The sequence below is a fragment of the Ostrea edulis genome, chromosome 5 (genome assembly GCF_947568905.1).
Source record: "Ostrea edulis chromosome 5, xbOstEdul1.1, whole genome shotgun sequence".
Lineage (NCBI taxonomy): Eukaryota > Metazoa > Mollusca > Bivalvia > Ostreida > Ostreidae > Ostrea > Ostrea edulis.
Window position 1 is genome coordinate 4,003,111 of NC_079168.1, and position 144,179 is coordinate 4,147,289.

General features: G+C 35.6%; 7 protein-coding genes and 1 pseudogene across 8 annotated transcripts; 1 reads left to right on the forward strand and 7 right to left on the reverse strand.

Annotated features, from left to right (window-relative positions):
* Window positions 1–12,230: 12,230 nt before the first annotated feature.
* On the reverse strand, window positions 12,231–23,152 carry LOC125650213 (spidroin-1-like). The gene is made up of 4 exons (XM_056164467.1): window positions 23,046–23,152; window positions 21,928–22,653; window positions 12,435–13,163; window positions 12,231–12,314 (listed from the first exon to the last, which is right to left on the reverse strand). Exons 2-4 carry the CDS (start codon window positions 22,648–22,650, stop codon window positions 12,306–12,308), a joined length of 1,461 nt encoding a protein of 486 aa, XP_056020442.1. The 5' UTR covers window positions 22,651–22,653; window positions 23,046–23,152; the 3' UTR covers window positions 12,231–12,305.
* Window positions 23,153–31,688: 8,536 nt separating this feature from the next.
* On the reverse strand, window positions 31,689–40,885 carry LOC125650214 (spidroin-1-like). The gene is made up of 4 exons (XM_048878291.2): window positions 40,838–40,885; window positions 39,906–40,613; window positions 31,892–32,638; window positions 31,689–31,772 (listed from the first exon to the last, which is right to left on the reverse strand). The coding sequence occupies exons 2-4, from the start codon at window positions 40,608–40,610 to the stop codon at window positions 31,764–31,766; spliced, it is 1,461 nt and encodes a 486-aa protein (XP_048734248.2). The 5' UTR covers window positions 40,611–40,613; window positions 40,838–40,885; the 3' UTR covers window positions 31,689–31,763.
* Window positions 40,886–48,871: 7,986 nt separating this feature from the next.
* LOC130046270 (spidroin-1-like) lies at window positions 48,872–50,070 on the reverse strand. Its single transcript, XM_048878289.2, has 3 exons — window positions 50,013–50,070; window positions 49,081–49,788; window positions 48,872–48,952 (listed from the first exon to the last, which is right to left on the reverse strand). The coding sequence occupies exons 2-3, from the start codon at window positions 49,783–49,785 to the stop codon at window positions 48,944–48,946; spliced, it is 714 nt and encodes a 237-aa protein (XP_048734246.2). The 5' UTR covers window positions 49,786–49,788; window positions 50,013–50,070; the 3' UTR covers window positions 48,872–48,943.
* An 8,777-nt stretch (window positions 50,071–58,847) lies between these two features.
* LOC130046269 (AT-rich interactive domain-containing protein 1B-like) lies at window positions 58,848–60,089 on the reverse strand. Its single transcript, XM_048878290.2, has 3 exons — window positions 60,025–60,089; window positions 59,045–59,749; window positions 58,848–58,929 (listed from the first exon to the last, which is right to left on the reverse strand). Exons 2-3 carry the CDS (start codon window positions 59,744–59,746, stop codon window positions 58,921–58,923), a joined length of 711 nt encoding a protein of 236 aa, XP_048734247.2. The 5' UTR covers window positions 59,747–59,749; window positions 60,025–60,089; the 3' UTR covers window positions 58,848–58,920.
* A 4,996-nt stretch (window positions 60,090–65,085) lies between these two features.
* LOC125650215 (alanine and glycine-rich protein-like) lies at window positions 65,086–66,807 on the reverse strand. Its single transcript, XM_048878292.2, has 3 exons — window positions 66,757–66,807; window positions 65,270–65,974; window positions 65,086–65,169 (listed from the first exon to the last, which is right to left on the reverse strand). Exons 2-3 carry the CDS (start codon window positions 65,969–65,971, stop codon window positions 65,161–65,163), a joined length of 711 nt encoding a protein of 236 aa, XP_048734249.2. The 5' UTR covers window positions 65,972–65,974; window positions 66,757–66,807; the 3' UTR covers window positions 65,086–65,160.
* A 14,025-nt stretch (window positions 66,808–80,832) lies between these two features.
* Window positions 80,833–82,936, forward strand: LOC125652175 (uncharacterized; annotated as a pseudogene).
* A 6,215-nt stretch (window positions 82,937–89,151) lies between these two features.
* LOC125652298 (uncharacterized) lies at window positions 89,152–91,256 on the reverse strand. Its single transcript, XM_048881371.2, has 3 exons — window positions 91,236–91,256; window positions 89,517–90,191; window positions 89,152–89,227 (listed from the first exon to the last, which is right to left on the reverse strand). Exons 2-3 carry the CDS (start codon window positions 90,186–90,188, stop codon window positions 89,219–89,221), a joined length of 681 nt encoding a protein of 226 aa, XP_048737328.2. The 5' UTR covers window positions 90,189–90,191; window positions 91,236–91,256; the 3' UTR covers window positions 89,152–89,218.
* A 16,852-nt stretch (window positions 91,257–108,108) lies between these two features.
* On the reverse strand, window positions 108,109–109,777 carry LOC125650514 (spidroin-1-like). Of its 2 annotated transcripts, XM_048878881.2 has the most exons (3): window positions 109,691–109,777; window positions 108,386–109,141; window positions 108,109–108,198 (listed from the first exon to the last, which is right to left on the reverse strand). In XM_048878881.2, the coding sequence occupies exons 2-3, from the start codon at window positions 109,136–109,138 to the stop codon at window positions 108,190–108,192; spliced, it is 762 nt and encodes a 253-aa protein (XP_048734838.2). In that variant the 5' UTR covers window positions 109,139–109,141; window positions 109,691–109,777; the 3' UTR covers window positions 108,109–108,189. The 2 variants fall into 2 exon arrangements, with proteins under 2 accessions (XP_048734838.2, XP_056023036.1); XM_056167061.1 differs by having other exon boundaries at window positions 108,109–109,141; window positions 109,691–109,725.
* Between the last annotated feature and the right edge of the window lie 34,402 nt (window positions 109,778–144,179).

Here is a 144,179-nt window from a genome sequence, read left to right on the forward strand (position 1 = left end):
AGAAAATCACGAGCGACCTTCACAATTTCAAAAACTTTCATGTTCTTTTTGGATATGACAAAAGTGGAAAAAATAGACACAGAGACTAAGAAATCCGTGTTCCGCAATGTGTTATTGAAGAAGTGAATTTTTGAAAATACACGAGGATATGAAATGTGACGCTTCCTGTCGACATACGTCATAAAGCGTTGCAGTTCATACCCTCATGTATTTTCAAAATTATGCTTACAGTCTACTTTCATTTCTTTCTGAATTCACAACCTATAAAATAAACGTACTATATTTCATCAAGATTCATACCCGCATTGTTCACAACTGTAAAGAGATCGAAAGCGAAAGTAAAAACATTGGAAATGTGAATATTGTAAATAGAAATACTTGTTATATTTTCAGATTTTTGTTGCTAAAACAATCTAAATGCTTGAACATCATTGATGATACTTTATACTAGGAAATAAGGTTGATTATATAAGCACATCTTGTAATACGTTGTATAATGATGGTTCTTGATGCATCATAATACAAACCCTGGACTTTGATACAGTACTAATTTTATCATTATTATCTTTATTAATATCACTGTTCGTTATCTTCACCTTTCATTAAGCTAACCTCGTATCGCTAATTCATTCACAACAAGTGGAAAAAGGTTATTCGTACAGAACGATCAGATGTTTATTTAATTTTGTAATGTTAATTAAGCTATCGATAAGAGCATTTAAAAAGACATCAAAAACAAGTCAAGCATTATCTATAAAGTGACAGCATTGCGTTAAAAAATACCTGTCGTTAAGTGAACTGCCGTACGTGTCAAGTCAAACGTAAATTTAAAGCAGGCATAATGAAATATGACTTACTAATGTTGTCTTGTTAATAGAGCTATTCATCTTGAAACATGTGATTTACGTTCTGCTGCTTTCCCAAGAACTGCATGGTACATGGTGATACTGATTAATTTCTTAATTTGTCAATTTTTTGGGGTATGGTTTCCAATTCTTTTACCAAAAGTCATTTAATTGATTAATTGATTAAATTTCTTACTTTGAACAGGTTCGAATCTGAGATCCTTAGTATTGTCAATTCTTTTGAAATGATATTTTTGATGTTTGCATTGAACGAAAATTATGAAGTAAAAAAAAAAAAAAAAATAGAAGGTCATAATGCTTGTTTTGGAGCTATGAACAGTGTGTTGAACGTGATTTTTTGCACTTAAAATCTACTTTTTGATTTATTCGCATAATCTCGTTTTGTGTGTTGTTGTCAACACGATATAAATAACACAAATTAATCATTTCTTTAAATTGACACACACTCATTAACTTTATAGGAATGACAAGTTTAATACTAGTAGATTGAAAATAATTACCTTTTTGCACTTAAGATAAGCAAACAAACAAAAATCATTATATAGATAGTAGAAAAAGGTAAGGATAACACCCTATACTCAGCTAAACATTCAAACACGACATCACCACCAACTTCCCATACTCAGCTAAATAATCAAACATGAAGCCCGCCACCAACCCCCATACTCAGCTAAATAATTAAACATGAAGCTCGCCACCAACCCCCATATTCAGCTAAATAATTAAACATGACACCCGCAACCAATCCCCATATTCAGCTAAATAATCAAACATGATGCCCGCGACCAACCCCCATACTCAGCTAAATAATCAAACATGACACCCGCAAACAACCCCCTACTCAGCTAAACATCCAAACATGACGCCCGCCACCAACCCCCATCAGGTGCCTAGGATGAGTAAACATCCCCCGTCGACTGGTCACACCCGCCATGAGCCCTATATCTTGACCACATAAATTCTGATTTTCAGCATTCTGTAGTCAGAATCAGTGGATCAAGAACGGTCTAACAATTGACAGATTTGTATTTAGGGGTGTTTGAATATGTCATTTTCATTGAATTAGAAGGAATGAAACTAATTTTACCCATGTCATACCATACAATGTAACTGTGGAAATTTCCGTATCTTTATAAACCGTTTTGTGGTTGATAGAGCGTTTTAAAGTATTTAAAGAGTTTTGTGGTTTACAATGCGTAAACTGTCCCCAGTTAACATAGGTAAAAACATAGGTAAAAACCTGCTACATCACTAAAATATAGAATTCACGATCTATTTCAAAATGTAATATGTATTTTCCCCTAGAGAAAAGTGTGGTTTGTTGTGTTCTTCTTTTTTGGTTTTATCATTTTTCGTAATTTGTTGTCATTATATTAAATGAAAATAAAATATAACAAGTAATATACACGCAACTTGGTGGTTACTCTGTATATCACAGTTATCATTGTGTGTATATCAGTTATTATTGTGTGTGTATATCACAGTTATCATTGTGTGTATATCACAGTTAACATTGTGTGTATATCACATTTATCATTGTGTGTGTATCACAGTTATCATTGTGTGTATATCACAGCTATCATTGTGTGTGTATATCACAGTTATCATTGTGTGTATATCACAATTATCATTGTGTGTGTATATCACAGTTATCATTGTGTGTGTACATCACAGTTATCATTGTGTATATCACAGTTATCATTGTGTGTGTATATCACAGTTATCATTGTGTGTGTATATCACAGCTATCATTGTGTGTATATCACAGCTATCATTGTGTGTATATCACAGTTATCATTGTGTGTATATATCACAGTTTTCATTGTGTGTGTATATAACAGTTATCATTGTGTGTATATCACAGTAATCATTGTGTGTGTATATCACAGCTATCATTGTGTGTATATCACAGCTATCATTGTGTGTGTATATCACAGTTATCATTGTGTGTGTATATCACAGCTATCATTGTGTGTGTATATCACAGTTATCATTGTGTGTGTATATCACAGCTATCATTGTGTGTATATCACAGCTATCATTGTGTGTATATCACAGTTATCATTGTGTATATCACAGTTATCATTGTGTGTATATCACAGTTATCATTGTGTGTATATCACAGTTATCATTGTGTGTATATCACAGCTATCATTGTGTGTGTATATCACAGTTATCATTGTGTGTATATCACAGTTATCATTGTGTGTGTATATCACAGCTATCATTGTGTGTATATCACAGCTATCATTGTGTGTGTATATCACAGTTATCATTGTGTGTGTATATCACAGTTATCATTGTGTGTGTATATCACAGTTATCATTGTGTGTGTATATCACAGTTATCATTGTGTGTGTATATCACAGTTATCATTGTGTATATCACAGTTATCATTGTGTGTATATCACAGTTATCATTGTGTGTGTATATCACAGTTATCATTGTGTGTATATCACAGCTATCATTGTGTGTGTATATCACAGTTATCATTGTGTGTGTATATCACAATTATCATTGTGTGTGTATATCACAGTTATCATTGTGTGTGTATATCACAGTTATCATTGTGTGTATATCACAGTTATCATTGTGTGTGTATATCACAGTTATCATTGTGTGTATATCACAGCTATCATTGTGTGTATATCACAGTTATCATTGTGTGTGTATATCACAGTTATCATTGTGTATATATCACAGTTATCATTGTGTGTGTATATCACAGTTATCATTGTGTGTGTATATCACAGTTATCATTGTGTGTGTATATCACAGTTATCATTGTGTATATCACAGTTATCATTGTGTGTGTATATCACAGTTATCATTGTGTGTGTATATCACAGCTATCATTGTGTGTATATCACAGTTATCATTGTGTGTATATCACAGCTATCATTGTGTGTATATCACAGCTATCATTGTGTGTATATCACAGTTATCATTGTGTGTGTATATCACAGCTATCATTGTGTGTATATCACAGCTATCATTGTGTGTATATCACAGTTATCATTGTGTGTATATCACAGTTATCATTGTGTGTATATCACAGTTATCATTGTGTGTGTATATCACAGTTATCATTGTGTGTGTATATCACAGTTATCATTGTGTATATATCACAGTTATCATTGTGTGTATATATCACAGTTATCATTGTGTGTGTATATCACAGCTATCATTGTGTGTGTATATCACAGTTATCATTGTGTGTGTATATCACAGTTATCATTGTGTGTATATCACAGTTATCATTGTGTGTATATCACAGCTATCATTGTGTGTATATCACAGCTATCATTGTGTGTGTATATCACAGTTATCATTGTGTGTGTATATCACAGCCATCATTGTGTGTGTATATCACAGTTATCATTGTGTGTGTATATCACAGCTATTATTGTGTGTATATATCACAGTTATCATTGTGTGTGTATATCACAGTCATCATTGTGTGTATATATCACAGTTATCATTGTGTGTATATCACAGCTATCATTGTGTGTGTATATCACAGTTATCATTGTGTGTATATCATAGTTATCATTGTGTGTGTATATCACAGTTATCATTGTGTGTATATCACAGTTATCATTGTGTGTGTATATCACAGCTATCATTGTGTGTATATCACAGCTATCATTGTGTGTGTATATCACAGTTATCATTGTGTGTGTATATCACAGCTATCATTGTGTGTGTATATCACAGTTATCATTGTGTGTATATCACAGCTATCATTGTGTGTATATCACAGTTATCATTGTGTATATCACAGTTATCATTGTGTGTATATCACAGTTATCATTGTGTGTATATCACAGTTATCATTGTGTGTGTATATCACAGTTATCATTGTGTGTATATCATAGTTATCATTGTGTGTGTATATCACAGCTATCATTGTGTGTGTATATCACAGTTATCATTGTGTGTATATCACAGTTATCATTGTGTGTGTATATCACAGCTATCATTGTGTGTGTATATCACAGTTATCATTGTGTGTGTATATCACAGCTATCATTGTGTGTGTATATCACAGCTATCATTGTGTGTGTACATCACAGCTATCATTGTGTGTATATCACAGCTATCATTGTGTGTGTATATCACAGCTATCATTGTGTGTGTATATCACAGTTATCATTGTATGTGTATATCACAGTTATCATTGTGTATATCACAGTTATCATTGTGTGTGTATATCACAGTTATCATTGTGTGTGTATATCACAGTTATCATTGTGTGTATATCACAGCTATCATTGTGTGTATATATCACAGTCATCATTGTGTGTGTATATAACAGTTATCATTGTGTGTGTATATCACAGTTATCATTGTGTGTGTATCACAGCTATCATTGTGTGTGTATATCACAGCTATCATTGTGTGTGTATATCACAGCTATTATTGTGTGTATATATCACAGTTATCATTGTGTGTGTATATCACAGCTATCATTGTGTATATATCACAGCTATCATTGTGTGTGTATATCACAGTTATCATTGTGTGTGTATATCACAGTTATCATTGTGTGTATATATCACAGTTATCATTGTGTGTATATATCACAGTTATCATTGTGTGTATATCACAGTTATCATTGTGTGTGTATATCACAGTTATCATTGTGTGTGTATATCACAGTTATCATTGTGTGTGTATATCACAGTTATCATTGTGTGTGTATATCACAGTTATCATTGTGTGTGTATATCACAGTTATCATTGTGTGTATATCACAGTTATCATTGTGTGTGTATATCACAGTTATCATTGTGTGTGTATATCACAGTTATCATTGTGTGTGTATATCACAGCTATCATTGTGTGTATATCACAGTTATCATTGTGTGTATATCACAGTTATCATTGTGTGTATATCACAGTTATCATTGTGTGTATATCACAGTTATCATTGTGTGTATATATCACAGTTATCATTGTGTGTATATCACAGTTATCATTGTGTGTGTATATCACAGCTATCATTGTGTATATATCACAGCTATCATTGTGTGTGTATATCACAGTTATCATTGTGTGTGTATATCACAGCTATTATTGTGTGTATATATCACAGTTATCATTGTGTGTGTATATCACAGCTATCATTGTGTGTATATCACAGCTATCATTGTGTGTATATCACAGATATCATTGTGTGTGTATATCACAGCTATCATTGTGTTTGTATATCACAGTTATCATTGTGTGTGTATATCACAGTTATCATTGTGTGTGTATATCAAAGCTATCATTGTGTTTGTATATCACAGTTATCATTGTGTGTGTATATCACAGCTATCATTGTGTGTATATCACAGTTATCATTGTGTGTGTATATCACAGCTATCATTGTGTGTGTATATCACAGTTATCATTGTGTGTGTATATCACAGCTATCATTGTGTGTGTATATCACAGTTATCATTGTGTGTGTATATCACAACTATCATTGTGTGTGTATATCACAGCTATCATTGTGTATATCACAGTTATCATTGTGTGTGTATATCACAGCTATCATTGTGTGTGTATATCACAGTTATCATTGTGTGTGTATATCACAGTTATCATTGTGTGTGTATATCACAGCTATCATTGTGTGTATATCACAGCTATCATTGTGTGTGTATATCACAGTTATCATTGTGTGTGTATATCACAGTTATCATTGTGTGTGTATATCACAGCTATCATTGTGTGTGTATATCACAGCTATCATTGTGTGTGTATATCACAGTTATCATTGTGTGTATATCACAGCTATCATTGTGTGTATATCACAGTTATCATTGTGTGTGTATATCACAGTTATCATTGTGTGTGTATATCACAGCTATCATTGTGTGTATATCACAGTTATCATTGTGTGTGTATATCACAGTTATCATTGTGTGTGTATATCACAGTTATCATTGTGTGTATATATCACAGTTATCATTGTGTGTGTATATCACAGTTATCATTGTGTGTGTATATCACAGCTATCATTGTGTGTATCACAGTTATCATTGTGTGTGTATATCACAGCTATCATTGTGTGTATATCACAGTTATCATTGTGTGTGTATATCACAGTTATCATTGTGTGTGTATATCACAGTTATCATTGTGTGTCTATCACAGCTATTATTGTGTGTATATATCACAGTTATCATTGTGTGTATATATCACAGTTATCATTGTGTGTGTATCACAGTTATCATTGTGTGTGTATATCACAGTTATCATTGTGTGTGTATCAGTTATTATTGTGTATATATCACAGTTATCATTGTGTGTGTATATCACAGTTATCATTGTGTGTATATATCACAGTTATCATTGTGTGTATATCACAGTTATCATTGTGTGTGTATATCACAGTTATCATTGTGTGTGTATATCACAGTTATCATTGTGTGTGTATATCACAGTTATCATTGTGTGTATATATCACAGTTATCATTGTGTGTCTATCACAGCTATTATTGTGTGTATATATCACAGTTATCATTGTGTGTGTATCACAGTTATCATTGTGTGTGTATATCACAGTTATCATTGTGTGTGTATCACAGCTATCATTGTGTGTATATATCACAGCTATCATTGTGTGTGTATATCACAGTTATCATTGTGTGTGTATATCATAGTTATCATTGTGTGTATATCATAGTTATCATTGTGTGTGTATATCACAGTTATCATTGTGTGTGTATATCACAGTTATCATTGTGTGTATATCACAGTTATCATTGTGTGTGTATATCACAGTTATCATTGTGTGTGTATATCACAGTTATCATTGTGTGTGTATATCACAGCTATCATTGTGTGTATATCACAGTTATCATTGTGTGTATATCACAGTTATCATTGTGTGTATATCACAGTTATCATTGTGTGTATATCACAGTTATCATTGTGTGTATATATCACAGTTATCATTGTGTGTATATCACAGTTATCATTGTGTGTGTATATCACAGCTATCATTGTGTATATATCACAGCTATCATTGTGTGTGTATATCACAGTTATCATTGTGTGTGTATATCACAGCTATTATTGTGTGTATATATCACAGTTATCATTGTGTGTGTATATCACAGCTATCATTGTGTGTATATCACAGCTATCATTGTGTGTATATCACAGATATCATTGTGTGTGTATATCACAGCTATCATTGTGTTTGTATATCACAGTTATCATTGTGTGTGTATATCACAGTTATCATTGTGTGTGTATATCAAAGCTATCATTGTGTTTGTATATCACAGTTATCATTGTGTGTGTATATCACAGCTATCATTGTGTGTATATCACAGTTATCATTGTGTGTGTATATCACAGCTATCATTGTGTGTGTATATCACAGTTATCATTGTGTGTGTATATCACAGCTATCATTGTGTGTGTATATCACAGTTATCATTGTGTGTGTATATCACAACTATCATTGTGTGTGTATATCACAGCTATCATTGTGTATATCACAGTTATCATTGTGTGTGTATATCACAGCTATCATTGTGTGTGTATATCACAGTTATCATTGTGTGTGTATATCACAGTTATCATTGTGTGTGTATATCACAGCTATCATTGTGTGTATATCACAGCTATCATTGTGTGTGTATATCACAGTTATCATTGTGTGTGTATATCACAGTTATCATTGTGTGTGTATATCACAGCTATCATTGTGTGTGTATATCACAGCTATCATTGTGTGTGTATATCACAGTTATCATTGTGTGTATATCACAGCTATCATTGTGTGTATATCACAGTTATCATTGTGTGTGTATATCACAGTTATCATTGTGTGTGTATATCACAGCTATCATTGTGTGTATATCACAGTTATCATTGTGTGTGTATATCACAGTTATCATTGTGTGTGTATATCACAGTTATCATTGTGTGTATATATCACAGTTATCATTGTGTGTGTATATCACAGTTATCATTGTGTGTGTATATCACAGCTATCATTGTGTGTATCACAGTTATCATTGTGTGTGTATATCACAGCTATCATTGTGTGTATATCACAGTTATCATTGTGTGTGTATATCACAGTTATCATTGTGTGTGTATATCACAGTTATCATTGTGTGTCTATCACAGCTATTATTGTGTGTATATATCACAGTTATCATTGTGTGTGTATCACAGTTATCATTGTGTGTGTATCACAGTTATTATTGTGTGTGTATATCACAGCTATCATTGTGTATATCACAGTTATCATTGTGTGTGTATATCACAGTTATCATTGTGTGTATATATCACAGCTATCATTGTGTGTGTATATCACAGTTATCATTGTGTGTGTATATCACAGCTATCATTGTGTGTATCACAGTTATCATTGTGTGTATATATCACAGTTATCATTGTGTGTGTATCACAGTTATCATTGTGTGTGTATATCACAGTTATCATTGTGTGTGTATCAGTTATTATTGTGTATATATCACAGTTATCATTGTGTGTGTATATCACAGTTATCATTGTGTGTATATATCACAGTTATCATTGTGTGTATATCACAGTTATCATTGTGTGTGTATATCACAGTTATCATTGTGTGTGTATATCACAGTTATCATTGTGTGTGTATATCACAGTTATCATTGTGTGTATATATCACAGTTATCATTGTGTGTCTATCACAGCTATTATTGTGTGTATATATCACAGTTATCATTGTGTGTGTATCACAGTTATCATTGTGTGTGTATATCACAGTTATCATTGTGTGTGTATCACAGCTATCATTGTGTGTATATATCACAGCTATCATTGTGTGTGTATATCACAGTTATCATTGTGTGTGTATATCATAGTTATCATTGTGTGTATATCATAGTTATCATTGTGTGTATATATCACAGTTATCATTGTGTGTGTATATCACAGTTATCATTGTGTGTGTATATCACAATTATCATTGTGTGTATATCACATTTATCATTGTGTGTATCACAGTTATCATTATCTGTTATGGAGTCATGAATTCATTTAAAACCTAATTTTTATTGACTTGCGTAACATGCTCGTAGGACTTGTACGAATTAGCCTCGTCTCGTTATTTTGTGTTTGCATTTGTATAACGTTAATTGCATAACATTGACAACAATAGAATATAGATTGATTACTTATTGTTTAACGTCTCTTTCGAGAATATTTCATTCACATGGATACCTTAAAGAAGTTGAATAAGGCAAACCTGAAGAACAATTCATAAATAACATGAGAATAATATAACAGCAAATGAATAAAACTTTATTTGTGTGTTGTTTTACGTCCCATTCAACAATTTTTCACTTATAGAGAGACGTCACCAGGTTTGGGTGAATTTACCGCAATTTTGACGCATTACGTTGTGCCCAAGACCGTAGCACTGGGGGTTCTTTTTCATACCATGGGACCTCTCTTTAACTTGTAATGGCGAATGCTTGGTGAAGGAACATTCGCTACCCATGTTAAACGTCCTAACGGTGCCGGGATCGGGAATCAAACCCGGGACCCCTCGATTACAGAGCGGACGCCCTAACCCGGGACCCCTCGGTTACAGAGCGGACAACCTAACCCGAGACCCCTCGATTACAGAGCGGACGCCCTAACCCGGGACCCCTCGATTACAGAGCGGACGCCCTAACCCGAGACCCCTCGAATACAGAGCGGACAACCTAACCCGGGACCCCTCGATTACAGAGCGGACGCCCTAACCCGAGACCCCTCGGTTACACAGCGGGTGTCCTATCCTGGAACCCTCAGTTACAGAGCGGACGCCCTAACCCGGGACCCCTAGACTACAGAGCGGACGCCCTAACCCGGGACCCCTCGGTTATAGAGCAGAACCCGTAAACCTGGATTCTTCGGTTACAGATGAATGTAAAAATAAAAGTAGGGCAAACACGGACCCTTGGACACACCAGAGGTGAGATCAGGTGCTTAGTAGGTGTAAGCATTTTTTGTTGACCGGTTACACCCACCGTGGGTGTGATATCTTGATCAGTTAAAGGCAGTGATCCATAGTCAGAATTAGTACGTAAAGAACGGCCTAACAATTGGTATGAGATACGTCAGACCGCGTTCGATTTAATGCAGGTTGTATTTGTAAATTAGATCGTTATAATGCTCATAGAATTTGTGAAATGTTGACTTTGAATGAGACTGTTGAAACGTTCTTTAACATCACCCTTTTTTGTCAGTAGTCTGCACCAATTAAACCTGACCATAAGCAGATCATGCTCTTGCGTATTGAATCATTTTGACACATAAACACCATGTGCGGATTATCCTCAAGGTAGTCAAGAGTTCGTTGACGAAAGCAGAAGAATGTATCGTGTGTGGAACATGGTTTATTTTAGGGATTTAGGGGATGCTTACTCCTCTTAGGCACCTGATCCCACCTCTGGTGTGTCCAGGGGTCCGTGTTTGCCCAACTATCTATTTTGTATTGTTCGTAGGAGTTATGAGATTGATCACTGTTCGTTATCTTCACCTTTCATATGCAGCATATCTATAACGTTCTTCAACGAGCTGTCTATTTTATGGTAATAACATTGGTGCACTGATGTCACCTTTTCATCCAAATGATTTAGTGAACACCTTGAAAACCAAACACTATCGTGAAGTTAAAATGCCAATCAAGCCCCATATCACAAACAGTTTTTTAACCAAATCTTTCAACTTTGGAATAGCTGTTTCGGAAGAGAATAGTTTTGAAATATCTTACTTTAAAATTACCAAGCTAAACCGTTGGGCGCAATGTTAATACAATTGTCGGTGTATCCGTGGCAAGAAAACAGAACTGGACAATCCATATTTATAAAAATACACAATTTATTAAAACATTCCTTTGACATTAAATAGGTAATTATGGCGTCTCTCAAACCGATTTAGTATACTTGCAATAAAAATATATATATAAAAAAAGCTTTTGCTTGGCAACGTTTTGGAGATTGAGCACGATAAATATCTTTACCTCTCCCTGATTATAATACCCCACATTTTAAAACCATGACTGTCCAAGGAATAGAAAATCGATTTATTTCGTTAAAGACGTCTATAAACGCAATATTTTTGAATAGAACTCAGGTATGGAAGTAATATTAGTTATATGATCCCAAATAGGAATTAACATCCGTATCAAAACACACTAGAAGCGTGTGCATGGTCATCAACTTTCAGACACTTGTTTTCTTTCCACTGTGACCTTGAAAGGGGTGTCAATATTTCAAGATCACTTCACACACGAAGAAATACAATATCAAGTATTTGATATAGCTCAAATGCTCTTAGTATTCTTGTTGATAAGAACAGAATTAAGATAAACCAATCTTAGAAATATATAAAATTTATTCATGTAAACGAATGACATTAGCAACAGACAATGAACAGAACCCTCCAACCTATCTAGTATACCTGTAATAAAAAAGAAAGAATTATTAATGGATATTTACTTGTCAACATTTAGCACATAATGAGTATTACAGACATCAGTAGATGAATATTGCACTTTTGAAATAGTACTAACGGACTTACTTTTCTAAGTCTCCTGCTTCCAAAACTGCGTCTAGATCCACCGAAGATGATTCCGCCATTGAAACCATTGAATCCACCAGCAGAGGCAGCTGAAGCAGCGGCGGCATTTCCAATTCCTGCAGCAGCGGCGCTAGCAGCAGCAGATCCACCTCCAAGGTTCAATCCAGAGTAGGGGAAAGAGAATCGGCTGTTATAGTTGAACCCTGGGAAAGGGTACTGCTGTCCGGGGTAAGTGTGGTACTGTCCGGGGTAAGTGTAGTATTGTCCTGGGAACGTGTGATATTGTGCGGGGAAATGATTGTAGTATTGTCCTGGGTACCAATAGTTGTTTGGGGCAACATTCCATCCTAATCCACCAGCAGCGGCAGCGGATGCAGCGGCGTTTCCACCAGCAGCAGCAGCGGAAGCAGCAGCAGCAGCATTCTGACCAGCAGCGGCAGCAGAAGCAGCGGCAGCGTTTCCTGCAGCAGCGGCGCTGGCGGCAGCTGATCCACCTCCAAGACCGAACAATCCTGTGTTAAGTCCTCCAGTGCTAACGACACCAGTGCTAACTCCGTTGCCACCAGTACTGACTAGTTGTTGATATCCCCCATATGGACCCTGTGATTGAACACCGTAAGAACATCCCCATGGTCCACATCCCCCGTAGTAGTCAGATTTGGGGTAGTCTATGGAGTCTGCAAATGCGCAGGCCACAATGCAGGCAATAGCAACAAATCGCATCATTTTCTAGAAAATAAAGTGGTCTTTTCATTGCTAAACGAACTTCAGATGAAACATAACAGATATGTAGGTACTTATATCAATTTGGATTACTAGTTTACTTGAAAGTTATATTTATGTAGCATGTAGATTTGAAATAAAAACCATATTCATAATATTAATTTCAAAGATGAAATGATAATTATTGATAGGGAGTAAAACTCAGTGTTAGTATTTCTTGAAATAATTCAGATGGATATAACATATACACAGAGAAATGACAAAATGCTTACCTGGATTTTTGTGTCGGTCTTGTGAGTTCAACAGTCCTTGTGTCGTACTGAACTGTTTAATTTGGTCTTTGTTTTTATAGTGTTAGAAACAAAGACGTCACACTAAATGGTGGTCTTTGCGGTTAATTTCCATTGTGGTTATAATTATACAGCTAATATAGAAGTGAAGGAAATAAAATAATGATTGACAGAAATGACTTTTTCTCCAAAGATTCCCGATTTACAATTTTCTGTGATGCATTTATTTAAAATAAAGTATAGTATATCATTTACAGGGTATCACAACTGATATTGTTTATTATTCATGTTTATGAATTTTATGTTTGTTTTATCAATAATTTTTACACATAAAAAGTATAAGAATAAACATTTAACCTCTTGTACATGTAAGTGCTATTTCCTATAGCTGTGTTTTGATAATTGTGGATGACACATTTTTGGGTATCAATCTATTTTGCAATGCTCAATTACTTTAATTATTAAATGTTTTGTTAAAAAGTTTTCTTTCCGTCGTTTCGAAATTGAAAGGCGTAAAATATCACTGATAAGGAAATGCAGAAAACAAGCCACATCGAATCATAGCTATAACTTTGGATGAGTGAACATTCTTCAGACATTACTGATAAAATGAGGAAGTTAGCATCTGAAAATGGTGACAGTTTACCCACTTTATCCTCTACAGAATCAAATATATATTTATATATTTCCGTGTTGTTTGTTTATGTAATAAATTTAACAAAAAACTGGTAAAAACTCAACATCGGATCTCCAATTGTTCCACTTATATAAAAAAAAATGACACTGTGCCCACAGGATTCAAAATCAAGCTCACTCCTAACATCGGTAACATTTCCAAACGATTTTTAAATCGTTGGAACAGCATTTTGCACCCATGTTCTAAACAACTGATGGACCTTTGTCTCTCTTGGGACTTACACCAGGTTGGACACATTACTAAGGCCATCACCGCCAATGATCTGAAGTTGCGGAATGCTGTGTTCCAAGGAGAATATGAAGAGCTGTGCCATATCCTAGACGGGTACAATTCAACTTTGTCGAAATCTCTGCTAGAGAAGCAAACCAAATTTTTTTCCAGAGATTCAATCCATCTACACTCCCGTTCAAACAATGGTAGACAGAGAGCTCCTACTGTAACACCACAACAACCAACGAATAAACCATCTACCAAAACCAAAAGAAACAGGAGATTTAAACGCATCACAACAGACGTGCCAAGTGAGCTTGAATCACATACAAATGCCGTTCTTAACCTCTCCAGTGTTGTACTATCAGATTCTGAAACCAGCTTACTGTCCAAAGGTCTAAATTTTTGTCCAGTACCCCGTGAAATCGATGAGAAACAACTTAGAGAGGACACCAGGGCATTCTTCAGACGTATGCATTTAAAAGAGCACTTTTCAAGTCGCCAAAAGTCAACTGATTTTGACAACGAATCCGATACGGAGAGTTGACGGAGATATTGTCATTAAGAAGGCAGATAAAGGGTCCACTGTAGTCGTTATGGACAAACAAGATTATATAGCAGAAGCAAACAGACAATTGTCAAATCAATGCTTCTATAGAAAAATTGATTTTGACCCCACAAAAAGCAATGCTGACGCTATCATCGACACTTTAGAAAAAATGAGATGCGATGAAGAAATAAGTCTTGAAACTTTCACTTGTCTCGTTCCCTCTAACGACAGCACACCTGGACAATTCTACCTTCTACCTAAAATACACAGAGAAGGAATCCCAGGCCGTCCAATTGTGAGCGCTATTGGTCATCCAACTGAGAAAATCTCACAGTTTTTGGACATGCACCTACGACATCATGTGGAAACCATACCGTCCTACCTCAAAGACACGACATACTACATGAACAAAACCCCAACTTCGAACTTGCCAGACAACACCCTTCTCGTGACTATGGACGTTGCATCATTATACACGAACATTCCTCACGATGAAGGCATTGAGGCATGCAAGGAAGTCTGGAAACGGTAGAAAACACCAAAAACCGTCCACGGACTCCTTGGTTGAACTTTTGGAGCATGTACTTAAACGCAATAACTTCATGTTCAATGGGGAACATTACCTCCAAGTAAGTGGCACGGCCATGGGAACTAAAATGGCACCCTCGTATGCTAACATATTTATGGGTAGACTAGAAAAATAACTTTTGCTACAAGTACCCATTAAACCCCTCAGCTGATGAGATAGAAATCAAATGGGTCGAAGGAAGGGAAAGTTTGGACAATTTTGTGTCCTTTGTCAATTCATTTCACCATAGTATTAAGTTCACAGTAGATATTTCAGATACCACCAATACATTTCTTGATACAAAATCCACTCTTAGAAATGGTGAAATTGAATTTGATCTCCATACCAAACCGACCGACGCCCATTTATATCTAATGCCATCCAGCTGTCACCCACATCACATTTTCAAGGGTTTACCGAAAGGCCTAGCAATTCGTACCAGACGAATCTGTTCCAGTGAGGAATCCTATGAACGACAGGGTCAACAATTGAAGTCTCATTTATGCAAATGAGGCTACAAGCCGCTATCTGTCACTAATGCCATTGATGAGGTTAAAATCGACAATCGACAGGTCTTCACTGTTGCAGTATAGGGAGAAAACGAAATGCTGCAGAGTACCTCTAGTCACCACTTACCACCCTACATTGAAGGACCTAAACAAAATCCTAAAGGATAACTTCCAGAAACTCTTGGATAATCCTAGATTGGCAAGAGAATTTGGTGAACCACCAATGGTGTCCTTCAGACGACCCAGGAATATCAAGGATTTGGTGGTAAGGGCCAGATTAGACAACCCCCTACCCAATGGAGGCGTTTCAACTTGCTCTGGCAAGCGCTGTTTGGTTTGCAAATTTAGCCATAACTCAGAAACGTTCCAAAGCTTCACTACAGGCAAAACGTATAAAATATTGGGTCAACTCTCCTGTAAAACCAACAACTGCATATACCTCATCAATTGTAAACAATGTGGACAACAATATGTTGGGGAAACTACAAACATCAAACTTAGGACCAACAACCACCGATCAACCATCAAAACCAAACGCGTGACCGAACCCGTAGGGGAACATTTCAACAAAGAAGGTCACATTTGGCAAGACATGCAAGTGGTTGTTATTGATCATAACCCAATATGGACCGATGCAGAGAGAAAGAGCACAGAAAAATCCTGGATGCACCGTTTGAAATCATTCCGTCCAGGTGGAATAAATAATTTGAATGATTCCACGCGCATGAATCCAGGATAAATCCTTAGTCAAAATCAGTTTCCATAGCCTAATCGCAAAAATTCACCCGATAAGATATCTTATTCTGTTTGATTAATATAAATACAATTCGTTTCCCCGGTTTCAAGGCTCTGACCTTGAGTTCCTTTATTTAACCTTGAGTTCCTTTATTTAGCCATAACGAGGATTCCCAAAATAGCGATTATTTTTTGACCTTCAATACTTCCCAAATATGTTAGAACATCATAAGAAATCATTACAATTATGAATTTATATAGCTCTTTCTCTCTCTTTCCCTTTCATATTCTAGTCTGGACATTACGGCTTTTTAAAATAAAAGAAAAAAATAAATTGACTTTGAAGACTAGTATTTTATTAATATATCATCTTAAGACCTCTAAACTATGGTAAAACATTATTCTAAATCCACATAAGTTCGGATTCGCATAGCTCTTTATGTTGCGATATCAGAATTTCTAGAATGCGGCTTTAATTTGTCTGACCTTGAAAAATATATTACCTTGAAAAATAATACTGTATCTTTTTCCTTAGACTTCTCTCCCATTCACCTATTCGATTGTTGTTTTTGATTTTAATGCTAGATCTGTGTCTTTTGATTGATCTTGTTTGTTGTTTGATCGTGTTCTTCTGGCAATCATTATTTTTCGCTGTTCACCATATCCGAATCATCAATGGTACGGCCTACCTAATATTGTTTTGAACTTAATCAGTCCATATCATTATCTTCCCACCATTTTATTCCATAATCACATTGTTTTGTAAGTTTTCCCTCTAAATTTATCTGATTTCTGTAATTTTCAAGAATAATTCTATTTTCATCCCGACCCGACCATGATACAAACTCTCTAAACCATAGTCAGTAAACACGCTTTACAACGAAACCACCACCATTTTTATCACTCAGTACAACAGTGTATCACTCTTGTCACCAATGTAGTTTTTGTGTGTTATTTGTTTATGTAATATATGACTCTTGATAAAGACGCGGGTTGCGTCGAAAATTCGAGTTTTAAATAACCAAAGTGTCGTGGCCTTTTTAGTGCTTTTATCTATCTATCTATCTATCTATCAAGAGTTGGGTAAACACGGACCCCTGAATACACCAGAGGTTGAATCAAGTATCTAAGAGGAATGTGCAACCCTTGTCGACCGATCACACCCATCGGGAGTCCTATATCTTGATCAGGTAAACGGAGTTATCCATGGGCAAAATCAGTGTGTCAAAAACGGCATAACAATCGGTATGAAACACGTCAGACAGCATTTCACCCAATAATAGGTTGTATTGGCAAACTAAATTGTTATAACGACCTTAGAATTTGCGAAATGCTGCCCTTAAACGAGAATGTTGAAACCCCTGCATCGTCAACTTGTTTGCCAGTAAACTGCTTCGAATTTGATTTAAAAACCGATGAAGTTATAGAATTCTAGACCTGTGTATCATACTAAAAAAGCATAAGAGTCGGACTAAAATCCTTCTATGCGGGGGAGCGACATTTGTCAAACTCATGTCTACTGTCAACGTAAACATGGCGTCGAAAATCACGCGATGACGTCGTGGCACTTGATATTTGCTATAAACACGTCATCACAGCATTCACAAAATTTATCTAATCTTTATAACGTTCCAACCGTTTTGATTTATGGTTCAGTATTTCGAAAATATGACTATAATTAAAATCGTAATCAATGTGTGTAACGCCAACCATGACATAAGAACGTAAGTTCGAGTTGCGCATAGAATCATGCAAGGTGAAGATAACGAACAGTGATCAATCTCATAACTCCTATAAAGGTGAAGATAACGAACAGTGATCAATCTCATAACTCCTATAAAGGTGAAGATAACGAACAGTGATCAATCTCATAACTCCTGTAAAGGTGAAGATAACGAACAGTGATCAATCTCATAACTCCTATAATGGTGAAGATAACGAACAGTGATCAATCTCATAACTCCTATAAGCAATACAAAATAGATAGTTCGGCAAACATGGACCCCTGGACACACCAGAGGTTGGATCAGGTGCCTAGGAGGAGTAAGCATCCTTAAATCAAATAAACTATATATGATTTGTCAATTACCTATGTAGATGTGATAATGATTTTTAGATTGTGTTACAGTTACCTTCTACCAATTATAGGTAGATATTCATCGTCTCTCTGAGTATAGACTGTTGGAAAAGAGCTGGAAAATGACATGGACGGAAACAGACGTTAGGTGCTGTTGGTATATTTCAATAATTAGAAGAAAAAATATAAAAAATAATGTTAACTTTAGTTCTCCATATTACGTGAAATGGTTTAAGTTATCACATCTTAATGCAAGGTCGGGATTTTTATTAGCTTTATGTTCATGTGAAAATGAAACATGTTTGAATTCAACTGTATCGAAGCATTAAGTTTTTCTGTTGAAGTTTGTATAGTATTTATTAAATGAAAAATGGAAATAATATACAGTGATCAATCTCATAAATCCTATATCTCATGAACCCTAGAAATAATAAGAATCAAGAGCAGGGCAAAGATGAACCTTCTGGATACAGCAGATGCGGAAGCAGGTGTTTAGGAGGAGTAAGCATTCCCTGTGAATCAGTACTCTTTTTAAGTACCACTAAGACCAATAACGTCAAGACTTCTATGGAAATGTAATAACAGTTTTGCAAAAGTCCGCTAAATTGAATGGTGCTTTGATTTTTTTTTTTCAGAGGGAGTTCTATGGAAAATTTTCAAAATACTCTGTTTTTCAAGAACGTCATGGGTATGTTTTCCAATGATTTTGGGATTGTTCTAATCATGACCCATGCAGCTAGATGATGATAAAGTGAAGATAACAAACAGAGACCAATCTCATTAATTGTATATTAAGATTATGGCAAACACGGATCCCTGGGTATACCAGAGAAGGGATAAGGTTCTTATGAGGAATAGACATCCCCATGTGCACTGAACACATCCGTTGCGAGCCGTAAACCGTAAAGGGACATGGACACGATTTGAGCTGTAAATTTTCAAATTTTATTGTTTAATTTTTGATGTTCAGAATGCTTAACTAAGATATTACTAATTATCAGGAAAACTGTGAATGTCAGTAGTCAAGGTACATGGGAGATCCAGAGGTCACAAGTCCTTGTTATGTAAACAAGGCTCGTGCCATACTTTTGTTTACATAGCTGAAATAAACTAGTAAAAGTTTTGTTTAAAGCAGATTTTTTTCAATTGATAAGTGAATTCTTAACACAATTCATATTTTCTAGTGTTTGGCACATCTCGTTTTGTTTTAAACACTCCATTTTCTATTAAACAGTCTAATGTGAACAAAATCATGGCACGAGCCTTCATTACATACCAAAGTATTGCGAGTGATGTAGGAAAGGTGAAGATAACGAACAGTGATCAATCTCATAACTCCTATCAGCAATGCAAAATAGATCATTGGTTAAACACGGACCCATGGATACACCAGAGGTGGGATCTAAGAGGAGCAAGCATCTCCTGCATCCCATGTCTCATTTATAACTCAACAACTGATATTCAAATTTTGGCTGACCATTAGAAATTTTTTAGGTAAGCATTGTAAACAATAAAAATGGAAAAGTAAAATTTGAAAATTTTCAGTTCAAATTGTGTCCATGCCCCTTCAATCAGGTACAGGGGGTAATCCGTAGTCAAACTCAATATGTGAAGAACAGACTAAGAATTTGTTTCAAAGACGTCATACAAATTTTACAAAACACATCCATAACACAATATAGTACTCAATGTGTTGTACGTGTATAGAAATGTTTATTTTCAAAACTTAATTTCTATAGAAAATAATGCATCTTAAATATTACACCAAAGCCAAATTGTAAGGCAATACATAGCAAGCAAGATTATCTTCTATTTAATATGTGCATTCACCATTTACTATTTATTGTGCATACAAAAGAAAAATCTTTTATATACAGTGGATTATGCATGAGTATCATTTATATCAGTATTTATTATATCAATACTGTTTATCGAATTGCCAGTTACAAAAAAGGGTTGATAAGAAAGAGATGAACTGAACATACGATATACACACAATTTGTTTGAAGTACAGTGTAGGAATCGTCCATTCAAATATGTTATACAACAACTGTCAGCGAGATGGAAAGTAATTTTGAATTAAGAAGTATGCTGTTTTAATGATTTTTTTTTTTTGATAATACACTTTGATAGCACACACACACACACACACACACACACACACACACACACACACACACACACACACACACACACACACACACACACAACCGTGACAGATTGCAATTGAACGTTATTTCCGTCAGTTATACGGCTTAGATTGGGAGGGGAGTTCCACGAAACATTGTGTTTCAAGAAGTTTTCACATAATAACGTTTGTGTGATACAAAATGACATAAAATAGTGTAGGGGTATCAAATTATAGGAGAAAAAGAAAGTGATTTTGCCATTTATTTCCTTAAGAAAAGATTGGGTTCAGGACATTTAAAATGATCTCAAGAGGGGTACCAAGTTTCAGATAACATGTACATTTTCTGTTCTCTGTTACGTTTGTCAGCTACAAATTTTATCGATAGTTTTGAAAATCCTTTCATCCTGTAGTTCAGGTTTTTTAGGCAAACAGACAATACATTTATTTTTTTTAAATGAGGGAGCGGAGATATTTTACGACGCTTTTGATTAGATCTGTTTATTTCGCCAAATGACGTCCGTTGACGCTAAATTTCGCGACTAGACCTCGGGTATGGGGGTACTAATAGCTATATGTACCCCGTGTCCATCATCAATAGAAATTAGCATCTTTATTAAAACACACTAGAAACGCGAGCATGGTCATCAACTTTCAGACACCTGTTTCCTTCCTATGGGATATTGAAAGAGGTTTCAATATTTCAAGATCACTTCACACATGAAGAGCTACGATATCGTGTATGTGAGTATACTTAAATAATAGTAGTATTCTAGATAACAAAACAGTATTAAGATAACGCAGTGTTATAAATATATAAAATTTATTCATGTAAACAAATGACATTAGTAACAGATAATCATGGAGTCCCTCCAACCAATTTAGTATACCTGCAATGAAAATAAAAATTTCAATAGACATTTACTTGTCACAATTCAGCACACAGTGGATATTACGCATATTAATAGAGAGATAAGCGCTTTTGAAATATTATTAGCGGACTTACTTTTCTAAGTCCCCTGCTTCCAAAACTGCGTCTAGATCCACCGAAGATGATTCCGTCATTAAAACCATTGAATCCACCAACAGACGCAGCTGAAGCAGCAGCGGCGTTTCCGATTCCTGCAGCAGCGGCGCTAGCAGCAGCAGATCCACCTCCAAGGTTCAATCCATAGTTAGGGAAAGCGAATCGGCTGTTATAGTTGAACCCTGGGAAAGGGTACTGCTGTCCGGGGTAAGTGTGGTATTGTCCGGGGTAAGTGTAGTATTGTCCTGGGAAAGTGTAATACTGTGAGGGGAAATGATTGTAGTATTGACCTGGGTACCAATAGTTGTTTGGGGCAACGTTCCATCCTAATCCACCAGCTGCGGCAGCGGATGCAGCGGCGTTTCCACCAGCAGCGGCAGCGGAAGCAGCAGCAGCATTCTGACCAGCAGCGGCAGCAGAAGCAGCGGCAGCGTTTCCTGCAGCAGCGGCGCTGGCGGCAGCTGATCCACCTCCAAGACCGAACAATCCTGTGTTAAGTCCTCCAGTTCTAACGACACCAGTGCTAACTCCATTGCCACCAGTACTGACTAGTCCTTGATATCCCCCATATGGACCCTGTGATTGAACACCGTAAGCACACCCCCATTGTCCACATCCCCCGTAGTAGTCAGATTTGGGGTAGTCTAAGGAGTCCGCAAATGCGCAGGCCACAATGCAGGCAACAGCAATGAATCGCAGCATTTTCTAAAAAGTAATTACTAGGCATAATGATAGGTAAAGATGACAAAGAGTGAGCAATGTCATATATCGTAAAATTCAACACGAAATAGAGGGTTGGGAAAATACAGACACCTGGATATACCAGAGGTGGAATCGGAAGCAATGCAGGCAATAGAAATAAATTGCAGAATTTCGTAAAAAGTAATGGAATGTTTTATTAGCCACATGAATTTCAGATAACTTATGGCATACATGTAGTTACTAGTTTTTTGCAAGTTTTATGTATCTAAGGTAGGCATTTAAGAAAGTCGTGCTGTTCATTTTAAAAGTAGAATAGCGAAAATCTCAGTTCTTGTATTTCATTAAATTATTCGGATGAAGTTTAGACATGCACGGAGAAGTGATGAAATGCTTACCTGGATTTTGTGTCAGTCTTGTGAGTTCAACAGCTCTGGTGTGGTACTGAATTGTTTAATTTGGTCTCTGTTTATATAGCGTTAGAAACAAAGACGTCACACTAAATGGTGGCTCTTGCGGTTTTATTCCTTTGTGTTTATAATTACACAACTAATAACGAAATCAAGGAAGTAAAATAATGATTGACAGAAATGACTCTATGAAACAAGATTATCGATTTACATTGTTCCGATATGCCTTTATCTAAAGTATAATATCATATCTTTCATATAAGCGAATTATGTTGCTAACATGATCTAGATCTTAATAAAAATACATTGCTTGAAACCAATTATTATGTACTGCTCTCTGTATTAAAACTGTATATAATGATTTATCAATGTGTGTAACGACAACCAAAAAAGATATATCAATATGTGTAACGACAACCAAAAATGATATATCATATTGAATATATTGGAGTAATCATGTCCAACAGCTATGTTTTTCTTTTCAACATTTTTTGACTTTTCATAATATATTGATCATTGTTCGTTATCTTCGCCTTTCATACACAAATACAGTGTGTCAGGTTCTTTTTATACCTGTAATCGATATTTAAATGTAATTGATATACTCCATTGCCGTTTTTCTGATGTAGTTACAAGTTTAGAGAGTTATTTCCTATTCCCTGCAGATGACAAATTTTAGAAATTTAATGATAGCACTTTATTATGTCCTTCAACATTTTCCTTTCTGTCGTTTGGAAATTAAAGGGTGTGAAGTATGTCTGACAAGGAAGTACATAAAACAAATCACATCGAATCATCGCTATAACGTCGGATGAGTTAACATTCGTAAGACATCACTGATTTATGAGGAAATATCCAGATGATGACAGTTAATCTTCTACTTAAATTAATTCATGGATTTAATTTAGTGATGTCCATCACTTCACAGAGTAACTAGACAGGCTATTTATATCTAAACCTTACCTGTGAGAATACGATATCATTCATTCATATAAAACAATCAATTATTTGTAAATAAGATATGATTATGATTGTCACAATTTGTTACAGCGATTTATTACTCAGAGGAATTACGTTAGTCTGATATGATACCGTAAAGTAATCTTATTCGTGGTTACTTCCTTTAGTGATTCACCTGTTTTAAACTGGTTCGCAGTGAGAAATGTTCGCGATCTAGCCTTTGTCGAGCCTATGAGAAACATTCAAGGACTGCTTCGGGACGAGAAATATTCGTGACCATGAGGTTCTCGAGAATTTCACGATATTTTCTCGCACGCAAATAAAAGCTGTTTACAGTATTTATTTTAGTCTTATATGCATTGTAACTCTTAAGTAACTTGTATGTGCAGTTTCGGAAGAGCAAAACAAGTGACAAAAAGAGTTACATTCAGTTTACCTGGCTATACACTGACAAAACTAATCAGTCCATTGATAATTTGTTACTATATTTCTTTATTTTGAAAATAGCATATCATAAATTCTGTTAATCATATATATCTATGTAAAACGATATAAATTATATTCAAATACAAGCACATAATTTTTATTAGTAATGTAGGTCAAATTTAAAAAAAAGATGGAACTCACCCGAATAGACATACTGAGATTTTCTGAAGAAGTTTGTATTGTATTTCCTATAAATATTATTCTACAAGGTCTTTAAACTCGATCAGTCAAAACTTTCCTGAAAACGTCTTAAAAGTTATGTTATTGTATGCGACATTGATACGATACTCTGGTTGGTTTAGTTTACATTTGAATTTGTAGAGGGAAATTTCCAAAATATTTTTTTCAAACATTTCTAAATTCATGTACATAAAAATTCTAAAGTTCTGAATTATATACTTAGGTACTAATTTCGTGTTTAGCAGAATGGATATTTTTGCAATAAAGCTAAACAAATTCCTTAACATGCTACGAGGCAGAAAATATTTATAAATCTCTACATGAGAAGAAATAAGGTCTTGTTGCGACCTTCAACTCAACATTCATATATATATATATATATAAAGCACTAAATAATCACAACTAGTTGTGATTATTTAGTGCTTTATATATTAATTAATTGATTTTCACATGTATCGTTTAGATCCTAGGGGTAAACGTAAGGTTGGGTGTTATAATTGTTTGTTTGTGCTTTATATATATATATATATATATATATATATATATATATATATACATGTATTCATATATATATATATATATATATATATAAATATATATATATATATGAAGAAAAATTTATTCAAATTTATTTTGATGAGAAGAAAAAATCTCTTGTTGTGGCCTTCAATTCGACATTTAGATATATCGACGACGTTTTTTCTATTAACAATAATAACTTTCATTCATATGTCGATTTGATATATCCCTGTGAGCTCGAAATAAAAGACACCACAGAGTTGTCCACTTCTGCTTCATACTCAGATATTTTATTGAAAGTAGACTTTAACGGCAAACTGACAACTCAACTGTATGACAAACGGGATGATTTCAGCTTGTTCATCGTCAACTTCCCATATTTATGTAGCAATATTCCATTATCACCTGCATATGGTGTTTATATCTCTCAACTGATTCGATATGCAAGAGCTTGTTCTGCGTATAGTCAGTTTTTAAATCGTGGCAAGCTACTGACAAATAAGTCGATGCAATCTAATTAAAATGAGACTTCTTAAATCCGCGCCGTATACTTTGCGTAAGAAGATCTGACATAACCCAATTAGGGGTCATGTTCATGTGAACTTTATGTTAGCCAATCAGAGCGTCGCCTATGAAGTCGTCGGTGTTCTCAATTCAAGGAAAAGGGCTGCGATTGTTTGGTTTGGAAAAAAACATCACAGCTAGAGGTGACGTCACAATGCACCGTTTACGTCGACTGGCGTTATATTCCTCGCGTTAATTAAGTAAACAATCTTGAAACCTATTCAAATCATACCCATCGTATTCATACCTAAATCGCAATTCACAATTAATTTAGTTTGGGTGTATTTTATATCGTGCGTTTTGTTGTTGGTATGAACGGAATAAATTCGGCATTATTGCAAAAGTTTAGAATTCCTTATGCGAGAACAACAATTCTATACTGTGCAATAAACTTCATGGGAAAGTGATTACTGCAACTTGTTTACGTATTGCCAGGAACCGCCTGAATAGCCTTCATTGTCTGTACGGCGCAATCTGACAGGTTGATAATTCTCATGAATATTCCAAGGAAATGTCTTGTGGACATGACCCCCAATGGGGTTATGTCAGATCCTATTATAGCTATTGTGAGCGTATCCTAGGATCTGATTTTAATTACATTGCAAGTTGATGGTACAGGGGTTTCAACAATCTCGATTGAAGTCAGCATTTCGCAAATTCTATGGTCGTTATAACGATCTAGTTCGTCAATACAACCTATCATTGGGTCATATGAACTCGAAATAAAAGACACCACAGAGTTATCCAAGTGTGTTTGTTACTTAGATATGTAATTGAAAATAGCTGATAACGGCAAACTAACAACTCAACTTTATGAAAAGCGGGATGACTTCAGCTTCTCCATCGTCAGCTTCCCATATTTATGTAGAGATATTCCATTATCACCTGCATATGGTGTCTATGTCTTTCAATTGATTCAATAAGCAATCGCCTATTCTGCGTATGATCAAATTTGAATAGAGGCAGGTTACTGAGAAATAAATTGATGTTAAAGGGGTTTCAAAAGTGTCGATTAAAGTAAGCAGTTCGGAAATTCTACGTTCGTTATAACGAATCTAATTTACCAGTACAACTTGTCATTAGGTCTGACGGATTTCATCCCTATTGTTTGAATAATGGCTGGCATGTTCAATACCAATTGTTAGGCCAATTCTTACACACTAATTTTGAAAATGGATATTGCTCCCTTTATCTGATGAAGATATAGGGTTCACGGTCGGCGTGATTGGTCAACAGGACAATGTTACTTCTCCTCGATATTTGACCCCATATCTGGTATTTCAAGGAACTCGTGTTTGCCCTACTTATGATTTTGTATTCTTTATAAGGGTTATGAGATTAATCACTATTCGTTATCATCACCTTTTGATAATGCATATAATATAATATAATATATATATATATGTAAAACTTATACGGTACCAATTTTGATGCACCAGATGCGCATTTCGACAAATAATGTCTCTTCATATATATATATATATATATATATATATATATATATACACACAGAAAACTGTAAGTTGCGGTTCTTGGTTTTATGTCACGGGTATATCCTGGTCACAATCTTTTCATACCAAAGGACCTTGAAATTCTACTGTAGCTCACATAAATTGTCTATATTTGTGATTGATGCAGTTGTAAAATTAAGTCACATAATGACATATGAGATATACTGCTAAACACCTGCAATTTCAATAAGATTTATGCTAACCTGAATTTAGTTTGGTATTTTTGAACAATTGAAGATAATTAACAGTTATAAATATCATAAATCTTATAAAGAATACAAAATTAAGAGAGGGGCAAACACGGACCCATTGATATACCAAATTGGCACCAGGTGCCCAAAAGGAGTAAGAACCCCTTCTAACCATTAACAACCAACATGAGCCCTATATTTTGATTAAGTGACAAGAGGTAATCGTTAGTACAAACAAGTATGTAACAAACAGCCTAAAAATTAATATGAAACACGCCAGACACATTTTACAAAACACATCCAAATATTAATCATAATACATCATGTGTTGTACATGTAGGTATATTTGACTTTTAAACCGCAATTTCTAATGAATAATGCAGATGAAATAAAAGCAAGATAGTAACGAAACATACAGTACCGCTTTACGTAACTAGGTTAGGGGCTTCCATAGTAAAATGCACAATAATCATGGGGTGAAAATGCACATCAAATTCACAGGTATCATTACACTTGTTACGGTTAAACACCGAAACGATACTACCCATAGATTGACTGTGACTGAGCTACCGTAAATTCCCCTCATGGTAATTTCCCGTGACGTCAGTAAAATATCACGTAACACTTTATTTTTGGTAAACAACAAGAGGCCGTACTTGTGAACAAAAGTTCAAGTTCATGCGTGTAACAAGCTGAATTTTTATTGACATACTCAGAAAAAAAAAAAATCCTTAATATGAAAAGTGTTGGGATCAAATGCATACTCAAACTAAATATGCTATGATTTTATCAACAGTCATCAGCGAATTATCGGGGTTGTCCACATTCTTATACATATCATACCGTTAATATAAAAGACAGAATTTGCTCCCCGCACTTTACAAATGCATACATCTAGATTATATATCAGAAAAATTCATATTGTTTTTTTTATAGCAGATGAACCTGAACTTTGCTACTGTTTCTGTATTATGAGATTATTTCTGTGTATGAGGCAATTTTTAAACGCATCAGTCATTCAGATTAGGGTCGATTTCAAGGTCACGATATACATGTAATATGAATATCACCTTCGTGCATACTATATATTAAAAATGGAGAATGATTTGATATAAATGAATAATATATATTATCATTTGACAAGATATGTTTTCACGTATACAGCTTATCACTTGATAACAGTAGTAAATAACGACAAAATATTATGACACTTTCCCCGCGATGCAACTATCAGAACATGTACGCTGTGACGTACTTTTTCATTGTGACGTCATATGGTGCGAAGTGCACAGAGGTACATTTATAACAGCACTGTGATTTTTCTCGGATAACTTTAATTGAGCTGCGTAAGAAAAGTACAATTGTTGTGCATGTGAGTATTGTTTATATCAATATTGATGATATCTATAATGTGTTACAAAAATTAAAATAGCAAAGAAATGAAACGTATTTGTATTTGTTTTTCAAGTAGATTAATCGTAACTGTACAATGAAATCAAAGACAACAAACAGTGATCAACCTCAGAACTCCTGTAAGCAATACAAAATATAGAGTTGGGCAATATCAGAGGTGGGATCAGGTGCCTAGAAGGATCATACCCGCTGTGAGTCCTATATCTCGCTTTCTTGTATCTATAACAGAGTGGTATGTATTTCACTTTATTTTTTGTATTGAAACTATTGTGATGTTGACATAAAATATGTCGTCATACAAAGACTTCATAATTTTGTTGTGCTCTAAATAAAGAAATATTTACATGTTACATCTTGAAGTGCGCCCCTGTGTGATAAGATACAGTGTAACTTCTCTCGGACCAAAACAAAACCCCGGCTGGTTTAGAAGGATGGCCGGTTTGCCGAGAACTTGAATTTAGAGACATTTTATCTTAATTTTCATAAAATAGTTTTTCTTCATACCACGAATCATATAAGACTATGACTTCCCTCTTGGAAATAAAACAAAATAAATTACTGTATGTTTATTTCAAACCCAAGCCGTATGATTGCTTCAATTAATACACGACGTAGGTACTATTTGCTTTGATATGGTGATCTAGTAAATTATCGGTGGAGATCAAATTAATCCACTTGTACCAGAGATATTCTCCCTGGAATCATGTAATTTTAAATTGAAATTTATTACACAATACATCATTGACAATCCTCTTACCTATAAAAACTCTGTTTATGTCCATCACTTATGTCTTTAACAAATTTGTATTGGCGTTTGTGAAATATAAATTTTTACCATGAACATTTCTTAGGAATTTTAAGCCAATGGAAACCAAGAAAATTAATCTTTCGTTTGATAATTATGATTAACAGTAATGGGTTTGTTCTTAATTCATTTGGACCATACGATAGTGTGGTGCAACAACATGTAGTTTGATATTGAGGGCAATGTCTGTTAAAATTTGTGTAGACTTTGGAAGAGTCACTTGGACTTATCAGATGTCACAAACACCATTAGCATCACAGGTGCACCATAGAAACAATAGAGGCCTATCGTATTTTTCACAGCTCCAGTGGATGATTTCCCACCTGCCAGTTAATCATTCATCCCATCTGGCCAATCTTCCTTTCTGACAAAAAATTTCTTGTCTTAAAACGTGACCGGTATTTTGAGGGGAAAATTACAAATGTTTGTTAACAGATATTCTATAAAAAGTGACCGATGTCCGCTTTACAGGGATGATATTTATAGGTTATAGACTTTGTATGGGAAAATATGACGACCGAGTTTTTTGGCGCGTAGACGGACCGAGCTTGCGAGGTCCGTTCGCGACCAAAAAACGAGGTCGTCATATTTCCCATACAAAGTCTATAACCTTTTTATTATATACTTTCAATTTCATTTAGAAACTAACAATAATTTTATTTTTAACAATAACTTTATCGGTTTAACTGAGTAAAAGATGAAAAACACGAAAAATTTGAAAATTAACGGCGTAGAAATTTGATTGTGACGTAATGTTTGCGGGCCGGAATGTTTCCGGGCATATATCGTGTGATATATGCCCGCAAAATTTTAAAGAAAAAAGAAGAGATGAAATTGAAAGTATATAATAATAAGATTTCTACCGGGTCTTTAAAAATCGGCCGATATTCAGGATGGACCAGTTTTCTGAGGGACCGGTTTGGAGAGAGTTCACCGTATATTTGACTTGTTTTTATATAGAGGTGAGATAAATTTGATTTTCACAACAAACTTTACGAAACATAAAACGCTGTTTATCTATTTCCAGAGAGTGGTAGTTCATGAGATTCCATTTATCTTCAATATCAACGATTATTTCCATACAGCCCTTCAAGTAATTAATTGCAAAATCGAAATTCTGTCATAGATTTACTGTATAGACTTGTTTCTGGAATTTTTCATATTATAACATTTGTGAGATAAGATACACATTGACATAAATTAGAGTGGAGACATCAAATTTTAGGAGTAGAGGAAAACTAATTTTTCAGTTTTCCCCTTCAGAATATATTAGTTTTAGGACATTCAAAATAACCTCAAGAGGGATATCAAGTTCAAAATACTAGTACCTGTTCTCTGTTACATTTGTCAACTACGATTTTCATCGATAGTTTTGAAAATGCTTTGGTCCTCCAGTTCAGTTCTTTTGGTGGCAAAAGTCAGTATCTTTAGTTTTTTAAATGAGGAAATAGGGTGATAGTTCACTGCACTTTTGATTACACTGAAAATATAGTTGGATATGATTCTAGATTCTCAGACCCAATTTTAGTGTTACATGTTAGAATTGTATCAAAATAGTATGAATTTATGAGTCACAGGTATCATAACTTAAGAAAAGGCGTGTTCAAATTTTGCATTTCATCTAAGTTGTGTAAATATTGCCAAGAATCCATCGTCAGTAAAAATGGAATTATTTTACAGCTTTTCACTATTGCGTAATCGGTAGATCAAATCATTTCGCCAGATGACGTGTATAGACGTTAGTTGCCTTGACTAGACCTCAGGTATGGCGGTACTTGTACTGATAGCGATATTATCCCCCGTGTTCCTCATCGATAGATCAATAGTAGTTAGCATTCTTGTCAAATTAGTATGGAAACTCAGGCATGATCATGAACTTTCAAATACCTGTTTTCCTTCACTTCACACAAGAAGAGTTAAAATATCGCATATTGTGTATGTGAATATACCTTAAATAATCGTGGTGTTCTTTATAACCAAACAGAATGAAGATAACCCGATGTTACAAATATATAAAATTTATTCATGTAAACAAATGACATTAGTAACAGACAATTATGGGGTCCCTCCAACCAATTTAATATACCTGAAATGAAAATATATATTATTAATGTACATTTACTTGTCAATATTCAAACACATAGTGAATATTATGCACATTAATAGAGATATATTGTACTTTTGAAACATTACGTGCAGACTTACTTTTCTAAGTCTCCTGCTGCCAAAACTGCGTCTAGAACCACCGAAGATGATTCCGTCATTAAAACCATTGAATCCACCAGCAGAGGCAGCCGAAGCAGCGGCGGCATTTCCGATTCCTGCAGCAGCGGCACTAGCGGCAGCAGATCCACCTCCAAGGTTCAATCCAGAGTAGGGGAAAGAGAATCGGTTGTTATAGTTGAACCCAGGGAAATTGTACTGCTGTCCGGGGTAAGTGTAGTATTGTCCTGGGAAAGTGTAGTATTGTCCGGGGTAGGTGTAGTATTGTCCTGGGAAAGTGTAATACTGTGAGGGGAAATGATTGTAGTATTGACCTGGGTACCAATAATTGTTAGGGTCAACGTTCCATCCTAATCCACCAGCAGCGGCAGCGGAAGCACCAGCGTTTCCGCCAGCAGCGGCAGCGGATGCAGCAGCAGCATTCTGACCAGCAGCGGCAGCAGAAGCAGCGGCGGCGTTTCCTGCAGCAGCGGCGCTGGCGGCAGCTGATCCACCTCCAAGACCGAACAATCCTGTGTTAAGACCTCCAGTGCTAACGACACCAGTGCTAACTCCATTGCCACCCGTACTGACTAGTCCTTGATATCCCCCATAGGGACCCTGTGATTGAACACCGTAAGCACACCCCCATTGTCCACATCCCCCGTAGTAGTCAGATTTGGGGTAGTCTAAGGAGTCCGCAAATGCGCAGGCCACAATGCAGGCAACAGCAATGAATCGCAGCATTTTCTAGAAAGTAATAAAACATGAAGATGACAAAGAGTGAGCAATGTCATAAATCGTAAAACCAATACAAAATAGAGAGTTGGGAAAATACGGACACCTGGATAGCAATTAATCCCAGCATTTAGTAGAAAGTAATATTATGTTTTATTAACCACATGAACTTTAGATAAAGTTTGGTGTACATGTAGTTGCTAGTCTCCTTGCAAGTTTTATGTATCTAATGTAGGCATTTAAAAAAGTTGTTTAGCGCTGTATTCATTTTAAAAGTAGAATAGCGTTGATGAGCTAAAATCGCAGTTCTTGTATTTCACAAATAATTGGATGAAGTTAAGACATATACAGAGAAATGACATACGTACTTACCTGGAATTTTGTGTCAGTCTTGTGAGTTCAACAGCTCTGGTGTGGTACTGAACTGTTTAATTTGGTCTGTGTTTTTATACTGTTAGGAACAATGACGTCACACTAAATGGTGGCTCGTGCGGTTTTAATTCTATTGTGTTGATAATTACACAATTAATAACGAAATCAAGGAAGTAAAATAATGATTGACAGAAATGATTCTATGAAACAAGATCCTCGATTTACATTGATCCGAGATGCCCTTATCTAAAGTATAAAATCATATCTTTCATCTAAGCGAATTATATTGCTAACATGATCTAGCTCTTAATAAAAATACAATGTTTGAAACCAATTATTTCGTACTGCTCTCTGTATTAGAACTGTATATAATGATATATCAATGTGTGTAACGACAACCAAAAATGATATATCAATATGTGTAACGACAACCAAAAATGATATATCATATTTAATATATTGGAGTAATCATGTCCAACAGCTATGTGTTTCTTTTCAACAGTTTTTCCTTTTCATGATATACACAAATACAGTGTGTCAGGTTGTTTCTTCTTCTTTTTTTTATACCAGTAATCGATATTCAAATGTAATTGATATTCCCCATTGCCGGTTTTCTGTTGCCTGCAGATGACAAATTTTAGACCTTTAATCATAGCACTTTATTATTTCCTTCAACATTTTCCTTTCCGTCGTTTAGAAATTGAAGGGTGTAAAATATGCTTGACAAGGAAGGTCAGAAAACAAATCACATCGAATCATCGCTATAACTTTGGATGAGTTAACATTCTTAAGACATTGCTGATTCACGAGGAAATTAGCATCTCCAGATGGTGACAGTTAAGGTTCTACTTAAATGAATTCATGGATTTAATTTAGCGCTAACCATCACTTCACAGAGTAACTAGACAGGCTATTTATATCTAGACCTTGCCTGTAAGAATACGATATCAATTATTTCATACAAAAGAATTAATTATATGTAAATAAGATATAATTATGATTGTCGCATTTTGCTACAGCGATGTATTACTCAGGATAATTACGTTTTTGTGATATAATACTGTAAACCAAATTTAATTCGCGGCTACTTTCTTTTGCGATCTACCTGTGCTAAACTGCTTCGCGGCAAGTAATATTCGCGATTTTGACTTTTCCGAGCCTACGCGAGACATTCAAGGACTGGTTCGCGACGAAAAATATTCGTGACTATGAGGTTCTCGGAAATCTCGCGGAATTTCCTCGAATGCGATTAAAAGTTGGATTGCAGTATTTATCTTAGGGTTATATGCACTGTATATTTAAGGTATCTTGTATGTGCAGTTTCGAAAGAGCAAAACAAGTCACAAAAAGGGTTATATTTAGTTTACCTTGCCATAAACTGACGAAATTAATTAGGCCGTAGATAATTTGTTACTATATTTCATTAATTTGAAAATAGCATATTATAGATTTTGTTAATCATAGATATCTACGTAAAACGATATAAATTATATTCTACTGGAAAGTACATAATTTTTATTAGTGGTTTATAAAAGTAATGTAGGTCAAAATAAAAAAAAAAGATGGAACTCACCTGAATAAACATACAAAGATTTTCTGAAGAAGTTTGTCTTGTATTTCCTATAAATACTGTTCTACAAGGTCACTAAACTCGATCAGTCAAAACTTTCCTGAAAAAGTCTTAAAAGTTATTTTATTGTCCACGACATTGATACAGTACTCTGGTTGGTTTTGTTTACATTTGAATTTGCAAAGGAAAATTTTCAAAACATTCTTTTAAAAAAATTCTAAATTCATGTACATAAAGATTGTAAAGTACTGAATTACATACTTAGGTACTAATGTCGTGTTAAGCAGAATGAACCTTTTTGTAAAAAAAATCTAAACAAATTCCTTCACATGCTACGAGGCAGAAATTATCTATAAACCTCTACATGAGAAGAAATAAGGTCTTGCTGTGTATGTATCGACGACGTTTTATCTATTAAAGATAATCATTTTCGTTGATATGTCGATTCGATATATCTTAATCAACTCGACATAAAAGACACCACAGAGTCATCTACTTGTGTTTGTTACTTAGATATGTTATTGAACATAGCTGATAACGGCAAACTAACAAATCAGCTTGATGAGAAGCGGGATGACATCAGCTTCTCCATCATCAGCTTTCCATATTTATGTAGCAATATTCTATTATCATTTGCATATGGTATTTATGTCTCTCAGTCGATTGAATAAACACTCGCTTGTTCTACGTATGATCAATTTTAAATAGAGCCAGGTTACTGAGAAATAAGTTGATGTTAAAGGGGTTTCAAACTTTTCGTTTAAAGTGAGCATTTCGCAAATTCTATGGTCATTATAACGAATCTAATTTACCAATACCACTTGTCATTGAGTAAAATGCTGTCTGACACGTTCAATACCACTTGTCATTGAGTAAAATGCTGTCTGACATGTTCAATACCACTTGTCATTGAGTAAAATGCTGTCTGACACGTTCAATACCACTTGTCATTGAGTAAATTGCTGTCTGACATGTTCAATACCACTTGTCATTGAGTAAAATGCTATCTGACATGTTCAATACCAATTGTTGGACCGTTCCTTACACTCTGATTTTAAAAAAAGATATTCCTCCGTTTACCTGATCAAGATATAGGGTTCACGGAAGGTGTTATAAGTCGACAGGACCTCGATATTTGACCCCATATCCGGTATGTCCAGGGACTCGTGTTTGCCCTACTCATGATTTTGTATTCTTTATAAGGGTTATGAGTCTAATCACTATTCGTTATCGTCACATTTTGATATTGCATATCATTTCTTAATTCTTAAGAGTATATGTTTTGAAACACAGAAAAATGAAAGTCGGGGTTCTCGGTTTCGTGTCAAGGGCATATCCAGGTAACACTCTTTTCAAATGAAAAGACTTTGAAATTCTATTACAGGTCACATAAATTGTCTATATTTGTGATTGATGCAGTTGTAAAAAAAAAAGTCACAACATAATGACATATGAGATATGCTACTAAACACCTGCAATTTCAATAAGATTTATGTTAACTTGAATTTAGTCTGGTATTTTTGTTTTAGAGTTTTGAACTTTCAATGAACAATTGAAAATAATCAACAGTTATAAATATCATAAATCTTATAAAGAATACAAATTTAAGTGAGGCCCAAACACATCGATTTACCAGATTGGAACAGGTGCCCAAAAGGAGTAAGCACCCCTTTGAACCGTTAACAACCAACGTGAGCCCTATATTTTGATTAAGAAACAAGAGGTAATCGTTAGTCCAAACAAGTATGTGACAAACAGCCTAACAATTGGTATGAAACACGCAGACACATTTTACAAAACAAATCCAAATATTAATTATAATACATCATGTGATGTACATGTAGATATATCTAAGTTTCAAACCGCAATTTCTAATGAAAAATGCAGATGAAAAAAAAGCAAGATAGTAATGAAATATGCATTAAGGATATACCGTTCTAAAAAAAAAAGGTACATTTAAATTTCATTTTCGTATTCACCATCTATTGTGCATACGAGAAAGCAATCCTTCAAATAGAATGAATTATTCATGAGCATTGTTTATATCAATATTGATGATATCTATACTGTATTACAAAAATGATAATAACAAAGAAATGGAACATATTCGTAAATTTGTATTTCAAGTAGATTAATTTTAACTGTAAAATGAAATTGAAGACAAAAAACAGTGATCAATCTCACAACTCCTGTAAGCAATACAAAATAGAGAGTTAGTCAATCACGGACCCCTGTATATATCAGAGGTGGGATCAGGTGTCTAGGTGGAGTTGGCATCCTCTTGCCACCGATCATACCCGCTGTGAGTCCTATATCTTGCTTTCTTGTATCTATAACAGAGTGGTATGTAGCTCACTTTACTTTTTGTATAGAAACTATTGTGATGTTAACATAAAATATGTCGTCATAGAAAGACTTCATAATTTTGTTGTGCTCTAAATAAAGAAATATTTACATGTTATATCTTGAAGTGCGCCCCTGTGTGATAAGATACATTGTAACTTCTCTCGGACCAAACCAAAAACCCGGCTGGTTTAGAGGGATGGCCGTTTTGCCGAGAACTTCCATTTAGAGACATTTTATTTCAATTTTCATTAGATATTTCTTCTTCATACCACGAACCATATATGTATAGTATAGTGTTCAAAGACGATGATTTCACTCTTGGAAATAAAACAAAATAACTGACTGTATGTTTATTTTCAACCCAAGCAGTATGATTGCTGCAATTAATACACTAAATAGGTAGTAAAAACAATGTTTATGTCCATCACTTATCTCTTTAACAAATTTGAGTTGGCGTTTGTGAAAAGTACAGTAGTAAATATCAATTTGTACTTTGAATTCTTCTCAGGAATTTTAAGCCAATGGAAATCAAGAAAATTAATGTATCGTTTGATAATTATGATTACCAGTATTAGGTTTGTTCTTAATTCACTTGGACCATACGATAGTGTGGTGGAACAATATGGAGTTTTATACTGAGGTCAATATCTTTGGGTAGACTTTGAAAGTGTCACTTGGACTTGTCAGATGTCACTAACACCATTGACATCACAGGTGAAATATAGAAATGATAGAGGCCTTTCGTATTTTTCAAAGATCCGGTGGATGATGTCTCTCCTGGCCAATTGATTATTCCTCCCACCTGGCCGATCTTCATCACCCTTCTGACCAACATTTTCTTGTCTTAAAAAGGTGACCGGTATTTTGAGGGAAAATTACAAATTGTTATTAACAGATATTCTATGAAAGGTGAAGATAACGAACGGTGATCAATCTCATAACTCCTGCAAGCAATACAAAATAGATAGTTGGGCAAACACGGACCCTTGGACACGCCAGAGGTGGTATCAGGTACCTAGGAGGAACAAGCATCCCCTGTCGACAGGTCACACCCGCCGTGGGCCCTATATCCTGATCAGGTAAACGGACTTATCCGCAGTCAAAATCAGTGTGCCAAGAACGACTTAACAATCGGTATGAAATACGTCAGACAACATTTGACCCGATGATAGGTGGTATTGACGAACTAGATTGTTATAACAACCATAGAATTTGCGACATGTTGACTTCAATCGAGACTGTTGAAACCCCTGTACCATCAACTTGCTTGCCAGTGGCTTATCTCGATTTAAACACTGACTATCCGCAGAACAAGCTCTTGCATATCGAATCAGTTGAGATATATAATCACCATATGCAGGTGATTAAGGAATATTGTTACATAAATATGGGAAGTTGATGATGGAGAAGCTGAAATAATTTTTTTGTCATAGAGTTGAGTTGTCAGTTTGCCGTTAATGTCTACTTTCAATAAAATATCTAAGTATGAAGTAGAAGTGGACGACTCTTTGGTGTCTTTTATTTCGAGGTCACAGGGATATATCTAATCGACATATGAAAGAAAGTTATTATTGTTAATAGACAAAACGTCATCGATATATCTATAAAAAGTGACGGATTCCCGGTTTTCAGTGGTGACCGGTTTTGTGAGAATTTCTTTGAAAAGCAATATTAACATTTCTCCCGGGTCTTTAAAAATCGGCCGATATTCAGGATGGACCGGTTTTCTGAGGGGCCGGTTTTGAGAGATTTCACCGTATATTTGACTTGTTTTTATATAAAGGAGAGGTAAATTTGATTTTCACAACAAACTTTACGAAACATAAAACGCCGTTTATTTATTCCCAGAAAGTGGTAGCTCATGCTATTCCATTTATCATCAATATCAACGATTATTACCATACAGCCCTTCTAGTGATTAATTCTGTCATAGTTTTACTATATAGAATTTTTTGTTGAATATTTCATAGCATAATGTTTGTGTTATAAGATACCGATTGATAAAAAACAGAGTAAGTATATCAAATCATAGGAGAAAAAGACAATATGTTTTCAGTTTTTTCCTTCAGGAAAGATTTGTTTTAGGACATTCAAAATGTCCTCAGGAGGGGTATCAAGTTCAAAATATACGTCCTCTGTTACTTTTGTTTACTACGAGTTTTATCGATAGTTTTGTAAATCCTCTGTTTCTCTTGTTTAGTTCTTTTGGAGGTAAAAGTCAGCATTTTTATTTTTTTATTAGGGATCAGAGTGATATTTCACTGTACTTTTGATTTCACTGAAAATATAAATTCATTTGATTCTAGACTCTTAGACTCAATTGTAGTGTTTTAAAAATGTTACAACTGTATAAAACAGCATGAATTTATTAGTCACATTTTTCATAACTGAAGAAAAGACATGCAGACATTCTGTATATCATGTAATTTGTGTAAATAATACCAAGAAATCAAACAGAACTTTAAAACTTTTCCCTGCTGCGTATTCAGTAGATCACATCGTTTCGCCAGATGACGTGTATAGACGTTAGTTGCCTTGACTAGACCTCGGGTATGTCGGTACTTGTACTAATAGCAATATGATACCTCGTGTTCCTCATCGATAGATCAATAGTAGTTAGCATTCTTGTCAAATTAGTATGGAAACTCAGGCATGATCATGAACTTTCAAATACCTGTTTTCCTTCACTTCACACAAGAAGAGTTAAAATATCGTATATTGTGTATGTGAATATACCTTAAATAATTGTAGTATTCTTGATAACCAAACAGAATGAAGATAACACGATGTTACAAATATATAAAATTTATTCATGTAAACAAATGACATTAGTAACAGACAATTATGGGGTCCCTCCAACCAATTTAGTATACCTGAAATGAAAATATATATTATTAATGTACATTTACTTGTGTACATTCCAACACATAATGGTTTTATGCACATTAATAGACATGTATTGCACTTTTGAAATCTTAGTAGCGGACTTACTTTTCTAAGTCTCCTGCTTCCAAAACTGCGTCTAGATCCACCGAAGATGATCCCGTCATTAAAACCATTGAATCCACCAGCAGAGGCAGCAGAAGCAGCGGCGGCATTTCCGATTCCTGCAGCAGCGGCGCTAGCGGCAGCAGATCCACCTCCAAGGTTCAATCCAGAGTAGGGGAAAGAGAATCGGCTGTTATAGTTGAACCCTGGGAAATTGTACTGCTGTCCGGGGTAGGTGTAGTATTGTCCGGGGTAAGTGTAGTATTGTGCGGGGAAATGATTGTAGTATTGTCCTGGGTACCAATAGTTGTTAGGGGCAACGTTCCATCCTAAACCACCAGCAGCGGCAGCGGATGCAGCGGCGTTTCCACCAGCAGCAGCAGCGGAAGCAGCAGCAGCATTCTGACCAGCAGCGGCAGCAGAAGCAGCGGCGGCAGCGTTTCCTGCAGCAGCGGCGCTGGCGGCAGCTGATCCACCTCCAAGACCGAACAATCCTGTGTTAAGTCCTCCAGTTCTAACGACACCAGTGCTAACTCCATTGCCACCCGTACTGACTAGTCCTTGATATCCCCCATAGGGACCCTGTGATTGAACACCGTAACCACACCCCCATTGTCCACATCCCCCGTAGTAGTCAGATTTGGGGTAGTCTAAGGAGTCTGCAGATGCGCAGGCCACAATGCAGGCAACAGCAATGCATCGCAGCATTTTCTAAAATATAAATTGATCTTTTTATTGCTAAACGAACTTTAGATGATATATAGTATATATGAAGATGTTGATGAAAGTGATATCTATGTATGGTAGGCATCTCAAATATCCTATCAGTACTGTTCATTTTAGAGGTAAAATGATAATGAATGACAGGGAAGAAAACTTTGTGAAATAATGAAAAAGAAGTTAAGACATACACAGAGAAATGAGAAAGTGCTTACCTGGATTTTGTATCAGTCTTGTGAGTTCAACAGTTCTTGTGTCGTACTGAACTGTTTAATTTAGTCTCTGTTTTTATAGTGTTAGAAACAAAGACGTCACACTAAATGGTGGTCTTTGCGGTTAATTTCCATTGTGGTTATAATTATACAGTTAATATAGAAGTGAAGGAAATAAAGAAATGATTGACTGAAATGACATTTGGAGTAACGATCCTCGATTTACAATTTTCTGAGATGTGTTTATCGAGAATAAACTATAGTCGTCATAAAAATGAATGAAATTTTTTAGATGATCACTCTGTCAATTGAAATATATTGCCAGTAATGAATTGATACATTATACTATCACCTATAAGAAGGCATCAAAATTGATACTTTTAATTATTCATGTTTATGATGTTTTGCTTTTATACTTTTTATACTTTTCATATCCTACACAAATACAATGTATGTGAGTAAACAATTGATCTCCTTTTCATGTATATTAATATTCCTCATAGTCGTTTTTGATAGCTGTATAATGATTATTCTCTTCAAATCCTCTTCAAATCCTCTTCAAATACTCTATGAATGGATAGGGTAGCAATGTTTTCATTGAATTGTAGAAATAAACTGTCATCATCTTGTGATGCTAACTTCCTCATAAATCAGTAATGTCCTAATAATATTTTTTAATCCAATGTTATGGTGCTGATTCGTCATCATTTTCTGGACTTCCTTGTCAAGGATATTTTCCTCCCTCCAATATATAAACACAACAGGGTAAACTTTGACCAAATGAATAATATTTGAAATCAATGAGTATTGCAAAATAGTTTTATCTAAAAAAAAAAAAAAAAAAATATCCCTGTGAGCTCGAAATAAAGGACACCACAGAGTTGTCCACTTCTGCTTCATACTCAGATATTTTATTGAAAGTAGACATTAACGGCAAACTGACAACTCATCTGTATGACAAACGGGATGATTTCAGCTTCTCCATCGTCAACTTTCCACATTTATGTAGCAATATTCCATTATCACCTGCATATGGTGTTTATATATCTCAACTGATTCGATATGCAAAAGCTTGTTCTGGATATAGTCAGTTTTTAAATTGAGGTAAGCTACTGACAAGCAAGTTGATGGTACAGGGATTTCAACAGTCTCGATTGAAGTCAACATTTCGCAAATTCTATGGTCGTTATAACGATCTAGTTCGTCAATACAACCTCGCATTGGGTCAAATGCTGTCTGACGTGTTTCATACCGATTGTTAAGCCGTTCTTCGCACACTGATTTGACTGCGGATAACTCCGTTTACCTGATCAGGATATGGGACTCACGGCGGGTGTGACCGGTCAACAGGGGAGCTTACTCCTCCTAGGCACCTAATCCCACCTCTGGTGTGTCCAGGGGTCCGTGTTTGCCCAACTATCTATTTGTATTGCTTGTAGGAGTTATGAGATTGATCACTGTTCGTTATCTTCACCTTGCATCTTTATTGCAAAGAAATAGATTCACATCAATATTTCTTTATCTGTTCATGTCACCCTTCTCATACTAAACGTAACATTCCATACAACATGGCTAGACGGATATGTACACTTCATTACTGTCAAAAAAGGAATTGAAAGTAAATCTTCAGCAACATTATCGAGAAAACCTCATCAATGAGGCAATTATAAAAGCACGGAATATACCAATTTCTATATTAAGAAACCCCTGTCACGAAGAAAGCAATATAAACAATGTTCCTTTTGTAATTACATAATATTTTCGGAACAACTAGAAGATGTTTTCCTATAACAGAACAGTCCAAAAATCCCAAAGACCTAATAAAATAATCTGAAATGAAAAACAAAAAAAAACAGGCTCCCAATCTGAAGAGGATTCTGACGCGCACCCGATTTACTACAAAATATTCCAAATCCGTAAAAAAGTGTATCAGAAATTCATCATGTTCCGAAAAGTTTGCTAATTCTTGTCTTGGAAGTTTCAACATATTTCCGTTTACCAAAATGAATAATGACTATGTAATTTCAGGAGTCACAAAGGAGGACTACTTTATAAAATTGTTTAATCCGAAACTTGATAAAAAAAAAATAACTCTCTAAACTTGTAACTACATCTAACTAAAACATATGAATTGATTTCCCAGTGTTGGCTATTATGTATATTAATGTGTGTATTATGACGCTGCCGTTGTAATTTACAATGACGTCACATAGGACAATTAGCAATTGTATTTCATTCCATTTCATTTTAATAGTGTCAAAAGAGGCATATCTCTCTCTCTCTCTCTCTCTTTCTCTCTCTCTCTCTCTCTCTCTCTCTCTCTCTCTCTCTCTCTCTCTCTCTCTCTCTCTCTCTCTCTCTAGCTCTGAGACACTCTCTCAATTTACATCGCAGCACTGCACTGTTTTCAGTCTTCTATTGTCAACGTGTACAATAAGATACTTCGGTTTGATACACAGATTATTTTTCTCGTTGTCAATATTAGCATCTACTTGTACACAAATCACTGTTGTAAAACATCATTCTCTGTATGATGGTCTAATAGTAAATTAAAACAAAGATATCATATTCGAGATAATGATTTACCAAGTAAGCATGGCTCTGTTCATTTTGAAATACATTTCTCACTGGGAGCAAAAAAAAGTGGGGGAGGTTGATCCGCTTTTCAACAAAGCAAAGCAAAATCTATACGTCACATTTTACCACATGACGTCAGTCACATTGACATGTGGATCGCAATTTCTCACTTGCTTATACATATTATCTTGTGTTGGATTTACTATTAGCGGCAACATTGCATCCAAGGGTATGTTTTAATGTAATAGAAGTTTTCACAGAGTTAAAAGTCGCACATTATTGCATTTTCTGATATTTGAAGACTTGTTTTGGGTTGGCCTAATTTCTAAACAATGCAATTTCCCGTATTTTCTCAGTCTATTGGAGATGAGCAACTTCAAAGTCGATCTCTATCTCTAAAGGGCAGCGAAATACGCATCGTATGCATAGTCTACACATATTTTCTTTTATGACAAACTTCACCTTCGATACAATATTTTGATAAGTAGATAAGTAGATAAGATGGCGACCTTCACATAGACGCTTCGTGTCGTTCTTGCTAAGTGAATCATTGCGCGGCTCAATTTACCAGTAATTTTCCGAGTTTATGTACATTTTGATAAACGAAGGTTAGCATATTTGTCGTTTGCATTAAATTATAAGGAATTGCTTTTTCATAATCCGCATCGAGGATTATAAAGCGTAAACTGACCCAAACCAGGTTATACTCGTATAACTTGGCCCAGAATCAAAGTCATCCCTTATATATATATATATATATATATATATATATATATATATATATATATATTTATTTATATATATTACCATGGACATTTTGTGCAATTTTACTATGTTATATATTACCTATACCATGGACATTTTGTGCAATTTTAATATATATATATATATATATATATATATATATATATATGAAAGGTGAAGATAACGAACAGTGATCAATCTCATAACTCCTACAAGCAATACAAAATAGATAGTTGGACAAACACGGACCCTTGGACACACCAGAGGTGGGATCAGGTGCCTAGGAGGAGTAAGCATCCCTTGTCGACCGGTCACACCCGCCGTGAGCCCTATATCCTGTTCAGGTAAATGGAGTTATCCGCAGTCAAAATCAGTGTGCCAAGATCGGCTTAACAATCGGTATGAAACACGTCAGACAGTATTTGCCCAACGATAGGTTGTATTGACGAACTAGATCGTTATAACGACCATAGAATTTACGAAATGCTGACTTCAATCGAGACTGTTGAATCCCCTGTATCATGAACGTTGCTTGTCAGTAGCTTACCTCGATTTAAAAACTGACTATACCCAGAACAAGCTCTTGCATATCGAATCAGTTGAGATATATAAACACCATATGCAGGTGATAATGGAATATTGCTACATAAATGTGGGAAGTCGACGATGGAGAAGCTGAAATCATCCCGTTTGTCATACAGTTGAGTTGTTAGTTTGCCGTTAATGTCTACTTTCAATAAAATATCTAAGTATGAAGCAGAAGTGGACGACTCTGTGGTGTCCTTTATTTCGAGCTCACAGGGATATATCAAATCGACATATGAATGAAAGCTATCATTGTTAATAGACAAAACGTCATCGATATATCTAAAAGTCGAATTGAAGGTCACAGCGAGAGCTTTTTTCTTCTCACGTAGAAGATTTTGAATAAATTCTGCTTCATATGAATATAAAAACAGGTCAGCTAACAAAGGAGCACAATTCGTGCCCATGGGAATTCCAACAGACTGTTGGAAGACCTGATCACCAAAGACCACGAAGATATTGTCAATGAGGAACTCTAGCATATTTTTTATTTCAACTTCAGAGTACTTGTGCGTGGAATCAGAGTGGTGTTTAACAAAGTGAGTTTTTGAATGACTGATCACTAGATATGAATATTTCCGTTTTTCGTTTTTGTTGAAGAAGCAACTGTCTATGATGTCAAAAAGTCTAGTCTTTAATTTATCGTGAGGAATGGTCGAGTATAGTGTTGAAAAGTCATAGGTTTTAATGCTATTGATTTGGGACAAATTCTGTGATTTCAAGATTACTAAAAGTTCTTTAGAATTTTTTAGAATCCACATTTGATTAACACCACTTCTGGCATATGTAGTCGCACAGTAAGTTTGAAGTTTCTCCTTCACAGCTGTTAACATTTTCGTGAGGAGCAAAAATAGGGGCTTGGTAGAGCACTTACTGAATCCAGCAATGTATCTTTGTTTGTAAGGGTTTTTATGTAGTTTAGGAATCCAGTATAGGTACAGTAACTCATATTCATTCGACCCATTGACTGGAATATTAAATGTGTCTAAAACTGAAGCATGGTTTTGAAGAATTTCGTCTTTTGAAAGGGCAGTTGGAGTATAAGTATGATTACCAAAAGTGGAATTAATGCCAAGTTCGTTTAAAATACAGGTGTAATAATGAGCCTTACAAACAAAGACAATGTTGTTACTAGCTGTGTCAGCTGGAACCAAAACATATTCCTCATGTAACCTATCTAATTCTTTCATCACTTCTGGTTTACTAAACACAGAAGGATAGATGGTACGTACTTTTGTTTTCATGTGTCTAATGCGGGATTTTAATATCCCTCTTATGCTTTTAACCCATTCAGACAATGTATCAAGTTCTTGTTTTTCATATTTAGCCCATCGTCTGGCATAATCTTCGACAGAACTCATAATAGAGATGAAGTTCCGTCGCCAATTAAAAGACCGAGGTTCAGCCGAAATATCATATTGAATATACATGTATTTAAGAAAAAATAAATTGCATTCATAGAATGGATAAAGCTACAGAATTTAAAAACTAGATCCACATAATGATATCACAGACCAAACTAAATGTCCTGATCTCATTAAAAATCCACATATTTAACCACAATAATCAAATATTTGGCCCAAATCGTTTTAAAAACTTATTTGCTTTAGAATAATTCAGACTATCTTCATTCGATATTGATACAACTGAATCTGTATGATACTGAAAAAAGCCTAGTACAGCATGCAAGAAAGACAGTCTTATGTCAAATTTAGTTGTAATTGGATCACTGTAATTCATTATAGTAAAATTGCAAAATGTGGAAAATAGTAATGAAATTGACATGAATCAACGAATGATGGGCAAATTCTAATTTCATTATTACTGAGTTAAGTAAATACTCATGTAAGGAAATACGCAACGCAGATATATTCCTGCAAATGTTTTAAGGGAAAATTATTGATTCTTTTGCTATTTTAAAGCTTCAACGTATATTCTGGAGAAACCAAAAATGTTTCAATGAGTAAAGGGGGTGTATCATGATAGTACATTTTCCGACCAAATGAATGGCACAGACAGAACATTTTCATAAAGTTTTCCATCATAATAAGGGGAGGGGTAGTGTATCACGAAAGGTGAAGATAACAAACAGTGATCAATCTCATAACTCCTATAAGCAATACAAAATAGATAGTTGAGCAGACACCGACCCCTGGACACACCAGAGGTTGGATCAGGTGCCTAGGAGGAGTCTCTCCCGAATCCCACATTTAATAACATTTAGAAATTTTACACATGAATTACAATCAAATGTTTGGTTTGATTGTCGTTCTATGCAGTCTGTGGACGGGGTGGGATCGGGTCTATTTGGATATGGAATTTGGGTGATTATATCAAATTTCCCAGTTTTCAAGTTGTAGAGAAGCAGTCTAAAACATTCTTTCAATTCAATGTCCAGCCTTTGATCTGCATATGAAAATTAGCAGACGTGCCGATGGTAGATTGGGTATAATGCATATACAACACTAGATTTAAAGCATTCAATTATCATTTGATGAGTCCTGCTATATATAGGATGATGAAGTAAAATGTTGACTTTACATGGAAACCTGCTAAATATATTTATGTTCAGTGGTACCACAGATTAAGAGATGCATTCTTACAAATGTTATTTTGCCCAGTCCACATTTCCTTCGTTTTATGACATTGGCCTTTTGACGTGTATCGGCTAATCTAATTTAAAACAGTTCAAACTGGTTACCTAAAATTGCTACCCCAACAATTGTTTGTTAATTGCAATTATAGCTATCATCCATTCAAATGTATTATACAACAACTGTCAAAGAGATGGAAATTAATTCTGTATAGGGGACATTCTGAATTAAGAAGTATGGTTTAATGATTGAATTCTTTTTATTAATCATTAGAAAAATATATATTTACCACTGTTTCTAAATTTTACTACGACTTGTTAAATATGCAATATCTTTTGTATTTATGACGAAGTGCTGTGTATTACACTCTACTTTTTATAATCTATAGTGATATTGACATCAATTACAGTATGTTGGCATAGAGAGTGGAAGTGTGACCTTCTGTAATAAGATATATTTGACTGTTTTATTACACAGAGGAGACGAAAATTTGTATTTCCCAACAAAAATGATGAAACTTGAAACATCAATTATCTTTTCACAGAGAGTAATAGTTCATCAGATTTCATTTATCATGAATATCAACAGCTATTATCACAAATCACTGTTAGCGATTAGTTGCAAAATCGAACGTTACTACTGTCAGTATTGCTGTGACTTTTATGGGGACATTTTTCACAAAACAATGCTTCTTAAGAAGATTTTTTCACATAATAACATTTGTTTGATAAGATACACAATGACATACAATAGAGTAGGGATCTCAAATTAGAGAAGAAGAGAATAGTTTTCTCATTTTAATTCTTCAGAAAAGATTAGGTATAGTACATTTGAAATATACTAAGTCCAAAATATCATGCAAATGTTCTGTTCTCGGTTACTTTCGTCAGCTACGATTTTTAGCCCTTCTCCCTGTAATTCAGTTTTATTAGATGCAAAAGTCAGTAGTTTTTATTTTTTTAATGAGGGAACAGAGTTATATAGTTAGAGTTTACTAAACTTTTGATTAAACTGAAATATTCCTATATAATTCTAGATTCTCAGATCCAATCTTACAAGTTTACTTAAAAAGAGTAAGATGGAATTATTCGTCACATGTTTTATAACTGAAGAAAATGTATGCACACGTATTGTATATCATCTTATGTGTCTAGATAATGACAAGAATCCAGCGTCAGTAGAAACGGACAGTTTTCAAAGCTTTTCAGTGTTGTTTATTCCGTAGATCAGATTATGTCACCAGATGACGTCTTTACACTCTATATGTCTTCTCTTGTACTCGGGTATGGAGGTATTGGTAGCTATATGATTCCCGCGTCCCCCACTAACAGGAAGTAGCATCCATATCAAAACACAATACAAACGTGTGCATGGTCATCTTCATTCAGATACCTGCTTAATCTAATGGGACCTTGAAAGGGGTTTCAATATTTCAAGATCACTTCTCCCATGAATAGCTAAAACATCGTGTATGTAGATAGAGCTAAATAATCGTAATATTCTTGATAACAAAAACAGAATCAATATAACATAATCGTATAAATATATAAAATTTATTCACGTAAAAAATGACATTAGTAACAGACAATCATGGGTCCCTCCAACCAATTTAGTATACCTGAAATAGAAGTATATTTATTAATTGATTTATTAATGGAGATTTACTTGTCAACATTTCAACACACAGTATGTTACGCATATTAATAGAGAGATATTGTACTTTCGAAATCTTATTATCGGACTTACTTTTCTAAGTCTCCTGCTTCCAAAACTGCGTCTAGATCCACCGAAGATGATCCCGTCATTAAAACCATTGAATCCACCAGCGGCGGCAGCAGATGCAGCGGCGGCGTTTCCGATTCCTGCAGCAGCGGCGCTAGCGGCAGCAGATCCACCTCCAAGGTTCAATCCAGAGTAGGGGAAAGAGACTCGGTTGTTATAGTTGAACCCTGGGAAAGGGTACTGCTGTCCGGGGTAAGTGTAGTATTGTCCTGGGAAAGTGTAATACTGTGAGGGGAAATGATTGTAGTATTGTCCTGGGTACCAATAGTTGTTAGGGGCAACGTTCCATCCTAAACCACCAACAGCGGCAGCGGATGCAGCGGCGTTTCCACCAGCAGCAGCAGCGGAAGCAGCAGCAGCATTCTGACCAGCAGCGGCAGCAGAAGCAGCGGCGGCAGCGTTTCCTGCAGCAGCGGCGCTGGCGGCAGCTGATCCACCTCCAAGACCGAACAATCCTGTGTTAAGTCCTCCAGTTCTAACGACACCAGTGCTAACTCCATTGCCACCCGTACTGACTAGTCCTTGATATCCCCCATAGGGACCCTGTGATTGAACACCGTAACCACACCCCCATTGTCCACATCCCCCGTAGTAGTCAGATTTGGGGTAGTCTAAGGAGTCTGCAGATGCGCAGGCCACAATGCAGGCAACAGCAATGAATCGCAGCATTTTCTAAAATATAAAGTTATCTTTTTATTACTAAATGAACTTAAGATGATATATCGCATATATCAAGAAGTTGATGAAAGTAATATGTATGTATGGTAGGTATTTTAAATATTCTATCAGTACTATTCATTTTAGAGGTAAAATGATAATAATTTAGAGGTAGTGAAGCTTAATGAAATAATTGAGATGAAGTTAAGACATGCACAGAGAAAGTACAAAATGCTTACCTGGATTTTTGTGTCAGTCTTGTGAGTTCAACAGTCCTTGTGTCGTACTGAACTGTTTAATTTGATCTCTGCTTTTATAGTGTTAGAAACAAAGACGTCACATTAAATGGTGGTCTTTGCGGCTAATTTCCATTGTGGTTATAATTATACAGCTAATATAGAAGTGAAGGAAATAAAATAATGATTGACTGACATGACATTTGGAATAAAAATCCTCGATTTACAATTTTCTGAGATGTGTTTATCTAGAATAAACTATAGTCGTCATAAAAATGAATGAAATTCCTTCCACAATCACGGTATCAATTACAACATATTAGCAGTAATGAATTGATACGTTGTACTATCACCATTAAGAAGGTATCAAAATTAATATTTTAGATTATTCATGTTTATGATGTTTTTCTTTTATACTTTTTATACTTTTCATATCCTACACAAATACAATGTATGTGAGTAAACAATTGATCTCCTTTTCATGTATGTTAATATTCCTTATAGTCGTTTTTATGGTTGTATGGGGCAAATTTTAGAGATAAAACTATTTTGCAATACTCATTGACTTCAAATATTATTCATTTGGTAAAAAATTTCCGTCTTGTGTTTATAAATTGAAGGGCACAAAATATCCTTGACAAAGAAGTCCAGAAAATGACTTCGAATCATCGCTATAACTTTGGATTAAATAATATTCTTAAGACATTACTGATTTATAAGGACGTTAGCAGCACAATATGATGACAGTTTATTTCTACAGTTCAATGGAAACATTGCTACCCCATCCCTTCATAGAGTATTTGGAGAGTGTATACACACACACACACACACACACACACACACACACACACACACACACACACACACACACAGATATATATATATATATATATTCATATATATACGTTGTGTTTATATATATACAGTATATACACACACACACACACACACACACACACACACACACACACACACACACACACATATATATATATATATATATATATATATATATATATATATATATATATATTATTCTCCCTCTGCTCAACGACAACGGTTTATTTCTCATAACTTTATTTCTCTTAAGATATCTGCGTACCGCCTCATATTACCAACGATACATCGTCTTGCTTCACCAACTGTATAACAGTACATGTACCAGCACTGCCAACATCGTTCCATTTTTAGTTTCTTGCAAGTAACCAATGGTTTAGACATTACGCTAATTTCATTTACTATTATCTGAAATTTAGATTTTCAATAGTTTGATCTAGGGGAGAATACCACGATGTACGGATTAATTGTTTCACCTTTTGATCGGCCAAGTTAGTTCGTCCATTAATGAATTTCACACTTTACCGACTGATACCACAGTGACCAGACATGATGAGTTCACGCTCTGATTCTTATTCTTTTTTGAGTTAATAACAGAGCCTGCAACATGTAATCCACTGGAAAAGTGTTTAGCTAGTTTTGTAGTGTAGCTTTAGTGCTTATTGTTAATCATATTTGTGTTTTCTCCATAATGTAATCCTTTCCCGAAAATTTGACAATTCCAGTTGTTCATGTCGTTGGTCATTCTAGTGCTTTATATAATTATTTTCCCTGACCATTGTATCTATTTAATATAGATCCGACAGTTTTGTATACTGAATGTTGTTGGTTCTTCAGTGCTTTATATATATATATATATATATATATATATATATATATATATATATATATATATATAAAAGTTTCTTTTTTGGAAGTGAAAAATATAAATATAATATAATATAATTAAAGACTAGACTTTTTGACATCATAGACAGTTGCTTCTTCGGCAAAGGCGGAAAACGGAAATATTCATATCTAGTGATCAGTCATTCAAAAACTTGCTTTGTTGGGCACCACTCTGGTTCCGCGCACAAGTACTCTGAGGTTGGGATAAAAAATATGCTAGAGTTCCTCGTTGGCGGTGTCTTCGTGGTCTTTGGTGGTCGGGTCTTCCGGCAGTCTGTTGGAGTTCCCGTGGGCGCGGATTGTGCTACTTTGTTCGCTGGCCTGTTTTTGTGTTCGTATGGAGCGGAGTTTGTTCGAGGACTTCTGCGTGGAAGGGGAAAAAATCTCTCGCTGTGACCTTCAATTCGACTTTTAGATATATCGATGATGTTTTGTCTATTAACAATGATAGCTTTCATTCATATGTCGATTTGATATATCCCTGTGACCTCGAAATGAAGGACACCACAGAGTCGTCCACTTCTGCTTCATACTCAGATATTTTATTGAAAGTAGACATTAACGGCAAACTGACAACTCAACTGTATGACAAACGGGATGATTTCAACTTCTCCATCGTCAACTTCCCACATTTATGTAGCAATATTCCATTATCACCTGTATATGGTGTTTATATATCTCAACTGATTCGATATGCAAGAGCTTGTTCTGGGTATAGTCAGTTTTTAAATCGAGGTAAGCTACTGACAAACAAGTTGATGGTACAGGGATTTCAACAGTTTCGATTGAAGTCAGCATTTCGCAAATTCTATGGTCGTTATAACGATCTACTTCGTCAATACAACCTCGCATTGAGTCAAATGCTGTCTGACGTGTTTCATACCGATTGTTAAGCCGTTCTTGGCACACTGATTTTGACTGCGGATAACTCCGTTTACCTGATCAGGATATGGGGCTCACGGTGGGTGTGACCGGTCAACAGGGGATGCTTACTCCTCCTAGACACCTGATCCCACCTCTGGTGTGTCCAGGGGTCCGTGTTTGCCCAACTATCTATTTTGTATTGCTTGTGAGAGTTATGAGATTGATCACTGTTCGTTATCTTCACCTTGCATATATACACAGACACACACCCACACACACACACACACACACACACACACACACACACACACACATATATATATATATATATATATAGAGAGAGAGAGAGAGAGAGAGAGAGAGAGAGAGAGAGAGAGAGCAGAAGCTTTACGGCTTTAAGGCCTCTTTTGACACTTTTGAAATGGAATGAAATACAATTACTAATTGTCCTTTATGACGTCATTGTAAATTACAACGGTAGCGTCATAATACACATATTAATACAGATAATAGCCAAAACTTCGAAATCAATTTATATGTTTTAGTTAAATGTAGTTACAAGTTTAGAGAGTTATTTTCTATTAAGTTTCGGATTAAACAATTTTATAAAGTAGTCCTCCTTTGTAACACCTGAAATTACACAGTCATTATTCATTTTGGTAAACGGAAATTTGTTGAAACTTTTAAGACAAGAGTTAACAAACTTTTCGGAGCATGGTGAATTTCTGATACACTTTTGCTGTTTGTGTCTTGTGTCTTTCTTCCCGCAGATAATTACAGATGATTAGACATCTGATCCCACCTCTGGTGTGTCCGAGCACCCATGTTTGCTTAAATATCTATTTTGTATTGCTTATAGGAGTTATGAGATTGATCACTGTTCGTCATCTTCACCTTTCACATTTCATTATTTTTTTTTACGGATTTTGAATGTTTTGTAGTAAATTAGGTGCGCGTCAGAATACTCTTCAGATTGGGAGCCTGTTTTCTTTTGAGATTATTTCATTAGGTCTTTGGGATTTTTGGACTGTTCTGTTATAGGATAACATCTAGTTGTTCCGAAAATATTGTGTAATTACAAAAGGAACATTGTTTATATTGCTTTCTTCGTAACGAGGGTTTCTTAATATAGAAATTGGTATACTCCGTGCTTTTGTAATTGCCTCATTGATGAGGTTTTCTGGATAATGTTGCTGCAGATTTACTTTCAAATCCTTTTTTGACGGTAATGAAGTGTACATATCCGTCTAGCCATGTTGTATGGAATGTTACGTTTGGTATGAGAAGGGTGACATGAACAGAAAAAGAAATATTGATGTGAATCTATTTCTTTCCAAGAAAGATCCGTGATTATATTGGTATTTTCACTCCCACCCATAGTAAGTTGAATCGATTCATGTAATTGATTTATTTCAGCATGTTTTTTTTTTAAATGATCATCTGCAGTTTTATTCCAAAAGGTGAAAATATCATCAAGGAATCTTTTCCAGTTATGGTGAATATATATGGGCAACATTAGCACCAAATATTTCCAGAAGCTTATTTTGTAGTTTTTCTTCCAGGTAAGCCATTATTAAAGTTGCATAGGTAGGTATCACTGTAGATGTACCATTAATTTGAAGATAGAATTCTTCATCAAATTGAAAGTTTCTACTTTCTAAAACTATTCTCTGAAATTTTTTGTTGGATATTTTTCAATCCAAAATTTCACAGATTCTAGTCCCATGTCATTTGAGATGTTTGTATAGAAACTAGCACCATCAAAAGCAACAAGAAGAATATTTTCATGTACTTTTTCCTGGAATCTTTTTTGAGAAAATCCAAATGATCACGAATAAAAATAGGTACCTTTTTGTATAATGGTTTAAGAATTAAATAAAGTGGATTACTGAATCTTTCTGTGCTTGAAGAAAATCCTGCTACTACAGGGCGGAGTTTTAAATCCGATTTTCTCCTAAAAGGAACGTAAAAGAGAAAGTTGAAGAAACACGGACCCCTGGACACAACAGGGAAGTGATCAAGTGCCTAGGAAGAGTAAGTTTATCCTTTATGTAAAACACCATTTAAAAGAAACATCAAACACAACTTTTAAATTTTATGTTGTTACAAGTGATTAATTTGAGAAAATATTTTCAGATGGTATCAAAACATATTCAATTTGAAAATGTTGCAGTTCGAATTTCCTATTTTGTGAATTTTGAGCGTAAATTGTGTAAATAAAAGCCGAAATATCATGTTCAATATGTATGTATTTAAGAAAAAATAAATTGCATTCATAGAATGATTAAAGCGACAGAATTTAAAAACTAGATCCACATAATGATATCACAGATCGAAATAAATATCTCGATCTCATTAAAAATACACATATTTAACCACAATAATCAAATGTTTGGCCCAAATCTTTTTAACAACTTATTTGCTTTAGAATAATTCAGACTACATGTATCTCATTCAATATTGATACAGCTGAATTTGTATGATACTAAAAAAAGCCTACTACCACATACAAGAAAGACAGTCTTGTGTCAAATTTAGTTGTAATTGGATCAGTGTAATTCATTATAGTAAAAGTGCAAAATGTGGAAAATAGTAATGAAATTGGCATGAATCAACGAATGATGGCCACATTCTAATATGATTATTACTGAGTTAAGTAAATACTCATGTAAGGAAATACGCAACGCAGATATATTCCTGCAAATGTTTTAAGGGCAAATTATTTATTCTATTGCTATTTCAAAGCTTCAGCGTATATTCTGGAGAAACCACAAATGTTTCACAGAATAAAGGGGGTGTATCATGATAGTACATTATTCGCCCCAATGAATGGCACAGACAGAACATTTTCATAAAGCTTTCAATCATAATAAGGGGGAGGGGTAGTGTATCACGAAAGGTGAAGATAACGAAAAGTGATCAATCTCATAACTCCTATAAGCAAAACAAAATAGATAGTTGGGCAGACAAGGACCCCTGGACACACCAGAGGTGGGATCCAGTGCCTAGGAGGAGTCTCTCCCGAACCCCACATTTAATAACATTTTGAAATTTTACACATAGATTACAATCAAATGTTTGGTTTGATTGTCGTTCTACGCAATCCGTGGACGGGGTGGGATATGGTCTATTTGGATATGGAATTTGGGTGATTATATCAACTTTCCCAGTTTTCGAGTTGTAAAGAAGCAGTCTAAAACATTCTTTCAATTCAATGCCCAGCCTTTGATCTTCATATGAAAATCAGCAGGTGTGCCGATGGTAGATTGGTATAATACCTATACAACACTAGATTTAAAGCATTCAATTATTATTTGATGAGTCCTGCTATAGGATGATGAAGTAAAGTTTTGATTGTGCATGGAAACCTGCTAAAAATATTTATGTTCAGTGGTACCACAGCTTAAGAGATGCATTCTTACAAATGTTATTTTGCCTATTCCACATTCCCTTCGCTTTATGACATAGGTTTTTATATTCATATGAAGCAGAATTTATTCAAAAACTTCTATGTGAGAAGAAAAAATCTCTTGTTGTGACCTTCAATTCGACTTTTAGATATATCGATGACGTTTTGTCTATTAACAATAATAACTTTCTTTCATATGTCGATTTGATATATCCCTGTGAGCTCGAAATAAAGGACACCACAGAGTCGTCCACTTCTGCTTCATACTTAGATATTTTATTGAAAGTAGACATTAACGGCAAACTGACAACTCAACTGTATGACAATCGGGATGATTTCAGCTTCTCCATCGTCAACTTCCCAAATTTGTATAGCAATATTCCATTATCACCTGCATATGGTGTTTATATATCTCAACTGATTCGATATGCAAGAGCTTGTTCTGGGTATAGTCTGTTTTTAAATCGAGGTAAGCTACTGACAAACAAGTTGATGGTACAGGGGATTCAACAGTCTCGATTGAAGTCAGCATTTCGCAAATTCTATGGTCGTTATAACGATCTACTTCGTCAATACAACCTCGCATTGGGTCAAATGCTGTCTGACGTGTTTCATACGGATTGTTAAGCCGTTCTTGGCACACTGATTTTGACTGCGGATAACTCCGTTTACCTGATCAGGATATGGGGCTCACGGCGGGTGTGACCGGTCAACAGGAGATGCTTACTCCTCCTAGGCACCTGATCCCACCTCTGGTGTGTCCAGGGTCCGTGTTTGTCCAACTATCTATTTTGTATTGCTTGTGAGAGTTATGAGATGGATCACTGTTCGTTATCTTCACCTTCCATAGGCCCTTTGCCATGTATCGGTTAATCTAATTTAAAACAGTTCACACTGGGTACCTAACATAGCTAAGTCAACAAACGAAATTATTTGAAGTTGTGAGTTTTCAGGTCATATAGAGCTTTTCTGAATATTTAAAGGTATGTTCCGACACAAGTATAGTAGGAAACTATCGAACAATTAGTATGAAACACGCGAGATAAATTTCACAAAACAGATTCAAAACTAGTACTGAATGTGTTGTACGTGCATAGGAATGTTTTATTTTTAAAACTTAATTTGTATAGAAAATAATGCATCTGTAATATAACACTATACTCAAAAGCAAAATAGTAAAGGATCGCCCAGTAAACAAATATGTGTGTAAATGTAAATGAAATGTTATTTTTATTCCATATTCATGTTCTGCATTTAGGGGAGGCCTTACTTAGGCTATGCCTGTTGCCCGATCCTATTGAGTTTCTCAATAGAACATTTCAAAACGCATATGCAACATTCATTATGCATACAAAAAACCAATCTTTTGAATACAATGGATTATTTATGATAATTTTGTTTTGATCAGTATGTATCATATTAATGCTGTTAATTAATTGCAAATGAAGCAATCGTCCATTCAAATGTATTATACAACAACTGTTAAAGAGATGGAAATTAATTCAGTTACAGGGGACATTTTGAATTAAGAAGTATAATGTTTTAATGATTGAATTCTTTTTATTAATCATTAAAAAAATGAATAATTACCACTGTTTCCAAATTTAACTACGACTTGTTAAATATGCAATATCTTTTGTATTTATGACAGAGTGCTGTGTATTACACTCTACTTTTTATAAGCTATGGTGATGTTGACATCAATTACAGAATGTTGTGATAGAAGGCGGAAGTGTGAACTTCTGTAATAAGATATATTTGACTTATTTTTTGTTTTTATTACATAGAGGAGAAGAAAATTTGTATTTCCCAACTAACGTGATGATACTTAAAACATCAATGATCTTTTCACAGAGAGTAATAGTTCATCAGATTTCATTTATCATGAATATCAACAGCTACTCTTACAAATCCGTGTTAGCGATTAGTTGCAAAATCGAACATTATTACTGTCAGTATTGTTGTGACTTTTATGGGGACATTTTTCACAAAACAATGCTTCTCAAAAAGTTTTTTTCACATAATAACATTTGTTTGATAAGATACATAATGACATACAATAGAGTAGGGATCTCAAATTAGAGAAGAAGAGAATAGTTTTCTCATTTTAATTCTTCAGAAACGATTAGGTATAGGACATTTGAAATATGCTAAGTCCAAATATCATGCAAATCTTCTGTTCTCGGTTACTTTCGTCAGCTACGATTTTTATCCTTTCTCCCTGTAATTCAGTTTTATTAGATGCAAAAGTCAGTAGTTTTAATTTTTTTTAATGAGGCAACAGAGTTATATTTTACTAAACTTTTGATTAAACTGAAATATTCCTATATAATTCTAGATTCTCAGATCTAATGTTACAAGTTTACTTAAAAAGAGTAACATGGAATTATGCGTCACAGGATTCATAACTGAAGAAAATGTATTCACACGTATTATATATCATCTTATGTGTCTAGATAATGACAAGAATCCAGCGTCAGTAGAAAGGGACAGTTTTCAAAGCTTTTCAGTGTTGTGTATTCCGTAGATCAGATTATGTCACCAGATGACGTCTTTACACTTTATATCTCTTCTCTTGTACTCGGGTATGGAGGTATTGGTAGCTATATGATTCCCACGTCCCCCACTAACAGGAAGTAGCATCCATATCAAAACACAATACAAACGTGCGCATGGTCATCTTCATTGAGATACCTGCTTACTTCTAATGGGACCTTGAAAGGGGTTTCAATATTTCAAGATCACTTCACCCACGAATAGCTAAAATATCGTGTATGTAGATAGAGCTAAATAATCGTAATATTCTTGATAACAAAAACAGAATCAAGATAACATAATCGTATAAATATATAAAATTTATTTGCGTAAAAAATGACATTAGTAACACACAATCATGGGGTCCCTCCAACCAATTTAGTATACCTGAAATAGAAGTATATTTATTAATTGATTTATTAATGGAGATTTACTTGTCAACATTTCAACACACAGTGTGTTACGCATATTTGTACTTTCGAAATCTTATTATCGGACTTACTTTTCTAAGTCTCCTGCTTCCAAAACTGCGTCTAGATCCACCGAAGATGATTCCGTCATTAAAACCATTGAATCCACTAGCGGCGGCAGCAGATGCAGCGGCGGTATTTCCGATTCCTGCAGCAGCGGCGCTAGCGGCAGCAGATCCACCTCCAAGGTTCAATCCAGAGTAGGGGAAAGAGACTCGGTTGTTATAGTTGAACCCTGGGAAAGGGTACTGCTGTCCGGGGTAAGTGTAGTATTGTCCTGGGAAAGTGTAATACTGTGAGGGGAAATGATTGTAGTATTGTCCTGGGTACCAATAGTTGTTAGGGGCAACGTTCCATCCTAAACCACCAGCGGCGGCAGCGGATGCAGCGGCGTTTCCACCAGCAGCGGCAGCGGAAGCAGCAGCAGCATTCTGACCAGCAGCGGCAGCAGCAGCGGCGGCGGCGTTTCCTGCAGCAGCGGCGCTGGCGGCAGCTGATCCACCCCCAAGACCGAACAATCCTGTGTTAAGTCCTCCAGTGCTAACGACACCAGTGCTAACTCCATTGCCACCAGTACTGACGAGTCCTTGATATCCCCCATAGGGACCCTGTGATTGAACACCGTAAGAACATCCCCATGGCCCACATCCCCCGTAGTAGTCAGATTTGGGGTACTCTAAGGAGTCTGCAAATGCGCAGGCCACAATGCAGGCAACAGCAATGAATCGCAGCATTTTCTGAAATATAACGTGATATTCGTATTGCTAAATGAACTTTGGTTGATGTATAACACATATGTAGCTGTTGATATCACTTTGGTTTACTAGTTTCCTTAAACGTAATAGTGATACAGGATACATATTTTTTTTTTAAAATTCCATCAGTACTATTCATTTTAAAGGTAAAATGGTAAAATGATAATGATTAACAGTGAGTAAAATTCAGTGTTAGTATTTCTTGAAATAATGCAGATGAAGTCAAGATATACACAGATAAATGACAAAATGCTTACCTGGATTTTTGTATCAGTCTTGTGAGTTCAACGGTTCTTGTGTTGTACTAAACTGTTTAATTTGGTCTGTGTTTTTATAGCGTTAGAAACAAAGACGTCACACTAAATGGTGGTCCTTGCGGTTTGATTTGATTTTGGCTATAATTACACAACTAGTAAAGAAGCGAAGGAAATAAACTTTTGATTGACATGAATGACTCTTTAAGTAAAGAGCCTCGATTTATAATGCTCGGAGATGTTTTTATCTAGAATGGACTATAGCTGTCATAAAAGTGAATGGAATTGCTTACATCATCGCGCTAACAATTAAAAGACATTGCTGGTAACAAATGTATACAGTCTTCTGCTCTCACCATTAAGAAGGTATTAAAACTAAGATTTTTTATTAATCATGTTTACGAGGTTGATGTGTCCTATATAGGTGTTATACCTTTCATAATAAACACACATAAAGAGTATGTGAGTGAACTCTTTCACCGCCTTTACAGGTAATTCATATTCCCTATAGCCGTTTGTTTTATGATTGTGGATGGCAAAGCTTTAGACACAAATTTCATTCGCAATACTCATTGACTTCAATTATTAAATATTTAGTCAAAAAATTCCCTCTTTCGTTTCGAAATTGAAGGGCGTAAAATATCCTTGACAAGGAAGTCCAGAAAACAAATAAACCACATCGAATCTTCGCTATAACATCGGATGAGTTAACATTCTCAGATATTACTGATCCATGAGAAAGTTAGCTTTGCAAAATGATGACAGTTTATCTTCTGCAGAATGAAATGAAATTATTGCTATCTATCAGTTCGAGAGGACACAGACACTGATCTCTCTCTCTCTCTCTCTCTCTCTCTCTCTCTCTCTCTATATATATATATATATATATATATATATATATATATGACAATGGAATGCATTTTGACCACGGAATACTCTTCTTAGGCAGTTGATCTTAACTTTTGTTTATCAAGGAGTTGGTTTTTGCCTTACTCTTAATTCGTAATTGTTCGTTATTTTCAAATTTCATTTTTGAAATAGAAATGGTGCATTATTTGTTAATTAGATATCATAATGATTTTTAGATTTTGCTAGAATGATCTTTTACCAAGAAATATTAAACCAATTGATTTAAAGAAGGTGAAAAAAGAGCCAGAGAATGATAGAAACGTAATCAGACCGTCTGTCTTGTTGGTGTATTTCAACAATTAGACAAATATATATCAACAAGAGCAGCGTTAATTCTGCTCATCATGTGAAATGGTTTAAGTTGTTTTATCTTAAATCTAAAGTAAAAACTCTCATTAGCTTTATATGGATGTGGAAATAAAAAGTTTGAACTGAACTGTATCGAAGTGTTTTTCATGACGTTTGTATATTATATCTTAAAAGAGAAGTGAATATTACAAACATATATCTATCTCATAACTATCTCATAATTCCTATATCTGATGAAACCTATAAATGATACAAAATCAAGAGCAGGAGAAACATGGAGCCCTGGTAACAGCAGGGGTAGGAGCAATTGTTTAGGAGGGGTAAGAATTTCCTGTGGATCAGTACTGTTCTCCAGTGCCACTAAAATGAGAAAACCCAAGACATGTGTGAAATTGGTTTACTACTTCTGCAATAGTCCGCTAAATAGGACTGGTGCTCTCATTGTTTTTTTACGGAAGGATTTGTTTGGGAAACTCTCAAAATACTTTCTTCAAGAACTCCAAGAGTAAGGTTTTATCAGTGATCATGGACTTCTTCTAATGATAACCGACAGAGCTAGGCTGGGGTTACAATAGGCGTATAATGTATACGTACGTACGCATAGATAGGATAGCCATCTCAACTCTTCGCTGAAAGAGATGATTAAGATATGCTCTAACAAACGGTTCTGCAAAGATTTTATATTGTTAGGAATCAAATTTGTTGAGGTCCACGCCTCTATTTTGAATTGAGCAATAAAACGGATTTCAGAATTGATATAATAGCAATGTAGAGGATGAAAAAGTGAAGTTAACAGGGACAAATCTCATGAATCCAATATAAAAACTATAAAATTAACGGGGCATGGACACGATTTAAACTAAACAATTTCAGATTTCATTTTTCAATTTCTAATGATTAGAATGCTAAATTAAGATATTTCTAATGGTCGGCAAAAATGTGAATGTCATTTGTCGAGGTATGTTGAAGATACAGAGCTCACAATTCTTTGTTATGTAAACGAGGCTCGTGCCACGTTTTTGTTTACATAGGTTGAATATACTAGCAAAAGTCTGTTTAAAGCAGATGTTTCAATTTATAAGTTCATTCAGAATGTACAACTTAATACGGTACCAATTTTTATGCACCAGATGCGCATTACAATTAAATAGTTTCTAGTGTTTAGCACAAATTATTTTCTTTTAAACATGCTTTTTTCTATTAAACAATATATATGTAAACAAAAACATGACACGAGCCTTGTTTACATAACAAGAAATTGTGAGTGTTGTATCTCACTTATCTCTCAAAATTTGATATTCAAATTTTGGTTGACAATTAGAAATACTTTAGTTAAGCATTGTAAACAACAAAATTGGAATAATAACATTTTCAGTTCAATCGTGTCCATGCACCTTTAAGAGAAGTGTAATATGGACAAGGGATATACCAGAGGAGGGATCAGGTGCTTAGAAGGAAGAGTCATCCCCTGTTAACCGGTTACGTCAGGAAAGGGAGTAATCCGTAGTCAAAATTTCTCTTTATCTCCTTCTCTCCCCCCATCTTCTTGAAAGTAAATACCTTTCACATTATACATGTATATATATGCAATCCTAAATATAAACATATATGTTTGTATTTGCTTGAAATATGTATATACTATATTATCATGTATTGCTAATATGTAAAGGTTTATTTATTGTGAAAGCAAAAAATAAATGAATTACAAAAAAAAAAAATTCGTATTCAAAATCAACATGAAAGAACAATGCAAAGTGAAGATAACGAACAGTGATCAATTTCATAACTCCTACAAGCAATACAAAATAGATAGTTGGGCAAACACGGACCCCTGGACACACCAGAGGTGGGATCAGGTGCCAAGGAGGAGTAAGCATTTCCTCTAACAAGATTGGTATGAAACAGACCTACGAAAGTTTTACAGAACACATCCAAAATACAATATACGGTAGTACACAATGTGTTGTGTATGTATTTGAATGTTTTCTTTTTCAAAATTTCATTTCTATAAAAGATATATCTGAAACATAACACACAGTAGGAAAATAGGAAGGCAGTAGGTAAAAATCCTGAATAAATAAAATGTTATTTTTCATTTCATATTGATCGTCGTCATTTATTGTGCATAAGAAAAATCAATCTTTTAAATACAATGGATTATTCATGAATATTTTGTTTAAATCAGTATCTATCATATCTTGGACGAATTTGGCTCCACTTTTTTGGCACGCTGTTTTTGGCTATATTCAGCTCTAAAACTTCATAGTTATTTCGGATTTCAAACATTTCTGTTAAGCATCACTGAAGAGACATTATTTGTCGAAATGCGCATCTGGTGCATCAAAATTGGTACCGTATACGTTTTACATTATGACCCCTGGGTCGAGGCCTCTGCTGGTGGACTGTTAGTCCCCGAGGGTCTCTACAGCCCAGTAGCTAAGTACTTCGTTACTAGCTTGAAAATACGGATGTATATTTAATTGCTGTTATAAAATTTAGAAATTCATTTCAAAATTAAGGATAATCTCCCTCATGCATAGCTCTTATCCTTGGACGAATTTGGCTCCACTTTTTTGGCACGCTGTTTTTGGCTATATTTAGATCTAAAACTTCATAGTTATTTCGGATTTCAAACATTTCGGTTGAGCATCACTGAAGAGACATTATTTGTCGAAATGTGCATCTGGTGCATCAAAATTGGTACCGTATAAGTTTTACATCAATACTGTTTATTGAATTGCCAGTTATGAAAAGAATAACAATAAAGTAAATTTGAAATATTTGACTGCTTTATTACATAGAGGAGAGAAAAATTTGAATTTCATAAAATTCATGAAACTTAAAACATCGGTTATCTATTTCAGATAGTAGTAGTTCATGAGATTTCATTTATCACGAATACCAACAATATCACTATTTCCATACAGTCCTTTCAGCTATTAAGTGCAAAATTTAATGCTATTTCTGTCACAGTTTTACTGTTTAGATGATTTGGGAAAATGTTCACATGATAACGATTTTGTGAATGTATACAAAAATTATTTAAATTACAGTAAAGATATCAGAAGAAAATAATTCTCTCATTTTGTTTCCTTTAGAAAGGATTAGGGTTAGGAAGTTTAGAATAAGCTCAAGACGGGTAACACGTTTACAATACCCTGTATATTTTCTCTTCTCTATTACTTTTATCAGATGCGATTTATATAGGTAGATTTGACAATCCTTTCTCTGTGTAATTCAGTTCTGTTGGAGGATAAAGTCAGTGCTTCATTATTTTGAATGATGAAATAGAATAATGTTTTACTACGCTGTTGATTATATTGAAAATATAGTCGAAAATAATGCTAGTTTCCCAGACCCAAGTTTAGAGTTAAATGTCACAATTGTATTTCATGAAAGACTAACATGGATTTACGAGCCACTTGTTTCATAACTTAAGAAAATAATGACTAGAATTCATCAACATTAACGGGCGATATTTTCAAAGTTTTTCACTGTTGCATAAAACGCAGAACATATTGTATCGCTAGATAACGTCTATAGGCGCTAAATGTCCTGACTAGACCTCGAGTATATAGGTATTACATGTAGTATTAGAAGCTATATGAACAGCCGTGTTCCTCATCAATATGTCAATAACAGCTAGAATTCTTGTCAAATTACAGTGGAAACACACGCATGATCATAAACTTTCAGATAACTGTTTCCTTCCCAATGGGACATTGAAAAGGATTTTAATATGTCAACATCACTTCACACACGAAGAGCTAACTATCGTATATGTGAATATAGCTTAAATAATCGTAATAATCTTGATAACAAAATCAGAATGCAGATCAACCAATCTTACAAATATATAAAATTTATTCATGTAAACAAATGCCATTAGCAACACGCAATCATGGGGGTCCCTCCAACCAATCAGTATACCTGAAATGAAAATATAAATCATTAATGGAGATTTTAGAGCATAGTGAGTAGTACACAATAGAGATATATTGTACTTTTGAAATATTACGTGCAGACTTACCTTTCTAAGTCTCCTGCTTCCAAAACTGCGTCTAGATCCACTGAAGATGATTCCGTCATTAAAACCATTGAATCCACCAGCAGAGGCAGCCGAAGCAGCGGCGGCATTTCCAATTCCTGCAGCAGCGGCACTAGCGGCAGCCGATCCACCTCCAAGGTTCAATCCAGAGTAGGGGAAAGAGACTCGGTTGTTATAGTTGAACCCTGGGAAAGGGTACTGCTGTCCGGGGTAGGTGTAGTATTGTCGTGGGAAAGTGTAGTATTGTGCGGGGAAATGACTGTAGTATTGTCCTGGGTACCAATAGTTGTTCGGGGCAACGTTCCATCCTAAACCACTAGCAGCAGCAGCGGATGCAGCGGCGTTTCCACCAGCAGCGGCAGCGGAAGCAGCAGCAGCATTCTGACCAGCAGCGGCAGCAGCAGCGGCGGCGGCGTTTCCTGCAGCAGCGGCGCTGGCGGCAGCTGATCCACCTCCAAGACCGAATAATCCTGTGTTAAGTCCTCCAGTGCTAACGACACCAGTGCTAACTCCATTGCCACCAGTACTGACGAGTCCTTGATATCCCCCATAGGGACCCTGTGATTGAACACCGTAAGAACATCCCCATGGTCCACATCCCCCGTAGTAGTCAGATTTGGGGTAGTCTAAGGAGTCCGCAAATGCGCAGGCCACAATGCAGGCAACAGCAATGAATCGCAGCATTTTCTAGAGAAGACAATTGATATCATATTGCTAAACAAACTTAAAGTAATTCCACCCTCCTGTGATGTCATCAGATTTTGAAAAATCAATGATTTATTTAGATTTATATATGATAGGAACAAAATTTTTGTTAGAGTCTTTTCCGATAGTTATTGTAACACATCTTGGTAAAAATAAACTATTTCAAAAGTCTAAGTCAATGATGCAAAGTGAAGATAACAAACAGTGATCAATCTCATAACTCCTACAAACAATACAAAATAGATACGTTTTAAAATATTGAATCCAATGGCAATAACTCTGTTTTTATTTCTTTCTTTATCAAGTCTATTATGTGATAGATTTCCTTTATTTTTACATTTTGTATATTTTTGTGAAGATAGAGTTTCATGAAATTGTTATGAATGCTAGTATATCGTCATAACCAGTTTGTATGAAATTTTGATAACGCTGTTTAGGGAAAATTGCAATTTTCTGACGGTGATATATAATTCTGTTTATGTACGTCTCGCAACTTAAAAAGTGTAATAACCTATGTATTTCATTTGATAATGTGTTAGTTTTAACTCTAATGAATGAAAATAAATTCACTTTTGAAACTTGATGATATATAACAGATATTGATATGTTGATGGAAGTCATATTTATGTAGCGTCCGGATTTAAAACATCCTATTAGTACTATTTATTTTAAATGTAAAATGATAATGATTAACAGGGAGTAAAACTTAGTGAAATAATTTAGAAGGAGTTTAGTCATACACAGAGAAATGATAAAATGCTTACCTGGATTTTTGTGTCAGTCTTGTGAGTTCAACGGTTGTAGTGTCGTACTGAACTGTTTAATTTTGTCTCTGTTTTTATAGTGTTATGAACAAAGACGTCACATTAAATGGTGGTCCTTGTGGTTTTATTCCATTGTGTTTTTAATTACGCAACTAATACCAAAATGAAGGAAGTAATATAATGATTGACAGAAAAAACGTTAAGAAAAGATTTTCGATTTGCAATGTTCTGAGATACTTTTTGATAAGTGATAGGTGTAATAAAAATGAATCAAGTTAATTGCATTATCAAGTTCTCAATACAAAGACATAGTCAGGTACAGATTCATATGTGCTGCTCTCTGAGTTAAGTAAGTAACAAACCCGATGTACATGTATCATATTCCATATATTGGATTAATAATGTCTACGAGCTTTAGTTTTTTCTATCTCTTCATTCATTTTATAATATACACACATATAATGCATGTGAGAGATTTTTTTTACTTTCGTTATTTTTAATTGATATTTCCATATCGGTTTTTATCCTGTTTGTACTTAGGCATATAAATATCATTCTGTCAAACAAAATGTTTTCTTTCCTTCGTTTAGATTTTGAAGGGATCAAAATACTCCTCACATGGAAGTAGTGAATTTACATGTATACCACATTGAATAATTGCTATAGTTTTATGTGCGTTAACATTCTTAAGCCATCACTGGTTGATGAGGAAGTTGATTATGACAAAAGGATAACAGTTAATTTTCCACTCAATTATATTAATGGATTCCATTCAACCTATCATTTGGTCAAATGCTGTCTGACGTGTTTCGTGCCGGTTGTTAAACCGTTCTTAGCACACTGATTTTGACTGCGGGTGACTCCGTTTACCTGATCAGGATATGGGGCCCACAGCGGGTATGACCGGTCAACAGGGGATGCTTACTCCTCCTAGGTACCTGATCCCACCACTGGTGTGTCCAGGGATCCGTGTTTGCCCAACCATCTATTTTGTATTGCTTATAGGAGTTATGAGATTGATCACTGTTCGTTATCTTCACCTTGCATTACTATCCCTCTCTTTAAACAGAATTTGGAGAGAGTAATCTAATGGATCAGAATAAAATGCTTTAAAAATTAAAAGTCCTCATTTGTAAATAAGATTTTATGATGGTTTTACATCTTGTTAACTTGTTAATAAACTGCTGCGAGAAAGCCAAAATATGATGTAAAAGGAAAGTTCTAGTATGTCGCTGTACGATAAATAATTATCTCGGTTTGCTTTGAAGGAAAAAATAGTATTGTCGTTACAATGTCACTGTAATTTTAGAAAATTAAAAGAAATTATGTTAATTATGTATATAAACTAGTACAATTATTTCATCTTCATCCAAAGTACATTATTTTGATTAGCTTTAATGAAAAGTCAAATAAGTTACATTTTCAAAAACGTTTAATCAGACCTGCATTGACCTTTTCTGATGAAGTTTGCCTAGTATTCTTAAGAAAGGTGAAGATAACAAACAGTGATTGATCTCATAACTCCTATAAGCAGTACAAAATAGAGAGTTGGGTAAACACGGACCCCTGGATATACCAGAAGTGGGATCAGGTGCCTAGGAGGAGTAAGCATCCCTTGCCGATCGGTCACACCCGCCCTGAGCCTTATATCTTGATTAGGTAAACGAAGTTATCCGTAGTCAAAATCAGTGTACCAAGAACGGTCTAACAATCGGCATGAAACACTTCCGACAGCATCTGACCCTATGATGGGTTGAATTGGCAAACTAAATCGTTATAACGACCATAAAATTTGTGAATGCTGATTTTAAACGAGGCTGTAGGAACCCCTGCACCACCAACTTGTTTGTTAGTAGCCTGCTTCGATTTAAAAACTGACCATACGCAGAAGAAGCTATTGTGTATTGAATCACATAAGAGATGTAAACACCATATGTAGGTGATAATGGAATATTGCTACATAAATATTGGAAGTTAACGATGGAGAAGTTGAAATCATTCCATTTGTCATAAAGTTGAGTTGTTAATTTGCCGTTAATATCTACATTTTATAAACTATCGAAATATGCTTATGAACATTTTTATCTAGTACTACTGAACCAGAAGATCCTAAACCTGTGTGAAAGGTTCTTAAACGTAATGTAATACTCCACGACATGGGAACGGTATTCTGATTGAATTTTTGAATTTGTTTTACATAGGAAATTTGTAGGTGAAAACTTCCAAAATATTCTTTTTAAAAACTTCTAGGGAATATATATTGTCTTTTGGTTTATTCTGATCGTGGAAGTTCAAGCAAAATTTCTCGAATCACTTTGTGTGAGATTCGGAAGAGGTGTCCGTCCAAATAGCCAGCCTAGACGAATCTCGCCGAGATGACTTTACGAATGTCATGAACAAGAAGACCATGTTATGATGCATCAAATTCAAGCTTATTTCGTTAAATATGTTTGTTTTATTCAATCAATCAGTATTCCGTATGCTTTATTCACCATTGGAATAAGTTACTTTGTTTTAATCTAGATTAAGTGAATACTAATTTTGAACATGGCGAATGGGTATATTGAAGATATACATGTACTTATGCGTATGAAGAAGTGAAGACAACGAACATTGATCAATCTCAGAACTAACAAAATCACGAGAAAGACCGACACCTGGATATACAATCTACAGGTATCAGAGGTGGTATGCTTTTAAACGTTTTCATGATATCCCATCATTCCATTTCCACAACTTCATTGACTTCGATATTACAAATTCGATGGTTCGTGACAAAGCTATCTATCAAAGCATTGTAACATCAATTTCGGAAAATGACTAAATGACGTTTATCTACCAAAATATAAATAGGCCTATTCTTCATGCAAACAGAAAACCGTGTCTGCTGATAAATTAAATATGGACTAGTACTTAGTGCGTTGTGTAAAAAACCGTTTTGCAATAAATGTTTCATTGCTGGTCATTATTATCAGAGTAGCCCTAATTTAGTCATGTCCCTATCGTGTACTTACGGAGACGCGGAAACAAGATGACATGACTGATAGACATGCATATGTAACATTAATGTAAGGAAAGCAGTGTAAATATCATACCTTCTCCCGTTATATTGAGGTGATGAAGGAATCATTTAATTTATCGTTCGACTAGCATTTTTTTTTTTGATGAACAAAATATTTATAACACCACAACAATATACATATTTATTCATTTGTACCTGCGTGCTGTTAATATGAAAGAGCCCTGGTCCGTGGCATATCACTATCGTAATTTGCTCTATATAAAATGTATCAACCGAAGTTTCATGTGTGAAGAGTTTAAAGTGTTGATTTGTTGCGGATCTATTTAATTATGTTCGGGAGTAGTTCGATCTTATATAGATATTTCCGTAAAATACATGTTTTGTACCTATTTTGACTTATATTATAAATGGGACACAGTTTCAAAGTTTCGATTTGATTTTGGGACAAATGTATTTCCGTCATTTTTTGGTAATATAGTTTGTCTCAACATATACTTCTTTTTTTGTGGGGCGGGGGGGGGGTCAATTGTTGTCTATATTATTAATTAAGTTTTGGACTAGCGGATTTATTTCAAGTAGACAAAGACTGGTGGACACTGATAACATTGCTTCTTAAGCATTCTTAAACTGCTCAAAAGCCGAAAGCGCCGACCATATGCCTAAGTTTTGCAGCCCTTCAACGGCAGTGGTGACGTCTCCATAAGAGTGAAAAATTCTCGAGCATCCGTCAACCAATTTACCAAAACTAGCATTTTTACTGTTATATATTGTAAATACCACAGTAAATCAAGTTGGTTATTTTCGAAGCTGTTGAAAATGATCACCATTTAATTCTTCACATTTCAACATTGAGGAGTTCCAGCAGTCTATTTCATACTATCATTTTGTAGAGAATAATGTGTCTGTAGGTACAGTACTTTATATATGACAATTACTTTACATAAAACATTTACAATTAAAAACAATTACAATATCAACTGTGTCAATTTTAACCAATCTAGATAAAGGCGTCTTGATCAAGTTCTGTAGATTCGGAAGAGGAGTTATATATCTAGCCTCGGTGAATATCGCTAAGATTATGCAAAGGTAACATCAAAACGGCACTACGTTATCGTAAATCATGTTGGATTTACAAATATACATAAGGGTTCAAAGATATGATCAATATTTTACAAAACTATTTACCCCATGCATGAATTTTGGCGAGTATAATTTGATTTGAACACGGGCCGAATTTGGCCCGAAGGGTTCTTCGTATCTACCTAACCGAACCATTTCTCTGGAGAAGATAAATCTTTTATTGAAAACATTTTCCATTTGGGATATTATGGAATGACAACGAAGTATTTCTGTAATGCTTTTGGTTTCAATCTTTGGATTGATTTTGATTACGAATTACTCTGTCCACCTGATCAATACCTAGGTCTCACGGCTGTTGTGACCGGTCAACAAGGGTGCTTACTCTTCCTATTCCCGTGAATTAGTTCTTTAGTATCCCTTGCGTGTCGTAAGAGGGGAGAAAATGGGACAGTCCTTCTGATGAGATGGCAAAAACCTAGGGCACATGTCACAGCAGGTGTGGCACGAATAAGATCCCTCCCTGCTCAACGGCCGTAAGCACCGAGCTCAGGTTAAACTTCTACAGGCTTTCACCGGCGATAGTGACATCTATATATGAGTGAAAAATACTGAAGAGAGACTTTAAACTGTATAAAACCAACCTAGAGACTGATCCCACATTTGGTGTATCCAGGGGCCGTGTTTGCCCATATCTTTATTTTGTATTCCTTATAAGAGTTATGAGATTGATCACTGTTGGTTATCTTCACCTTTCAGAAACAGACAATCATGGAGTCCACCCAACCAATTCATCTGGCAATTGAACTATTAAACTGTAGGAATGAAAGCTAATGATAGTAAAAATATACCTATTTCTAGTGTGGGTATTTTGAAAAATGATCTAGCGTCAAATAAGTTCCACAGTGTTTCAATCTTTAAATGACTTTTGCAATTAATTCTCAATATGTAGCTAAAAACTAAAATTCATAGCAACATGGGACCAAAATATAAAGAGAATAAATAATAGATCAAAGGAAGTGAAAATAATAATACCAAAGCTTGTATACAAACATGAAAGTCAGTACCTAGAAATGAATTGTTCAAATAAAAACATCAGCACATCTAACATAGAAACCGATACATACACTACATTCAAGAATTTGGCATACCATCATTTAGTTTGCCCATATAACCTATCATTGGGCAAAAGCTGTTTGACGTATTTTATACCGATTGTTGGGCCGTTCTTGGCACACTCATTTTGACTACGAATTACACCGTTCACTTGATCAAGATAAAATGTTCACGGCGAGTATGACTCTTCGACAGGGGATGTACACTCCTCATAGGCACTTGATCCCACGTCTGGTGTATCCAGGGGTTCGTGTTAGCCCAACTATTTTGTATTCCTTGTGGGATTTAAGAGATTGTCCACTATTCATTATCTTTGCCTTTCATCAATGAAATGAATTAAAAAGAAGAAAGCAGAATGTTTAAGTATTAGGCCTGTTAAGGTATGCTAAGAGACAAAAAAAAAAAACAACAAAAAAAACCAACAACACACACACACAAGACAAGACTTGAAATGTCTACTGAAATAGAGTTTCGAATAGTTTGTGGCAGTTTGTTCCAAAGAAATGGCGATGAGTAGCTATATAAACGTTGATAATTTTCAGTTTTTAGCTCTTGGTAAATATGATAAATATTACATAAAATAATTCTACTTGGTGTGGCGACAGATTAAGGATAATAGTACATTATTATAATTATAAAGGATAGATTGACGTATTTTGCATATTGAAACACACTGAGGTAATTTGGCATTTAGTTTTTGAAACCTTGAAAGAAAGACAACCTTTATAAATGAAAATAAATCTTAATTACATGTAGCATCTAGTCCAAACAAGAAAATAAATAGCTAGTAGACGTCTTAAAATAATTCTTACTTCCCTGTTTTGTAATTTGAATTTGTTTTCTGAGTACAGTTGGTTCTTAACATTACAACATGTAGAACTGGAATATATTAATGGAATGCCTTCTAATTGTGAGTTAGGTTCACCAAACCGATCAGCATATGAAAAACCCAGTGGCGCTTTGACAGGTTATATGATCAATCAATGATTCATGATGAGTTCCTTTTGTACATCAAATAACGTTGATGAACAGTCTTGGACAACTTGTGTACTGCAGAGAAGAGATATTCCACCTTGCATATTTAGTATATATATTTTCATCACATGGGGATTTTATGTGTGGTTTTATTTTTCAATTCTGATTTTTATTTTTGCAAATAGCGACTGAACATATTGTTTAATAAATCATCATGTGAAAACAAAAGAATGGATAACTTATGCTGTTATGAATTTCGGAAGTCTTTTGACTAGAAACATTAGTATTTCGCATTTCAATGTTCGAACATGTATATTAGTTGTATCAAGGAAGGTAACTCCTCACCCTTTGAGCACAGCCGCCTAGAATACTATAACGTCTTTCCAGTAGACGTAGTATTTCGAAATTTTCCTTGCTCTTGCTGTTTTTTTTTGTATTAGACATTTTTTTTGTTATTTCCACCCGGGTAGGATGCATTACCACAATGATATTGTTTTTGTGGGTTTTTTTACTCCACATGTTCACAGTGTAAGTAGTTATTTACATATATATTTTAGTTTCGAAATTACTGTTATCAATTGTGCGGGAAAAAATTACAACGGATGTCCATTAAATCGACAATAGTATACACTTTAGTGGGTTTTTTTTAATTCTGACGTGAGTCTTACTATAAATCCAGTATAAGACTTATGGCAATTGTGTTTAAGAAAGTATGATGCATAGATGAGAGTTATTGGATTATCAAATAATCGTTTGATTATAGAATGGAGATATCGCCTGTTTGTAAATGACAATTTATTATAAAGGTACATAGATTAGTTTCTATGGAAATAACCTCCAATTTTGAAAAACCAAACGCCAAAATGTGGCAGTGGTAGATCCAAAGATGTGTATAATGAATATATAGGTTGCGATTGGAATACATTTAATGCTCATCATTTAAACAGTCTAAGAGCTTGTTCTGCGTATAGTCAGTTTTTAAATCGAGGTAAGCTACTGACAAACAAGATGATGGTATAGGGATTTCAACAGTCTCGATTGAAGTCAGCATTTCGCAAATTTTATGGTCGTTATAACGATCTACTTCGTCAGTACAACCTCGCATTGGGTCAAATGCTGTCTGATGTGTTTCATACCGATTGTTAAGCCGTTCTTGGCACACTGATTTTGACTGCGGATAACTCCGTTTGCCTGATCGGGATATGGGGCCCACGGCGGGTGTGACCGGTCAACAGGGGATGCTTACTCCTCCTAGGCACCTGATCCCACCTCTGGTGTGTCCAGGGGTCCGTGTTTGTCCAACTATCTATTTTGTATTGCTTATAGGGGTTATGAGATTGATCACTGTTCGTTATCTTCACCTTACATTAAGCAATCTAAATGTAAGCAAAAACATAGCACGAGTCTTGTTTTCATAACTAAGAATCGAGAGTGTTGTAACTCACTTGCAACTCAACAATTGATATTCAAATTTTTGTTGACCATTGAAAATACTTTAGTTAAGCATTGTAAGCAATAAAAATGGAAAATAAGATTGAAAATGTTCAACTCAAATCATGTCCATGTCCCTATAACTATCATAATAACTCCAGAAATACATTGTCATGTTTTATAAATTACTCCGTTTACCGGATCAAGATAGAGGACTTACGGCGGGTCTGACCTGGCGACAGGAGATGCTTACTCCTCCTAAGCACCCGATCCCATCTCTGGTATATCCAGGGTCTTTGTTTGCTCATCTTTTCATTTTGTATTCCTTATAGGAGTATATAATGGACAATTTAGAAATGTAGAAATATAGGCATTGTGCAGAGTCTTGTGAAAAAGATAAACATCAATCTTAAATATCCTATAGCAAATATAGGAAAAGTTATTAAGAAAATTGAGAGCAGAGCAAATTTGGATATTTGGTACATATATGTAAGACTAGAGGTGGTGGAATAATCTGTCTAGGAGTAAGAATATCTTTTTACAACGATGGGAAGGGTGCTTCATTTCTTGTAGCAACTTTTAACAAATCCAGTACGCAGCTGAGTTAAGACTATCCGAAAAAAATCACAGTGCTGTTATAAATATACCTCTGTTCGCTTCGCACCATATGACGTCACAATGAAAAAGTACGTCACAGCGTACATGTTCTGATAGATGTATCGCGGGGAAAGTATCATAATATGTTGTCGTTATTTATTACTGTTATCAAATGATAAGCTGTATACGTGAAACAATTTCTGGGGAAATGATTATATATATTATTCTTTAATCATTCTGCATTTTTAATATATAACATGCACGAAGGTGATATTCATATTATATTGTGACCTTGAAATCACCCCTAATCTGAATGACTGATGCGTTTAAAAATTCCCTCATGTACCTAGATAATCTCATACTGCAGAAACAGTGGCAAAGTTCTGGTTCATCTGTTATCCAAGGTGAAGATAACGAACAGTGATCAATCTCAGAACTCCTATAAGCAATACAAAGTAGATAGATGGACAAACACGGATCCCTGGACACACCAGAAGTGGTATAAGGTGCCTAGGAAGAGTATGCATCCCCTGTCGACCGGTCACACAATAAAAAAAGCAATATGAATTTTTCTGAAATATAATCTAGATATATTTATGCATTTGAAAAGTACAGGGAGCAATTTCTGTCTTGTATATTAACGGTATGATATACATAGGAATGTGGACAATCCCGGTAATTCGCTGATGACTGTTGATGTGTTGATAAATTATAGCATGTTTAGTTTGAGTATGTATTTGCTCCCAACACTTTTCATGTTAAGGATTTTTATTTCTTTATGTGTTTATCAATACAAATGCAACTGGTTACCCGCATGAACCTGAAATTTTGTTCACAAGTAGGGCCTCTTGCTGTTTTCCAGACATAAAGTGCTACGTGATATTCAACTGACGTCACGGGAAATTACCAGGAGGGGAATTTTACGGTAGTTCAGTTACAGTCAATATAATTATGGGTAGTATCGCTTCGGTGTTTAACCGTAACAAGTGTAATGATAATCTGAGATGCAATTTCACTCCATGATTACTGTGCATTCTACTATGGAAGCCCTTAACCTAATTGCCTAATGTGATGAAGGGGATGTATTTAAAATCTGGAAAAAAACCCATAATGTATTTTCCCTTATTCAAGTTTTTTCATATTACATAGATTGTTTTGTTTGTAAATTGTGCATAACATAGCTAATTCATGTGATTTACAGCTCTTGCTGTTTTATGGAAGTCATTTTCTGAGATACATGTACATGTATATTTGAAAAGGCTGAACAGGAAGAATTTGCATAAAAAATCCATATTCTCTGCAGTAAAATGCTGATGAAATAACAAACAGTAATCAATTTCATAAATATTGGTCAATGCAAATCGCGGTTCAATCCATATCCATCATCGTTCCCATCAAATCTAATAAGTCCACCGGAACTTGACGCAGCCGCAGGCGGAGCGTCGTCGACAAGAGAACTGGCAGCAGACGCCCCTTTCAGATTTTCGTTCGTGAAATCATCAGCCAAAATGCTGACAACAATGCAGGCTACAACAATGAAACGCAGCATTTTCTGCAAAGATATTGAAAAACTGATACCCATTTTGCTAACTAAGAATATCATATGAATTTATCATTCGAGTTTCTTATTTTTATCTATTCTTAAGTATCGTATATGTTGGTGTATGATTTAAAAAAAAAACAACTTTCACATGGTAATACGTTGATAGAATAGATCAACGTATTTTTAGTATGGGTATTTTTATTTACAAAATCTAACAATTAATGGGTTTAATAGCATTTTCTGCATAAAATAACTTTGTTCAATTGATTTTCGATAGTTTCCTGTAAAGATGCATATGAAGAGGGGAGGAAAGTTTAACGTGCATATTGGATAGATGGAGAAAAGTTAAACAAACAAACAATATATGTATAACAGCTGACATGCAGCTATCAAAATATCTAACTGTATACCAAACACGTTCGTTTAATGAAAATCCAATTTAAGTAGATATTCTATGAGAGGTTATATTATGAATCCGTATACTGTTGATGATGTGAGTTCATTTTGTAGAAATTGGTTGCTTAAAGGGACATGGACAGGATTTGAGCTGCAAATGTTCAAATTTTACTTTTTGATTTTTAATGTTTACAATGCTCAACTAAGGTATTACTAATGATCAGCAAAAATGTGAATGTCAGTAGTCAAGGTACATGGGAGATACAGAGGTCACAAGTCCTTCTTATGTAAACAAGGCTCGTTCCATGTTTTTCTTTGCATAGGTTAAATAAGCTAGGAAAAGTGTCATTCAAAGCAGATTTTTTCAATTTATAAGTGAATTCGTAACACAATTAAATATTTTCTAGTGTTTTGCCACATCTCATTTTGTTTTAAACACGCTATTTTCTATCAAACAGTCTGATGTAAACAAAAACATGGCACGAGCCTTGTTTACATAACAAAGAATTGCGAGTGTAGTATTTCACTTATAACTCAACAACCGATATTCACATTTTGGGTGACCATTAGAAATACTTTAGCTAAGCATTGTAAACAATAAAAATGGAAAAATAAAATCTGAAAGTTTTCAGCTACAATCGTGTCCATGCCCCTTGAAAGCTTTTTTCTGTGCTTTTTGCCTTAAAAAACTTCATATAGTCTCTCATCGCTAAAAATTATAAATGAATGGAATAAGTAGTAATGACTCAACTGTAACATTGTCCCATATTTAAAAGTGAAATCTTACCTTATTACCAGTGTCTAATGTACCGCCTTAGTGCCTTGTACAACTTGTGTGCTAGAAAGAGGAAAGAGCCCACTTTATATAGCTGGTATTTATAATGATCATTCCACTGGGGAACTAATTTGTGGTTTTAATTTTCATTAATCATTGCTATTGTTTTTTGCTGATAACGACCATACACATGCATTAGTAATATATCATATAAAACAAAATAATGATTGTTATACGTTGTCATGACTTTCAGGAGTCTTTTGACTGCCTAAAATGAAACTGGTAGAAGCGATTTTGTTTTTTACATTTCACTCTTCATGCATGTAAATGAGTTATATAAATATATATCAGAAACATGTCTTAAAGATATATTGGTCGACTTGATAAAAAACGCATAACTATTAAAGTTTTTTACTGCTTAATTAGTTATGAAACTATTTGCTTTTTTGTCTGTGAATTTTGCATAGCATTGAATTCATGAATTGATCTCACCGTCATTTATTAAATGTATGTTTATGTAGTAGAAAAAATGACAGCATATTAGTTTTATCCATGATTTTATCCCTGGAGAGAATGCTGTAAATCGGTAATTGTATGGTTATTGTCTGCACAGGAATTCTTCCATGAGGGATTTTTTAGGATGGGGGAAGGGATTGACTTTGATTGAGTGCAAGAACACCAGTTTATATTCATATTGAAGAATATTCCAAATATTCAAGGACAATCTTTTTATTCATTAAATAACCTGTTTTAAATATATTTATTTCAAAGAAAGTAAAGCCGTTGTATCTCTTTTTTATGTCTTCTAAATGATCATAGTTTATAAAGGTTATCGACATGTCTTCTTTAATTAGGCACACATGGTAATATCAATGATATATTGTACTGTATCATCTGTAGTAGATACATGTACAAAAGACGGACTTCAAATGCGATATATAATCATTTATTAGAATTCGTTATTTGACGAAGCCAAAGTAGTCCATACTTGGATTTTACGACACTAGAATATAGATTGAACTCTGTGATCATGGATGTTGTCCATCATACGCTCTTTATACCACCGAGGGCAATGAATGAGGTTCCTAGGAGGAGCGAGTATCCCATGTTGATCTTACATCAAATTAATACATATTTATGTCTTCTAATAATGTATGTATTTTGCATATATGTTATGGATAAATTTGTACATAGACGTGTACACTAGTTGCGCTCACCCTAACTATAGCACCGGAAACATAATATTACAGTTAAAGAAATAAGGAAGCGTATTAATTAGCTTCGCAAATAGAGAATGAATATACAAGCTCATTCTATGGGAAAATATTGTAAATAGTGAATGAAATGAATATTGCCTGTAGAAAATAATCCAATGAAAGATTTTCTTGGAGAGGGGAGGGGGGGGGGGGGGTGGGTGGACGGTGGTTGTTTTCTAAAACACCAGTCTATCTCCGAATCAGAGAATATTACATATTTCCTATGTGATGTATTCAAGGAAAAGGCTGTAACTAATGTACGAGCCATTGTATCCTTACAGAAAGAGATTTTTGTTCTCCTTCTACGCACCTGATTCCACCTCCAGTGGAAACTGTTTATCTTTATAGCATTTAATGAGATTAATTTCTGCTCGGTATCTTAGCAGCCTTTGAAAGCAGGAAAATATGACTTTTTAAATGCAAATTCTGCCTGTTCAGCCCTTTCCGGTATGGATCAGAAAAATTCTTGCATGGAATAGCAAGATCTCTAAAGCACGTCGATTAGATGTTTTACGCAAAATTTGCAAACGATAAAACTGTATGTAAAAGTATATTTAAGAAGTTTTGGAAAGAGCAAATCAGATAAACTGTTTTCCAGACCAAATGACACCAGCTGTATCAAGTTAATAACATATATTCCCTCTCTCATTTATTGGATTTGTAAAAGTTACTGCAAAGAATGGGGCACCCTTCCACCCTTCTAAAATGAGATGCTTACTCCTCCTTGGAGTACACCTCTAGTGTCTCCATGCATCAATGTTTGTCCTAATTTTTTTTTCAATTTTCGTGATATATATTCCTATATCCTAATAGTTAAGGATTAAGGATGTTAATCAATGTTTGTTATCTTCTTTTTACACATCCAATGCGATGAAACGTAGCAGAATCTTTGCCTAATGCGCGCAAATGAAAGGTGAAGATTACGAAAAGTGATCAATCTCATAAATCCCATATGCAATACAAAATAGATAATTGGGCAACATGGAACCCTGGACACACCAGAGGTGGGATAAGGTGCCTAGAAGGAGTAAGCATCCCCTGTCGACCTGTCACACCCGCCGTGAGTCCTATATCTTGATCAGGCAAATGGAGTTATTCTTAATTAAAATCAGTATGCCACGAACGGTTTAACAATCAGTATGACTTTGACTCAAAGATAGGTTGTATTTGCAAACTAGATAGTATAACGACCATAGAACTGGCAAAATGCTGACTTTAAGCGAAACTGTTGAAACCCTTGTACCATCAACTTGTTTGTCAGTAGTATGCCTCGATTTGAAAACTGACCATACACAGAACTAGCTCTTGGTATCGAATTAGTTGAGCGATATAACCTCCATATGCAGGTGGTAATGTGATATTGCTATTTAGATATGGGAAGTTTACGATGGAGAAGCCGAAATCATCCCGTTTGTCATAAAGTTGAGTTGTTAGTTTGCCGTGATAGCTACTTTCAATAAAATATCTAAGAATGAAGCAGAAGTGGACGACTCTGTGGTGTCTTTTATTTCGAGCACGCAGGGTTATATCGAATCGACATATGGATGAAAGTTATTATCGTTAATATATTGTCGATATATCTAAATGTCGAATTGAAGATCACAATAATTTATGAAATATCTAAACTGTAGTATTTTTTCGAAATAAAAACATCATTGAGACCCTCATCTCAAAAATGAGAAGGTGAAGATAAGGAACAGTGATCAATCTCATAACTCCTATGAGGAAGTCAAAATTAAGAGTTGGGCAAACAAAGACACTAGGGTATGCCAGAGGTGGGATCTGGGCCGGGATTCATAAAGATTCTAAGATTTTTCTTAGATTTCCTATTTAAGTACTAAAAAAAACTTAGCTAAGAAAAATACTTAAGTATCAATTCCTAAAAAAGTTAAGCACTATTCTTAGCTAAGTACAGTTCTTAGTAATTTAGAAAACTTAAGTTGAGTCACCCTAGCAACGCATAGTATTTCCCAAACTAAAGGTGTAACTCTTGTGCGATGGAGGTCGTATTTTGAACATGTTTTACGTCACATCTGTCAAATTTCGCAGACGTAAACATGGAAGAAAGCCACAAACTCAAACGAAAGCCAAACTGGAGTAGTGAGGAGTCCTTGGCACTCACTACTCTTGTTGAAGAATACAAGGATGTTGTGAGAGGGAAACTAAGTCCCCAGTTAACCTCTCAAATGAAGTCGAAAGCGTGGGGGGGAGATTGCGGTAAAACTTCGTGCTATGAGTGTTGGGCCAACTCGAACGGCAGCAGAAGTTGAGAAAAAGTTGCACATCTCAAAGACAAAAACGGAGATTTCCAACCACAGACGTATAATTACTGGTACAGGTGAGTTGATGATGAAATTGTAAATTATGGTGAATACAAGTTTTATGACCAATAGATAGGTGCATAGGCCTACATATACTGACGAGTACGCGAGTGTTAGGAGAACTTGTGTATCATATTAGATATACACGTATACTTATGCATCCCATTAACACAGTGAGATTAAAATGCGTATTTTATCCAGGCAAATCTTTCATTTCATTTTCATTGCAAGGAATTATACCGATGAAAAGATAATGTGGGATATTTACCTTTGTTCGTTTTGGCCACTCATTTCGCTCACAAGTCGTTTCGGCCCCTAGTTGTTTCGACCCATTTATCTTTTAAATTGTCTTAATCATTTAAGGAACTTGAAAATCATAACAGCATTCCTTATGACATTGTTATTCAACAATCATACATGATTTCAGAAATTAATGTAACATTTCATGTGATAAAAAAGATTGCCCCCCCCCCAATTAAATATTTGATATGTCATATGCTTTTAAATTCATGTTATTTAAAACACGTACATTTCTGTTATAATTATATACAATGCATTACAGTAATATTATATTTTAACACTTTATAAATCCTGTAGGATAAAAAGAAATCCACACAGTATGTAGCAATTCAATGTAAGGTGAAGATAACGAACAGTGATCAATCTAATAACTCCTACAAGCAATACAAAATAGATAGTTGGGCAAACACGGACCCCTGGACACACCAGAGGCGGGATCAGGTGCCTAGGAGTCACACCCGCCGTGAGCCCCATATCCTGATCAGATAAACGGAGTCATCCGCAGTCAAAATCAGTGTGCCAAGAACGGCTTAACAATCGGTATGAAACACGTCAGACAGCATTTGACCCAATGCGAGGTTGTATTGACGAACTAGATCGTTATAACGACCATAGAATTTGCGAAATGCTGACTTCAATCGAGACTGTTGAAATCCCTGTACCATCAACTTGTTTGTCAGTAGCTTACAATTTTACAGAAGACATTTTTTTTGCAGATGGTGGTCCTCCTCCGAAGTCATTGAGTGCTGTAGCGGAAGCTGTCACTTGTGTAATTGGGGCAAATAACACTTGCCTGATGGGTATAGAGGGAGGCATTGATACGTCCATGCTAAACCTAGATATACTTGGTGATGAATCTGTGTAAGTAACTTAATGAGTAACATCATTTACTATATAAAATTATATCATAATAGGTGTCAAATCTTTGATTGATTGGAATCTACCATGACAGAATTAATGTTTGTAATTTGATTTGTATAAATAAATTAATGATATATCATATAAACATCAAAATAGAAAAAGAACAATAATTATTAAACTAATCATCCAAGTCATCATTTAATCATTCTCAAATGGATTAATACAAGATTCATAAAGAATAATGTATTCCTCTTCCCACCATAGGTGAATACAGGTAATTGAAGGACCTCCAGATACAGATCCCCACATTCTTGGATCAACTCCCCTCTAAGTAACATCTGTCCTGGAGTCTTCATTGCCATTGGTAACCTCAGGCAATAGCAGCAGGGACATTAACCTGAAAAGAAAAATGAAAGAACTAACTTGCAGGAAGCTGGAACTAGAAGTCCAGTATTTGGAAATGAAAATAAGAAAGCTTAAAAAAGAGGAATGAACCATCCTTAGATTAAGAGACTGATCAATATTTTTGCTGTTGATTGTCAGCATCTTCAGGTAGTTCAGATTCAAGTATTCAAAATCATGGCCACTGTGCTTAGGGTGAGACCAGAGTAGGGGAAACATTTTATATGTGACTATCAGAATATGATATATTTTAAAAACTATTTTCTCAATAGAATCAAAGTTGCAAGCATTGTCGAATGTTCATATTAGTTCATTTTGTGAACCCTGATTGTAGGATAGGGCCACAATAAGGGATCAGAGTTGTACATGGGATTATATATTTAAGTTTAATTTTAAGTCTTTAAAAATCTTCTTATCATGCACTGCTAGCTATGATTATAGTCATGATGATAAGCAAGCATCCTCTGCTGTTGTATATTCAGTTTATTCAAATCATAGCTCTAGAGGGTACAGTGGGGCCACAACAATGGGTCAGATTTTTACATGTCAATATATTGGAAACATTTTTTTTAAAAAATCTTTTAAAGAACTGCAGGGCCATAGTTATCATATCAATGTAGTATAGGAAGAGGAAAACAATTATAAGAACAACTTAACAGATAACAACCCAAAAACAAACTGTAACTTTTTTCTTACTGTGTGTTACGATTTTTTAATAAATGTAAATCTTATATGACTTTTTAAGGAAATTTTGCATATTAATATAAACTGTTAATTTTTTCAGTTTCCATAAAGCTTGATAGTTTGTGACATTGTTTATCAAAGAATTATTTCATACTCATTACTATATATAAGTCAGATGAATCCCTAAAATTGATTGTTTTTCATTGCAATGAGTTGTCATTACATGAATGACTATATATATATGAGACTTAATTGTCCAAAATTTATTGTTTTACATTAATTATGAGTATCATACTATAGATATAACTATATCAACAAATTTCTGTTACAACATATTTTTAAAATAATTTACAAGACATACAATTAGTACTTGTATATGGTAACTGTCAAAACTCTGTTCGCTCTTATGAAATTTGTAAATGTGAAGTGTGTGTATGTGTGATACCAGAATTTTTGCATTCTGAAGAAAACATGAATGAAAAGTATTTTTTTTTAAAATTTAGTTGCACACTGTATACCAGTAAAATATATGAAATATAATATCTGCCTTTAACTGTTATTCATGAAAATTATTTATCAATTTATTTGACTCAACTTTGTATAATTCTTAAACTAAATAAATTGATGATCATGATAAAACACATGTCTGTAGTAGTTTTGTTTTCATTCTGGCCAAAATTGAAATATGTTTGTTTGCCCATTTCTGATTGGAGGATTATAGACAATAGTTAAGAGGGTAGGAAATGTTTTACATGTACATTTTTCTTTCTTTTTTTAAATTTTGATACAATAATCATTTAATAACTTTTAAAGTGATGACTTATAAACGATGCTGATTGGTTGAAAAATTCGTTTGATTTCTCTGTCAAAATTTCGTTCGGAGTTCATCTGCACTAAGCACGCGGGACTACTTTTCTCTGGAATGCGTCTTCCCCGTTCTAATTTTAGCGCTATTCATAGAACGGGATTTTCCACACAAGCATTATATATAACGAAATTCATTTGTTTGATTTTTGTTTTTCATTGCTATCAAAAATTAGCACTACTAAAGATATGAATAAAATACAAATTAATTTAAGAAACAACATACATGGGCGATAACGTGGCAGAATAGTCAATTTGATGACGTAGACCACTTACTGGTAGAAGTAGACAGATTACACGAGTTCCCGGTATGAATCGTCTGCTTTACGAGATCGATAACATGACGGAGCAAGTGGCGACTTCTGATCTGGTAAATATTAATGAAATTGAACTGCGTTATATGGGGCTCAGTCAACGAGTGCGTTTTGAACGTTATCCTCGATATTGAAATGGAGCCGAATTGCATTCCACCGTTCCAACGACACAACCAGTGTTCAATGTCTCCTCCAACACGATGCAGTATAAATCCAGTCACCACTTGTTATTTTCCTTTATATTTAATTCAGCTTTTAACCATTGCACCTTTAATTTGACGTATAATCCATTTAAATCTGCACAGTAACTGTTCCTGACCTGAAAGCACAGCCATGCCGTTTTGTTTTTGTTTTCATTCTTGTCTATATGTATTCCTACGCGCCATTTCAGAAACGTTAATTCAAGCTTTTTGATGGGAGAAACTATTTGTTTTTCTATCTTAAAAACATAATTAAATGATAAGAAATAAAACTTATAATTCTTTGTTTGATGCATGTATCAAACGAAACATTGGACGGAAAACTTTTTCATCAATGCGCTACGCGCATTGATGAAGTTTTCCGTCCAATGTTTCGTTTGATACATGCATCAAACAAAGAATTATAAGTTTCATTTCTTAAATCAATTGGTATTAGTATAAAGTAATGTTGAATGTCTGATTTAAAGAAAAAGAAATTTAATGTATACTAAAATGATTTAAAAGGAAAACAGGGGTTGAAAATTATCATCAGTAGGTCAGATATAAGGGCAAACAAACAATTTCTGAAATAAAGCCACATTTAATAATGCATGAATTCAGTTTTTAAAATATGTGAAATATAATTTTTAATCTCTATCTTAAATGTCCCATCCTCCATAATGCTTACCAATCAAAAGTGATTTTCTACAAATAATTGTCTGTACCTTAGTCCTTCTGTTTGACCGTTCTGATGATTACCAGTAGCATGCCCATCATCTTGTTGGTTGTTAACATTTTCATCATCATTCCCACCATCATCAGCTGGGCAAGGTATCTGTCTAGAGTTGCATATGTTGTGCAAAACGCAGCAAGCAATGATGACTTGGCACACCTTTTCTGGAGAAAGGCGGATTTCTCCATGCAGAACATGGAATCTTCTCTTAAGTTGGCCTATCCCTCTCTCTACAACACTTCTTGTTTTCTTGTGAGCCCTATGATTGAATCAAATCTATATAATATATTAGGAAAACTATAATAATAAAACAAAAAAAATTAAAAAAAATAATAATAATGGTATGTAAAATGTATGAAAATGGGATGGGGGTAATTTGAAAATCTGAAGAAAAACCATTGTCAGGGTGTCAAGCCACTTTTGGTTTAAATAATACAGGATTATAGGAATTTTGTTTTGCAGTTTATTGGGCAAATATTGGGATTTTACTGCCGATTTAACCACAAGTTTGTTATATTGAGCTGACAGAAGGACTGACATTGATCAGCATATAGACAGTTTCAAAATATTAGAAGTGGATAAATTGAACATTTAAAATAAAATAGAAAGGTTTGAAATTGCTTATTTGAAACTAATATAATGAAATGGAGAAAAATATTATCTAGATGACATGGTATAATTTAGTTCATATTTGCCCAGTCCATTGATTTTAATAGCAAGCCATGCTTATAGTGACAATCTTCAAATGGATTGCTGATTCAGTAAATGTTAAAATAATAAGAATATGCTAAAGTGTAAATTAAAGAAGTTTCGAGATAAGTATTTCAGTTTCTTAAAAAGCCATTCTCTTAAATTAGTGTTGTTTTGTCAAAAATACATGTAACAAAAATACATATCTGAATGTATCATAGGTATGATTGTATCAATAAGCATATGGCTTAAATTTTGCTGCCAATTGGCTACACCTACATAGGGCTTTATAGGGGGACTTAGAGGGAAAATATAGGAACCTTCAAGTTTATAGGGAAATATAGGAATAAATAGGGACTCTGTACTATACTGGGAATGACAAAAATTTTAATAAAAGCATTATGTTTCATATGAATTACTGTAGTAAAAAAAATCTCCCACCCACCCCAATAATCAATGCTCATCTATTTTCTTTAAAAAAAAAATCCCCACATTTCCTTACACTAAATGTTTTTATTGAAATAATTTTTAAGTTTGAATTTTTTGATTTAAAAAAATAATGGACATAAATATCTATTCTGGTAAATATTACCCGAGTTTGTGACACAGGTGCAGGTGACATGGCTATATAAATGTACCACTCTTTTATTTACAAAATAATATTAGTAATGTACCCTTTACATGTCAGTTAAATATAACAATCAAAGTAGATTTACATTGTTAAAAAAATCCTGTAAACATAATGTTATTTAATGATTGCTGATAGATAAGAATACATTTTTAAATGTCAGTTTGGATCCGCCACTATACTGAGTGTAGAGGGCGCTTTTGAGCAAAGAGAAAGTAGGACTTTCAGTACAGCCATGAACGCGGATCGAAAAACAATGATTCTCACCTGTTATAATTTGTCTGACAACCTTGATTGGGATGCAAAAATGGAGTCAAGAGCCATCTCTTCGAAGGATACCCACTATCTCCTAGCAAGTGTGTATGGACAGGTAACCTTCCTTGGTCAAACAGTACTTTGAGACCGCTTTCGTTCAGAATCCTAGCGTCATGCGTGGAACCCGGTCATTTTGCTACGACATCGAGGATTTTGTAGAATGGATCAAAGACCACCTGTGTGTTGATGCTATTGTAATGGTGTCTATTTACATACTCATTTTCATATTCACTCGGGGCAATTATTTGAATGTGAGTGCCGTCAATGGTCCCAACAACTCCCGGAAACCCAGCGATAGAGAAAAATTCCTCTTGGTTTTTACGAATGTCAGGAGTATTCTGTGGGGATTTAATGAATTGTGTAACAATTTTTTGGGAGGACAGACTTTGGAGGGTTGCAGTTATAGCCCTAGACACGGTGGACTGGGAAACACCCATGTCGTCTCCGTTACACAGCTGCATCTTACCAGTGGCAAGAAATCGTAGAGTCAGCAAGATTTTCTGAAGTGGCGATACTGCATGATTTCTCTGTGAACTACTGATAATTTCAATCAGTTCAATTCAAGTTTGTGCAATCAAACTTTCAATGAAATAAATACCGACTGAATCCAGTCTAAACCTTTCCACAAGTTGTGCATCACTGTACTGAGCTAAATAGTCCTTTCTTTCTCGAAAACATCGCCTGTGTGCTCTATTGTCGGCCATTATGATTCTTGACTTAAGTTTTTCTTAACAATTTAAGACTGCTAAAGACTACACTTAAAGTTAAGAACTGTTTAAGAATTTTCTTACACTTAAGTTGTTTTATGAATAAAACTAAGTAGAAAAACTCAAAATCTTAGAATTACTTAAGTTTTTTATTGGTTTAAGAATTTTCTTATACTTAAGTACATTCTGAGACTGTTTATGAATCCCGGCCCAGATGCCTTGGAAAAGTAAGAATTCCTATCATGTAGCATTGAAAAAGGTGAAGATAGATATTCTAAGATAGAAGATATAAACCAGATGAAACATATCTTTAACAATCACCTGGGTAACAATGATGTTGACGAAATATCATACTAAGGCACAATTTGCAATGTTTGTCTGCCAATTGAAAATCATTAATCACCAGGGAACGCTGGAAAATAATTAAAAACGATATCTTCTTAATTTGTTAGTGTGAAATACGACATGATGAAATATATATCACCATTTTATTTGCGAGTGATTTGTTGACACAGTTTTGGCGTATTTTGTCACAAATAGTCATCCATAAATCTTACTAAGTCATATATCCTGCAGCTTTATCATACTCGTGACTCCCCGAATCGCCCTTTAAATATTACTCGGCTATTTCAATGCGAGTTCTTTAAATGCAAACGGTAATGGTCGTCTTCAATCGGGTGTAGTGAATGTGCAATTTGTTTCAAATGTGCAATTTCATGAAATATTCCAGGTAGATCTCTGTTGAAAATATTCTAGTTAATATATATTAGGTGACAGAGGTTAGTGATGGGTATTACAGAAACACAAGAATGAATCTAGTAGATGTATCTTCAAGAGGATTCATTAAGGAGGAGTATAGCAGAAAGTTTAAATGACTCCAGAATTTTTATGGAGGAGGAAAATAGACTGACAAGTTCCTTGATAATGCTTGACATTCCTCTTGAAGATCCAGAGGTAAGGAAAAAAGTGAATAGCTCGTGCTCATATTATCAGAACAAAAGGAAGAAATGCATTTACTGGTCTACAGTGCAGGCGGTGGATAACTGAAGAAAATAATGGAATGGGTAATGATGGTGATATTCAGGTAAAGGAGTGCTCTGTGATAAAGGTAAATATAAAGTAAGTGGAAGAGAGTATTTGACATAACGCGATTTGTTGTTCAAACAATGAACGACTGAATTCTTGAAAATGTAAGAAACTGAATATCAGTTTATATTGCATATATATTTTAATTAAAAACAGCACACAGAGAATTGTTGAAATCACATTCGTCCTCTTAATAAGCCTGAAAAATATCAATAGATATTGCATTAGGTTCGAAAGATTTTTCAAAAACAAATTTTATTATTTACCTTTGTATTTCATAATGATAAGTCTTAAAAAGAGCATCGTTGATAATTTTTGTAAATCAGTCAATAATTTAATTATCTAAAGAATGGAAGGTGAATCCGAATAAGTACATTTCGCTTTCATGTATTTTCTTCCCTGAAAAGAAACGCTGCTTGTTTATTGCATATGAGGAATAGTTATTTGTAAACAGTATATATATCTGGAAACAAACACTGTATACAAACCTTTCTTAGTCTTCTGCCTCTAATGACACTTCTTTTTCTACCAAGACGGAACCGACCAAATCTAGCACCGCTTCCACTAAATCTGTAAAATCCACCAGTGCCTGAAGCAGTGGCGATGGCGGCGACAGTCGGTCCATCAGCAATAGTTGGAAATCCAAAACCGCGGTTCAATCCAAATCCATTAAATGCAGTATCAAACTCACCTAATCCATTAAATATACCTTCGCCTGAAGCAACAGCACCGATAGCGGCAGCATTATGACTAGCGGTGGCAGTAAATCTCGGGTAAGTGTAAAAGTAATATTGATTATATGGGATCTTACGATATTGAATATATGGCATATAACGATGTAGATGGTATTGTGGCAAAAATATGTGCTGGGTCAATCCAAATCTGCGGTTCAACCTTCCAGCAGCAACGGCGACCGCAGACACATCTCTTGGACCCGAAACTCTTGTGTCGAGTCCTCTAGTACCGACAACACCAGTGTTCACTCCGCTCCCTGCGATGTCATCAATGCTCACCAGTCCTTCATAGGCCTTGTAGGGACTTTCTCGTTGTAAATTGTATGTGCATCCACCATAACCACATTTAGAAGAGGAATATTCGTTGCTATAATCATCAGCCAAAACGTTGACAACAACACAGGCTACAGCAATGAAACGTAACATTTTCTGAAAAAGTAATGGCAATTTTATGACAAGATGTATTTTGCTAACTAATGTTATGATATGAATTTATCGTTCTGACCTTTGTCTATTTCTAAATATCGTATATTGTTTTGTTTTAAGATTTAGGAACTTTTAACTTTTGGAAATATAAACCTTTGATGTTAAAGATCCACATATTTTTAGATAAAAAACAATAAATGGTTTTCACAGCGTTTCCTTTATATAATACATCTTAAATTGATTTTTGATATTTTACTGAGAACCAAAAGACATGAATTGAAGAACAAAGTGCAATATGGATAAATGAATGGATAAAAGGAGAAAAGAGAATAAAATAAACGATCATCACATCTGGTATGTAGCATTTGAGATGACTAATTGTATACGAAATGCATTCGTTTTATGAAGACACTAAGTGGATATTTCAGACATGTTAAAATATGAATCTATGTACTATTGATGATATGCGTCCATTCTATAGATGGCACCTAAGGTTTTTTTTTCTGCCCTTTGTCTATATAGCCTTGATCAAGTCTCTAATCGCTAAAAGTTCTAAATGCAAGGTGAAGATAACGAACAGTGATCAATCTAATAACTCCTACAAGCAATACAAAATAGATAGTTGGGCAAACACGGACCCCTGGACACACCAGAGGTGGGATCAGGTGCCTAGGAGGAGTAAGCATCCCCTGTTGACCGGTCACACCCGCCGTGAGCCCCATATCCTGATCAGGTAAACGGAGTTATCCGCAGTCAAAATCAATGTGCCAAGAACGGCTTAACAATCGGTATGAAACACGTCAGACAGCTTACTATACCCAGAAGAAGCTCTTGCATATCGAATCAGTTGAGATATATAAACACCATATGCAGGTGATAATGGAATATTGCTACATAAATGTGGGAAGTTGACGATGGAGAAGCTGAAATCATCCCGTTTGTCATACAGTTGAGTTGTCAGTTTGCCGTTAATGTCTAATTTCAATGGAATAGGTAACATTGCCCCTACAGCATTGTTCCATATTTTTAAAAAAAATGAAATCTTACCGTATTATTCAATATACAGCTCTGGAACCTTGGAAAACTTATGTGCTGGACAGGAGAAAGGTCCCGCCTTATATAGTTTGAATCAATGATTATGTCACAGGGGACACGTGTGGTTTTCATTTTTAATCATCATTTTTATCTTCTTTTTTGTTGTTGCAAATATTGGCCATGTACATGCATTAGTAATCGATCATATAAAAACAAAACAATGATTGGCATAAGCTATTATGACTTTCGGAAGTACTTTGACTGTCTAAAAATGAAACTGATAAGATTACTTTTGTATTTTACTCTTCCTGTATGTAAATACTTCAGAACAATGTCTTCAATATACATTGACCAGCTTCATTAATAATGCATGCTCGTTTTGGTGTCTGTCAATATTGCATACCATTGAATTCCTGAATTGCATTTTTTATGTAGTAGAATAAAGAACACAAATCAGCATGTTTGTTTTATAAACTATATCATCCCTCGAGAGAATATTGTAAATAGGTAAATGTATGGGTATTGTCTGTACAGAAATTCTGTATGGGGACATTGCATTACGTAGACTTCCTAATGTTGAGGGCGTACGGCTGAGTGATCATTTAGGAATTTGCTTTTATCTTTGTACTTCGGAAAACTTAAGGGGATGCGGGTATCGGAAATTAAATACTTCTTTATTAGAAAATGTGTTATTCTGTGATAAGCTTAGGAAACATAAATAATGATAATGATCGATTAAATACTCTAAGTGAGGCAAGAAAAAAATGGGAACATATGAAAATAAGTACCCAAATTTTTTGTATGAATTACTCCAAAAATGTTTCAAATAAGAAAAAAAATCGTATAAAATTCATTGAAAAAGAAATAAAATTGATAGAATCAAAGAACCACTCAGAAATGAATATAAGATATAAAAATCTATTTGAAAAAGAAATAGACGATTATTATGCGAAGAAATGTAATGCCGCTCATGTAAGGTCTAGAGCCATTTGGATAGAAAAGGGAGAGAAAAGTACCTCATATTTTTTAAATTTAGAAAAGAAACAACAAACAAATAATACAATACACAAAGTAAAAAAAGATAATGGCATGGTATTTGAAGATAATGATGGCATAATGAATTGTGTATTTGATTTCTACAGTTCGTTATAACGTAGTAAAGAAATATCTATAGTTGACATTGATAATTATTTACTGAATATAGACTGTGAAAAAATTACAACTGATGAAAAAGAAACATGCGACATGTTACCAATTTTATTAGAATGTAGAAAAGCTGTCAATTGCATGAAAAATAATAAATCTCCTGGTCAGGATGGTCTACCAGTAGAATTCTATAAGTATTTTGGAATGAAATAAAATATCTATTATATAAATCTTTAATGGAAAGTATTGAGAACGGTTTACTGCCCTTTTCTCAAAGAGGTGCAATAATATCATTAATTTATAAAAAGGGAGAAAAAGAAAATTTTAAAAAAAACTATAGATCAATACAGTCTGTAAGCCTAACAAATGTGGATACTAGTGCGTATTCAAGCTCAGTCTTAGAATACACCTATTTATCTCAGGGATAATTTATTGTATGATTGTGACCGTGTTTTACGGAATATTTACGGCTGAGCACAGTCGGCTCTAAATAAATCTCCTTGCATATATGGAATATCGGAACCATTATTTCGTCTCCGATTCCGTTCTGGTTTTAATATTTAGTACGTTCAACGAGATCACATTTTCTACGTTAACTTGGGCAACTTTTCAGTAAACAAGCACATGTTACTTATGTACTAACAGATATAGTGAATTCAGGCACATTTTAGCGCCGTTTTTGAAAGTTGAGGGGTGCATGTTAAACAAACAAAGACAAAAAGTACCGTTATATCAAAGTATGAAAAATCTTAGTTAGCAAGAAAAGCAGTTCTGCTCAAACCCCTAAATCGTAAAGGGGGGAGGTGGGTTGGGGTGGGGGTTGGTTATTCTTCAGTTCATGAGTTGAACTCATCGATCTAACCTTGCATTAATCCCACTACCATTCACCGCTACTAGATCAAGTGACCAGCTAATGAATCGATCTTTAAATGTACTTACTAATAACAAACTTGAATGTTGTATGTGATAATTTAACCCAATCTCAGGAAAAAGGTGGGGGTTGGGGGGGGGTCTGGAGATCGATTTATAAAGAATTTATTGTGATTAATTATATCATTTCATAGCGGTCGGTTGTTTTAATGACTCAAGAAAATCTCATAAAGTAAATATCCACACAAGTGCATACGGTGTAGGAAATAGAGTTTTTCTTTTGTTTTATCTCTGCTATCAAACATTAGAAATTAAATCCAATAACTCATGTTTTGGTACTAGGGCATTCACTTGCAACATTCTGAAAAACAATCTTTAAACCAGGTATGAATTTTTATATCAGAAATGAGTCGTCTTTTGCCATCACAAGAGTTGCCCAAGTGATTTTCGTAACTTCTTTTTCTGAAGAGTTCCAAAATTTTCTAGTTCCGATATCCCGTATTAATAACCTCAGTTACGTCGTATCCTCCTTTCTATTCTAGCAGCCGAACAAATTAGTAGGTCAAACCATTCAGACATCTCAAATTTTAGAAATATGAATTAAAATATGTTTAATTGCATTAAATACTAATATTGTTTTCAAGTTTAGAGCCTGTTATCCAAGCATAAGTACGCTACGTTGTCGGGTGGTTAATGATTGCTTTTGGATGGAATATTACACATGTACTGCATTTTTAAACCACCTACGACATGTTTATCACATATGGAGTGCATAATTCATCTGTAAGTCAGTCAGGTTCACTCTCATGATATATTTATCTTGCTTATATTTAGTCTTTGCAAGCGGTTGCTTAACCAAATGTTTTTTATCTGATTGATTCATTGAATATTGTTTTATATCCTGTTCGAGAATATTTGATACTTAATTGTGTACTGTGTGTGTTGTGTGTACTGTGTGTATCGTGTGTGGTGTGTGTACTGATTGTGGTGTGTATACTGTGTGTGGTGTGTGTACTGTGTGTGGTGTGTGTAATCTGTGTGTGGTGTGTGTACTGATTTTGAAGTGTGTGGTGTTTGTACTGTGTGTGGTGTGTGTACTGTGTGTGGTGTGTGTACTGGATGTGGTGTGTACTGTGTGTGGTATGTATACTGTGTGTGGTGTGTATACTGTGTGTGGTGGGTGTGGTGTGTGTACTGTGTGTGGTGTGTACTGTGTGTGGTGTGTGTACTGTGTGTGGTGTGCGTACTGTGTGTGGTGTGTATACTGTGTGTGGTGTGTGTACTGTGTGTGGTGTGTGTACTGTGTGTGGTGTGTGTACTGTGTGTGGTGTCTGTACTGTGTGTGGTGTGTACTGTGTGTGGTGTGTATACTATGTGTGGTGTCTGTACTGTGTGTGGTGTGTGGTGTGTATACTGTGTGTGTGGTGTGTGTACTGTGTGTGGTGTGTGTACTGTGTGTGGTGTGTGGTGTGTATACTGTGTGTGTGGTGTGTGTACTGTGTGTGGTGTGTATACTATGTGTGGTGTCTGTACTGTGTGTGGTGTCTGTACTGTGTGTGGTGTGTGTACTGTGTGTGGTGTCTGTACTGTGTGTGGTGTGTGTACTGTGTGTGGTGTGTATACTGTGTATGGTGTGTGTACTGTGTGTGGTGTGTACTGTGTGTGGTGTGTGTACTGTGTGTGGTGTGTGTACTGTGTGTGGTGTGTGTACTGTGTGTGGTGTGTGTACTGTGTGTGGTGTGTGTACTGTGTGTGGTGTGTATACTGTGTGTGGTGTGTGTACTGTGTGTGGTGTGTACTGTGTGTGGTGTGTGTACTGTGTGTGGTGTGTGTACTGTGTGTGGTGTTTGTACTGTGTGTGGTGTCTGTACTGTGTGTGGTGTGTACTGTGTGTGGTGTGTACTGTGTGTGGTGTCTGTACTGTGTGTGGTGTTTGTACTGTGTGTGGTGTGTATACTGTGTGTGGTGTGTATACTGTGTGTGATGTCTGTACTGTGTGTGGTGTCTGTACTGTGTGTGGTGTCTGTACTGTGTGTGGTGTGTGTACTGTGTGTGGTGTGTGTACTGTGCGGTGTGTGTACTGTGTGTGGTGTGTGTGGTGTCTGTACTGTGTGTGGTGTGTATACTGTGTGTGGTGTGTACTGTGTGTGGTGTGTGTGGTGTCTGTACTGTGTGTGGTGTGTGTACTGTGTGTGGTGTGTACTGTGTGTGGTGTGTATACTATGTGTGGTGTCTGTACTGTGTGTGGTGTGTGGTGTGTATACTGTGTGTGGTGTGTGTACTGTGTGTGGTGTGTGTACTGTGTGTGGTGTGTGGTGTGTATACTGTGTGTGTGGTGTGTGTACTGTGTGTGGTGTGTATACTATGTGTGGTGTCTGTACTGTGTGTGGTGTCTGTACTGTGTGTGGTGTGTATACTCTGTGTGGTGTCTGTACTGTGTGTGGTGTGTGTACTGTGTGTGATGTCTGTACTGTGTGTGGTGTGTGTACTGTGTGTGGTGTCTGTACTGTGTGTGGTGTCTGTACTGTGTGTGGTGTGTGTACTGTGTGTGTGGTGTGTGTACTGTGTGTGGTGTGTGTACTGTGTGTGGTGTGTGTACTGTGTGTGGTGTCTGTACTGTGTGTGGTGTGTATACTCTGTGTGGTGTCTGTACTGTGTGTGGTGTGTGTACTGTGTGTGGTGTCTGTACTGTGTGTGGTGTCTGTACTGTGTGTGGTGTGTGTACTGTGTGTGTGGTGTGTGTACTGTGTGTGGTGTGTGTACTGTGTGTGGTGTGTGTACTGTGTGTGTGGTGTGTGTACTGTGTGTGGTGTGTGTACTGTGTGTGGTGTCTGTACTGTGTGTGGTGTGTATACTGTGTGTGGTGTCTGTACTGTGTGTGGTGTGTGTACTGTGTGTGATGTCTGTACTGTGTGTGGTGTGTGTACTGTGTGTGGTGTGTGTACTGTGTGTGTGGTGTGTGTACTGTGTGTGTGGTGTGTATACTGTGTGTGGTGTGTGTACTGTGTGTGGTGTGTATACTATGTGTGGTGTCTGTACTGTGTGTGGTGTGTGTACTGTGTGTGGTGTGTGTACTGTGTGTGGTGTCTGTACTGTGTGTGGTGTCTGTACTGTGTGTATACTGTCTGTGGTGTGTGTACTGTGTGTGGTGTGTGTACTGTGTGTATACTGTGTGTGGTGTGTGTACTGTGTGTGGTGTGTATACTGTGTGTGGTGTGTGTACTGTGTGTGGTGTCTGTACTGTGTGTGGTGTGTGTACTGTGTGTGGTGTGTGTACTGTGTGTGGTGTGTGTACTGTGTGTGGTGTCTGTACTGTGTGTGGTGTGTGTACTGTGTGTGTGGTGTGTGTACTGTGTGTGGTGTCTGTACTGTGTGTGGTGTCTGTACTGTGTGTGGTGTGTGTACTGTGTGTGTGGTGTGTGTACTGTGTGTGGTGTGTGTACTATGTGTGGTGTGTGTACTGTGTGTGTGGTGTGTGTACTGTGTGTGTGGTGTGTGTACTGTGTGTGGTGTGTGTTATGTGTGTGTGGTGTGTGTACTGTGTGTGTAGTGTGTGTACTGTGTGTGTGGTGTGTGTACTGTGTGTGTGGTGTGTGTACTGTGTGTGGTGTGTATACTGTGTGTGTGGTGTGTGTACTGTGTGTGTGGTGTGTGTACTGTGTGTGTGGTGTGTGTACTGTGTGTGGTGTGTGTACTGTGTGTGTGGTGTCTGTACTGTGTGTGGTGTGTGTACTGTGTGTGTGGTGTGTGTACTGTGTGTGGTGTGTGTACTGTGTGTGGTGTGTGTACTGTGTGTGTGGTGTGTGTATTGTGTGTGGTGTGTGTACTGTGTGTGTGGTGTGTGTACTGTGTGTGTAGTGTGTGTACTGTGTGTGTGGTGTGTGTACTGTGTGTGTGGTGTGTGGTGTGTATACTGTGTGTGGTGTCTGAACTGTGTGTGGTGTCTGTACTGTGTGTGGTGTGTGTACTGTGTGTGATATCTGTACTGTGTGTGTGGTGTCTGTACTGTGTGTGGTGTGTGTACTGTGTGTGTGGTGTCTGTACTGTGTGTGGTGTGTGTACTGTGTGTGGTGTGTGTACTGTGTGTGTGGTGTGTGTACTGTGTGTGGTGTGTGTACTGTGTGTGGTGTGTGTACTGTGTGTGTGGTGTGTGTACTGTGTGTGGTGTGTGTACTGTGTGTGTGGTGTGTGTACTGTGTGTGTAGTGTGTGTACTGTGTGTGTGGTGTCTGTACTGTGTGTGTGGTGTGTGGTGTGTATACTGTGTGTGGTGTCTGTACTGTGTGTGGTGTGTGTACTGTGTGTGGTGTGTGTACTGTGTGTGGTGTGTGGTGTGTATACTGTGTGTGGTGTGTGTACTGTGTGTGTGGTGTGTGTATTGTGTATGTACTGTGTGTGTACTGTGTGTGGTGTGTATACTATGTGTGGTGTCTGTACTGTGTGTGGTGTCTGTACTGTGTATGGTGTGTGTACTGTGTGTATACTGTGTGTGTGGTGTGTATACTGTGTGTGGTGTCTGTACTGTGTGTGGTGTGTGTACTGTGTGTGGTGTCTGTACTGTGTGTGGTGTGTGTACTGTGTGTGTGGTGTGTGTACTGTGTGTGGTGTGTATACTATGTGTGGTGTGTGTACTGTGTGTGGTGTGTGTACTGTGTGTGGTGTCTGTACTGTGTGTGGTGTGTGTTCTGTATGTGGTGTGTGTACTGTGTGTGGTGTGTGTACTGTGTGTGGTGTGTGTACTGTGTGTGGTGTGTGTACTGTGTGTGGTGTATGTACTGTGTGTGGTGTGTATACTGTGTGTGGTGTGTGTACTGTGTGTGGTGTCTGTACTGTGTGTGGTGTGTGTACTGTGTGTATACTGTGTGTGGTGTGTGTACTGTGTGTGGTGTGTATACTATGTGTGGTGTCTGTACTGTGTGTGGTGTCTGTACTGTGTGTGGTGTATGTACTGTGTGTGGTGTATGTACTGTGTGTGATGTGTGTACTGTGTGTGGTGTGTGTACTGTGTGTGGTGTGTGTACTGTGTGTGGTGTGTGGTGTGTATACTGTGTGTGGTGTATGTACTGTGTGTGGTGTGTGTACTGTGTGTGGTGTGTGGTGTGTATACTGTGTGTGGTGTGTGTACTGTGTGTACTGTGTGTGGTGTGTATACTATGTGTGGTGTCTGTACTGTGTGTGGTGTCTGTACTGTGTGTGGTGTATGTACTGTGTGTGGTGTGTATACTGTGTGTGGTGTCTGTACTGTGTGTGGTGTCTGTACTGTGTGTGGTGTGTGTGGTGTATGTACTGTGTGTGGTGTGTGTACTGTGTGTGGTGTCTGTACTGTGTGTGATGTCTGTACTGTGTGTGGTGTCTGTACTTTGCGTGGTGTCTGTACTGTGTGTGGTGTGTGTACTGTGTGTTGTGTGTATACTGTGTGTGGTGTCTGTACTGTGTGTTGTGTGTATACTGTGTGTGGTGTCTGTACTGTGTGTGTGGTGTTTGTACTGTGTGTGGTGTTTGTACTGTGTGTGGTGTGTGTACTGTGTGTGGTGTGTGGTGTGTATACTGTGTGTGTGGTGTGTGTACTGTGTGTGTGGTGTGTGTACTGTGTGTGTGTGGTGTGTATACTGTGTGTGTGTGATGTATGTACTGTGTGTGTGATGTATGTACTGTGTGTGTGGTGTGTGTACTGTGTGTGTGATGTATGTACTGTGTGTGTGGTGTATGTACTGTGTGTGTGATGTATGTACTGTGTGTGTGGTGTATGTACTGTGTGTGTGGTGTATGTACTGTGTGTGTGATGTATGTACTGTGTGTGTGATGTATGTACTGTGTGTGTGGTGTGTGTACTGTGTGTGTGGTGTATGTACTGTGTGTGTACTGTGTGTGTGATGTGTGTACTGTGTGTGTGGTGAGTGTACTGTGTGTGTGGTGTGTATACTGTGTGTGTGATGTATGTACTGTGTGTGTGGTGTGTGTACTGTGTGTGTGGTGTATGTACTGTGTGTGTACTGTGTGTGTGATGTGTGTACTCTGTGTGGTGTGTGTACTGTGTGTGGTGTTTGTACTGTGTGTGGTGTGTGTACTGTGTGTGGTGTGTGTACTGTGTGTGGTGTGTGTACTGTGTGTGGTGTGTATACTGTGTGTGGTGTGTGTACTGTGTGTGGTGTGTGTACTGTGTGTGGTGTGTGTACTGTGTGTGGTGTGTATACTGTGTGTGGTGTCTGTACTGTGTGTTGTGTGTATACTGTGTGTGGTGTCTGTACTGTGTGTGTGGTGTTTGTACTGTGTGTGGTGTTTGTACTGTGTGTGGTGTGTGTACTGTGTGTGGTGTGTGGTGTGTATACTGTGTGTGTGGTGTGTGTACTGTGTGTGTGGTGTGTGTACTGTGTGTGTGTGGTGTGTATACTGTGTGTGTGTGATGTATGTACTGTGTGTGTGATGTATGTACTGTGTGTGTGTGTGGTGTGTACTGTGTGTGTGTGGTGTGTGAACTGTGTTTTTTATGTATGTACTGTGTGTGTGGTGTGTGTACTGTGTGTGTGGTGTGTGTACTGTGTGTGTGGTGTGTGTACTGTGTGTGTGGTGTGTATACTGTGTGTGTACTGTGTGTGTACTGTGTGTGTGGTGTGTGTACTGTGTGTGTGATGTATGTACTGTGTGTGTGGTGTGTGTACTGTGTGTGGTGTGTGTACTGTGTGTGTGGTGTGTATACTGTGTGTGGTGTGTGTACTGTGTGTGTAGTGTGTGTACTGTGTGTGTGGTGTGTGTACTGTGTGTGTGGTGTGTATACTGTGTGTGGTGTGTGTACTGTGTGTGTAGTGTGTGTACTGTGTGTGTGGTGTGTGTACTGTGTGTGGTGTGTATACTGTGTGTGGTGTGTGTACTGTGTGTGGTGTGTATACTATGTGTGGTGTGTGTACTGTGTGTGATGTCTGTACTGTGTGTGGTGTGTATACTGTGTGTGGTGTTTGTACTGTGTGTGGTGTGTGTACTGTGTGTGGTGTCTGTACTGTGTGTGGTGTCTGTACTGTGTGTGGTGTGTATACTGTGTGTGGTGTGTATACTGTGTGTGGTGTCTGTACTGTGTGTATACTGTGTGTGTGGTGTGTGTACTGTGTGTGGTGTGTATACTGTGTGTGATGTCTGTACTGTGTGTGGTGTGTGTACTGTGTGTGGTGTGTATACTGTGTGTGTGTGATGTATGTACTGTGTGTGTAGTGTGTGTACTGTGTGTGTGATGTATGTACTGTGTGTGTAGTGTGTGTACTGTGTGTGTGATGTGTGTACTGTGTGTGATGTGTGTACTGTGTGTGTGATGTGTGTACTGTGTGTGATGTGTGTACTGTGTGTGTGATGTATGTACTGTGTGTGTAGTGTGTGTACTGTGTGTGTGATGTGTGTACTGTGTGTGATGTGTGTACTGTGTGTTTGGTGTGTACTGTGTGTGTGATGTATGTACTGTGTGTGTGGTGTGTGTACTGTGTGTGTGGTGTGTGTACTGTGTGTGTGGTGTATGTACTGTGTGTGTGATGTATGTACTGTGTGTGTACTGTGTGTATACTGTGTGTGGTGTCTGTACTGTGTGTATACTGTGTGTGTGGTGTGTGTAATGTGTTTGGTGTGTATACTCTGTGTGGTGTCTGTACAGTGTGTGTACTGTGTGTATACTGTGTGTGGTGTCTGTACTGTGTGTATACTGTGTGTGTGGTGTGTGTACTGTGTGTGTGGTGTGTGTACTGTGTGTGGTGTCTGTACTGTGTGTGGTGTCTGTACTGTGTGTGGTGTGTGTACTGTGTGTGGTGTCTGTACTGTGTGTGGTGTCTGTACTGTGTGTTTTGTGTGTACTGTGTGTGGTGTTTGTACTGTGTGTGGTGTGTGCACTGTGTGTAGTGTGTATACTGTGTGTGGTGTGTGTACTGTATGTACTCTGTGTGGTGTCTGTACTGTGTGTGGTGTCTGTACTGTGTGTGGTGTCTGTACTGTGTGTGGTGTCTGTACTGTGTGTGGTGTGTGTACTGTGTGTGGTGTGTATACTGTGTGTGGTGTCTGTACTGTGTATGTGGTGTTTGTACTGTGTGTGGTGTTTGTACTGTGTGTGGTGTGTGTACTGTGTGTGGTGTGTGGTGTGTATACTGTGTGTGTGGTGTGTGTACTGTGTGTGTGGTGTGTGTACTGTGTGTGTGTGGTGTGTTTACTGTGTGTGTGTGATGTATGTACTGTGTGTGTGATGTATGTACTGTGTGTGTGTGGTGTGTACTGTGTGTGTGTGGTGTGTGAACTGTGTTTTTGATGTATGTACTGTATGTGTGGTGTGTGTAATGTGTGTGTGGTGTGTGTACTGTGTGTGTGGTGTGTGTACTGTGTGTGTGGTGTGTATACTGTGTGTGTACTGTGTGTGTACCCTGTGTGTGGTGTGTGTACTGTGTGTGTGATGTATGTACTGTGTGTGTGGTGTGTGTACTGTGTGTGGTGTGTGTACTGTGTGTGTGGTGTGTATACTGTGTGTGGTGTGTGTACTGTGTGTGTAGTGTGTGTACTGTGTGTGTGGTGTGTGTACTGTGTGTGTGGTGTGTATACTGTGTGTGGTGTGTGTACTGTGTGTGTAGTGTGTGTACTGTGTGTGTGGTGTGTGTACTGTGTGTGTGGTGTGTATACTGTGTGTGGTGTGTGTACTGTGTGTGGTGTGTATACTATGTGTGGTGTGTGTACTGTGTGTGGTGTGTATACTGTGTGTGGTGTGTATACTGTGTGTGGTGTCTGTACTGTGTGTATACTGTGTGTGTGGTGTGTGTACTGTGTGTGGTGTGTGTACTGTGTGTGATATCTGTACTGTGTGTGGTGTGTGTACTGTGTGTGGTGTGTATACTGTGTGTGTGTGATGTATGTACTGTGTGTGTAGTGTGTGTACTGTGTGTGTGATGTATGTACTGTGTGTGTAGTGTGTGTACTGTGTGTGTGATGTGTGTACTGTGTGTGATGTGTGTACTGTGTGTGTGATGTGTGTACTGTGTGTGATGTGTGTACTGTGTGTGTGATGTATGTACTGTGTGTGTAGTGTGTGTACTTTGTGTGTGATGTGTGTACTGTGTGTGATGTGTGTACTGTGTGTGTGGTGTGTACTGTGTGTGTGATGTATGTACTGTGTGTGTGGTGTGTGTACTGTGTGTGTGGTGTGTGTACTGTGTGTGTGGTGTATGTACTGTGTGTGTGATGTATGTACTGTGTGTGTTGTGTGTGTACTGTGTGTGTGATGTATGTACTGTGTGTGTGGTGTATGTACTGTGTGTGTGATGTATGTACTGTGTGTGTGGTGTATGTACTGTGTGTGTGGTGTATGTACTGTGTGTGTGATGTATGTACTGTGTGTGTGATGTATGTACTGTGTGTGTGGTGTGTGTACTGTGTGTGTGATGTATGTACTGTGTGTGTGGTGTATGTACTGTGTGTGTGATGTATGTACTGTGTGTGTGGTGTGTGTACTGTGTGTGTGGTGTATGTACTGTGTGTGTACTGTGTGTGTGATGTGTGTACTGTGTGTGTGGTGTGTGTACTGTGTGTGTGGTGTGTATACTGTGTGTGTGATATATGTACTGTGTGTGTGGTGTGTGTACTGTGTGTGTGGTGTATGTACTGTGTGTGTACTGTGTGTGATGTGTGTACTGTGTGTGTGGTGTGTGTACTGTGTGTGTGGTGTGTATACTGTGTGTGTGATGTATGTACTGTGTGTGTGGTGTGTGTACTCTGTGTGTGATGTATGTACTGTGTGTGTGGTGTGTGTACTGTGTGTGTGATGTATGTACTGTGTATGTGGTGTATGTACTGTGTGTGTGATGTATGTACTGTGTGTGTGGTGTATGTACTGTGTGTGTGATGTATGTACTGTGTGTGTGGTGTGTGTACTGTGTGTGTGGTGTATGTACTGTGTGTGTACTGTGTGTGTGATGTGTGTACTGTGTGTGTGGTGAGTGTACTGTGTGTGTGGTGTGTATACTGTGTGTGTGATGTATGTACTGTGTGTGTGGTGTGTGTACTGTGTGTGTGGTGTATGTACTGTGTGTGTACTGTGTGTGTGATGTGTGTACTCTGTGTGGTGTGTGTACTGTGTGTGGTGTTTGTACTGTGTGTGGTGTGTGTACTGTGTGTGGTGTGTGTACTGTGTGTGGTGTGTGTACTGTGTGTGGTGTGTATACTGTGTGTGGTGTGTGTACTGTGTGTGGTGTGTGTACTGTGTGTGGTGTGTGTACTGTGTGTGGTGTGTATACTGTGTGTGGTGTGTGTACTGTGTGTGGTGTCTGTACTGTGTGTGGTGTGTGTGGTGTGTGGTGTCTGTACTGTGTGTGGTGTCTGTATTGTGTGTGGTGTGTGTACTGTGTGTGGTGTCTGTACTGTGTGTGGTGTGTGTACTGTGTGTGGTGTCTGTACTGTGTGTGGTGTGTGTACTGTGTGTGGTGTGTGTACTGTGTGTGGTGTCTGTACTGTGTGTGGTGTGTGTGGTGTGTGTGGTGTCTGTACTGTGTGTGGTGTCTGTACTGTGTGTGGTGTGTGTACTGTGTGTGGTGTCTGTACTGTGTGTGGTGTGTGTACTGTGTGTGGTGTGTGTACTGTGTGTGGTGTCTGTACTGTGTGTGGTGTCTGTACTGTGTGTGGTGTGTATACTGTGTGTGGTGTCTGTACTGTGTGTGGTGTGTATACTGTGTGTGGTGTGTATACTGTGTGTGGTGTCTGTACTGTGTGTATACTGTGTGTGATGTCTGTACTGTGTGTATACTGTGTGTGGTGTCTGTACTGTGTGTATACTGTGTGTGATGTCTGTACTGTGTGTGGTGTGTGTACTGTGTGTGGTGTGTATACTGTGTGTGGTGTCTGTACTGTGTATGGTGTGTACTGTGTGTGGTGTGTACTGTGTGTGGTGTGTATACTGTGTGTGGTGTCTGTACTGTGTGTGGTGTCTGTACTGTGTGTGGTGTGAGTACTGTGTGTGGTGTGTGTACTGTGTGTGGTGTGTATACTGTGTGTGGTGTCTGTACTGTGTGTGGTGTGAGTACTGTGTGTGGTGTGTATACTGTGTGTGGTGTGTACTGTGTGTGGTGTGTGTACTGTGTGTGGTGTCTGTACTGTGTGTATACTGTGTGTGGTGTGTGTGTGGTGTGTGTACTGTGTGTGTGGTGTGTATACTGTGTGTGGTGTGTGTACTGTGTGTGGTGTGTGTACTGTGTGTGGTGTGTGTACTGTGTGTGATGTCTGTACTGTGTGTGGTGTGTGGTGTGTATACTGTGTGTGGTGTCTGTACTGTGTGTGGTGTCTGTACTGTGTGTGGTGTGTGTACTGTGTGTGGTGTGTGTACTGTGTGTGGTGTGTGTACTGTGTATGGTGTGTGTACTGTGTGTGGTGTGTGTACTCTGTGTGGTGTCTGTACTGTGTGTGGTGTTTGTACTGTGTGTGGTGTGTGTACTGTGTTTGGTGTGTATACTGTGTGTGGTGTGTGTACTGTGTGTGGTGTCTGTACTGTGTGTGGTGTGTGTACTGTGTGTGGTGTGTATACTGTGTGTGGTGTGTATACTGTGTGTGGTGTGTGTACTGTGTGTACTGTGTGTGATGTATGTACTGTGTGTATACTGTGTGTGGTGTGTGTACTGTGTGTTGTGTGGACTATGTGTGTATTTTGTGTGTACTCTATGTGATGTGTTTACTGTGTGTGTAATGTGGTTGGTGTGTGTGTGTATGTGTGTGTTGTGTTTGTTTTTTGTTGCTGGATTATCATTCCGCAAAATGTTGGTATCATGTTTCAGAATAAAGGCATTGCACTGTACATGTGAAAACCCAAATGTGTCTACAATCATAGTACGTATTTTGACAAGAAGGATAACTCTGTAGAGCAACGCTTTTATATCAAAGGTACATCACCTTGGGAGTTAAATGAACAACTGGTTCTTTATGTCCGGGTTTTTTTTCTTTCTTCTTTTCTTTTGACGACAGTGAAACGTTTTACATTTAAGGTATTTACATTAGAATGGTTATCAATAACTCCATGTCCACCAAATATATTCCGCGAAATTATTTGTACATCCTATAGCTAGAGCATCACCGAATTTTACACCCACTATATGCTATTATTCGATTAACACAATGAAAGGTGAAGATAACGAACAGTGATCAATCTCGTAACTCCTATAAGCAATACAAATTAGAGAGTTGGACAGACTCGGACCCCTGGACACACCAGAGGTGGGATCATGTACCTAGGAGGAGTAAGCATCCCCTGTCGACTGGTCACACCCGCCTTGAGCCAGTGAGTTTATTTCATTTGATTGTGTGTCGGAAGATGGGTAAGATACCATGTAACTATATTGTACTACTCGACAACTAAGTGAATAGCAAGGAAAGCACCATAGAACGGTTTAGAAACGCTTTCTTATAAGAAAAAACCCACAAAAATTATAATCTTGAATGGTTGATCAGAATTAATCGAGTATGATAAAATTATACCATATAGCTGGCAGATAAATTTTACACTCCACAGAGAGAACCCAACATTTGAATCAAATGAGCATTAGAACACCATTAGATAAAACTATATCATTTGGAACACAGCATGAATTGATGTGATTCCTTATCAGCTAAACGCATATAGTGAAATTGGTAATTAGCTTCCTTAAGCCACTTTGGCGACAAAAGCCTGTCGTGTCAGGTGTCACACTGTTGTAGGGATATTGCTGGACAGATAGATTACATTTCTATTTCTACTTAGCATCTGGTCTCAGAGTACTTTGTACAACTGTCTGGACCAAAGGTTAAATGTTACTCGCATGTATACAGTGACTAGCACAGGTCAAATCTTAACTCCACAGGAATTTGAAGGAGTGATTCAAACACCACAAGTAACATTGGTTGATAGGCCGGATGAATAATTCATGACATTAAAATCGCAATAATTATTTTTAAAGTACCTCTTGTTACGTGACAGATGAATTACATTCAAAATTATCTTAAATAAATATCATTGCCTTATATAATGTTCTCCATCAAGAAACTGTCTGAAAAGATATCATTGATTATGAAAAGATGAAGATAATGAACAGTGATCAATCTCATAAATCCAATAAGAAATATAAAATTAAAAGTTGGGCAAACACGGACCCTGGACATACCAGAAGTGGGACCAGGTGTCTGGGAGGAGTACATGTAAGCATCCCCTGTCAACCAGTCACTACCAATCATCTTTTATAACAGCATTATTTTTTTCTTCGGGTTCGTTGTTTTAATAATGTAAACGATGATTTTCATTCAATATTTGCAGATATTTTCGTAATTGAATTTATTGCAACATAAGCAATATTTTTCTCGAACAAATTGGGTCACAAATGTGCGCGAATATTTTACAATACGGTACAGAATAATTGATTTATTACAAACAAACTTCAAATATCATTACCGTCTTCCTTGGAAGACGGTATATAGAGTTGAAGTGTTTTAAAGTCTTCGGACTTTGCACTTCCTCTCTTTTTTCATTGGTAGAAAGTCCATGAAGTGAAAATTTTCAATTATTTCATTGATTGAAATGCTTTTTAAGGCAAGGGAGATAATTTTCTGGTGTTCTAATTTTCGTACGACGTAACAATTTTTCAAGATTTTCAATCTTAAAAAAATCGACAAAACGAACAAAAGAAAAATGCAATTCATGAAATTGACACATTACGTTTTTAAAAGCAACTAATACAAAGCATTTCTATGGTTACTTCATTTACAACAATGTTTTCATTTTTGCATACAAACAGAAAAACTCGCCGTTTTTTTTGTTTTTGATTGCTTGTGTTTTGGGATAATTTTAATTGACAATCAGTGATTCCAATGCAACCATTTTTGTTTGTATTATCAGTGGCATTTGAGAACTTTGCTAATCTTAAGAAGGAATAGGATAGTAACATTTCATTACATATTATGTTGCTTAAAATTACCCCTGCTGTAAGTTTAGACTGTCTGTATCAGGTAAACTTAAAGTTTTTGTTTTTTGCAACACATCTGTTCTAAAACTATCCTATTCCTCCAGAATATTTTTTTTCCTTACAATTGCTCAAATTTGAATAACAATTATTAATCTTTTCCATCAAACTCTATGTATTTTATGATATAATTTTTGGCAAAACTATTACAATATTCTCAGTTCTTTATCCTGGTTAATTTCTAAAGCAGTTGTACTGTACAATATGCAAGAATAATTTTTACGCAAATTTGAGCAATTTAAATCTTTTTAGTTTGTTTCGTTTCATAACTTTGTTAAAAAATAAATATTTTGATATACACACTGAAAATCTCAGTTTCATTTGATATAGAGGCTTTAATCAGTGCTAATACAGGGGACAATGATTTTGATTTCCAGTACATATACCCTTCATAAATACAAACTTTTACAATGGGAGTCAGGACATAGCTTTGTAGGCATGATGTCCGTGAGATTATTTAGTTTAGCTCAATTCAATAATGAAGACAAGGGACATAATTCAACTTCGCTCTATAGAGTTGCTGCTAAAGACGGCAAGCTTTTTTAAAAAGCTTTACTTGTCCTGAAACTATAATTATCCTCAGAACGAGAGCACACTTGTAGACACTCCGCAGTGAATAAATATCCCGCAGTGATTACATGTAAATATCCCGCAGTGACTCATGGATCAAAACAAAGGTTATTTCAGAGAATAGGCCCATGATAAAGGAAAAGTTAAATTGATTTCGTTGAGTACATATGCATAGTTTATATCTTTAATTAGTTTCTATACCAGGATTTGAAAAGGAGTCACTTTGTATGATTTGCTCGTGAGTGTTAAGTCGTTCAATTTATTTGTATTAAAGATTATAAACGGTGGTATGGAAAGAAAAGTTCAATAATGGTATATAATGCAAAAATAAAAATTTTATTTCATAGAACGCAATCATTACACACCACATACAATCGTCATGTCGTTGTCATCCATTTAGTACACCTGAAAAAGATTTACCCAATATATAGTCACTGTATTTATTTTGTCTGCACGAAATTAAACGTGGTAAATCTATTACTTTATTTTACTAATACCCACACTGAAAGTATGATACATTTTCCCTGTTTGTTTAATCATTATCTATGAATCTTTCACTGAAAATTTAACGACTATGGGTGTCCTCGCTTACCTTTCTGGATCTCCTGCCTCCAAAAACACCTCTAGATCCGCCACCAACGATGACACCACCGTTCACTCCACCGAGTCCGTTAAATCCACCGAGTCCGTTAAATCCACGGAGACCTGAGGATGCGGCGGCAGAAGCAGCGGCGCTCGATCCAGAAGCGGCGGCTGAGGCGGCAGCAGCTCCACCTCCAAATCCGGGGTATTGGAGTTGGTATTGGTTCTGGTAGTAAGTTGGTCTGGGGTAGTATTGTTGAGGGTAGTAGGATCCTGGGTAGACATTGTAGGAGCCGGTGTTGTAGAATTGTCCTGGGTAGTAAGATCCAGAATACTGGTTGTATGGTCCGGAGTTATAGAATTGGTTCCATCCCAGTCCAGCGGCGGCGGCGGCAGAAGCGGCAGCGCTTCCACCAGCAGCAGCAGCAGCGGAAGCAGCAGCAGCATTCTGACCAGCAGCGGCAGCGGCGGAAGCAGCGGCGGAATTTCCTGCAGCAGCGGCGCTGGCGGCAGCTGATCCACCTCCAAGACCGAACAATCCTGTGTTAAATCCTCCAGTGCCGACAACACCAGTGCTCACTCCACTTCCTCCAGTGCTAAGGAGTCCACCATAGCCTCCATAGGGACCCTGTGATTGGACACCGTAAGAACATCCCCATTGTCCACATCCCCCGTAGTAGTCGGTGGTTGGATATGTGGGGTACGATGAAGAACCTGCCAATGCACTGGCAACCACACAGGTGAGAGCAATGAAGCACAGCATTTTCTGAATAAAGAAACGGAATTTTACTGATAAAGTAGATATAACTATGTAATCAAATTATCTTATGTGCTTATCGTATTTTGGTTAGATATAGGGTTCTCGGCGAGTAGGACTGATCAACAGAGTATGCTTACTCCCCCTAGGCACCTGATCCTACATGTACCTCTAGTATTTACAGAGATCTTTTTAACAGGATTTATGAAATTGATCACCGTTCGTTATTATCAATTGCTCATTTAGAAATACTTTTGTCAGTAATTTTGTGAAATGTTATCGATAACTTGTTTTTACAATTATTAATTTCCTCTAAATACCCTGCTAAAACTTTAATATTTGCTAAGGGAAAAACATAGAGAGGCTAAACGCATCACATTTGACACACGTCTTGTTCAAATCAAGAAGAAAACAGATCATGATTCCGAGCACCTCTATGAAAACCATTTCAATATCATTAAATAGTTTTTTGTTTTTTTTTTAAACACGTGTTCGTTGTGTTTTCAATATGATTTAAGAAGCGTGTATATTCAATAATTCAGACTATTATGATCTTACCGTTTTGTGTTCGGTCCTTGGTGTCTCAGACAACGCTACAGAAAGAACTATGTAACGCGCTCCTTATATATTCTATAAAACCACTACGTCATCATGGAATTCGGTAAGCGTGGTTTATTTGGTTAAATTGAATTATTAATCAAAATTATGGAAATAAAACTATGATTGATAAGCTGATAGTCCATTGACGTATTTTAGTACAAATTTAACGGGTCAAGTTGTACTTAAATTTTATGAATAAAATTACCTTTATTTCAAACGTTCCTTGCACCAAGTCTAGTGCATAATTATGCAAACGGAATACGATGAATGAGAACTTACATATTTATATAGTATACGTGAATGTACAGTTTCATTTAAAAATAATTACAAGGCAACAGAAAATTTCAAACATTGTTTCTTCATCACACTTTTATCTTGTTGTGCATACGACATTTAATAAAATCACATTACTGAAAAGAACGGCTGATTCGTCAAATTTGAATTCAATCCACAGGATTTGGAATGATGTGAACATTGTAGTTCATATCGCAACTCTAAGATGCCAGCTAAACCCAGACTCTTGTGGGATGAAATTACCCATTCTTGATAGTATTTGGATATGAATGTCTTGGCATGATATTTCATCTATGTTAGTGTGTTCAGACGAATTCCCAATTTTACACTTGTATATGTTTAAACGTAAAGATGACTGACAGAGTTCTGCTATTTTCATCCTCTTGTTCTCGTTCATAAACAGTGGTGTAAGTTCTCGAATCTTGAACACATACCTGTGTTGTGTCACGTATAAATCTGAACAAATACTCGTTTTAAAAACGAAGGTTCTAAATGCACTCTTTGAAATACACGGTTCTCGAGATAAAGACCCGAGGATAATCGTAGGTTTCGTGGACATCTGTACTAGATATCCTATAGGAATAAATTATTTATCTTCGTCTGTAGGATTTTGATGTACCTAAAGCGGACAAATTTTCAAGTTTTAGATATACGTACTTATGAATCTATATGTAGGCTTTGTAATATACTTGAATTTTTCTAAATCTATCTAAATATCGTGATATTTATACATATATCATCCACTCAATGAATGAAATTGTGTGTTTACCTTTTGTAAATGAAATATTCTGATTCTTCTAAAGGTGTTGGATTATTGTGAACGGAGTCAAAACTACGTGCTTGAATATCATTCAATTGATATCAAATTCGCGGTTTCATAAATTTGACCAATTAAGTACAAAAAGGATTCAACGACAACGATTTTGTTTTGAAAAATTAATATTTCACGATCAAAATGGGAGTTACATATACTGGTGAACATGGGAAAATAACGAACAGTGATCAATCTGATAACTCCTATAAGCAATACAAAATAGAGAGTTGAGCAAACACGGACCCTGGATATACCAGAGGTATGACCCGGTACCTAGGAAGAGTAAGCATCCCCTATTGACCGGTCACACCCGCCGTGAGCCCTATATCTTGATCAGGTCAACGAATTAATCCTTATGTACATTTTCTTTGAAATTCGATAGTATTGGGATTCAATATTCCACTATTCAGACACTGCTTTCATGAAATATTTTTGTAAACATGGTTAATAAATTCTGATCATAAGGGATCTTTTCATCAATTGTGTTTTCTTTTGTATTCAGGAAACACTGATTTTGAACATAGTCGGACCTTTTCTGGGTCTATAACACTTTGAAAGCAAATAATCATGAAATGTCATATGTTTATAATTACAATATACATCACTATCTAAGACATCATTAAACTTAATTTATTTTTACAGTATTTTGAAAGTTAAGTGCCTTGATCATTATACAAAGGGCATACTCCACTCATTAATTTGCATACTAAGCATTATAATTTTTCTCTTTGACTGACATTTATATTATACTTGTATAATGTCCATTTCTTTGATTTAATGACTAAATGTAGTAGCTTTTTATATCAGGTGAGTTAGATAAACAGCGTAGTGACGACTAGATTTGTATACGCTGCATTGTTATCCACTGATTGCATTAATTATCCATCATATCTTATATGTATGTAGGGCAATCCTCTTTCATGGGTAGTTTCACTGGCAGAAAATCCGAGAATAATGTTATTGTGTTTTAGCAGTCTGTCACAATTTGATTATATATATATATATATATATATATATATATATATATATATATATATATATAATATTTATTTCTGGATTTTATATGATTTAAAAACATCATTGAATTTTTAATGAATCAAATAAAATTTTCATTTTTGTAAAATCTACATTATAGAGGTTTTATGAATAATGATAGCTTGGTGATAAAGATGTTCAATAAAACGTTTTGGTTTTTGGAAAAGTTTTTTTTATTTCGGTTTTTCGAAAGTTAACCGGATGTTCCTTCATTGGTTTGTTAGGTTCAATAACTGAATCACTGTTTGTATGTTCCACGTGACTGCTTATTCATATAGAAGATTGAACAACATGATGTTTTTTGGAAGAAAAAACACTTTCGATTTATTCAAATTTTTTCTCGGTGTTGACATGATAGTAAATTTACATGCTCCTTTTCACTAAAATCAGCTAAGTTTCAATCCCAATCACTGCCGCGGTAGCTTAACCCGAGCTTTGAATCTGCTCAGCACACAATGGCATTCATAAGCCGGAATATGTTACCGCGGATATCATGAATGCAACCTGACCGTGGGTATATACACATCATTATTGTATCTGATTGATGAAAACTTTCTTTATTTAAGAAATAAATTCCGTTTGCACGTTTGAGATTTATGAAAAGTATGACGGCGTGTAGCATGGAACACCCTGCCCTCATGCATTTTGAAAAATGAAATTATCTCTTATATCTACATTCTACTTTCACTTTTGTCGAAATTAAGATAGACGTAATATATTTATCAAGATCCTTACGTGCATTGTTAACTGGAACACGTTCATTTTGTTAAGATATTAAAGAGAGAAACATTGTCAATATTTATAGATATGCTAGGATCCCTTTCTTCAGTAATGGCTGAAATATATCTCTGGATAGATTCAGAAAACGCGACTTTATATACGTTAAGGTGCTTAGGTCTTTATAGTGTAAATATGTCCAAAACTTAAACTTTCATTGAACGAATTGTTAAGAGAACGGTCTACATGTAAGTGTTTAGAACTTGTGTCTGATCCTTTTGTTATTGTATTACAAATAAATATCTTCAAACCAAACCAATGAAATAAATTCAAAAATGCAGGAAAATGGCTTTATCGTGAAATAGTAAATTTAAATTTATGTTAATAAGTTTGTAAAGCATAAATATAGCGGACTTTTGACTAGCTATTTCACATGATATTCAATCAAGTGAAGATTCTAAGCCTTTTTCGATGTGCAAACGATTTGTATATTAGTACTCGTACATACAACATAGACATTTAACCATTAAGTCTCAGAATGGAAATATGAATGAAATGAACACTTTATGAAATATATTCCTAAGAAGTACTGTTTCTGTGTTTTGTTACGTTTATATATTTTATGTTCGATTCCAGCTCATTGCGATACTCTATTTCTGAAATAGTGACTTTACAACAAATGTGCTCAGTACTTTCTTGTGAGACGCTGGCTGCAGTACATTGCAAATCTAGACCATCAATCGAAACCTGCATAAATTCGTCATATATTCATAAAAAAATAATGACACCATAGTATTTGCTGCTGTATTTTAATTCATTTCTAATTACATTTGACGAGGGTGCAATTCATTCCGGTTTAAAGTTGTTCAATATACCTGCAAAATAAATTATAAAAAATATTATGACAAGGTATCTTTTGTAACTACATATCAGATTATCAATCTTTGTAACACATATGGAACGTAACACTTACCCTTGTTTTTCTTCCAAACCGTCTGTTTCCAAAGAATCCGTTATTGAAACCACCTACAGCAGCACCAGCTGCTGCAGCTCCATTTCCGGCGGCGGATGACGCAGCCGCGCCTCCGAATCCGAATCTGCCATAGTGATAGCCGCCTGGGTACTGTTGAGGGTAGACTGGATACGATCCCCAGTTGTTAAAGTATGGGGAAAACCCTCCAGCTGCTGCTGCTGCTGCAGCGGCACCACCAGGACCAGCGGCGGCGGCACCAGCGGCAGCACCGCCTCGTCCGGCAGCGGCAGCGGAAGAAGCTGCGGAACCTCCGAAGCCTCCAGAGGCTGCACTACCTACAGCGACACCACCTCTGAAATTGAAGTCGTCGTTATAGTGATACGGGAAGGAAGCTCCATATTGATATCCATTTAGACCGCCATATTGGTAGTTCTGCCAGCCATAGTTTCGTCCGTGAATATTTCCATAATGTACGGGGTAGGTCTGGCTATCCATGTAATCATAGTTGTTTCCATTAAGGAGTCCATTATAGGAATTGTCAGCAAGGACGCACACAGCAAGACACACGAGAGAGAGGATTGTAAGCATTTTTCTGAATAAAAAAATGTATCTCTATATTACAAATAAATTGGTCAAAAAGTGGGCATGTTCATCTACATCAAAAGACGACGATAACGAACAGTGAAATGGCATTTTTTCTATATTCTGCATAACTGTTGAAACATGGCGTTCTCTTATTTAGAATGATTTTCAATTTATGATTCCAAATACATATGCCATTATTCTTTTCTAGCAAGAACGTCAGGCGATTCAAAGTAAAGAGTACATAACAGAAATCAATTAGTAACAAATAAAAGGAAAAGAAATATCATGTTTAGAATGTTATTAAATCAATTTGAAATTGTGGTACCCGAGGCATGATGACGATACCATGGACACATACCTTTGATTGTCGGGCGGCGGTACACAAACGTCTCTCCTGTTAGCAGTGTGGTGCTGAAGCAAAACGTTTATTCAGTTTTTATACCCTCTCAGATTTTATTTTGATCAAAAGGTCATCTATGGGGGTCAATTTTAATTGCTCTATGATCTACATATAACCAACATTATATATGTTAATTGTACATATAAATCTAAAGATAACAGTATTAATATACTCAATTACAAGTCAAACATGATCCAACATCAGCGTCCTAATTTAGATTTGACCTAAATTACTTTCTTAATTAAGATTTGAGTCTTTCGTTATCGCCGGTAATGGACTTCCTTATTCTCATTAATGCTTTAAACAATACAGTTTTAATCCTTCGTTGAAAACAGTTTCAATTTATGTAATATATCCGAGAGTGTATAACAATGATAACACATGTATGTATCAAATGGTGTACAATATTCATAGGACCTGTATACAATATTGATAAGATATACAGTACGAGTTACTGAGTGTATACAACATTGTTCAGAAATACAGTACGAGTTACTGAGTGTATACAACATTGTTCAGAAATACAGTACGAGTTACTGAGTGTATACAACATTGTTCAGAAATACAGTACGAGTTACTGGGTGTCTACAACATTGTTCAGATATACAGTGCGAGTTATTGAATGTATACAACATTCATCAGAAATACTGCACGAATTACTGAGTGTATACAACATTGATCAGAAATTCAGTACGAGTTACTGAGTATATACAACATTGACAATCGGAACTCCTCGAATGTCTCGCGAACTCGACATAGATCTCGGATGTAATACGATGGCATCCATGAGTGAATTTGATGCATTGCCAGTCTATGTCGAGTTCGCGAGACATTCGAGTAGTTCCGATTGACAACATTGATAAGAAATACAGTACGAATTACTGGGTGTATACAACATTGATCAGAAATATAGTACGAGCTACTGAGTGTATACAACATTGATCAGAAATACAGTACGAGTTACTGAGTGTATACAACATTCATCAGCTATAGAGTACAATACACTGATTTTGACTACGGATAACTCAGTTTACCTGATCAAGATATAGGGCTCACGGCGGGTGTGACCGGTCGACAGAGGGTGCTTACTCCTCCTATACACCTGATCCCACCTCTGGTATATTCAGGAGTCGGTCTTTGTCCAACTATTTTGTATTGCTTAAAGGAGTTATGAAATTAATCACTGTTCGTTGTCATCACCTTTTATGTCTAAACAATTACCGGTATATATACGTATTAATCAAAGAGAAGTGTGAGTGGGGTGATAAACAGAAATTAAACCCAAATGGGGTTTGGGTTGTTGTGACAAACCTGGGGTATACCGCTGTGTCCTCGCAATAGTTTATTTACAATTCTTCGCTTTCCCTTATAAAAAAAAATTATGGTAAAATCATATGTAGATTTTACAAGCAAATTAAAACAATACACTTAATAGAAGTTTTAATGTATGCTATTGGTAAAGATAACGAATAGCGATCAATCTCATCATTTGAGATCTAATATTGAAATACTTCATAACAGCAGTGATCGCTGTGGTGCAGATTTTTGCTTGTCGTAAGAGGCAACTTAAGGGGGCCATCCTTCGGATGAAAACGCAAATACCGAGGTCCGGTGTCACAGAAGGTTGTCATGATAAACATCCCTCCCTGATCTAAGGTAAAAACTTTACTTTAATCAAGACCGTTGAAACGTCAGTAACATTTAGAAGTTACTCATCTGTAGCCTATATCAGGTTTTAAGTGAAAGGTGAACTTAACGAACAGGAATCAATCTTATAACTCCTATATGCAATACAAAATAGAGAGTTGGGCAAACACGGACCTCTGGATCAAGTGTCTAGGAGAAGTAAAAATCCCCTGTCGATCGGTCACACCCGCCGTGAACCCTATATCTTGATCAGGTAAACGGAGTTATCCGTAGTCAAAATCAGTGTCCCAAGAACGGCCTAACAATCGGTAGGAAGCAAGTAAATTATGCACAGAACATCAAAGATTCAAATATCAAGCCGGTATGCTCTATTTTGTTTTTCATTTCAAATTCATGGAGATATATTTTATTGAACATAGACGGTAAACTAACAATTCAAATTCATGACAAACAGGATGAGTTCAACTTCTCCATCGTCATTTATCACCTGTATATTGTGAATCTGTCTCGCAACTGATTTGATGCGCGAGAGCTTGTTCTGTGTATGATCAGTTTGTAGATCGAGGTATACTATTTACAAATAAGTTGATAACATGATTACATATATTAATAATATAAAATATAATCCACACTATAAAAACATGAATTCAATGATGTGGCCTTCAATGCGACATTCAGATACATTGTATATTGACGACGTTTTATCTCTTAAAAAGAATAAGTTTCATTCATATTTCGATTCGATATATCCCTGTTAACTCGAAATAAAAGACACCAGAGAGTTGTCCATTTCTGCATCATATTTAAGTATTTTATTGAAAATAGATACTAACGGCAAACTTACAGTTCAACTTTATGATAAACAGGGTGAGTTCCGCTTCTCCATTGTCAACTTCCCATACTTACGTAGCAACATTCCATTATCACCTGCGTATGGTGTTTATATTGCTCAACTGATTCAATACGCAAGAGTTTGTTCTGCGTATGATCAGCTTTTAAATAGAGGCAGGCTATTGACAGACAAGGTGATGGTGCAGGGGTTACCACAGTTTCGTTTAAAGTCGGCATTTCTCAAATTCTATGGTCGTTCTAACGATTTAATTTACAAAAATGTCAATGGGTTGAATGCTTTCTGACGTGTTTCATACCATTTGTTAAGACTGTTGTTTACATTCTAATGTTGACTACAAACTTGTAAAGCGCCATTGATTGCATTTTTGTTTGTAAAATTGTGCTCTTTATAGAATTTTAATAATAATTGTAAATCTTTGATTTATCGTGTTTTACTCAATCGAAATATCAAAGAGTCAAAAATTCAAAGTGTCACTGGGTTTGATCGGTCGACAGGAGATGCATACTCCTCCTAGATACCTGATCCAACCTCTGGTGTGTCCAGGAGTCCGTGTTTGCCCAGCTCTCTATTTGGTGTTGCTTATACGAGTCATGAGATTGATCACTGTTCGTTATCCTCACCTTTCATACACTATAGAACATTTGTTTGGGTCTTTTACTTTTGTAATTCGTTTCAAATAACAATAAAGCAGTTCTGTTCAATACAAAAATGATAATTTTAGTACCGTACATACTGAAATATTAAAATTACACATTTCATATAACATAATGATGACGTTTACCATGATTGACATTAAGGTAACATTATGCGGGGAGACAACTCATTCTCTACGATGGAAATCTAATATAACAATGTCAATATATTCAGAATAATTGTAATGAAATACAGCACTGCTACCAAAGTGTTACATTATTTACATGACAAGTATGACATCTACACACTAGTCTGTATGTAATCATGTACAATTATATTTCGTTATCTGTTTTACAATGCTTAGGCCTATATTTTGATCCTTGTAAAGTCGAATTTTAAATGATTGTTTTATGATGAACACATGTTTGATACATGTAGGATTTCCAATCGATGATTCAATATTTTTTTCTAATTTACACCACACTACGTGTTTATTGATGGCTTCAAATAACATATCATTAGTCAACAATATCAGGTGTTTGCACTTCATTATGGAAACCAATAACAAACAATAATAAAAGTGAAGGAAACGAATAGTGGCCAATCTTATAAAGTCTATAAAAGATAAAAAATTAAGAGAAGGACAAACGGAGCCCTGGATATATACATGTATGTACTAGAGATGGAATCAGGTGCCTGGTAGGATTAAGCATTCTTTGTTGACCAGTCGCATCTGCCATGAGCCCAATATTTTGATCTAATAAAATAGGGTAATCCGTAGTCAAAATCAGTATGTAAAGAATAATATTCCATATATTTTTAACATTTTTGACATTCGTGCAACATTTTAATGTGATTAACTATAACGAATTTCATTTCATGAGATTTTGTTTAACGTTTTAGGGTATTTGTTTCAAATATTTTCTGTACAAGAATAAATTATCAGTATTATCACCATGCTCATTAAAGACATCAATGATTCTGTAACTTTTCGATGCACGGATGTTTTACTACAATAAACTCTTTTATTAAACATCCTATCATAGTAAAATACGCTACTCTACAGCATTCTATTGTTTATTATGATTATTCGTCTATAGTTCACTGCGTCGTTTTATGTCAATTGATACGTGTGATATACATACAATATTGAGAAGATCGAACACTTTGAATTGACTCTTTTGACAAAGTCATAAGCATTTCATTAGTTTTTCTTATTATACTGTTGTCATATCAATTGACTTTTACTGACATCGTGGTAAATTTTTCGTTTAAAGAATTACGGTATTCTATTTCGCAAGTAAGGTTATTGTAATCATATTTTTCCAGCTACAAAATAATTCATATTTTGACATTACCGCGAATTGTTATTCCCATCTTAAGGAAATCAAGTCGATTTGGACATGGAGTTCATAAATAGGGCACTTTGTATTTTGCATTCGAAGAAACTTGGCACATATTTGTGATAATACCTTTAAAATAGCACATTTTTCTTTGAATTATGTACACTCTTTAAATTGAAACATTCCTTTGAAAATAACTACTCTAGTCATTAATTTCTGATTAACATTTCTAGCTATAAAAGACAATCAAATGATTATGACACACCGCGCTGACCTACGTCAAACATCTACATAATTTTTTCCCTTTCATTTACAGCTCGTAATGGAAATAGCTCTACACTGTCTAAGGAAGTTGTGTGTTGCAAATTGTTAGGTGACGTCCGCAGAGTAATACTGCTCGCCTAACATTCTAATTTTGGACATTGTCAAGTCATACCTGTTGTTTATTCGCTGGATTAAAAAAAAATTCTTTCTCTTTCTCTGAAAAGAATATGATATATGTACGTTTTGTGTTTGTTAGAGTATACAATATCTGTCAATAGACTCGAATACAGAATTTACAGGAGATAGATTTGAGTACCCCCTCTCTCCTCTCTCTTTCTCTGGTTTTTTTTTCTCTCTCTCATTGTGGGGATTCTGCATTCTAAGGGGCGCGTGGTTCAACAAAAAAATGTCTTTTCAACAACACCCTTAGATCGAGACAGCAGGAACAGGCGCAATATTCATGAAATGTCAAAAGGACTCGTATGATCACTCAATCAATGTTTGAATTTTGATCAAGAAAATTTGGATTTGTCCAATATCTGAATTGATAAATAACATTTTTTTTTTTACAAACGGCAGATAATACATGTATAAGGAAATGCAAAGTCTTTATGGCAGACACGCCAAAGCACAAAACAAAAGATATTTATGACAGATAAGCTAAAAATGCAAATTATAATTCTATATTTGAACAATCATATTTGGGTTTGGTTGGGTGTTTTTTTTTACATATAGCCCTGTTAATGTCATAAATTAAAGGGTACATACGTACTCTATACGACGTAAAAGATTATATTTCTTTAAATCATGTATCACGAAATTTGAATATTTCATAAACATTTAAACGAACACGTTGCACATTGTAATCGTCAAAGTGTGTGATTAGTTTCGTATCCTACACGTAGTTTCGCTTTGAAGTGAATGTACTTCATCACAACTATTTTTACTTCAGGACTTCTCATTTACATCAAACATGCATTGATGTCTATTGTGAACTTGTTTTATGATAAGGTCAAGTTTTGAGATTGACCTCACAAAAATATACATTAAAAACTAATTTACACGGTTGTTTTACTTTATTATCCCCCTTAAACTTTAGCATGAAACTTTAGTATTTTCCTTATTTTATGCAGGCATAGTACAAAACAAAGAATTGTTTTGTCATCGACAATATACAAAAATTAAATCATTCCATTTCCAACGAACCAATCCGGCTCGTCTCTGAATTGTTTTTCGAGTACATCCAAGGTAAGGCTGTTCAATCGAATTGATTATAGTCGCACTTCAATCTACGTTAATCTAGATGGCTTGAAGTACGGGGTCATATTATCATGAACAGGTGAAGATAACAACAGTGATCAATCTTATAACTCCAATAAAGATAAAAATCTAGAGTAGGACAAACACGACCAGAGGTGGGATCAGGTGCCTAGGAGGAGTAAGCATCACCTGTCCACCGTTCACGCCCACCGTGATTCCCACATCCTGGCCAGGCAAACGGAGCAATCCGCAGTCAAAATGAATGTGTAAAGAACGGCCTAAAGTCAACCAATAGTATACAGAAGACAAGTGTGGAAAAACGTTTTTGACTTTTTATTTTGATGCAATGCATACACATATTTAAACTACACGTCATTTCATGTGTGACGGTCAGATCGGCTCGAACTCCAGCGGCCAGCTACCCCAGTTGTTAGAACACATGCATATGATTGGAGATTCAGAGGTCCTGGGTTCGAATCCTACTTAGATCTTACTCCTTTTTATTTCTCCTCTCGTTACATGTGACTGTACATCTTGCTGCTGGAGTCAATTGAAGTTACTGCCTCGTTGCCAAAAATGGGTATCTGTATATTAATAATGAATAAATATTTTTCAAAAATAACAAAAAATATTCATCATTCATTATTTTCATACGGAATGTGGTGTTTAAACCAGTTCAAGGTTGTGAACATCAATTTTTTGGCAGATTTATAACATTGGAGTAAAGTACTTATTGCAAGATTAATATCGTTGGATTGGTGTTTATGCCTTTCATTTCATTTAATACGCGAGAGCATGTTCTTAGTATGATCAGTTCGTAAATCGAGGCAGGCTGCCGACAAATACGTTCATGTTACACGGGTTTCGACAGTCTCGATTAAAGTAAGCATTTCGCTAATTCTATGGTCGTTTTAACGATCTTTACAAATACAACCTGTCATTAGATCGAATGCTACCTATTGTTAGGCCGCTTGTTACATACCACGTTTGATATTTCGTTTCTCTGATCAAGATCCAGGGCACACGGGGGATGTGACCGGTCAACAATGAATACTTAATTCTCCTAGACACCTGATCATACTCCTAGTGTTTCAAGGGCTGCATCTTTGCCTTACTCTTAATTTTGTATTCCTTGTAAGAATTATGAGAGTGACTACTGTTCGTTAAGTTACTTTTCTATTAATGTATGGAACTCAAACGTCATTATGTAGACCAGAGGGTATCCCCTGTTGCTTTGAAACTTTTAAAACCAGATCAAATACATGTACATGGGCCTCTCTTAATTCTGAGGTTAAAGGTCACAGATATAAAAATTCCATATCCATTATACAGTCGCATGCCATAAATGAGTTCGCAAAATGGCTGATGTCACTTATTTTGGTCAGAAATTTTAAATTGATTTTTCTTTTATCAACACAAAATCCCACACCTTTTCATTAAGATTTCCTAATAAGTTCACGAGAACGCAATACAGTCCGTATTCTCCTTGATATATTTTGATAGATGCTTTGGTACAAATTCTTTCAGGTCATCGACATTTCTAATCTCATTTGTTCGTCTTTGCGATCGAACTTTCAACACTTTCCACATAGATGCTATATAATGTTTAGGTCTGGACCATGATGGGACCAGGGTAGTGTTTCTATATCATTGATTTGTTTCGATTCATTCGATTTTGCGGTTTGGAAAATGCAAAATGACGAAAGACACTCGTCCAAAACTTCAATATACCTTTCGCTGTTCATATTTCCATCAACAGCTTTCATGATTCCTACTTACACATGACGGAGGCTCCACATGTCTCCCTGTCACCATGAAAATCAAGATACTCAGATCTCCATTCTCCATTCATGTACATTATTGTTATTTTCCAACACATTTTATTTCATCCTATGACCGTTGATCAGCTACTGTACAGTGTAGTCTTCGTCTACAAAAACGGCTTCTTTTCTCATAGTTTATTTGAGAGACTGTTGTTGTCTTTGAAACTACACGTTTCCTGTATTTTTAACTAGAAGAACCTGCAATTGACAGCTGTAGAAATTATTTCTTTTTTTGCTCTGTCATTATTTCTTTTTTCGTGAGACGCTATGTCGAAAAGCAGACGATATATGTTTACTAAAGGGGCATAATTCATCTTTATTTGCATTTCCCAAAATACTTAAGTTCTACGAGTTTTCTTACCGGAATTTGTATGCAATTGCGTTGCGGTTAGTAAGTAAAACATTGTATTTAAGATATATTGATACTGCAAATGCTAAGACGGCCATTTTGCGAACTAATTTCTGGCACGCGACTATACATTTATATAGTTTCAGCTCTAGCAACTAGATTTATAATGAAATATTTGTATGTTTCAAGACTCTAAAAAGTTCTGTTTTAAACCATAGTTTCAATCTTATAAGGGCTAATACAAACCCTTTCTAGCCATCATCTAATCTTTTAAGTTGTTCCCCTAAATATATTTCTGGAATGTTTTTTCTCTCAATAACTCATGTATCCATACATGAAAGGTAAAGATAACGAACAGTGATTAATTACCTTATGGCTGTTTTTCTTATTTTTGTTTTTAGGCAGTTATTCACACACTGATTCCTCCGTTTACCTTATCAAAATATAGGGATCACGTGGGTTTGACCGGTCGACAGGGGATGTTTACTCCTCCTAAGCACCTGATCCCACCTCTGGTGTGTCCTGGGATCCGTGTTTGCCCAACTCTCCCATTTGTATTCCTTATAGGAGTTATGAGATTGATCACTGTTCGTTATCTTCGCCATTTCATAGATCAAAACGTATACAAGTACATGCATAATTTTTGCAGTGTGACAGCGAAATTTTCAAAAGTGCCCCACAAAATACGTTGGAGCAGAGTTTTAAACGGTTTTATTTTCAATTCATTGATTTAGGAAAAGGCAAATATACAAGAAAATATAACAGAGAGACATGTATTGAAAACAGGAGATCTTGTACAATACATAGAGTAAAAAGGAAAACTTTTTCAGCCATTTGATATCAAAAGTATGGTGGATATATAATGTTTGTGCTTATGTCGAGGCCACATGACTTAATTCCAATGGGGTCCTTTTAGACTTATAAAATGACATACACAATATGATAAGAACAAAAAGGGTGATCATTGAGAAGAAAAATTATTGAAAAAAAATTCACACTGAAACACATAGTAATATTTCATATCATAACTTAAAAACAACAGTACGGATTATTGGTAATTTCTTGAATGCAGAACCATAAATAATACCTATAAGTGTATATAACAATGTACTGAGATCAATAATACAAAAAGTCACTATCTGCCATTTTTTTTAGATTTCATTGAGCAAATGTTTTTAACATCTAATGTAATACTAATACTTTTGATTTGATAAGGAAGAGAATTCCAATCTTTGATGCCTTTATGATAGAAAGTTTACGATTCCATTTTCTCAACCCTTGGTAGTACTCGGTCTATTTTATCTGGTTGAATATTAAAACCGTGATCCAATCGAAGTTGTTTTACTCTATTGTTAATGATCAAATATTCCAGTCCCCCTCCCCTCCCAAATAAAAAACCTTAGCATTAATACTACTTCTGGGAATTAAATCTAAAATAAATCTAATAACCCTATATTTGATAACCTGTTGTTTGTTCTTAAGCTTAATTGTCAAGCCTTCTTATCAGGATGCACGTGCATAATCAATATGACCCTGACTTATAGCATTACAAAGTGATTTCCTGGACAATAGAGACAACATGATCTTTGTCTGTATAAGAAATTCAGGTGTTGATTGCTTTTTTAATAATATCATCAACAATTTATTATCCAAAAACACTAGGTATTTGACACTTGATTTACATTCTGTTTTGATACCATGCATTCTGTAGGGAAAAAAAACCCCACTATTATCAAAAGAGTTTAGTTCCTGTTGTGGTCCAAACAAACTACTATCAATTTTTCCCATATGAATTGAGTTTGTTAATCTACAAACCAATCATGACAGCTTTCTAAAATAGATGACAATTTCTTAGCTATGATATTAATGTTTGCATTAGAATGAGAGAATAAAATGGCTTTCATCTGCACATAAAACTTTACATTCGGAATCAATACTTGCGTTAAGATCATTCACATATACTAACGGCCCGAGTAAATCCCCTTGTGGCACCCCACATGTAACATCACATACTCCAGAACTCGCGTCGTTTACATTTACAGTTTGTTTTCTCCCAAATAAATTCAAGCCATCTGTTTGACTTAACACCGATGGCATTCAACTTCTAGGGGCTTTCTTGGAGTCAAGAAGAATCATCCCATGGAAAAGATTTTTTTTGATTTGATATGATCAGTAAGATTCATTAGGCAGCTGTCTGTAGAAAATAAAATTCTAAATCCTGACAGAACTTCATACAAATTATTAATATCAATAAGAAAACTTTCAAGCTGATTGTATTTTGATTTTTCTAAAATTTTAGAAACAATGTTTGAAATGCTTACTGGCCTATTGCTTTCTGACTTTGACGAGCTTAGACCGATTTGACGAGATGGCCCTCAAATTAGCCGAAATCATGTGTGTTTTCCTTTAATGGAACGCGTCAACCGGCGACAGGTACATCATTTAGGAAAATCATCACTGTAGCCAATTTTGCCAAAATAATCCAATAAACTGTTAGTTTAGAGTACAGAAACGGGTGTTGAACTGAGTGGGGTTATTTTTTTCCAAGATGGCGACTTTCGTCCCTGGTATTGATATGATACTATGTGCAGGGGTGTAATTTAAACGATGTATCAATTACCAAAGCGTGGCGTGGCGGAGCGGAATTTTTAATTAGAATGACTTCAAAGGCACGTTTAAAGAAGATTCATATTTTCCACAATCTGGAAGACAGGACTTTGTGGATACGATAAATAATACGATATAACTACGGGTATATCGGGAAACCTTAATTCCGCGCCAAATACAAACCCATCTTCGTCCTTTATCGAACCATTGATAATCTGTCGGAAAGTTGCAAGTTCAAAACATTTTTAAATTCATCTAATGCACCCACAGCATTTATCTGGGCTCGATACTGCTACTTGGGATGCTGTGTTCAGACTGGAGCTGGTTTTTTCAGTCCTGTGTCCATTGCGGGGCTTGCTGTGATGCGTTTTCGGGGTACCCCAACACAAATGGAGGAGTGCATGCAATGATTTTGCAAAGAAGTAGGTACAGTTTCTATAGTCATCTGGCCCAAAATATTGATGATTTCACTTGGAGCTCAAATCCTGGCATTCAATTAAGGAATAGTTTAGCAATCCCAAAATTCACTCAGTTTGATCAGCAAAATGATTTGTGTCATATGACGAGAGCTTGAAGTTGGCATAAAATTGCAAAAATGCCATTTTCAATGAAAATATCCACAAATTCAGGTGGTTTTCCTTTTAGAAAACATACAGCGCATGCGTCGAGCAAATTCATATTGAAGCATGTTTTTCATCTCAAAATAATACACAATATATATCATTTTCATTTTGCTCGACAAATGCGCACATCTTTTCCTGAGCAATAATTTGTATGACATTTGACAGTTTTCAGGCTTATTTTGAGAAAAGGCGGGAAATGTCTTATTCATGATGTCATAATGCTATCCATTTAGGACTATCATTCTGATTTTGTTGACATAGTATACCTGGCATTTATTTTACTTTCTTAAAACGCTGATTAAGGTTAATTCCAGACACATTTTATAGAGAGAAATTTTTTGGGCCTTTTTATGTATACAACCGTACCTTGTTCTTTCATGTTAATTTGTGATTCTATAATTCGCAGTAGTATTACTTTGAATATTCATTGGGCATTGCTGACTGATTACATTTTGTATTGGTGACATCGAATTGGTGTATTGAAGTAAGTAATCGATTGATGAATTTTGCATTAGGGACGAATGTATACTCTCTGTAAGCTTGCGTTTACCCAGCGCATCATTCACCCACTCCCGTGAGGATCCGGGTTATACCCCTTACTTGTCGTTACGAGGCGACTAATCGGGATGTTCCTTCGAATGAGAACACAAAAATTGGGGCCCCGTGTCACAGCAGGTGTACGATAAATATCCCTACCTGCTCGAAGGCCCTAAACCTAAATTGTGCACCCTTTCACCAGCAATGGTGATGGTGAAGGATTCTCGAGCTGAACACGGTAAACAATATACAACCAATTAGTCATTCACCCTCTCCTGGTCATCACATTTTGAGTTTTATTGCTTGATTGTCGTGAAGGTGGCCCAAGGTAACTCCTAACCACCATCCTGGCCAAGAAGGTCACATGCACTGTGATATATGTTAATTTGTCATGTGTAAGCCGGTCGTTGGTTTTATTCAGATGACAGGAACAGTTGATGATAATGTATGGGTATGATATGAGTCCCTCATTTAATTTATTCAATTTCATTATATTATCACGCAAACACACAGATACATGCAGAATGTACATGCATCCATACATTATGTACATATATACAAATTTTATATCGGACATTTTCAATATTGATCACTAAAAATACTTGCAATGGATATATATAGTGCGGAATACACATTTATAGTAATATTGAATTGCTAAATTCAATTACAAATTCAACATTTTAAACACATTACATTCCACAAAGTGTCTATTTTATTGATTAAAAAAATAGAATTCGTGTTGCATGATGCATATTTTTTTCCATTTAATCGGAAAACCTTTAAGTCCTGCATAACACAAAAGAGGGTTTCTTTCAAGTAGTCAACAACTGCTTTTAAAACATTTCGTTGACGTATTTGGCACGTACATTACTTTTACGGAAATAATTAACTAGTCCACGCTTGTTCGCGTGATTGCACATACAGTCTAAAAACTTGATTTTTAAATGTGTTTAATTAAATCAATGTCACTTAACAATAATCTATGGTGATGATCATAAACGCGTGAACTTCTGATCCAATGGAGACAATGAGATGTTAGAACTAGGGGTATTTTATTCGGTACTTAATCTCTTTTGCATTTCCGTCTGTGAAGTTCGTTAAATGCTTTGATAATACCCAAATGTCAAAGTACACCACAAAATAGAACTGACAAAATATATAATTAAGAAATGAATTTAATTTTTGAAAAATACATGTAGGTATGAACTGCGATGCTTCACGCCAGCATAACTCATGAAGTGCTGTACATTTACATTTTACTCTCATTTCTGTCGGAAATCCCAGTTGTCCAATATTTATCAAGTAGTCCTATATTCATACGCACGTTGTTTATAACTACAACACACTCATTAGGAAACGGCTATCATTACAATTTGTAAAGACATTTTAAAAGATAAAAAGCATTGGAGATGACAACGTCAGTAACACAATTATACAGTGTACTTGTGACCAATCTGTTTAAAATCATAGCTCTTAAACACTAATACGACGTAATAGTATGTCAAATTAAAAAAAAGTCCAGATTGATTGATTTTATATTGTTTAATGTCCCACTCGAGAATTTCTCACTCACATGGAGACGTCACCATTGCCGGTGAAGGACTGTAAAAATTTCGCCTAGATGATCGGCGTTTACGACCTTTGAGCAAGGAGGGATCTTTATCGTGCCACACCTGCAATGACAGGGGGCCTCAGTTTTTGCGGTCTCATCCGAAGGACCACCCCATTTAGTCGCCTCTTACGACAAGCAAGGGGTACTGAGGACCTATTCTAACCCGGATCCCCGAGGGTGGGGTACTGAGGACCTATTCTAACTCGGAATCCCCGGGGGTAGGGCTAACCTGGATCCTCACGGGACAGGAACGTAAAACAAACAACAACAAAACACCCTAAAAGTATCTAATACCGTGATATGTGTGTAGATCAATACCGTGATATATATGTAGATCAATACCGTGATATGTATGTAGATCAATACCGTGATATGTATGTAGATCAATACCGTGATATGTATGTATGTAGATCAATACCGTGATATGTATGTAGATCAATACCGTGATATGTATGTGTGTAGATCAATACCGTGATATGTGTGTAGATCAATACCGTGATATGTGTGTAGATCAATACCGTGATATGTATGTATGTAGATCAATACCGTGATATGTATGTAGATCAATACCGTGATATGTATGTAGATCAATACCGTGATATGTATGTAGATCAATACCGTGATATGTATGTAGATCAATACCGTGATATGTGTGTAGATCAATACCGTGATATGTATGTAGATCAATACCGTGATATGTATGTAGATCAATACCGTGATATGTATGTAGATCAATTGCAAGACTGGTTTTTTTTATCGTAATATACATGTACAATCAAAACGATCGTCAACAAGTTCTGACATCCTAATACATGTAGTACCTCTCCTCTCTCAAATACACTGTACTTCCCATGCAAAAAACAAACACAAAGTAATACTGCACACTCATATATACAAGATTCATCTATGAATTTGTTAAAGAAAATAAAAAAATAAAATAAAATTGCGATTTAACTCTGAAGACAAATTTTCACCCATCCCCTACACTAAAACGTGTATATTCATGGAAGACACCATATAGTCGTCCATACAGTATTCGATACGCAAGAGCATGTTCTGCGTATGATCCATTTTTAAATCATGGTAGGCTACTGACAAATAAGTTGATGTTGCAAGGGTTTCAACTGTTTCGTTTAAAGTCAGCATTTTGCGAATTCAATGGTAGTCATAGTGATCTGAATGCAAGTAAAACATCATATCAGGTCGAATCCTGCCTGATGTTTTTCATACCAAATGTTGATCGGCAGCGGTAGCTCAATAGTAGAGCGAATCATGGGTCTTTCAGATATGACTTTTAAACGGAGGCCCCTTGTCGCGACAGGCGTTGGCACATTAAAGAACCTAGTAGTTTACTGCTACGTACGGCCGTAAACGCTACCATAGGTCTAAAGAACTAGGTACGTTTGTTATCATAACTAGGCCCTGCAAAATACTTTAAAAATGAAGAACAATTATCAAGACAAATCATTGATATATATGAAGTTGATGATCCCATGTATTTATATATACAAACATATCGGCGGATCTATAGGTGTTTTGTAATGTTGAGTACTATTCAAACCTATCCGGAATCCGGAAAATGGAAGATTTTCTTCCCTTTTTCTACATTTTAGGAGAAAATTCCATGTGGCCACATGCATCGGCCACAAAAAGCAGATATATAGATTATTTTCAAAAGAAGTAATTGTGCATGTTTCGTTCTGGCCGTTGGTCGTGACCAATTTCCTTTTTTTTTTTTTTTTTTAATCTAATCAGGCGTCTGATTTTTATCGTTTGTGCACAAGCAGATCGCCATAGCGCATAGCAACGAAATTGTACAGATAAGTGATATAAGAAAATTAATCACAACTTAACGTACTTATTGTTTTAGCAACCACAATGATATAATGTATTGATAATTACATTCTAAAAAAAAATATCAGTTTATGAACAAATCCAGTTCGAGTCCTTGAAATGCAGATAGCAACCGGGTCGAATAAAATGCAGTATTAGGCCGGCTATGATGCACAGTTTTACACCAAATGTTGTCTTAATTTCTATAAATGTGTACAAATGAAATGTTCCTGTCGCTGATAAAATCAAAAATATGCAATAATAATGCCAATATATAAAGGTATATTGGTTAATCTAACATTTTAATACACATCATTTAAAAATAGTTTTGAACCATGTTTACATTGGCAACGTACAGTACGGACAAAACATTTTTGTATGCATTTGATAGATTTCAAATGAGCCGTTCCAAGCAAAACAGTTTTAAAATGTCATAGTGAAAAATGTGACGTCATGTTTGCATACTTCTAAAGAAAGACGATCGCCAGTAACTGTCATATTTGATAGAATGTTCAAGTCTTTTCTTGGGTTCATGAATTAGTTAGGCCTTACAACTATGTAAAAAAAAATAGCACCTGTATAAGTACGCATGATTACTGGAAATTACCGTTTGAATCAAGAATTATAAATCTACTTGAAATATTATATAGAGGATATCTATATTGCGTGTTTTGATATTTGGTTTATCCAACTAGTTGATATGGTGTAACGGTGCACCATATCAACGAGTTGGATAAACCAAAATATCAAAACACGCAATTATAGATGTTCTATTTATCTCATACGTCTTCTTTTCGCTTAATTTTGAGATGATCCCCAATATGGAAAAACAGCTCAGACGTCGTGATTTATCAGTCTTCCTTACGCGAGAAAAAATAGTGCGCATATAATCCGTTCATATACAGTACAAAAGGACACTTTTAGAAAAGAAATCATGGATGAAAATTGTTTTACAAGGGATTGAAGTTTATAATTAATAATGGTTTTGCCATTCCAACAAAATAACAACTATTGACCGAGTATTTATTTTTTGGCGTAGCCCGACCTTCTGATAAAAGTTTGATGTCGGCGTCTTTTTGAAATAAACATGTGTAGGCTAACAAGGAAAGTAATATTTTAATGCAGCGTTATTAGAATGTTCAACAGTTTACAATGAAAAGTAGAAGTGTTTGTGCATTTGGTTTTTATTCACGTGGTTTCTTTGGATCTGAGGGCGAGAGCAAAATCCTGAGGCACTTTAAGCCTAGTAAGTAAAGCTGTTGAGATTTTAGCACATTCAATATGGCTCCAGAGAAAAGAGACTGTGCTTGTGAATACGTGGTACCGCAGAATGGGACAGTGTCAAAAGTAGTTCAGACCGGAAGGGCTTTATCAAACGGGCGTGTGATAAAGCTAATGCTTTATCTCACTTGCAATATACACCACACGTATGAGATAAAAATATTTTTTGATGAGTATATAGAACTATACAGGCACGTAACATCGGGTTTTTGTTCCAACCAAAATAATAATAATGAAATAAGAAGGGGGGGGGGTATATTAATTTTGAATTCATTGATCATACTCTCAATATTGTTGGTAAAATCTGCTAATTTCATGAATAAGCGGCGAGTATTTTTTTTTAGTGTCTCTGAAGTTCACGTAGAGCATCTTTAACTTCAAATGAGAATCAATAGTCCAAGTAGATCTATGTCATTTTCAAAATATGAAATATGACATGAAGAAAGATTTTCAAGTATCCATCATGAGAATGAGAAAGAAAGAAAGATTCAGAGACACATAAACAGAGAGAGACTTTATCGAAATCAAAATCTAAAATGATAATTTTACTTTAGGATGCCAGGTTTGGTCCTAAATATTAGGTACAAGATCAAAAACTTAATGTCTGATAAGAATCTTAAATTCCTGTGGCTAGCCTTATCAAGTTTCACGGGTATTTAAGCGTGTGTTGATCGATGTTTGGGCGTTGACGCAAACATGCATGAAGTCTTATGTTACAGATATGACCGTTTTTTCACAGTCAGTAATGTTAATGTTAAATAAGATGCTCTCTCTCCGATGAAACCTGTTAAGTGAAGATGTCCTTACAATGTCTAGAAGAGAAATAACAAAAATGTACTGTGTTAGGTATAGCTATAGGGACACCTATGAAACTTTATCTAATGCTCTCTTTCGAATTGTGAAAAAAATGGTTTTGAGAGAGAATAGTAATGCGAACATGTCCCCACACCACTTGATCTCACTAATCTAAATAATATTTTGTATCTACATCTTTCACATACTGTAGGTCACATTTATGGAGATGTAACTGTGAGGACAGAATTTTGTCAAATGTTCAAAAATTGTCCTCACTTAACACGTTTTATCACACACACACACCCCTCTCAAATTTTATAAAGAGTTTGTTGATGCAAGGCTTTCCTTTTCCTACTTTAATATTTGTGTCCAGAGTGGATTGACCATGTAACCTAAAACTCAAAAGGGAAAAGGGGTCATCTACCCCTTCTGCTGTACCAATGTACCAAGTTTGGTGTTAATCAAGGAACTGATTCTTAAAATATAGGAGACAATATATTGCTACATCCAGTTTAACCCTTGACCAGGTAACTTCAAAATCAATAGAGGTCATCTACTCCTTAAAGGGGCATGGACACGGTTGGGCTGAAAATTTTATTTTTATTGTTTCCAGCGCTTAACTAACGTGTTTCAAATGGTCAACCAAATTTTGAATATCAGTTGTTGCGTTACAAGTGATTTACACTACTCACAATTCTCTGCATTTCAATGTCAGTTATCGAGGTACATGGGAGATAGAGAGCTCACAATTCGTTGTTATGTAGACAAGGCCCGTGCCATGTTTTTGTTTACACATAGATTGCTTGATAGAAAATATAATGCTTAAAACAAAAAAAAAGATGTGCTAGACACTAAAAACTATTAAGTTATGTTCAGAATGAACTTGTAAATTGAAAAATCTGCTGTAAACGAATTTGTACTTGTATATCTGCTTATTTGTAAACACAAACAGGGCGCAAGCCTTGTTTACATGACAAAGAATTGTGAGCCCTGTATCTCCCATGTACCTCGACAACTGACATTGAAAGTTTGCTGACCATCAGAAATACCTAGTTAAGCATTTTGAACATTAAAAATGGAAAAATAAAATTTAAAAATTTTCAGCTCAAATCGTGTCCTTGCCCCTTTAAGATGTACAAGTGCACCAACTTTTATGTCTGTCAAGCAAAGGGTTCTCAAGATATTGAGAAGACAGTGTATCCCTTATGTCCAGTTTGACTTTTGACCATGGGACCTCAAAATCAATAGGGGTCATTTAATCCCGAAGATATACCAGTGTACCAAGTTTGATGTCTGTCAAGCAAAGGATTCTCAAGATATTGAGCAGAGAGTATATTCCTATGTCCAGTTTGACTCTTAACCTTTGACCATGTGCCCTCAAAATCTATAGGGACTCATCTTCTTCTGACGATGTACCAGTATAGCGAGTTTGATGTTTGTCAAACAAAGGGTTCTCAAGATATTGAGTGGACAGTGTCTTCCTGTGTCCAGAGTGAATTGACCTTTTGACCTGAAAATCAATAGGGGTCCTCTTCTACTCATAACTAACACACATATGAAATATCATTACGATCAAGCGAATGGTTCTCAAGATATTGAGCGGACAACATATGGTGTTCTCTAGGCTTCCTTACATGTACATGTATCTGGTATATGCCATCTTCTAACAGGGTTACGTACGAATGCCCCATTCTGCTTTTTGGAATAGTATATTAATTTTCGCTACTTTTATTATAGGTCCACATGTACTGTGTTTCGAAAAGTAAATTTCCAGACATGAATTATGAAGGACTGTTCCGAGATTCGGTAAAGGCGTCAGTCCAAATATTCAGCCGAGATCGATTTCACTTTGTGACCTTGAAATAATAATTTTGGAAGACATTTTCGTAAAGAGATACAACCTTCGATTTTGATAGATTGAGTTTAAGTGGTCATTTTTTCTGAAACGTTTAAGTCCATTAAATCACATTGATTATCGATCATTTTGAGTCGGCAAATATTCTGTTGTGAATGTGTGTACATATGTAATAAGCAGATAGGTAATCCATGTATCTTCAAATAGAAAGTAGTGATATATATATATATATAGAGAGAGATTTTTGAACCTGTCACGTCAGTGAAAGTGACACTAATTATGGGTCAGTTTGTGTTAATTACATATTAATAAAGATGTAGATTATCTAATTACGCAATCTTTTGAAACAATGAATATAAATATTTCCGTGGGAACTGCTCGTTAAAAGTCTACTTTAGCCACCAATTTGATTGGCTGTTGGGCATGGTATCGTCACGCTGTTGTTGTTTGTAACGTTCATAATTCCAAAGAAAATGCAGTCAGACTTGAGAAAATTTGACAAAATTATCTTGATCAAAAGTGGAATATGCAAGCATGTCTAGCTTCTGTATACATAATTTCCCAACAATGTAAGTGTGGTAACAAGTGTTTTCATGATTGAAGGTGTCCCCCTTCGTTCTAGATAATCGTTAAGCGTTGTTTTGAAAATATGGAGGTGTAGATAACAAAGGCAATGAGCTCGTAAAACTAAGGGTATTTCATTTCGTATTTCCGCTCTTTTGCCTTTCCGTCTGTAAAGTTTTCCCGCTAACGTATTTGTTAAGGAAAGTGAACTTGAAAATAAAAAGTGAAATGAATTTCGAAAGATCTCTATTTTTTCTAAACCTATTCTACATAGAAGGAAATGTATTCAAAATGGATTTTTGAAATTATGCCGAAAAATTCAACAACAAAAAAATCATAAATTTTATATATCTTAGAATTTCTAAATAAATCCCCGAAACCGGGGGGGGGGGGGGAGGGGGGGAGGGGGGGAGGGGGGGGGGGGAGAGGGATGCATGTATGAAAATGCCACTTTGGGGACAAGATTTTTCATAGCCTCGTTGTCCCCGATGGAATTACTCAATCTCGCTCTTGTGATATTGAAGGATCCTATTAATTTTTATAGTTGTTTCTTTTTGAGTCTTTTAATAATGTAGTCTACCATTGTTGAATTAAGCATTTGTATCTACATGTATGTAGATTAATGCTCATATAAATCCTATTCATGTTTCGTGTCAGCATAATGAGTTGTATTATTGTACATCCTTACGTAGGTTCTTTACCGAAATAAACAAAACTAGAAAATAACTTAATAATATGAAAGTCATAAATTATAAATGTAGACAACATTTTTGTGGCAGTATCCAATTGTTTGTCCTAGCTTTCATCAAACAGGCACCAATTATGTTAGCCTAAGGATTATCAGAGCATGCATTATAGGGGCTTCTGTGTGAGAGGTAAGGGTCTCTATGAAAATTCCAAGGTAATGATAACGAACAAGGATCAATTTTTTATAATTCTTTTAAAGTTACAAAATTAAGAGAAGCACAAACACGGACCCCTGAGCATACCAGAGGTAAGTTCAGGTACTTAAGATTAGTGTATACCCTGTTGATCAGTAACACCCGCCGTGAGCCCTATATCTCGATCAGGTAAACGGAGCACCAGGTAATCCGTAGTCAAAACCAGTGTGTAGAGAATGACCTTGATTGGTATGAAACATGCCAGACAGCATTTTACATATGTCATTCGATATATCCCAGTCAACCCGAAATAAAACACACGCCAGTTCTCCGTGTCTGCTTTATATCTGTGCTTTGAACATATTTTATTGTACATACATGATATACAAAAGGATCAGAAACAAGTTCAAATAACTCACGAGTTCTTCTCCTTAAAAATATAACAATATAATATTGTAGAAAATTAATGTACAAAAAATATAAATTGAACATCAATTGAATCTTTTGATTTCACGAATAAACGACTGAACATAAGAAAAAATACACTTGTTTAACTCAGAAGATAAAGCATTATTACCCCAAAGTAGAAGGTGGACATCGATAATAGCTAGATCATTTAACCTCAGCAAGCTATCCATTAATTTATATCTAGCATTTGAATATTTACTGCAAATAAAGAAGAAATGATAAGCGTCTTCTTTCACACCACAAGAGCATAACGAAGAATCAACAATATTGCGTCTATATAGATCGTAATTCAAAATACAGGTGTGTCTAAGTTTGGTATGAATTATATTCAGAAAACGAGTACCATAGGAAAAATATGCCGGTGATTTGGAATTGTTGATATTTTTTGGAGCTAACACTCTTACGAAATTGCTTAACTGAAGTAGCTTGTCTTGATTCTATATCAAGTGAATTTAATTTTGATAAAGCATCAGGTACAAATGATTTCTTATAAAATTCAAGTCGGCATTTTGGTATTTTATAATTGTTTCCATAACGGAGATTGTACTTGGATGTATTATTTATTTTTCTTGGGATCTTTTCTTGTAGATACTCAGGAACATCATTATTATAAACTTTATATCTGTATATTCTGTAGACTATGGATACATGTACCAACGGCAAACTGCCAACACACCTTGTGATAATCGAGATGAAATTATTTTCTCCATCATCAACTTCCCATGTTGTGTGGGCATATTCCATTATCTTCTCCATCATCAACTTCCCATGTTGTGTGGGCATATTCCATTAGTTTCTCCATCATCAACTTCCCATGTTGTGTGGGCATATTCCATTACGGTAGCCTCTCCATCATCAACTTCCCATGTTGTGTGGGCATATTCCATTACGGTAGCCTCTCCATCATCAACTTCCCATGTTGTGTGGGCATATTCCATTATCTTCTCCATCATCAACTTCCCATGTTGTGTGAGCATAGGCTGGAAGTTGAACAAGGTAGATAGTATAATGTTCCAATAAATGAGAGAATTTGTAAAATGTGTTCAAAAGCAAAAATAGAAAATGAATTTCACTTTTTGTTAGTCTGTCCATTTTATGATAATTTCAGAAAAATGTATATTAAGAAACATTATTACAAAAAACCTTATACTTACAAACTAGTTCAACAGAAAATGTCACAGAATTATGTAAATTAGGAAAATATTTATATAAATGTTCAAATATAAGAACAAAAATGCATACATAATGCTGAGGTTATCCTCATTTTTTACTATATTATATTTTATATTCATAATGTTACAAACTATACTTACTATCTCACAGACATCACCTATCTATATACACATTTGAATGAATTGTGTCCATTTTCCTATCCTGCATTATATTAACTTTATGTATAACTTTTGTTTATATTTATGTTTACAATACCGTACTTGAGGCATTGCTTTGCGCGAGCGTTCAATTATCCTGAACGAAAGAGAAAGAGCGGGCCGGGAAATCCTTTTAAAAAAAAGTAAATAAATTTAATTTAGAGAAGAAATAAACTACAACTTTGTTTTTTATCTGTCTTATTTTTCTGAAGAGGTGGTGGGATTGTTCCCTTTTCAATATACTGGTAGAGCATTTCATGATATTACGTAATTCTGAAGCATAATTATACCCTGTAGGAGAGAATTTTTGGGTTGGGGGGGGGAGCTAGTGGTATTGAAGAAGAATTATATTGACATAGAGAATTCATTATTTATTTCAAGATGTGCCTTTTAGTTCGTTTGTTTTCATTTCATTTTCATGATGTGTAAATAGTTGAGGTGTTGTTTGGTCTTTCTGTATGAACTGTGGTGTATTTCGTGGAGAGAGAAATGTTTTCTTGCACATAATGTCGACTCATCGAATGAGCAAGCTACTCATTGGAAAAAATCTCAAGGGAAAACTATATACAATGATTATTGACTACCATTGTATAACGCGACATGCTATGTTCCTTTGTGTGTGTTCGGTGTTATGAATCATGTAAATGTACATGCATTTTCATTACGACTAAAACCTATTCACGCATAAACGTGACAGGTGTGAAAGCAACGCCGCCCCGCCCCCTTACATGTTTTCGAACTTTGTCGTGTAGAGTTTGATGAAAATAATTCTATGGAATATGAAGATGTCTCATGTATATCAAATTATATTTTTGTAACAGACACTTTACTATGTATATAGATAGATAGGTAAGTAGGTAAATTCAAAAATTCAAAATACGGCGAAATTCAATATCATAATAGAAATAGATTAATCGATTGGAAATATGCACATATATTTAAACTTAAAGAGAACCTTGGATTTGATAATTATCCTAATAAAGTTATCTTTTTTAGAAGATTTGTATATAAATTACGGATATCTTCTCATAAAATGATCGAAGTTGGTAGACATTCTAATATTACTAGAAACGAACGGATTTGTAAGAAATGCAACTCCAGCTTATTATGAGACGAGATTTATTTTTTGAAAGAAAACCTTTTTGTTATGTTATACAAGAAAGTGTACAGGATTTTACTATGCTTAATGATGAACAAAACTTCATCTACATACTGTGTTCTGAAGAGTCATAAATTGTAAATTTAACTGTTTTTAACAACATATGCAATTTAAGTAAAGTGACATTGTGTTTAAACTATGTGTCATGTAATTATTTCTTTTTCTATGCTGATCTATGTATAAATTTGTATGTATATTCATGCTGCCCCTTGAGGACCCTTAATTGGAAATATGATAGTATCTACACCTTACAACAAATTCTGTAATATATTGTATATTGCATGTATTTATAGCGTAGTCAGAATGGAAAGTCAGTTCAAAATAACGAAATTAAAAATTATATTTAGTGCAGAGATATTAAAAAAAAATTCATTGTAGTTACTCAACTAATTATGATCGGGGTCGCCGAGAACGTTTAATACCACAAACACCTGTCAATGAAGGGGGCACGACAACAGTAGAGTATCGCTATGATTGATTTGAAATTTAATAAATTGGTTTTAAATTTATGCAAGGTACTGACTTATACAGCACTAATACCACCATATTAACCACATTTCAATTGTTAAACTTTCTTGTGGTCTTATAAAAGGTTTAGTCATTATGCATTCGTTTCGCACGTATTAGTTTAACAGGTATTGATATAATTCATTTTATTCTAGGTAATGATTTGCTTGTCACTGATGTATGTGACGGAATGATTTTTAGAACATTTAGCTCTTATAGGAAGGCGTCTTTAATCCTCCATAAAATAGAAGAGATTATATCTTCATGAATCGTTGTGAATACCACTCTTTGTCGTTTGCCAAGAATGCATTGGTACAATTTACTTTAAGGTCGATCGATCCTCATGTGATCTCATAGGTTTTACAAAAAAATCGTTATTAAATTTAAACTGTATTGCTCATGGGGTTTATGAGATTGATCACTGTTCGCTATCTTCACCTTTCATATAAATATATTCTGAAAGGAATTTCATTCACTGGATAAAATAAAAAAAATCTGGTAAACTATTGATAGTGAAAAAGTTTATATTTACATAGATAATCAATTATTCATAATAAAAAAAGAATGTTGTCAAGGGCAATAACTCCTATGCTGGTATTTCCTCTACTGAATGCCTATTATACAATGATTACCTTAATATCCACAATTAATTTATACATATTCATAAAGAAGAAGTTTTTCTAAACTGTTGACGTTAAAAATTTGTCAGTTTAACAAGTTTTTGTCTATTTTTATTATTTTATTTTACGAAAATGTGTGATTTTCTTATGTTGACATTTAATTCTGTTTTTTGCATGTCTGACATCTTTCAAACGGTGGCAACATACACATTTTCTTTGATTATTAATCAAATCAAACTATATCAAGTGGAAATTATTACATTTTTTCCACTTTCAACCAATAATATTGATAAGTCACACGAGGATGGAGCTACCTTAAATCAAACCCTTACAGAGCTACATTTTATTCTTTACCAAGAGAAAAAACTTTGCTTCTGTGGGTTAGGAAAATGGCTGAAGGTGTAAATTAAAGCTTAATACATTAACATCTTCAAGGTTAACTATGTCCAGCTTCTTAGACGTGAATTATTGATGCATAGATAGAACGATATCATGTCAGTAATTGTTCTTATAGAAGAAATGATCAAAGATACACTAGAAATGTGTCTTTCATGAAAAAAAAAAAGTGAAGATAACGAACAGTGATCAATCTAAAAAAAAACCATACCTGATACAAAATAGAGAGTAGGGGAAACAAGGACCCCTGGAAACACCATAGGTTGGATCTGGTGCCTAGGAGGAGTAAATCGCCCCTGTTGATCGGTCACATCCGTTGTGAGTTCTATATATATCTTAATCAAGTAAACGGAGTAATCTGTAGTCAAAATCAGTATATGAAGAAAGGCCTAACAATTGTTAGTTTTTGGAAATCTCTATTAAGATGAGAAATAATATGATCAGAAAATGGCAGAAAAAGTACTGTTGGACACTTTCAGTTTCATCTCTTGGTTTTGATTTAGGAACCTGATTTTTCTGAGTGATTGTCTAAATCCCTACCGTACAAACACGAAACCTCCGTCATCCATATTATCAAAAAAAGAATTATTGATATCAATAATTCCAATTCCTGATATCAAAAAATAGTTCTTGATATCTAAAAATAATTCTTGATATCAAAAAAATAGATTTTCTGAATTTTTTATATCAAAAAATAATTTTCTGATATCCAGAATTCGAATTCCTGATATCAAAAAATGATTTCTGATATCTAAAAATTCTCTGATGTTTACTAGAATTATTTTTCAAGATTTGTACCTTTTCTTGTGTCAGAAATTGTTGTAAAATTATGATATACAGACAATTTCAATGACAGAAAAAATAAGGTTTATAAAATTTTGTTATTGATATTTTTGTCAGACAACTTATTCAGAGGTCTGGAATGAAGCAAAATTATGTTTTCCCGTACAAAAATTGATTTTTATATTACTATATATTCGACAGAATCGAAATCTTTATTTTGATGAAATCTTAGACTTGGTTTCGATGTTTATGGTTAAAGGTAAATACAAAATTATCGTAATATCTCATTTTTACAACAAAACGATTTTTTGTCAAATATATAGAGCTAATATTGTTATCTGCTTAGAGAGAAATATTTACAAGGTCGAATTCAAAACCAACTGAAATAACGAATTTAAATCACAGCCATCTTCGCTAGCCAAGGGCTTACGATCCGCTCCGCTTCTCTACAAACCCTTGACAGATTTAGTGCGATTTTCGTATCTTTGAGTGGCGCCCTCTAGCGGATGGAGAAAACAACCCTGTTTGGATTACATCATGCTTATCCAATGAAAATGCGTGTTTCAGCTACTGTTTAAAAGTTGTTTATAAATGGCTCTGCTCGTTGTTTAGAAATGGTTGCGCTCAGAGAGTAACGCAATGTGGCATGCAAATCATTCAAAATATTAATAATAAATTTAACTATCTCTTAATTGTGTACTTAAAAAAGAAATCAGTGAGAATATTATTTAGAAAATAAACATGTGGTGAACCCATGAAATACATGTAGTCGTTGATTCTATATCTAAAAATAACCCCATGCGTGTAATGTGAATTCCAAATTGAGGAAAATAGCTCTGACGCAACTGTCTAAATCTGGTATAGAAAAAGAACACAAAAACAACACATTACAAGAGATGTTTGATATTAAACTTATTGTACGGTACTGTAGTAAATAAAATGCACTTCTTTACGCAGATACGAGTCTGAACTGCGCACATGGTATCATTGGTTTGAATATGAATTAAAACTTTGATACAAGACCGAGTGACAGTTGTAGGTATTTAAATTCCTTTGTTTTTGCTTGGCGAGCGATGATGAATCACAGCAAGCTTGCTTGAAATGAAGAAGCGCCAGATGCAGCTGATGACTTAACTCTGATCTCACAGTCTCCAAAACATCCACTACTGATATGTGCTGTAGGAGAAGCCGCCACAGAGTATCAACCCTCGCCTTCCACTTGGTTTTTGTGCGTTTTGGCAAAGAATGCACTGATTTCTTTTATTTCTGTACCAAACATCAAAGTTGATATTTTCGTTATGATCTTTTCACTTGCTGACACCACAAATAATCAAGTTAAAATGATCAACACATTCATTATAGTTCTTGCTTCAGGTACTACATCGCCACTGTTAACAATGATAAGGTTTAGTCTGTCGAAATGGTAATCTAATCTTTAGCTCTGTTTTGAACGTTTTACATTTCTCTCATTGTGGAGCATGGCAAATAACAAACAGATACAAATTTCATAATTTCTATAAAGAAACTAAGATTAATAGTAGGGCAAGCGCGGACCCCTGGACACATCAAAGGTGGCACCAAGTGTCTAGTAGGTGTAATCATTCCCTGCTGAACGGTCACACTAGCCATGAACCCAACTTATTGATCAGGGAATAATAACCCTTAGAATAATAACCCTTAGTTAAAATTAGTATGTAGAGAATAGCCTCACAAGGAGTATGAAACACATCAGACAGCATTCAATCTATTGCCAGGTGGTATTTGCAAATTACATGTAGATCGTTATAACGACCATAGAATTAACGAAATGCTGAAATTTAAAGGAGAATATTGAAACCCTGGTAATATCAACTTATTTGTCAATAGCCTGCTTCAATTTAAAAACTGGTCATACGCAGAACGTACTATTGTACATAGAATCAAACTGAGAGACATAAACACCATATACAGGTGATAATGGAATATTGCTATAGAAATATGGATAGTTAACAATGGAGAAGCTCAAGTCATCCCGTTTGTCATTAAGTTCGGTTAATAGTTTGCGTTTAGCATTTATGACCAGTAAAATATCCAAGTATGAACCAGATGTGGAAAACTGTGATGTGTTTTATTTCAATATCAATGGGATATATCGAATCGACATATGGATTCAAATGAGTATTAGTAAATACAACGTCGTCGATATATCTAAATGTTGAGTTGAAGGCCACAGAAAGATATTTTTTTCTTCTCATGTAGAAGCTTTTAAATTAAAGAAACTAATAAAGGAGCACAAGTACTGCTCATGGGAATTCTAACAGACTGTTGGAAGAACTGATCACCAAAGACTATGTAGATATTGGCAGTGGGGAACTCCAGCATCTTTTAAAATTAACTTCAGAGTACTTGTGCGTAGAATCAGAGTGGTGTTTAACAACGTAATGTTTTTTATGACTAAGCACAAGATATGATGATTTCCGTGTTCCAGTTTTATTAAAGAAGCATCTGCTACCGTGAGGAATGGTTGTGTAAATGGTGGCTACACGAATACGAAAAAGTTCTTAATAATTTTTAAAAATCCATGCATAAATTTGATTAACTTTTATGGTCAAATTCCAACTTTCGCGTTCGAGTCAGTAAAGCATTAATGATTACTTGTTTCTGCATTCTTATGCTCAAGCTCCTCAAATCCAGGAGAGTCATCCGCTATATTTACAAGCACACTGACAATTCAGCATTCTCCGATGCATCACTTGTTTCGTCAGCCATTATGCTAAAAACCTAACATATTATTTGCACTAAACGAGTATTTTCCATAACTTCAATTTTGAATTTTTGAATAAATGCATTCTGAATTTTATGTGATAATTATTCATACTTCGAATGCAACACGAGGATTTTAAATCTGTGTCAAATTCAGCTTTCTATTCACAAAAACACTAAACAAAATTGCCGTCCTCCTTTTCATGTCCCTTGTCCCAATTTTCTCGAAATAAAATGTTTCTTTGTCCAAGGTTGATAATGATAAAAGATAAGATAAAAAACAACGATGAGTTACATGTAGTTTTAATTAAGTTTATCTGGATATAGTTTGCTAATTTTCTCATATAGGCAATTGTTTACCATCGACATTCAACATGAACATATTATTTCAACATTTTGATTTCATTGTTCAGACCGTCACAGTGTTGTTTTGCCGAGAAACCGAACCTTCTTCTCACCCAGCTCGGTAGAAAATATATAAATTGGTATCTTATGTGCGTTTTCAGTTTTAAAATACTAAATGTTAGTCCCTAATATAGGACGTACCCTCTGGAAAAATTATATGTGATGTTACTCACTCGGCAGGAGGAATTTACCTTGATCCGCACATATACACGTGTAGGGGGAAATTACCTGGATCCGCACACATACACGTGAAATTACCTGGATCCGCGCATATACACGTGTGTATCGCTGCACTCCCTGTAAAGGTAGCACCGTCAACGAGTAATATAATTACACAAACTGTTACTTAAAGATGTTTTCATATAATGAAAAAAACCCAATGTATCAGACATAGAGATGTCTTTATAGGATATAGTGTT

Bases quoted from the DNA above. Each gene is read 5' to 3' on its own strand.
- LOC125650213 (XM_056164467.1), bottom strand. From the start codon at position 22,650: ATGCTGCGATTCATTGCTGTTGCCTGCATTGTGGCCTGCGCATTTGCG. The intron at 13,164-21,927 runs GTAAGTCCGCTA...TTTATTTTCTAG, and splicing joins GAAGCAGGGGACTTAGAAAA to AAAATGATGCGATTTGTTGC.
- LOC125650214 (XM_048878291.2), bottom strand. From the start codon at position 40,610: ATGCTGCGATGCATTGCTGTTGCCTGCATTGTGGCCTGCGCATCTGCA. The intron at 32,639-39,905 runs GTAAGTCCGCTA...ATTACTTTCTAG, and splicing joins GAAGCAGGAGACTTAGAAAA to AAAATGCTGCGATTCATTGC.
- LOC130046270 (XM_048878289.2), bottom strand. From the start codon at position 49,785: ATGCTGCGATTCATTGCTGTTGCCTGCATTGTGGCCTGCGCATCTGCA.
- LOC130046269 (XM_048878290.2), bottom strand. From the start codon at position 59,746: ATGCTGCGATTCATTGCTGTTGCCTGCATTGTGGCCTGCGCATTTGCA.
- LOC125650215 (XM_048878292.2), bottom strand. From the start codon at position 65,971: ATGCTGCGATTCATTGCTGTTGCCTGCATTGTGGCCTGCGCATTTGCG.
- LOC125652298 (XM_048881371.2), bottom strand. From the start codon at position 90,188: ATGTTACGTTTCATTGCTGTAGCCTGTGTTGTTGTCAACGTTTTGGCT.
- LOC125650514 (XM_056167061.1), bottom strand. From the start codon at position 109,138: ATGCTGTGCTTCATTGCTCTCACCTGTGTGGTTGCCAGTGCATTGGCA.